Source organism: Dermacentor silvarum, chromosome 4 (assembly GCF_013339745.2).
Source record: "Dermacentor silvarum isolate Dsil-2018 chromosome 4, BIME_Dsil_1.4, whole genome shotgun sequence".
NCBI lineage: Eukaryota > Metazoa > Arthropoda > Arachnida > Ixodida > Ixodidae > Dermacentor > Dermacentor silvarum.
Window position 1 is genome coordinate 70,316,188 of NC_051157.2, and position 113,363 is coordinate 70,429,550.

At 46.4% G+C, this 113,363-nt stretch overlaps 2 protein-coding genes across 4 annotated transcripts; one reads left to right on the top strand and one right to left on the bottom strand.

Moving 5' to 3' along the window:
* Positions 1-1,601: 1,601 nt before the first annotated feature.
* On the bottom strand, positions 1,602-83,225 carry LOC119450199 (liprin-alpha-4-like). Of its 3 annotated transcripts, none has more exons than XM_049665702.1 (25): positions 82,487-83,225; positions 81,834-81,935; positions 76,831-76,995; positions 74,336-74,410; positions 74,135-74,224; positions 68,584-68,802; positions 68,307-68,453; positions 67,728-67,838; positions 67,558-67,635; positions 61,768-61,962; positions 59,733-59,824; positions 56,464-56,740; positions 55,493-55,728; positions 51,269-51,488; positions 39,031-39,158; positions 38,106-38,192; positions 35,980-36,167; positions 25,060-25,168; positions 22,398-22,491; positions 16,469-16,669; positions 16,129-16,304; positions 10,370-10,467; positions 9,608-9,783; positions 4,983-5,051; positions 1,602-1,944 (listed from the first exon to the last, which is right to left on the bottom strand). In XM_049665702.1, the coding sequence occupies exons 1-25, from the start codon at positions 82,733-82,735 to the stop codon at positions 1,888-1,890; spliced, it is 3,639 nt and encodes a 1,212-aa protein (XP_049521659.1). In that variant the 5' UTR covers positions 82,736-83,225; the 3' UTR covers positions 1,602-1,887. The 3 variants fall into 3 exon arrangements, with proteins under 3 accessions (XP_049521659.1, XP_037569510.1, XP_049521660.1); XM_037713582.2 differs by having other exon boundaries at positions 22,398-22,479; positions 82,487-83,224; XM_049665703.1 differs by lacking the exon at positions 38,106-38,192.
* A 491-nt stretch (positions 83,226-83,716) lies between these two features.
* On the top strand, positions 83,717-111,145 carry LOC119450200 (fatty acyl-CoA reductase 1). The gene is made up of 12 exons (XM_037713585.2): positions 83,717-83,885; positions 85,035-85,151; positions 88,046-88,224; positions 93,165-93,237; positions 95,409-95,515; positions 97,711-97,888; positions 98,221-98,265; positions 99,432-99,550; positions 101,604-101,843; positions 103,816-103,945; positions 104,710-104,837; positions 107,655-111,145. Exons 1-12 carry the CDS (start codon positions 83,787-83,789, stop codon positions 107,866-107,868), a joined length of 1,629 nt encoding a protein of 542 aa, XP_037569513.1. The 5' UTR covers positions 83,717-83,786; the 3' UTR covers positions 107,869-111,145.
* The last annotated feature ends 2,218 nt before the right edge of the window (positions 111,146-113,363 follow it).

The following is a 113,363-nucleotide window of genomic DNA, read 5'->3' on the forward strand; positions in this document are numbered from 1 at the left end:
AGTTAAACAACTCGCACAACAAAGGACCTTTTCTGCAAACAACCAGTTCTACTTTTTCTCTTTTAATCACGAGGAACACAGGAATACAGCTGCTGCAAGCCTAAGGCAGCAACAGAGGCCTCCTTTTCTGAAGGAATTCATGTAGTGCACAGCTTCACACTGTGCAAAGCTCGATTATGAGTGGAATGGCATTGAGGCCAGAAGATTAAAGAAGAGAAACGCAGAACTCTCAAATGTTTTCTTTGATCCAGCAAGTTTCGTCGCTCAAGGGCTGCTGCAGCTGCATGGTAGCATGCCAGACTTGGGCGATGGGCAGCTCTGATGCACTCTCTACAAGCAAATGGAATGCATTCAGATACACTAATGAGCTTTTGCTCTGTGCAACAAATGCAAAGTGTTGGTTGACAGTGCATCGGTTGGGGACGCCTATATTAAAGGCAGTCATTACCTATGCAACACAATGAAATAGCTCAGCACAACTCTCATATTCAAATGTGCCGTGTGAAAAGAAAAAAGTAAACAGCACGAAATTTCAAAAAGTTTGACAATGCAGCTCTTTAAACATTCACTGCTGCCCACTGAAAAGCACAGGAAAGTGGTGCCCAAATGTGTTTGCAGTGACACCTATTTCTTGATGTCAAACAGTTTGCAAGGATTCCAAGCATCCTGCGTTTTGTAGAAATGTGCCACCACTGTGCCTGGCATAGCACAACAGATGGACTGCATGCCATACAGGAAGAGCATGCCCTGTCACAACCTCAACAGTGTTCCCGGGAACCTTTACTTGATCACAGTCAACAACTTCATTCGTGCAAAGGCCCACATAGCAGCAGACTGAAGAAACATGTAAAGACCAGAAAAGCTCCCATGGGCTTGTCCTAAACAGATGAGCTTTTCTTTCCCCACGTGTAAGCAGTGAAGAAGATGCAGACAGCAATGATAGTGAATTTATGTGATGCAATCTACTGCTGCCTTGGAGCCTCAGTTTACCTGGCATCACACAGTATTTCAGACAAGACTCTTGCTGGTGGTCAGTGGGTGATAAAACCAAAACTAACAAGCAGTGAGAACTGCAGCACTGTACTTCGCCATTCGAACAAAGCAAAGCACTGTACTTATGCATTACTTCTATTTAAAAACTCATGCCACAAATAAGTGACAAGGACTTACATGATGTTTTAAAAATAGCTGTAAAAGAGGGAGAGTAAAACTTTCATAACCTTAAGCAACATACTAGAAAAAAAATTTAAGGCCATGAAAATAATACAGCCTCCAGCATGTTTCCAAGCTAATGCACTGCCTAACAAAGAAATGGTGTGCAGCACATATTTAATTTACTGCATAATGTTCCAAGACAACTCATGTAGAGACAGCAAAACATTGTATATGTACCAAGGGCAACATTTATGTTCAAAAAAAGCTGCAACCCTGGAAATTTTATCACTTTCAACATGCTTTCAAGCAAATTCACTGCTTGACAAACCAGCAGTGAGCAACATCTTTCGCAGTTGATGCACCCAAGACAACTTATTTTTGGTCGATGAGTTGCAGTTTATGACAGCATCATTGACAAAAAGAAAATGTTTTTTTTTTTCCCCCAACAGTGCATTTTTTCCCCTAATGTGCACAGAGTGAAAACAAGAAATAAAAAGCCAAGGCGGGGAGGAAAGCAAGGCGTTGAACAACAGTGCGCCTTCACTACTCGCTCACGCGCACTGAGAAACACTGCCACCATTATCATCACTGAAAACAGTCTGCACCCTTCCAGCGATGAAGTGAAACAAGCCACACAAAAGTAGTCCTGTTGAGTTGCCAGGATGACTTTTTCTTCCTTGAAGGTCTTGGATTGAAGGAAAAAGAGCTCCGTGCTTTCTTCAAGAGAGCCCATCATACAAGTCGGTCTCCCTGAAGACCTGGCAGCGCTGCGCCCATGTGCTTGGGTCCCTGGACCATACAAAAGAAGTTGGCAAACACAAAATGAAAAACAAAAAACAAACAAATGAAAACAAAGTACATGAAGGGACTACAACAGTCAAATTAAATTGCAATCTTTAATGTCCTGAAACTGCATAGTGAGTTATGTGGGATGCCATAATGGAGGCCTCTGGAATAATCTTGACCACCTATACTCCATTTCATACAAAGCAGGCAAAGCTACGAAGGCTGCTCACATCTGTGACCAAAAAAGGGTACATCACATATAAAAGAAAGATATAGCACACACATATTTAATGTAAAATTAAGTACCATGCTTTTATTTTGCAAAATATGAAGTACAGTTAAGCCTCAATATAACGAACTTCAATATAATGAAGTTCTCGATATAATGAAATTTTGAACTTTTTATAACTTCTAGTCCTTAAAACACCATGTGTTTCTAATATAAAGAAGTGTGTTTATACACAATTTCAATTTCCTTGCCACTGCACCACAAAGGAAAAATGAGTCAATAAATGTAAACTTCCGCAGACACAGATAGTCAAATGGTTGAATTACAAGCAGCTGCTTACAAACGCACCTTTCAAATCTCAAATCGCGAGCCACGCAACCAAGAGCGACTGTTGAAGCGGGGCAAGCATCAAGTTACATATAAAGTCCATGTGCAATAACATTCTATCGCACCCCACGCACTGTACTTTGTGGGGTCTCACACGTGCTCTTGGGACAAAGGAACAACACAGTAGTGTAAACAATCAAAAGGGCATTTATTGCACCTTTCATACACTAATACACGCTAGCCGAATTACTACGCTGATGGGTGCGCGACAAATCGAGGAAGTCTGACTCACTGCGACTGAATAGCGAGCGAATATGTTCGCCCCATGCTAGACACCATTGCCTAGTCGTTCACGTGAACGGTGGCGGGTTCGAATGATCTGAGTTCATCCATTTCGGTGTCCTGTTCCTAGCCTCGCGAGACAGTCTCGCGAAGCGTAGATCAGCACACGCGCGGAATGTCTGCCGTCAGGTGGCATTAGCAGCGCAACCCTCACACCCTCTCTCGTAACATCCACGCCGACCGCCGCCGGCGCTTAACCACGTGGAGAAGCCGGATTACAGGAGACGCGAGAGCCATGCGGAGAAAATTAGGGGACGCATGAAGTCGCATATCCCCACAACTTTGAGTGCGAGTGTAAGCTTGTGAGGGAGAGCCGAGAACGATGGCTGCGTGATGAGCGCTGTCTTCTTGTGCAAGCAAAAGGAAAGGAGGGGAGGCGAGGCAGGTTGCTGCCTGTCTCTTTTTCAAGTGCGGTCGTTGCTTCACATGGCGTAAGTGCGACTGAGCGCATATGTAGCCCACGCGCCCTGCTTTAGAGGTAACTCGCCGCCGTGTGCAAAGAGTTGGCGTGCGGAGATGGCGTGGCATCATGTGTGCCATCTTCCCGTGTGTTTAGTACTGGACGTTGCCTAATCTCAACTTTCAGAGACACATTAAAGTGAGAGGCCCATGAAGCATTCACTCCCCGCTGCCGGCACTCTTCATGATAGCGTCGTCTCACTGCGGGCGACACTACCAGCCACGAGGCGGAGTGGACACGAAATCGTGGCTGGCTTTACTTTCTACCCCCGATGTGAAGATAATATCAACATGGCACAAAACTGTATCTTTCATTGCCGACTCTCAATTTCAACAAAATAAATTTTGGCTGATTCATGTTTGCTTTTTCCGACTGCGCATAATTCGGAAAATATTACGGCCCCTTCTGTGTAAGAAAAATCTATCGGTGACTGTACTGATTTGCCTAAAAGGTTGAATTTCAATGTAACGAAATGTTTATATAATGAAGCAAATCACCAATTTTACCGACCTCGTTATATAGAGGTTTAACTGTATTCATTACATGAAAGGTGTTGAAGGTCTGAACCTACTTACCACAAAATGAGCGGAGTGATATTAAAAGAAGTTTACGGCACAAACTAGATAAAGACAGAGAACACGACAGGACGGGCATGCTGTCGTGGCGTTCTTCGTTCACAACACCAGAACGGGCAACCTGTCAGTTGTGTTATTTGTTCTTTTCTAACTTGCGTCGTAAGTTTCTTTGAATATGTACCCACCAACTGGCTCGAAACAAGATTCTGAGCGGAGTAACATGTTTCTACGACCAGTGGCCACGTGCATCATTTGCACTCGCGACCTAAATCTAGTACACCACAAACTGGAAGCACAATGGTGCACAAATAATGCGTAATTTGACGTAAACTTGCGTATACATGTTGTAGATATGAAGTATTTTATTCCTTACAAAGCGTTGCAAATCAAGAGCAACTGCACTGCTAAATTTGCATTGCCTGCTATGTATGAAATGGAGTAAGAGATCCTGTAACGTGGCCACAAAGCACGGTGCAGAAGTATTTTTGCATTCTGCCCTCGGACATAATGCAGCCACCATGACCAAGAATCGAACCTGTGACCTCATGATCAGCAGCACAATGCTACAGCCACTGAGCCACCACGGCGACTGATTATGACAGCTAGCAGCTCTTAGAAACAGGATGTGCGCTTGTTTCAAATTCCACTCACATCCAGTACTGTTGCATAGTGCATTATCAAGGGGAAAAGAAATGCACCGGCAACCACATCTATTAAAATGAAGTATCATTTTAATAGATGACAGTGATAATACAGACAGCAACAGCTATCATTCTGAAGGACATTGGGTGGCACTGCTTCACCCTGTACACTGGTATGAAGTTAATAACGAAGAAGTATGCTGAATTAAGCTAGTTGGTAAGAATTACTTTCGCTAGTGCGAACGAACAATGGCATGGAAAAGACAAAGCACTCATACTGTCATTTTTTGTGTCCTCTCTGTAATATTTGTTCGTGACGTGTTAGGGAAATAAAAACCAATAATTGTACAATTCACACTGGGACATTTTTTACTCTATGTTATACTGCAATGTCTGTGCTAAGAACATGACCTAGAAAAGCCATACACATGGCAATATCAAACTATGAAGAAAGAAAGTAGACTTACGTCGTCTGGTCTCCTTTCGGTCCCCATGATAAGGAGGCTACTAAACTCGTGCTCAAGTAGCTGCCGTGCCTGCAAGAGTGGTTATGGCAAAATCAGGTCATCATAAGTGGTAAATAAACATGTAACAAAAATTCAGGAACTGAATATAAACGTTGACAGCAAAACTGCAAAGCTAGTAACTATTCTGGCTTCATTAAATTAAGCATAGCAGTATCAGAACACATATTTGCTGTAAATGGGAATGACGTTATAGCCTACGAAGGAATGGGAGCAAAGTAAGTGACGCACGACACACTGCTGTCTTGCAGTAGGGAATGAATAAGATTATTAGAGTGATCTGATAGAAAGGAATGCATAAGCAAACTGTAGTGTCCAGGTGAGGTTTAGCACAAATATGACGCAATATCTGCGTAACTGTAACACAAGCTTTTCCCCAGAATAGCCTGCGCAAGAAAATGCCTTGTTGAACAGTGAAACGCCAATTCAATAAAACTCAAACAAAATGCTTTTATGTTGAAAACTGCTAAACAACGGAGTGAACTAACATCTAGCCTGACTTAACAAAGTTTTAGGGTTAAATATAGATACAGATATGATATGGGAATGTCGAGTTTCATTTCAGGTGATGGATGCCACTGACCTGTTAGAAGGTTTGCTGCTCACATGAAAGAACACAAGACATGCTCAACAGTCTCACTGTGAGTCTATGATAAGTGCGTACACAGGAGGAAAGAAGTTTTTTTTTTGCTCTTGTATAAAATTTTATTCACATAAGTGTTTTAAGTGTTTGCGATTTAACAACATTCTTGACTGAATGAAATAATCGTTGGGCCCTATCGACTTTGTTAAAGTGAGGTTTAACTGTAAACATGTATTCAGAACCGTGCTCCGAATATAATAGGACACCTTTCAATCCCAGCATCTGCTTACTAGGTGCATTACTTGAAAGAGCATATGCTTGGGCATGTTGGTTCTTCTTTGTGTGCTAAAAAAAAGTTGTCACTAGGTGTATTAGTTCACTGTACATGGTAGGAGGGACCACCCTGCAAGACACAGGGCTATTGCTATGAATAAATTTCAGTTAGTTACCACTAGGCAAGCAAAAGCTGTTTCAAGAACCCACCACACACTACTGAAGGACCATGAAATAAATAAATAGAGAGAGCACACGTACGTGTTAAATTTTTCCACCATAAACAATTTCTTTTTCCAGATTTTTTTCCAGATTGCAGTACATTTGGGCTGTCTGACTTTCGTTATGATGAACTGTTGCACACCCACAGTCAACAGGCTCATGGCAATCGCTCGGGTTACTATAGCATTTCATGAGCACTCTAGCAGAGCTCTGCACGTGTGGACGTTTGCAAAAATAGAAAAGCTAAATCTTTGCACAAGCATCCAGTATAAAGGCAAACTAATTTGTTCACATTCTCAGCAACATGAATACTGCTCAAGGTTTCTTTTTTCTTTTTCCTGGTGACATCGCCTGCTTGCCTAGTGGGAAAACGTGGCTCTTGCAGAAATGAAAGCTGCCCTCCCCACTGAGCCATTTTTGCATAGTTTTCAGAGGCTACCAGGCTGAGTTTTAGCTGACTTGGAATAAAATGTACTGTTATTTATCAATAACCAAACAACTACATGGTCTTGCATAGATGCTTTCAATATCTATGCCAATCACAATGCACCAGTGATGAAATTTCAATGCAGTGTCACAAACTTTCTGTTTTTGCCTTCTTATATGGCTTACCAGGTCTTTGCTGATGACAAGTGCGACCAATTTTGTTTTCTACATACATGATCTACCAAGCCAAATTCAACCAGTATTTCTTTTATTGCCAAAAGTATGTAAATAACTGCTGCCATCCTTGCTGCTTAGTTTCACGGGGAGGTGGAGCCAGCCAAGCTGCCATTATGCAGCTTTTATCCTGCCATCCTCACCACTTATGTGCTCCAGTGTACAGAGAGAGACTTCATTCACAGAAAAGGAAGAGCCGTTGGTCTGAGCTAGTTCACACTAAGGTCGACCTCTGTACTTATTTTGTTTCACTGTTTCATTAGAAACTGCTGCATATATTGAACATATTCTCTCACCTAGCTCAACATAGTAACAGTCAAACCTCATAATAATAAGGTTACATCTAAGACGAAAATATAGTGAAACCTCATTAATTCGAAGTCTGCCACATCGAGAAAAATCTTTAAATAAGCAGATTTTTAATTACCAAAAAAGAAGGGGAAAAAAAAAAACCAAGAAAAGGAGGGCAAAACTGCACAATACAAGCATGTCATGTTTATTTTCTGTATGGCAGGACTACTTAAATCATTCACGCAGGACTGCTTGGTACGGTAGTTCGCTGCACCAATCGTCATGATCTCTAGCCCACTAATCATGCGTAGCATCTCACAGTCACCACATGCAATGCATCTGATATTAACCCAGGAAAAACCAGAAACTCAAAAGCAAAAGCGCCACATTTATTGATGATGATGATTTTCTCACTTGCTTCTTGTAGCAGGACAAAAACACATTAAATTATTGCACGCTTATACAAAATGTTGGCACTTTCCACAGCTGTATGGCTTATAGGCGCCTACATCGTGGAAACTAGTGCTTGCTCAATCTGTGGTGTCCGAATCGCAGCCGTAGCGACAGCTCTCTTGAGTACAATCTTGAAGGCCATGAATTTATGTACTGCAAGCGCCAGAAACAATCAACGTTAACTAGATAGAAGCGATAACACACAATGGGCGCCACACTTCTGACACCGCCTCCGAGACATGCGAAGGCAGCGTGTCGCAGCATGCCAGTATGAGAGGTCACTACGAATTATCTCGGTGTTCGTGTGCGACTTACCAAGTTATCCGGTATAATTCACATTGCAAATTATGGGACTGCACAAATTCTATAAATTAACTAAATTTTCAAATACAGTAGAACTTCATTAATACGATCCTGTTGCGTACGATTTCCCGGCGCCAACATTCGTGATCGAGGACATGAAAAATGGCCCAATACAGTTACGCTTCTTTTTTTGCTGGTTCACATGTTCCCGGAAAGCACAATCTTTCAGCACCAATGTTCAGTACATCGCCAAACTGTGATCGAATGATACGTTTTCTGTCCACTAGATCCTATGAAAACAAGAAAAGGAGGCAAGAGGCGCGTACGATCAAGAACAGTAGCGGCCCGCTACAGCAGCTTCCTGCAGTACTCGCCCGCCCTTCACATGTGAAAACGGCCGTGCCTACTCAGTTTCCGATTCCAGTACCAGCAAATCTCCTCCCCAGTCACTGCATGCCACATTCACAGCTATTACTGCCAACAACCAGCTTACTGCTATCCTTGAAAAGAAAAGTTTACAATCAATTGCATCCTACTGGTACTAACATATGGGGCAAGAACTTGGGAGGTTAACAAAGAAGCTCGAGAACAAGTTAAGGATGGCACAAAGAGTGATGGAACAAAAAATGCTGGGCGTACAGAAAAAGACAGGAAGACGAGAGTGGTGTGGATCTGAGAGCAAAGGGGTATAGCGGATATTAAAGTTGACATTAAGAGAAAAAAATGAAGCTGGGCAGGCCATGTAATGCACAGGCCATATAACCGGCGGACCATTAGAGTTGCAGAGTTACAGTCGAGGACTGCAGAAAATAAGGTGGGGTGATGAAATCAGGAAATTTGCAGGCACAAGTTGGAATTAGCTAGCACAATATAGGGGTAATTGGAGATCACTGGTAGAGGCCTTCGTCCTTCAGTGGAGATAAAACTAGCCTGATGATGATGATGATGATATATGAAATACGAAGCTGCCTTCATGGCCTTAGCAACAGTCTACCATCAGAGCCAGTTCCATTACCATTGTCATGTAAAGATGGCGGCAAAATAATTAACATGGTGACAACACATGCTGCTTCTGCTTTTAAACTTTAATTACAAAAACTCATATAAAAAATAAGTAATTTAACATGCTAAACGGCAGCAGAGTCATGTGACGTGTTTTCGGCACTCCCGAGACTTTTATATGTCACGGGACAAACAGGTTAGTGTAGGCGTGGGCCACCATCCCGTTTGCGATTGCAGTGGAGTGGTGTTAGAAGGGCGAAATATCTGACGAAATGAACTATGAGGAGAGCATGTGGTGGTCGCTGGCGATAAACAGTAAGTGCAAATAAGTTTCCCTTCTGTGAAGGTAAACTGTACAAGTTTCATCTCATTTCCGATTGCCAAAGTTGGAGGCATGCTACTTCTATTTAAAGTTTTTTTTTATATAATTGGGTGCACATTACGTTTGGGTGCACATTGTTTTCTACTACGAATCCACAAAACTTGGGTGCACATTAGGTATGAGGGTGTTAGAATTGAGTAAATACTACCAAATAAAACAGTGGTGTGTTTGGATGCTTATTCTGGCTCTTTTTTAATTCAACCCACCGGATAATTAGATAAATTCCGTTAGTCCCATCAAGTTCAAGTTAACAAAAGTCGACTGCATTCATTACGTGCTGATATCAGTGAAAGGAATTTTAAGTTTACTTCATTATACCAAATAATCTGCTATATCCATGTTCGTTTGTTAAGGTTCAACTACTTTAGTAAGTATGTGTGGCTTTGCCACTGCTCTCACCTGAATGTTTTGTGTAGGTATCTGCAGAGCCAGGCCCAACGCAGAGTGGTCGAAGGTGTCATCAAGGGCAATGAGCCCTCCGTGCACCCCTGACTCCAGCAGATTGTTGGAGTACTCACGCAGCCCTACGCTGTTCACCCACTTGATCACCCGCTCATTGGACCACACCACCACATCTGCAGATCACAGATACAACGGGAGAAGAATATCAGCACACTGACAGCCTGGATAACAATTTAAGCATACTCGCGCTGAAACATAAAGCAACACACACACACACATAAAAGCACAACATTATAGAAGGTACCAGCAGAAACCACTCTTTTGTGACCTGTTTGATGTTTGCTTCGTAAATGTTCACGCCTACTGAACGATCAAGTTTTCGAGAGTTAAAGATGCCAAAATGGGATTGGGAAGTTAAGCACAATGCCAAGTGCACCTAGTCACAATCGTGCAGCCTTCCCTGCCTGTAATTCTGAAAAGCTCAACCAAACTGTACCAGCAATCTTGCTATGGGTGATAACGAGTTAACACACTGGCAACAGCCAACTCAATGTCCCCAACAAACGCTCTAACTTTGGGACTTCAAAACCCCAAATATGCATCCTCAGCAATGCTGCATTTTGTTTCTGGCTATATGACATTTCATTTCTTCACCTGGCGATCCTTCACCAGGTTACTATATGCACAAAAGCATTAGCCAATCAAGCATACTTGGCAGTGACACTGATCAAGTTTTGAGTACACGCATGAGCAACTTGCCTTTTGTTTCATTATCACTGTTTTTTCTCCTTTCTGCGAGCTCTTGCTTGTCGTAGTTGACTCGCTTGAGACAGCTCACACCGCACTGAAGACTTGTTCTGCAAGTGGCAAATAGATGCAAGAAGTCACTGTTTTTTCTAAAGCCAGAAAAACTTGCTGGCCTTGACTGCTTTAGCTAAGTACGGCAGAAATCCGTTCATATGTTTTTAAATGACAACAGAAAAAAAGAATGCATGACTCAGAGAAATGTAACAGCTACCTGACAACACTTGATGCAGCACTACAAATGAGGTGTAATGCTACTCTTATGCAAAACTTAAGTTGAACCTGAAAAAAAAAAAAAAAAAAGAATCCAACAAACTATCAAAAACACTAATTATGCTGGCTACTGCTGGCTGGCAGTTAGATTTATTGTTGAACACTTTTCCTGAGCAGTCGCAGTTGTAAACTGCACTAAATGAAGCTTGTGATTTTCATTTGGTGTTTGGGTTGATGTTCGATAATAACAGGCTCTTTTCAAGCAGTTGCTGCTCTTTATCAGTTTTTGTGTAGGCCGGGGCCGTGGCCTAGTTGTAGAGCGCCCGCCTCGGCTGCGGGAGGTGGTGGGTTCAGTTCCCACTGCCGGCGGGCACCCACTGGTTCAAATGGGCACAAACGTACCCTGGCCTACACATAACCCCTCTGGGGTTATATGCTTTGGAAAGGAGCCTGCTCCCTAAATTCCTGCCAAAGTCCTTGTGAGCACAAAAAATGTGATGTTTGGGCCGCTCCCATGACGGCCATTTCCCATGTGGCACCTCAAATGCACCTATTAAGGTGGGGACACCTTCGGGTTGGAGACAAACACCCGTCACAAAGGTTTCAACAGGAATTTAGGGCACAAGCGCCTTTCCCAAGTGTGTCACCCCTGAAGGAAGCCAAACGCCAGGCCGGAATACGCTTGCCCATTTAAACCAGTGGGTGCCCACCGGCGGTGGGAATCGAACCCACAACCTCCCGCAGCCGAGGTGGGCACTCTACAACTAGGCCACGGCTGCGGTCTATTGAATTAAGTGCACAAAGTAGCGAAAGTAATCAGACAGCGTCCGTGAACATGTGTCTGGGGGTGACCCCTTATGTCTCTGTCCACCTTCTCCTTGCTTTCCATGTCGTAAGCCATGTTGAGATCGGCAACTAGCAAAGATCTCAACATGGCGATGGCGATTCTACCATGCCACATGGCAGGCACTGTGAAGTTATGGTCTTCAAAGGCGACAAGCGACAGTCAACATACACGCAGCCAACCGACGATGTCAGATTGGAGATGCACCATCACAGTTTTTGGACGTAACAACTGAGGAAGACCATACATATTGTATGTAACATACAGGAAGCTAATGCATATGAGCCGATGGGAACTAAACAGTATTGGCATTATACAGCACTAAGAGCCCAGAAAACATAACATGAAACACAACGAGGTTCTTCTGTAGTTCATTTCACAAGGTTTTGTTACACAACAATGAACAAGGCCACAACAAAGAAGTGGGATATACTATAAGGTGTTTTTTTTTAGCTGCACCAATTTTTTTTTAATCACCTGTGGCAGATAGCACATTTCTAACCCTTTAACTCACTTGCTCGACGAAGCGGGCATCACTCCCACAAGCAATCAAAGTGGAATTGAATAATTAAAAAAAATTCACTTATTACGTTCTTTTAGTAATTAATTAACAGCACATATGCCAATCTACAAATTGCAGCTAGTGAGTTTACAAGGTATATCGACTTCAAATGAATTCCGAGGATGGCATGGGCTTCGAGATATGAGCCATATAACTTGGGGCAAGAAATGCACCGTTGTTGTACTTAATAATAATAATAATAATAATAATAATAATAATAATAATAATAATAATAATAATAATAATAATGTGGGTGTTTATTACGCACATCTTCCTCATCTGTATGTTATCAACATCATCCTCACAGTTTTACCTATCCTCCTCTTCGCCTGTATATGTGATCATCATGATCGCCTGTGTGCTGCGCTGGTTCGCTGACGAGCTAACACGTAACAACGTAATGCCTTTCGGGCTCTGCAATGCGCCCGCGACTTTTGAGCGCATGATTGACACCGTGCTGCGTGGCCTGAAATGGAAGACCTGCCTTTGTTATCTGGACGACATTGTAATTTTTTCATCGACATTTAATCAGCACCTGCAATGCTTGGATGAAGTTCTGACGTGCCTCGCCCGCGCTGGTCTTCAGCTGAACACCAAGAAATGCTGTTTTGCCAGCAAAGCCATTAAGATACTGGGTCATGTCGTGAGCAGGGATGGCATTCAGCCGGACCCTGACAAGACTGCTGCAGTTCTTCGCTTTCCTCGTCCTGACAGACCCAAAGACTTGCGCAGTTTCCTTGGCCTCGCCTCTTATTTCCGTCGCTTTATCCAGAACTTTGCCTCCCTCACAGCTCCATTACACAAGCTACTAGCTTCCGGTGTGCCCTTTCTGTGGTCCAAGGAATGCGAATTGGCGTTTGCACGCTTGAAAGACGCCCTCACCTCTGCACCTGTGCTTTGCCATTTTGATGAGGCCGCACCGACTCTCCTACACACAGACGCTAGCGGCCACGGTATAGGTGCTGTTCTTCTGCAATGCGACAACTCTTCGCGAGAGAGAGTCATTGCATACGCCAGCCGTGTACTCAGCGCTTCCGAAAAGAACTATACGATCACTGAGCAAGAGTGCCTGGCTATTGTTTGGTCGATACAGAAGCTTCGCCCTTATTTCCACGGCCGTCATTTCACTATCGTTACGGACCACCACGCCTTATGCTGGCTTTCCACGCTCAAGAACTTGTCTGGACGCCTGGGTCGCTGGATTTTACGCCTCCAAGAGTACGATTTCGAAATCATACACAAATCCGGAAAGAAACACCAAGACGCCGATGCTCTTTCTCGCTGCATGCTTCCTACGGCCCCGCCCCGCTCGACGCCTCTGCAATTGCTTCGCACGTCACCAGTTCGACCGACACTGCTACGGTTTCCTCCCTGGCCTCAATGTACCAACTGCCTTTCGACGATGATTATGTTTATGGACGCTCTCCTACTTTCTTTCTGGACGTTTCATTCTTCAACTCCAAGACTAATACATCTCTATCATCGTGCGAAGAGTACATTTCCCGACTCGACCACTGTCTCCAGCTTGCTCGCCTGAACACAGAGGCCAGACAACAAGACCGGAAAGATATTTACGACGAAAGCCATCGCATTGTATCTTTTCGACCTGGTGACGAGGTCCTGCTCCTGACTCCTGTTCGCACCCCTGGTTTATGTGAAAAATTCCAGCTACGGTTCATCGGACCGTACATAGTCCTTGGACAGACTTCGCCTGTCAACTATTGCGTCACTCCTCTTGACGCCCCCACAGACCGCCGTTACCGCAATACCGAGGTTGTCCACGTCTCCCGCATGAAGCCCTTCACGCGGCGTGCCTCGACACCTTGACGGCCGGCCAGGATGGCCGCTTTCACGTCGGGGGGAAGTTAGTGTGGGCGTTTATTACGCACATCTTCCTCATCTGTATGTTATCATCATCATTCTCACACTTTTACTTATCCTCCTCTTCGCCTCTATATGTGATCATCATCATCGCCTGTGTGCTGCGCTGGTTCGCTGACGAGCTCCCAGGCCTAATAAACGTCGTCTCAACCGAGACGTCACAATAATAATAATAATAATAATAATAATAATAATAATAATAATAATAATAATAATAATAATAACAACACTATTTTGTGCATTGAAGCAAAAAAGTAACTGGAACACCAGCGCATTTCGTTGGACACTTGGAAAATAAATATCTCGAAACTGGTGTAGTCCTAAGAATTCGTTCAAAGTGGATTTGCCTTGAGAACTCAACGGCTACAATTCAGAAATTGCAATCTGTGCTGTGAAGTAATTAATTAAAAAGTTCATTACCATAATTGTTTTAATTTTCAATTAGCTATTTTAATTTTTTGTAGAAGTAATGCCCACTTCATCAAGTAATTTAGCTCAAGGGTTATAAAACAGGCTTCTTTAAAAATTTGGTGCAGCAAAAAACAAAAAAAAGAAACATACTTTACAACAATTCCCTCATTATTCACATTTTCTCACAGTAAATGGAAAAGGCAGTCTGCTCACTGTCTGCAGCTATCAAATGTACCTTAGATGCAACATGCACTACTCTGTCGTTGGAGCAATAGGCATTGCGCACTGAAAACAGCACCTTGACACAAAGTGTTGCACGCATAAAACTGGTTCATTGCACACTAAGCAAATAAATAATTTCTGTAAAAATCTGCAACATGGAGGAAGTTTCACATCAAGAAAAATTGTCATCCACCTGACTGTAGCGCAATGTTACAGCCAGGCTACAGCATACTATTTAAACCACAATCACTGTCCCTCAGCCATGGGGAGTGGATCAGATACCCACTACAGTCAGCGTCCGATATTTTGGACTCCCAAGGGGCTGTGAAAACGTCTGAAAAAATGAATGCATGCCGTTTCCTGCCCCCAAGGGCTCCAAATCGCCACAGGCATGTCCAAAATAGCGTTGAAGGCCTGCCAGTACACTTAATAGGTGTATCGGTGCTCATACTGTGACAAGTGAAGGCGGGTGCACGCGGGCACACGTATGATTAGTACATACTGAGTCTCGTGACAATTGCCCCTTCCGACTCATGGTATGCTTCACCGCAATATTTCACGTACGCTTCACCGCGTAACACTGCTGTATTGAGACGAAGCTGACTTTTGGGAACCGGGATTATGCAACGCGATCGTGCTTTCCAAGCTTCGAAGCCATTGGAGAGGATTGCAAAGGCGGAGTCGGCGCCTTTGCTAACAGTGGCAAATTGCTTTAATGAAAAATACGGCACCGAACAGCAAAAGTCTTGGTAGCGAACGTCAAAGCAGGTAGGTCTAGTGTCGCGATGGAGGCTAGGGCTACCAGCGGATCTGCATGCGAGAGCGCCGGTTCGAGGCGGTGAGATTATCAAAATGGTGACTGTGGTGGCTTCGATAACGCAATTTCAGACCTGTGGTCATGGCAAGAAGTTCAGAAAATCGGACGGTGAAGGCTTCTTGCGTCCGAAATTTCAGATGTTCTTATACATTGACTCCATGGGGTACGTGGTGGTGCCCCGAAGCTGTCCGAATTATCGGGCATGTCTGAAAAATCGGGCGTCTGGAAAATCAGTCGTTGACTGTATAAGTGGAGTATAAGGGTAGTTATCGCACCTATGTGCAGCTCTCTCTCTCCTTTAATCCCCACAAGCTGCTGGAAGCTACACAGGAGATGGTAAGAGATGGCAAGAGAATGAGGCCTCACCCAAAAGTTGAGCATTTTCGCTTTTATTTACGACGCTACTACAGCTTCAGTTATACATGTCACTCTCTCGATGCGAGATGGGAGCTCAAGCTGCTTCGCGTCGCCACGCCCCAGGAGTCACGTCACCCACAGAGACCAATCAGAACATTCAGTTTTCAGAGCATCTCGAGTGGCAGCTGAAATGTCTATACTACGCAGCCCACCGGTGCGATCTCCGAAGTCGTGTGCAGCGGATGCGGCTATGCAGAGTTATTTTATTATTGTTATCTATTTAAAGTGTGATGTAAATTTGTTTTATTAGATAGGCATGCTTGTTAAAATGGAGGAGAAGGGCAGGGGGTGAATTCTACATGGCCACTTACAAAGCGCAACCTCAAAACAAAACAGCATAGCCGCACCTGTGCAGGTTGTCAACCATCTTTAGGTGCACCCGAAGATCTTTCTTGGAGAGGTGGCTAAGCATGCGGGCGTCCACCAGGCACTCCATGAAGGTGGACCGGTACTGGGGCAGCCCCAGGCTGGGCAGCCATTCGTTGCCGATCCACTCGTGGTTCATCTCTCCAAATGCCAGGCTCTGCACACAGAATGGCCAACACACATTATAGGAACAGGGACACTGGAAAGTCCTATGCAACAAGCGACAGCGAGAGAAGGAGTGAAGGTGGGGGAGAGGGAAGAAATCCTGTAAGAATGTGACTTACAGCAGAGAACGAGGCAACACTAAGATGAGAGACTCACCGTGCGAGCAGGTTTCGCAGCCGAAGGGCTGGTAAGGGCGACCATCTCCTGAATGGCAAGGCGCAACTTGAGCCGGTGAAGCGGATTGCTGATGCCAATCTCGCGCTGAATCTCGGTGTCCGACAATGCTGACATGATGGCCCCACTCTTCACATTTGCACGGCACGCCGCCACATACCAGGCTGGCATGCCCACCCAAAGCTGCGCAATGGGTAGAGAAGGTTTTAACATCTTACTACTACAGGCAAACCCAATTTATACTGAAACCAGTCAAGCTGCAAGCATACTATGTAAGAAGACGTGCAGTTGCACTAAATAAAGGTATCTCTGGTTGTTAGCAGATATAGAACTTCAAGCAGTACCATGGAGCACTGGTACTTCACTTTCCCACATAAGCCAGCCACATTCAACTGTCCAGTACTGTGACTGAGCAGGCCTCTGAGTTTAACCATTGTACTTAACCGGCAGTCAGAAAGCAGTGCAATCCCACAAAGTTATGTTACATGCAAAGTCCCAGCAAAATAACTTATCGAGGTGCTGGCAAACTCTCTCCCATTACTTTGGTGGATCTGCTGAATATCCGATTCCCAAACATAATAGCCACTAGAGCAGCATTTCGTTTGCTATCTGGCACAATCTTAATAATGGTAGTAAATAGTGGGGTTCGAATACTAGAATATATGAATATGAATCAAATAGTGAATGTTTGAATAATTTGATTCGCGAATTGATTACAATCAAACCTCGATATAATGAAGTTGTACTTGCAGTGAAAAACTTCGTTAAATCGTAAATTTCGTTAATTTGCGGTTTTAAAGTTTCAGCAGAAAAAATCATTTCACAATTTCCCAGAACATTGCTGGTGGATACAGTGTAGACAGCTTATAACGTAAGTCGCCGGAGTCACGAATATTTGCACTATAAGCGGTGCCACACTATCACCGAAACAATGATTTTATTTCAATAGCAATTACATGGACACTCCAGGCGCATTTCTGCTATCACCGTGACATTCCGTACAAATTCCAAGGGCGATAAAATTGTCGTCGCACGCCGTATGCTGTATGTGCAAGTGAAAGCGTCCGAGGTTGAGCCAGCAATCCCGGCTGGATTGCCAGCTCAAAGCGGGAAGGAAGCGCGCTGTCTTCCGTCGCGCGCATGGCTCCGGGGGGAGGGTAGGGATGGGAGGGCTGTGTTCTACTCCGGGCGGCCCAGGCGGCTGCGCACTTCCACCGGGCCCGCTGTATTTTGAAAGTCATCTGCGATGGGGGCACAGTCTGCCATGCGCTGTGTTTTCGCGGCTTAGTTAACGTTGATGCGAGACGCAGCACAAAGGTCAATTCGCTCACTGCTGCAGTCGCGTTTCCTCACTACAGTAGCCGACGGACTTTTCGAACTCCAAAAATTCGGACTTGTTGGATATTCCGGACTTCATAGACGTACCGTTAGGGTTCCCATAGAGCTAATGCATTTTCGCGACCGATTTTTCAGACGAATCTAGGTGCCAATGTTTGACTTTCTGGACTAAATCGCTCGCTCCGAGCCACGCTACCCGATCTTGAGGGCCGCCATGTTGGAGTTTCCGCTGGCTTGGCTTCCAGTGGCCCCCTGTATAGCCTTCAAGATTAATAAATGCACGCTATCCTCCCGTCTCGGAGGCCATGCCCACTCTTCCTTGGCTGACAAAACGTACCAAAAAGGGGCACTTGCTTTATTTTTTTTTTTTCCCGGTCAGCTCAGCACTATCGTCATAATCACTTAAGCGGAGTCCCGTTTTTTTTTTAAGTTTTGTTTTTTGTTTTTTTAAGTTTCGGTTGCGCCGTACGCTGTGTGCGGGTGAAAGCTTGCGAGGGTGAGCGGGCAATGCACACGAGAGAGAGGAAGGCGGCCGGAAGCGCGCGGACTTCGTTCGCTTGCAGGGCACGGGGAGGGAGAAGGCGACGGAGACAGTGGGGAGCGGCTGCTGCCGATGGAGCTGCCGCGCAGGCACCGTATCTTGAAAGCGATCTGCTATGTGGCCATACCGCAGGGGACTCATCTTCAAAGCGATCTGCGATGGGTACAAAGGGCGTGCGCCGAGTGCCAGTAGCTTCGTATGCGCTGTTTTTTTCTTTTTTTTCGACGTTCGCGTTGAAGCAAGCGAATAGACAGCACGAAGGTCAATTTGCCCGCTGCTTCTGGTGTGCTTTCTCACTCCAGAGTTTTAATGAATTTCCACGGTCATCCAGCGAGATGTGTTCATGTAATCTGTGCGCGCGTGACACCGTGCTTATTTAGTTAGTAAGCGCATATTTACAACTTTATATGGCCGATAAAACTAACATCATTACTACGTATAACCGTCCATTAATTTGCTATCGCAATCGATGCTCCGCCTTTTGGGCGAAACTGCGCCATTTTTCTTAAGCCACTCTAAGCCTCATAATTAATTTTTTTCTTGGGGTGCGCGAGTTTTTCGGACGGTTCAGTTTTTCGGACTATTCAGTTTTTCGGACTGTTCAGTTTTTCGGACTGTTCAGTTTTTCGGACTGTTCAGTTTTTCAGACTGTTCAGTTTTTCAGACTGTTCAGTTTTTCGGACTATTTTTCAGACCCCGCGAAGTCCGGAAAGTCGGTCGGCTACTGTATAGCGTTTTGACAGCAAGTTTTACGGTCACAGAGTGAGATGTGTTCATGTTTGCTTGTGCACGCGTGACACCATGCTACCGATGATAAAGAGCAGGTGCCATCTGCGCTGTTTCAAAGTCAGGTTCGGCGTGATTTGCTACCTGGCAAAGAATTTGAAATCTCAGTGATGCTACTGCGGACTTATGATTTGGAGCAATTTTTGGAGCATCAGAAATTTCATTTTGGAGCACTTTGGAGCAGGCAATTTGGCATTTTGGAGCAGCTTGGAGCAGCTGATTTTTCACATCCTGAAGTATTTCGAAAAAGCCAGTTGCAATTTACATTCAATTACCTGAATAATTCTTATGTTCTCACGAGAAGCTTCGTAAACATTTCCATCTATTGCAGATCTCGTGGGAAAAAAAATGCACTTGTGTGCATGCGACACACACAGACACAAATTGATATCATTTCGTATATTGCTAGTTTTCCCAGATGTCATCGGTAATATCCAGAAACAGAAATGATGGACACATTGGCGGCACGCAGTTATTATAACCACGTCATGCTGCGCTTCAAACAAGCTACTAGCTGCGTTTCCGGAGTAGATAACGTCCGCCGATGAATCGCCAATTAACCTTGAAGCTGCGAGCCTCGGCAGAAACCGCACTTTGCCGTCGAGCCGCCTTGCAAGGCAGACGCCGCGTCGGCGCCGTGCGTGGCACTGCTAAAGTCACTGGAACCTGGAACTTTGAAAGTACCGCAACCGCCGGAGCGAGCGCAGGCAACACTGCGCGGAAAAGACGAGCAGCTCTTCCTCGGGTTTTCTAGGCTTGCTACAGTGAAGAACAGCACGATGGCTGCCGCAGTGGGCCCTGTGAAATCCACAAACAAAACCGCATTTCGTTTAGCTAGATACGATGTAAATTACAAGTACAGTAGCCGACCGATTTTTCGGACTCCAAACATTCGGACTTGTTGGATATTCCGGACTTCATAGATGTACCGACAGGATTCCCATAGAGCTAATGCATTTCGCGAGCGATTTTTCGGACGAATCTAGGAGCCAATGTTCGATTTTCCGGACTAAATCGCTCGCTCCGAGCCACGCTACCCGATCTTGCAGGCCGCCATGTTGGATTTTCCGCTGGCATGGCTTCCAGTGCCCCCCCTGTATAGCCTTCAAGATCAGTACACGCACGCTATCCTCTCGTCTCCGAGGCCATGCCCGCTCTTCCTTGGCCGACAAAACGTTCTAAAAAGCTGCACTTGCTTTTCTTTTTTTTTTGTTAGGTCCATACGCTGTGTGCGGGTGAAAGGTTGCGAGGGTCAGCCAGCAACCGCAATTTATTCTCACGCACGCGAGAGAGGAAGGCGGCCGGAGGCGCGCGCGGACTTCGTTCGCTCGCGGGGCACGGGGAGAAGGCGGCGGAGACGGTGGGGAGTTGCATTCTGCTCTCGCGGCTGCCGACGGAGCTGCCGTGCAGGCACCGTATCTTGAAAGCGATCTGCTATGTGGTCGAAGTGTGCGCCCGCGATCTGCGATGGGTACAAAGGGTGTGCGCCGAGTGCCACTAGCTTCGTATGCGCCGTTTTTTTCTCTTTTTTTTTCGACGTTCGCTTTGAAGCGAGAGAATACACAGCGCGAAGGTCAATATGCCCGCGGTCATCGAGCGAGATGTGTTCATGTAACCTGTGCGCGCGTGACACCGTGCTTATTTAGTAAGCGCATATTTACAACTGTATACGGCTGATAAAACTAACATCCTTACTTCGTATCGCTGTCTATTAATTGGCTATCGCAATCGATGCTCCGCCTTTTGCGACATTTTTCTTAAGCCGCTCTAAGCCTCAATTTTTTTCTCTTGGGGGGGGGGGGGGGGGGGCGAGTTTTTCGGACTGTTCGGTTTTGCGGACTGCTCGACTTTTCAGTCCCCGCGAAGTCCGGAAAATCGGTCGGCTACTGCACTCGGAAAGTGAAGCATTTAACTGTGCGCCACCCGTTCTAAATGCAAAGCTATCCTGATGCTCGTGTGTCACACAAGATTTTTTTTTTTTCGAATGACTAGGTATCAAGCGCTGCCACAAAATCGTTTATATGCATGGATATTATCGCTTTCTAACGTGGCTACTGATTTAACCGCGCACGAAATGTTTCATACAGATCTATTTCTACGAAAATAAACGGTCCCTGACTGCACTACAAGAAAAGGGACGCTAAAACAGAATTAACCAGGTCATGTTCGTGTTGTTTTAAACAACACACGAGAAAATCTATATTTTAATTTTCAACATTGACAGGTCGATCGATCTTTCTTGCAGTGGTTTTCTCACTACACTTTGTTATTTTTGACACAGTCGCCCGTATTCCATCGCTCTTCGAGCCACATTTTGCTCGGTTCTGCATATTTCTGAGCATCTCCTCGCTTTGTTTACTCAAGGCAAACCGCAGTCTTCAAAGCAAATGCGCGAAGAAGCTTTTCCATCACATTATGGCATTTAGGGAGTTCGATGAAATACCGCAAGGAGCTTCTCAGCTTTGCGATATCAACAAGTTCACCAAGTGGGAGTGAACTTGTCGCTCTTTATCCGGTGCAGCCAGAGATAGCAGGGCGCTTGCTGTCGCTCTTTCCGCTTAACTGGTATCGCGAAAAGCGCTTTCCCGGACTCCCGGCGGTTGCTGCACCCGACCGTGCAGCACCCGGGCATTTCCTTTCGTTTTGTTTTAAGTCTACGAAAGTTACATATACACTAAATTATACAAAATGCAAAGTCTGACCTCGTTGATGACTCGTACGCGCGGCGTGTGCGAGCGATGTCTGTCTGCTTATCTCCTCCGGCGTGGCTTAGATGCGCCATCTATAGTGGAAAGTGATCACCTGACGGCAACTGACCAATCGGCGGCGCGGCGGCTAAGAGAAAAGGGCTGCGGTACTTTCCAGGTTCCAGTGACCTTAATTGGGACGTACGCGCTAGAGCTTTCTTGTCTCCTGTTTGCAGCTAAGGTTGCAACTAAGGCTCGCCCTATCGTCACGTTGAACGTTTTAATTCCCCGGTGGTGCAATTGGCGATATACGTCGTCAAATCCGAGACTGTTTGGCGCAGTTAGGCGCAATTTTCGTTGATTGTATCAGGATGGTGCGGTAAATCCCAATTGGCGCACTTTGGCGCAGTTGGTGCAGGAGTGGAATCACTGAAATCTGGAGGGTCACGACAAGTTTGCAAGGCTCGCTACCCCCCCAAACTAGTGTCGACAAATCAGAGACATATGTATGCTTGCCACATCACCCCCCAAGTAAAGACCCCAAGAGGTGAGCGCTTACCTCAAGCCAAGCAACAATAGTGGGACCATTCCATAACGCAAATGGAGTGCCTGCTTTCATGGCCTCTGCCAACAGCTCGTGCCTGTAAAGGAAGCTGACGCATAAACAGCTCTGTGCAAAACTGCAGAGGATCTCTTTGCACAAAAGTAGAATAGAAAAGCTTCATGTACAGTTGGTGTCGAAAGTTTATGTACAGTGGGATAAGAGAAAAGGTTGACTATTTCCACAGCCTAGCATACAGATTTGAAGCATGTACTAGAATATGTGGAACACATAGTGAACACACAGTACACACATCGTACTCTTTTACTGGCTAAAATCACAAACTGCTTGGAAATTCTGTTGTTTTCTCAAATACTGAGGTCCATAAGATTTTAATGCCAAATGCACAGCAGAATCCCATTGATATGTTACCGCTTGCATTTTCCTGGCTGTTTTCTTGCCTTTGTAGAGCCCCAGCATGAAGATCCAATCTAGCACATTGCTGCTTTTAAACGTCACCATGCCATAACATTTCTGCATTCTAATTTGTATTCCGAATGAGACAGCAATAATATATCAGTATCAAAAGGTAATACAGACCTTGCAGTACAAGAATACCGTCTGATGAGAGAACACATTTACACATGTGCAAGTTTTCTAAGGACTTGCCTACCACGGCTGCCACCACAAATGGTGGCATGAAATTGACATCATTGTTGCCTTCAGCCAGTAGCTATCATACCACATGTGCATGAAAACGAGAAGCATGTGCCAGTCAGCAATGATAGATGCGAATAATGTCAGCTTGTGATATATTTTCAAGCTTTCAAAGAATAAACCTGATGAAATAAACTGTTTACAAATTAAACTGCAGTAATTAATTTTAATGGCTTTTTAGATCTTACATTTTACCGCCTCTTAACCAAGACAGAGGTTTGAGAAAGAGATAGGAAAGTACACGGTGGCTCGCAACACCATCAGAAATCCTAGAGCAGCCATCTGTGATGTCACAGAACATACCAAAAGCTGGCCAAAGTTTGTTCATTTCAGGCTACTTTGTTCATTCCAAGCTACCAGGCATTTTATTAAATGTTGCACTACAACATAAAATAAAAAATACTTACTTCTTTCAATATAGTCACTTAAATTTTAGTCATAATATTTTCGTGCAGAAAAAAAAAAAGATTCAAGATTTGCAAGGATTTGCAATGTGTGCAATGCAGAATAATGAAGTTGTTAATGTCACAGCTGAGGCACAAGGAAAGTTCAGAAGTCAAATATGTCCTTATGCGTTAAAATATGGAGACTTTATTGCCGCCGGAATAATTCCCGAGACGGCCACAAAAGAGTAATAATCCAGCTGCTCAACTTCATTTAGTGTTTTTTTTTTTCCCTTCAGCAATCCTCTAACACAGGGAGACAGGGGTTCTCAAGCATGTTTGTTCCAGGAAACCCTGCTAAGCTCCATGAAGCGCCAAGGACCCCCCCCCCCCCCCCCCCGAATTAACCGAATTAAAAAACCGAATGTCGAATTATCGAGGGTATCAAGAAAACAATAAACAAATGCTTAACTACATCAACACACTTTTATTTCCTCAATGAATCAGCAAATCCTGTTTCTATTTAGCACAGACCAGTGCGGAAGCTGAAATTCGCGTCATCTCATGACTGATTAGCGCTAGCAGCGGCGATATCCCGATTATTGTTTCGCCAGTCAGCTGTTCGCCAACAAATTGTCCGTCCATTGCGATGCAGCCGGTGCTCTTAATCTTCGACAGCTTTGCACTGAGTCAAAGCAAAACTACTGCTTGCCGCAAGCGCTGCGAATGAAACCGCGGCTGCTATCGACGCGATCATGGACGGCGATCTTGCGGTTCAGAAGGCAAACGGCCGACGCACACACCAAGTCAAAACGAAACTACTGTTCGCTGCAAGAAGTGCGGACGAAACCGCGGTCACTATCAACGCTACCATGGTTGGCGACTACGCAGTTGTGAAGGCACGCAGTCACAGCACACAGCCATGGCACGCAGCCACTCTCTCTCGCACCCACTGCTTCTCGCGCATGCACAGAAAGAGCAGAGAAATCCAATTATGATGTGCTCGTGTCAATCACGTGCCGCGCACGATTGCCGCTGAGGACCATGGCGGTGCGGACTGCGCCGCTTCGTTTCGGTTGGACGATAGCGCTGTTCTTGCTCTTCTGCGGTGCGTGTTTGCGATGCTCCGCGCATTTTTTTCTTCATTTTTTTTATTCCTCCAACATATACGTCAGTGCGCACGCAATTGGCAGCTACGCTATCTATAACCGGGAGAAATGCGCATGTCGGTAAATTACGGCTTCCGAGATTTAAGTGCGAAAGCTTAGGTGCGCTGCCCGTTTTCAGAGGTTGGGTGGCTACAAGCTGCTTGCGAATTTATTGCGCAGTTTGCGCGTTGCCATTACGCGTTGTGATGTGCTTTTTGACACTCGGGCATGAGTAATGGAGGTTCTGTGGACCGAGCACACCTCGTTTTCGCAGTTTTAGCCACTTGGTGAGCGCGGGACCACGTAAAATTTATCAGTGGCTCGCGGAACCCCGAGCAGGGGCCTGCAAAACCCACTTTGAGAACCCATGCTCTAACAAACCCCAAAAAATGTGCTGTGAAAATTGTGAAAGACAGCATAAGAGAAACCCACTTTTTCTTTGTACGCCGATCCACCTCCGTCTTTGGCCCCAGTGTGCCTCCCGCCAGAGAGAGGGTTCCGGTGTCACTCCCACAAATGTCACTGTCCATGTAGATGCCCCCTGCAAGGCGAGACAAAAACAGGTTTGTCAGAGCTGACACAGCAGTGCCCTTAGAGCAAGGAAGGCATACTAGAAGAGAAAGTCAGCGGAAGCATGAAAGATACAATCAAGCTGACACTAAGGCCTGATTTACTTAACTGTCATCCACCTCGTCACCATCACAGCACCGGCGTTCATCAGAAGAGAGTGTTTCCTTGCAGGCTTTTCTTCAATAATAGGACGCCAGCAATGTTGCCCAATGCTCTTAACGTCACCGGCATCCCGTTTCTGAAGAGCAGCTGGCGAGGAAACGCTCTGTGCTCACAGACGCCGCTGACGTGACGGTGACAGGAAGGGGCAAATGAAGGCTATATGAATCAAGCTTACGCCTCCCGGCTTAGAAGAACCAAAGCTATACAGCATAAAAGACATGCCACTCGGGTTTATGTTCACGGTGCACACTGTTGACTGTCTAAAATGGTATAAACCGAGGTAGACATTCTTCTGCATTGACAGATGGAACAGAGGAACAAATGGTGAATGTATGAAAGGATATACAAAATGCACGAATGTATAAAGTACAGTATAGACCACTTATAACGTAACCGCTTATAGTGCAGGACTGGATATAGTACGGTCTTTTCAGACTCTCGTTAATTTTCCCATAGCACTCTATGTATACACATACCGCTTACAGTGCAGCTGCGTCAGATGAAATACCGGTTATAATGCGGCTTCCGCGGGAAAATCTCGCCGACAAGGGCGGTAGCGAGTACGCTTCTCAACGAGGTGCGCCCACCGATGGGAGAGGAGATCAACGAGGGCGATGCGGAGGAGCATGAGACGTGGAGCATGAGTCCAAGGGCGATAAAATCGTCGCCGCGCTCCGTATGTGCGAGTCGCGTCGGCTTCACGGAGAGTGAACGCACAAAGGAGAGCCACACGAAAGGCCGTGGGGGTATGGGAGGGAGGGAAGGGGGGGGGGGGGGGCGAGGCTATACCGCGGCACTAAATGCGTATCTTGCAACCGGGCGCAAGGGGAACTGGCGACGCAATCTCCCACGCAAAAGGAGCAAAGCGGGAAGGCAGCACGGGAGGGAGGGGGCGGCTTCTACTCTGCTAACAAATGCGTGTGCGCCTGTGCCGGCTGTCGGTGTTGTCGCGCGCACCGTATCTTGAAAGCGACCTATCTTGAAACGGCTCTGACCTTTGTATGCGCTGTGTGTACGCCGCTCAGTTCCTGTTGAAGCGATAGACCGCACGAACCTTCGCTCGCTGCGGCGGCCGCGTTTCCCCACGCCCGCATTTTGACAGTGGTTGTCTGCGGTCATCGAGTCTATTCATGTTTGCTTGTGAGCGTTGACACCACGCTTGTTAATTCAGTTAGCGAATGTGTCAAGTTTATGCAGCCGATAAAACGACTATCCCTATTCCTTATAGCTCTCTGCCAATTTGCTACCTCAATTGATGCTGCAGCCTTTCGGGCGAAACTGAGACATTTAAAAAAATTATTACTTTGTCTGCTTCATGTGAAGATCGTGGGTACTTGGACATTTACCTTTGAACGTTCGTATATTTAAACAGATGCGAAACTCCCAGTCGCACGCTTCGATTCTCGGATACATGCGACTGCTTGATCTACATGTTTTGCATACTTGCAGGGCTTGAAAATCGTTGTTTTTGTTATAGTGCGGTACCGCTTATAGTGCAGATATTCACGACTCCGGTGACCTACGTTATAAGCGGTCTACACTGTATGTCAGTCTATACAACACACGAATGTAGGCCTTATGATGAAATGCTTCATTTCAGCATCACAAATATATTTGTTTTATTCCATGTCATGGGTTGGCTTCGAGATCAAATGGAGTCACTGTTTGGCAGACACTGGTTTAACTCTTTACACACCACGCCCATTGGGCATCGTTAGCCCTTTATCGATGGTTTGAAACGCCGTTTTCGAGACCTTCCACGCCGCTCACGGACATACTACACTATCGGACGTGAAGGAGGAGAACTATATTGTAGTTTTCTAAGCACTTCGCTTTTTTCCCGCAAAGCGGTGATTTTTAAACGTGCTCCAAAGTTTTGCCATCGTCAAAAGAGAACGAAAAAATGGCCGCCTACTAACGATGGTTTGAAACGCCGCTTTCGAGACCTTCCGCGCAGCTCACGAACACACTGCGCCATCGGACGTAAAAGAGGCACTACATTTTTGTTTTCTAAGCAGTTCACTTTTTTCCCGCCAGGCGGTGATTTTTAAACGCGCTCGAAGTTTCGCAATCGTCAAAGCAGAACACAAAAATGTCCGGCTCCGGAAATGGCGCGCACACTTTGGTAGATCGCAGATATCGCGATTCCGCTGCCTCTGCGGCTGCTCTTATCCATACATCGAATAGCAGCGAGTCAGAGGACGCTGACTTCTTGTTGGCCTTTGAGTCTGAAAGCGACAATGATTCAAACCAGCCCGGAATATTGGCAGCCGCAGCCCAGCACGCCCAACTGTAGTGCTTGCAGTTAAATTTTTGTAGCGGAGTATCTGTTGAATGAAAAGTTTTGATTTATTCGGAGATAGTGCCTGGTAGACGGCAAGACATTTTGTACGGTATCTCATAATTTTCGTAACATTTTTTTCTCAGTAGATACAAGCGTGTCTTTACAAACTTTGTTCAATTTTATCGCACAATCTTGATTTTAACAATTTTATATCTTTTTTATGACATACATCTTGTTAAAAACATTTATGCATAAAAAGTGCATTCATTTTGCTTTCTGTTTATGTATTACATTAAATATTGAGTGCAGTAGTTCCTTTGGAAAAAAAAAAAACATCTGCCGTAACATACAAAAAAGAGTTAACCATGCAAGGTATGGATTGCACCTCGCGTCTGCTAGGCACTAAGCGTTTACATGTGCATCTACAGCATACATAACCTCTAAAGACTCTCTGTTCCAGGGTTGTAGAAGAGCTCTAAATGGTCGTCTGCATTTTTTTTTACTATGTACAGATTCATTCAGCCTTGCGCTGTAATAAGATCAGTGACTGCATGTGCCGAGCACGCAATGTGTGATCGTCCCACCCTTTGTTCGCAGCAATCATTTCAATTTTGCTTTCGCTTTGTCTTTCAAGCACATCACGTGCAAATGAAGTAGTCACAGTGAGATATGAATGCAGCACTTTAGCGACTCGTCATCAAAACGTGTTGATCATTCCACAATCTTTGTGATATCACAAAACACGAACAAGGTGGCATGAAGATCACACAGAAGGCACTCATATTCTACAGTATGATACACTTAATCTTACATGTAAAATTACATGACTGTTGCTTTGTGTTTATACGACCAGCCTGAGCTGTGCATGAGGTGTCCTTTGTTTGGTTCGCAAGTGAATTGTAGAACTTTTGTACTTTAATTCTCTGTTACCAAAAGAAAGTTAAAATGGAGTACTGCATGAAGAACATGTATGACACAGCAGTTTTAGACGCGGACATCATAATACTGACGTGGTGGCAGCCATTATAATTCTCTTTCGCTCTTTAGTGTGCCATTATTAGCTTCACAGATGGTAGTGGCCATTATTAGTGTTGTGTCATCACACCCGAAAGGAAGACAGAACAAGTACAACCAGAGCTGCAGCGTACACGGGAAATACTGACTTTATTCTGCACACGATTGGTATTTACATAGTTGAACGATGGCACAGGGCTGTTGATAAGATAGCTATACAAGGGTTCATTGCAATCAGAACAATTAGCTTAAGCAAAGTAAACAACCAAATCATTTTAGCCCATTAAATAATAGGAACTTATAATTTTGCATCACTTTCATATGCGTAACCGTGCAGAAACAGCTTTGTTCATAAATCTTACATTTTTACTGTTAGTGTGACCGAAATTACAGCATGTGAAGCAGCCTGGTGATTCTGTTAATGCATCGTCACTTACTGTGCTGTAGCAAGCTTAAGTGAACTTAGCAGCTGCTTTCTATTTCACAGAGAATTGAAAAAGAAAAAATGCGTATGTATCCTTACAAGTGGTGAAGAAGAGTGTGCATTAACATGCTGCTTTAACTTCGTTGTACAGTTAAACATCGATACACTAGACTTCCCTAAATTCGACTCTGGTTAATTCGATTTTTCGATTTTTCATTTCTCGGCACCCATGAATTTTTTGGGCCCATTCATTCATTCTTCGGATCCTAAAATTGGCTATCGGCAGACAATTCAAACTTGAACAGTTGGCATGTATGTGCATGACCCCTATGCTGACCCCAAAAGTGTTAGTGGCAGCATCTGTCCCAGCAAAGCTCCAGGAACAAACAGTGAATGAGTTGAACATACGTCATCTCCCATCGAAAATGCCGATTTTGGGCTCACCCTAGGAAGATTTTCCAAGCAATAATGGTAGCTCACAATGTCTGATTAGAGCAATTAGCCAATATTAACGCACGCCTTCTTTTTCAGGAAAAAATAAATAAATTTGGGCTGTAAATTGCTTGAGCAGTGCAAACGGATACAAAACCATAACTGCCCCTTCGCGGCACCCGTATGCTTTACCGCATAACACACAAGGACTGCGGCAAGGCTGAGTTAAAACCGTGCGGCGAAGCTGACTTTAGGAAACCAGCCACCATTGTGCACCAGATATTTCTCTTGCTAAAAAATGGGTTCCGCATTAAGATTTCTAATTCATTCAGCAGCTTTATTCTAATTTCTACATTAGTTTTCTGCTTTGGACACATAGAACGTGGGCGCGCATTTGATTCTGAGGTATGTTAGATTTTGGCAAATACCACCAAACGAATCGGTAATGTGTTTGGAGATTTCTTATGCATCTTGCTTAATTCGACCAGCTGGATGATTCAATCAATTTAGTCGGTCCCATCAGATCAAATTAAAGGAAGTCAACTGTATAACGGAGCAAATTTACCAATTTTACCAACTTTGTTATATCAGTTTAACTGTACAGTTAAACCTCGATATAACAAACCTCGATTTAATAAAATTTGTAACGTGAAGAACTATTTTCATTTCCCGATTTTTGTTTCATGGAAAACCATGTATTTCTTTTTTGAGATTTAACAAAGTAATTTCTTGACACCGTTTCAATTTAAAGAAGTTTTCTGCCATTTCAAGCATGTACTTGTGCCTGTACAGCTGGTAGACCTAGAAAAAAAAAAGAAATCTATAAAAATGTCGGTTGAGGAAAAAGTTACTTGCAAGTGTGTTTCCGCAAGAAAAGTTCAAATGGCAAAAATGCTTGAATTTGTTTAAAAACACTCTTGTATTTAATTTGAGGGTACCATCTGGTCATGGCTGTGGGCACTAAGCGTGGTCAGCCACGGCGCCCAAGATTAACGGTGCCACACAACGCAACACGTTTCTCTCGGACACCGTGAGCCAGGCAGATGCATTGCTCTCAGTGCAATCTGTACCATGCACACGGGCGCTCATAACCCCGCTGTTACAGCCAGACCTTCTTGTAATTTGCTTATAAGGGATCACTGACAAGATGCTATCCACAAGGAATGTTCTGGAAATTTGCGATATGATTTTTACTTCTGAAACTTTAAAACCTTGAATGAATGAAATTCACGATTTAACAAAGTTTTTCGCTGCAAGTACAACTTCATTAGGTCGAGGTTCGACTGTATAATACAGGTTCATTTATAATCAGTGCAAAAAACATTGGCAGAAAATGTGGCATCATTAACAACGTTAACAGATGTTAACAATGTTACCAGAGCAGGCAGAATGCAAGTGGAAGGTCCACAGAAAGCACCAACAAAGTGCCAAAACATAGACTTATTTCACTTATAATAGAAATGTTCTGCATGTTTTCTGCAAAAATGTGGCATCGTAGGGAAATAAGTTATCAGAGGAGTCAACACGTTTTATTGCCAGAATATCGGCTCAAATACCTCACAGTGAAGCGCTGCTGTTTACATTTCAATGTGTGCCACCGACTACCTATCCACATTAACGTGTTGATGATGCTGCCATCTACGGGTCAATTTTGCAGCAATATATAATGGCTCCCCTTCTTAAGGGTATCAAGGTGCCTGCGTAACCTTGTGCTTGTGCAGGAGATAGTCCGCACTACAGCCATAAGCATTCTGCATACCATGACAAGTAATCCCAGGAAGCCACCTCTACAGAAGTTGTTATGACGTGGTCGAAACATTGCAAACCTTTCCAGCAAGACGTATTGCAGAGGATGCTCTCCTGTTTGAGGAATACAGTCGAATCCCCCTACTACGAATGCCGCTACAACGAAATTTCTGCCACAACGAAGATTTTCTGATTCCCCGTCAGCTGCCCATAGAAAGTAATACAAAAAAGTCTCTTCATAACTGAAGGCGTTTTATTCGGTATTTCCGCTTCAACGAACTTTTCGAGAATGAAACTGGGACTGAATTGAAATTGGAACTGCCTAGTAGTCAAATTACAAGGCCCTTCCAAAGCTGTGATGATCGTATGTCCACTTGAACGAGGTTTTCGCGAACGAAATCAAATTCAAAGTTCCGATTTACACCCCTGCAATCCATAGCCCCAGGTGGTCATCACGCGCCTGCGCGAGACTGCATGGGATCACCACAACCGCTGCCGTTTTCTGTGGTGTGTGTCCGGTGGAAATGGCTACGCCAACGAAAAAGCGTAAATTTCTCTCTCTCAAGGTATTCCAGCCGACGGCTAGAGGCGGCGGGGGAGAAGGACTTCTCTCCTGACGTTCATTGACTGGTGTTTTTAATAAAGTTGTTCCTCCTCCTCCTTAAGGCGAAGGCACATATGATCACTGAGGCAGAAAGTGGAAGGAAGAAATCTCGCAGTTGGGGCAAAGCATCGATTGCGATAGCAGATTAGCAGACAGCTATACGAACTAAGGATAGTAGTTTTATCGGACATATGAACTTGTAAGCATTCGCTTAGTAACTAAATTACCAAGCACGGTGTAACGCATGCACAGGTAAACATGAACACATCTCGCTCGATGACCGCGGAAACTCTGTGTCAACACGCTGGAGCGCGAAAGCACGGCAATAGCAGTGAGCGAGCTGGCGTCTGTGCCATCTCTCGCTTTAACGCGAACTAAACGTCGAAAACACAGCGCACACGACTCTACCAGCACTAACTGCACTTTGCCCACATCGCACATCGCTTCGAAGATGAGGCCTGCGTGGGCGCGCACTTTGTGCACGTCGCAGATTGCTTTCAGGATATGGCGGCTGCGCCGCAGCTGCTGTTGTCAACATGATGCCAACGTCTCGTCGTCTCGGGAAAATGACAACCCGCTAGACGCACCGACTTTTGACCTCATCTTAAATGTTATCAGAGCCCACGACAATGACATTGCGATGGCTCCTTTAACGGACTGTGAGACTTGCGTAACGCCTTTGCTTGCCGTAAGAAATCGTAAGAAATCCAGGCTGACCGACTTCTGGAAATAAAACTTCCGGTAAGCGCAAGCTTGCCAAGCTTGCCTACTTTGTCATAAATATGCAATGAAATTGTGATAATTCAAACCACTTCATTGTGATGGTGCATGTGCTGCAAAATGAGTGTTCTGCGATCGGCCGGGCGCGCGCGTTGAGTTAGGCGTCGGTCGTAATGTACGAGAAATGCTGTAACAGCGGCGAAAAATGCATTCTTTCGTTAAGTTGACACTTTATTGACCGCCTTCGGTACGTCTCAACTTTTGCCCCCACGCCATCGCGAAGATTTCCCCGACGATGGTTTCGTTCGTGGCTTTGCCGTTTGGCGTACGTATATATGTACACACTAATTTCGCGTCAACAAAGTTCCGCCACAACGAAGTTTTTCGCATGTCCCGTGAATTTCGTTGTAGCGGGACTCGACTGTATTGTACTTCTTTGTATCTGCCCGTTAATGCACGGTGAATCTTCTCCGCATTGAAAATCACTCTGATTCTACAAGTTTTGGAGAGCGCCAGCTATGTCTGTGTAATTTCCTGTTGCCACTGGAATACATGTGTACACGATGCCACTCTTTGAGGCTGTGTCGCATGTAGTTACACCTCACACAAACTGCGCAGAGCTTAACTTAGTATAGCCGCACCGATAGCCCTTCCGTTAATCCATTCTAATTATTCATATGATGTGAGCTTATCTTACTTAAAGAAAGAATTGAATTTAATTCCCCTTTGTATGCGCCGGTGTACTGGAACCCTTTCACTTTTTCATAAGTTTTATCACACCTCGCTTAATCAACCACCCTATATCCTCCCCGCAGCCCGAACATCTCATCATACACGGCACACTTTTCAAGTGGGCTGCCCTCACAGCGCCACTGCTACCTTTTCCGCCTCATTCTTTCGCCATGCCGCTACAGATTGGAACAACCTGCCCCACTAAATCGCCGCCATTATTCGCCCTTGTACATTTATGGAGAGTGTCACTGCGCACTTTTCACAATGAAAGTGACTTGTGTTAACACACTTATATGCTCATGCAATTTTAGTTTGTATTATTTAGGTCTATGTATTTGCACTGACGTATGTAACACTTTACCTCATGTAGTGTTTTTTGTTTGTTTGCGTGTTCATTTCTGTATTATGCAAATAATGTACTAATGTATTCCCACGGGGTCTTTAAGGTAATAAAATGAAATGAAATGAAATTAAGCGTCTTGGGCAGTTGGGGCTCACATGGAGCTGTTTTATAACTTTAGGTTGATCTCTAATAAAACCTCTTTTACATATATGTAGATGAGGAGTGTATATCACAGCTTGGCTTTGTTTATTTTATTCTGTTATCTTCAATTTCGTTATTCTCATTTTCACTGTTAGCCAAGTTTAACTACTTGCTATTATTTATTTATTTTACTGCAAAATATGCTATTTCTGTCTCCTACTCAAGACACACCACCTCTACGACTTGCTGCAAGCCACAGCTTTTAACATTCTGAAAAACAGCACTACCTATACAGGGTAACAGAAAAGAAGGACAACGTCACTAACTACCCACTCTTGCATCTTCCTGTGATGCGACAGCTAGCATTGTTATTTATAATGTTGATGCTCAACCAGCCAGCTCAACTTCACACTCTCGCACAACAGCTTTTTGCTCTGGATAACATTTCTTGTGTAGTCCAGGAAAAAAAAAAAGAAAGGAAATTTATTTAAGCCCATGCTACAGTGTAATCTTGATATAACAAACTTCAGGGGACTGTGGCAAATTGTTCACTATTCTGAAAGGTTGTTACAGTGAAAGCCCCAAAATTAATCATTCCGCCCATCACCTCATCAGTTCATCAGTTGTCAGTGTATGGGCTATCCACGACAACGTCGCTGTTAGTTCTCAGCCTGCACTGCTGCTATTTTCCAGATTCCGCCGCCACGCACCACTGAAGCACCGTACAGTAAGAGTGGCATGCGCAAAGGTGACACTGACGCCGAGAAAACCACTGACAAAGAAGCTCCATGTTGCCTCCAAAGCACGTTTATTTTTGTTTGTTTTTCACATTCCTTGTCGTCAACACCACAAATGTCTCGCTTGAGGCAACTGTCTCACTTGAGGTGGACACCTGAACTATTCCAAAGCACAAGTACATGCAAACAACACCGTTCGGAAAGTGCGACCGTGTGGCATTCACGCGAGCACGGAGGTTACATTTCTCTGCAGGTGTAGCTAGCATGGCTGCAAGAAAGAAGCGACGTGCAGAAAGAAGGGTGAAAGAAGGAAGAGATGTGCCTCCGTTGTTGCCGAGACAAGTGATGCGTTGTCGCCTCTGCAATAAAAAAGTTCTCTCCTGCGCTGTCCCAGGTTTTCCAAACCCCTGTGTCGCAGTGTCCGCTTTCTGTGCCTTGTCACTTGCTAGCCTACTGTTCCGGCTGCCATGAAGGATATACAAAAATTTACGAATCCCCAGATTTTGGAATATTATTTCGTAGTACTGAGGCGTTGTTAACATGATATGCAAACTAAATAACGATAATTATTATTGCGATAGCAAATATATGGACACTCAAAAGCAGATTTCTGCCGTCGGCGTCGCCGTCGTCATCGCCGTGAGGTTCCGTATGACGTCAATGGAGATGAAATCGTCGCCGCGCGCCGAACGCTGTATGTGCGAGTGAAAGGGGGCGAGGGGCGCGCGCTTTCACGGGGAGTGAACGCACAGCGGATAACAAACGCGCGTTCTGCGCCGTGCTCGCTTAAGGGCTGCAGAAGTAGGCGTCTCTTTCCTCCTTTACAATCACCATATATGTAGAGCAAACGCGCCTTCTTCCGACGCGCGAGAGGCCGTGGTGGAGGGGGGGAGGGAGAGGGAAGGGAGGCGACGTTTAGCTGCGGCACCAAGTGCCTATTTATATCAGAGGCTCCAGCAACAGTCACCAACGCCGCACGCATTTTGAGCGAACGCGGGCAAAACGCCGACGGCGTCGACAACAGTTCTGCGTGTTGCCGGTGCTGCTGCATGTCCAAGTTTATACAGCTGATAAAGCTAATATCATTACTCCGTATAGCTCTCTACTTTGCTATCGCAATTGATGCTTCGCCTTTCAGGTGAAACTGCGACAACTTTTTTCTGACAAGTTCGGCATTTTGAAGTTCGCAGTACTTAAATATCTTTGCATTAAAACTATAAGAAGCCAACAGGGGATTCCTGAAAAGTTAGTTAAGTAACAAGGTTTCACTGTATACCCAGCCCTCTGTACTAACCAGTGCACCCGGTGAACAACCTGGGAGGTGTCCACATACAGCCCACCACATGTCGCATCTGGCACCTAAATGGCAAATTCACCCAGAGCTGTTGAATGCATAATCAGAAAACGAGGCAAATCAGGCCACAGAACAAACGGTCAGCTTACCAGACATGCCATACTCCTGTCCATAGGGATCCTTCCCTTTGACCTTGTCCTTTTTGCTAAAGAAGCGGCCCAGCGAAGACTTGATGCCTTTTTTCTTGGCCGCTTTATTGAGCGAGTCTTGGGAAGAGTTGGTAGAGCTCAGTGGAGACTGAGCACTGAGTGAACTGGGGCCCCCATCCATGGTAACCCTAGGAAAAAATGAAAAACCTCTGTCAAACCTTGGGCACATCCAAAAGGTAAAGTCCAGGATATCCCTTCTTACCATTATAAAAAGTATGTACTACATTAGCAAAATACATTTGGTGTTAGATGCCTAATCAAAATGCCTTTATAGAGTCAAACTTTATTACAACAAAGTTTCATCAAACACAAAAGTACCTTCGTTATATCCTACATTCATTATAAGCATATACAGTACCATATTTTCCAGTGTATAAGTCGCACCTTTTTCTAAGATGCACCCCTCTACTTTTCGCGACTTTCGAAGGAAAAATTGGTATACAAGATGCAGCTACTTTAACTTGGTTGGCATGATAAACCATGATTACACTGCTTGTACACTCATCGCAAAATCTCATACTCACCCCATTTCAGGGCACTAAATTTTCGGCACTAAGGAAGTGGAGGCAGGTTGGCGGACAAGACAAAAAGTCTTCTTTACTAGCTTGGCTGAGGCTGCACAAAGCTGTCAGCGCAGCTGAGCACATACGAAGCCAGTGTACCCTGTTTTAGAGGTAATCTGCTTCGTGTACAAAAAGAGGGCATTCCAAGATGGCATGGCATTAATCGCGCTGTCTTTCCGCGCATTTAGTATTGGAGTTTGCCTAATCTTGAGTTTCGGAGACGCACTGAAGCAAGAGGCAGATGAAGCATTCGCTCCCCACTGCCAGTGCTTTTCATGATAGTGTCGTCGAACTGCTTGCGACGCTATCAGCCGCAGTTGCGGAGTGGACGCGAAAGCGTGGCTGGCTTCGCTTCGTAACCATGTTTTTTCCATCACCGACTCCCAAATTCAACAATATAATTTTTTTTTCTCGTTTAAGATTGATTTTTCCGATTGTCCGATAATTAAGAAAAATTTGCAGCCCCTTCCGTGTAAGAAAAATTTATTGACGACTGTACTTATTTTGCCTAAAAGGCTGAATAACGAAGCTAATTGGAGATTTTACCGACTTCGTTATATCGAGGTTTAACTGATTAACTCTTTCCCTTTCCCTACCATGGGGAAAATAGGTGTTTTTTGTAGGTTACGCCAGATATTTTTTTTCTGAAGGAACTACTGCACTCAATATTTTATGTAATGCATAAGCAAAAAGCAGAATGAATGCACTTTTCCCGCATAAATGTTTTATTAACGAGATGTATGCATCCATCTCGTTAACAACAGCCAACAGCCAACGTTAACGGCAGCCAACAGAAACATGTCATTTCTTGCGAGGCTTCTAAGCAAACCTTGAAAACTGGCAATCACTTATTAACATTGAAGGATGTGTAGCACAGAACTTAAAGTTTTCCTTTGCATGGAACCTTCTCCACTTTGTGAATTTCCACAGAACTCATCTACCATATTCTGTGTTTTTGCACGAGTTGACAGTTAACTCAATCTTGCTCCGAGATCTGCTAGCCTCCTGGTTAGCTCAGATGGTCAAACAACTGCCCTGGGGGGGCACTGGTCAAGGGTACGATCCGCGGACAAGGACAAATTTTTCTTTAACTGCAGAGCCTTCTATCTGGAAAACCAGCATAGATTTTCTTTGTAGTTTCCTGCAACTCGTGGGTGGATGACAATTTTCTCTTTCACTTAGAGGAACCATTTCCTGCCTTTTAGCTATCTGGCTGTTCCCGAGTGCATGTCCTAACAAGCTCAGCTTCTGCGCCCCATGCAAGCTTGCAGTTTCGTACAAGGTCAGTTTGTGAGGCAAAGTTTGCATGCTGCGTGACCTGCAAGCCATTCAATGATGTGGCACTAAAGACATCAGGATTTTAGTGCTCTTTGCCGTGCTACAGTATGCTATCTTGTTTAAGAACAAGCTGCACAAGGGCTAGGAGTGATAAAAGGTAGCCAAACAAAGCTTGGCAACACAGCCTAAAAAAAAATCCATTGAGAGACACAGCAACTGGCACACCTGAGCAAAGCATCTGGCGGGATGCCCGACAGACAAGCTGGGCTGCCGCCCAAAGCAGCGTGCTGTGACAGAGATGGCCCAAAGGACCTGCGAGAGGAGAAAGAGAAAGACAAGACAGTGTCGACGGAAGCATGCATTAAGCTACGAGCATGTTTCGCACGTAAAATGTATCCTGGTACGAAAGAAAGCAAGTTGTCTTTGCTGCAATGTGTAGACACTGCACATTAAGAAAGAGAAGGCACATACAAAAGCAGCTGAGACAATCCCACATGATGCCAAGTACAGAAGTAGGCACAATACCCTTAAACCACTCCACAAAGTTTTACTAAGAACAATGAGGCGGACATTTTTATTGTAGCCAGCTGTATCAGCAGTAGGTTTCTAGTTGTTGGCAAATTTCTTGCATTCCCGCTGATTTGAAAAAAGTGGCCACGTGTCAAGATCCAGAAAGCCCATTTTGCCATGGGGTGTCTGTGTGTCACGGAAGCATCATGCAGAAAAAGCAGTTTGCTCAAGCATAATCCTGTATCACAGCCATTAGCTGTGGACATGAGGTCATAGTGGAAACATGTGGCATTGTTCCATGAATCATACACAGGAAATTCTAAACTGCACATGCACAATGCATTGCATGATCATGTATACTGCACAGTTAATGGTTAACATTTGCCATTTCTTCCCTCGTTACTGCCTGCTCACATACTTAAAACACTGCCCTCTTTTCATCCATGTGAGATGTGTCACTGTGAACATTCCAATACTGAGACACATGTTGTTACTGCATCAAAACAGCAAAAGTACTAAGGATTCCTGGAGGGTTGGATTGACAATAAGTGCCACATGGACAATATGTCGTAGTCAACCAATATCATTTTGCTCAGCTCTATAGCTCACAAGTTTAAAATCTTCAAAGTGTGAGCAATACCTTCGCAGCTCTTCCGAGCTCTGTGCCAGAGCTTGGGCTACTCGGTCAATGCGCATTGACCGTGGCGTTGGCGGACTTGTCTCTCTCCTTAACAGCCGGTCGTCTCGTACCTCCAAGGACGCTGGTACCTGTAATGTATGGTAGAAGCGCAGGTGTTTACTACAAGAATGTAATTTACTCTGAGAGTTTTCAGGTTCACATATCAACACTGCAGTTGACCAGGCCAGCAGACCCTAGCACCTTCACCAGTATGTTTGGTATGCTGGCAACGAAGAGTTAAATACATTCGACCTTCGACACAATACACCCATACTAGCATAAAAAAACTTTGGCAAGGGGGGGACTTGTGACATAAGAGTACAAAAATAGCAACAAAATAATTGACAGAAAAAAATTAATAAAATAAATAAATAGAGAAAATAGAAAAGAATAGAAAAGTGACATTTCGAAATTTGTAACTCCTTTTGCCTTTAATTGTAAAGCTTCTTGCTTCATGGATCAATATTTTTTTGAAAAATCTATTTATAACGCACCTATGATCTGAATGTGAGCCAAAATTTACACTAACGCACTGCTTTTTTTCACGACAGCAAAATTTCGTTGCAAGCATGTTATTGTGATCATCCTTATCTCATTTGAAAGAGTGGCCCTTCACCTTTATTTTCCTGCCACTGTTGGCTGTCCTTTCTCATTGGCTTTCAAGGAAAAATACATCATCATACATCATATACGGTGCTTGGTGCACGTGATGGCAGCGCGCCATCCTATTGGCCTGGTGGCATTCTTTCATCTGCTTCAAGGAGTCGGCATGCACACATGCACGTGCCAATTTATTCTGATGTGGTTGCTGGGGCGTGCAGCTATTGCGCAATCAGTGAAGATCTGCACAAAGTGTAAATTTCGAAAACGGGTGAAGAGGTCGCTGGCCTAAAACTTCAAGTGCCCCTGGCACCCCCCAACAACTCAGGACGAGGACGCCGGACTCGCCAAGCCCACCAAGATAGGCATAGTGCCAGACCAGCGAACCAGTCAGCTGCCAACAGCATTGCGGACAGCAGCTGTGTGTGTCACAACATCCAAATCTTGCTGCCACATCAGCTAGAACACAACCGGAAAACATCAGAAGCAAGACTAAAGCAGATGCCCATTCCATCAATGAAACGAAAACGAAACTTTCTTGCCGAACGCGCCGCCGCCGCAGACCTACTGCTCGGTGCAGCAATGTTCACCTATAGACCGATCTCACTATGGCTACTGTGCATGCGTGCGCTTTACAAAAGTTTCCTTGCCGCCATGTTACTTGTAGTTCTAGGGAGATATTTCAACATGGCAGTAAGGCCCAGCGCAATGGTTCTCCACTTTTCTCCTTTGCCAAGTAGAGTTTTGTGAAAGCAGTGGTAGACAGTCTGTAAGAGTGCATTTAAAGTGACTAACTTTCGACCAGGTTGAGGGGCTGAAGGAGTGAAAAGTATTCTCTCGAATGCAAAATGTAAGTTATGCAAAATTTCACAAAAGTGATACAGTCGAATCTCGATAATTCGAACTCGAAGGAGCCCGAAAATTTGTTCATGATAAAACAAGTTCGAATTAAAAGAACGACTTGTTCTTGAAGTATTCATGCACCATAGCACGATGCACGAACGGTGGGAGTCGTGAAATATTGTGGCGCGCAAGAACACAGCGAGCAAGGACCACGAAACTGCCCACGCCAGCCAACGCTCACTTCTCGATAACTGCAGAAAACAGAACTTCAGGTAGCAGGTGAAGCAGGCGCCGGCGTGCAGGCGAGCGCACAGAGACCGTCAAAGGTATCGGTGTTATGGAGGAGTTCGCTCTCCATGAAAGCGCGTCCCTTGCATGCTTTCCCTCACACATACAGCATACGGCATGCGGCGACGTTTATATAATAATCAATAATAATAATAATAATAATAATAATAATGGGATGGAAAAGCTGTGGTGAGAAAACTAGAATGGCGGGGAGGCCAGTGCCCCTCCCCACCACCTTCCACCATCCGGGAAACTGATTGTGTTAAGCTGTTTCACTCCACTTTGTGGGGATTGAGGGTTGCGCCGGCATGATCGCGCGCGCTTCGCCTGCTCTGCCATCCCTCGCCATCGTTCCCCGCTGGCCTCCTTCTCCGCCCGCGCCGCCTAACCGGTTCCCGCGGTGGCGCTGCGCACGCGCCGGTTGGCGGTGGGGGCGGAGCGCTGACGTCACTACGCGGCCGGTGGTCGGCCGCTAGCGGGGAAGCGTGGACTTCTCTCCGGGACCAGCGCACGGTACGTTCATGCTTTCCTCTCGTCCGCCGACACCTTTGTGACTAGGACTGGAGCTCGCGCACGGTGCCTTTGCCCGTGCGGGGAGCGCGTACTTTGTGCTGATCCTTTCCCGACGCTAAGCCGACGAGCGGTGCCATTAGTGCTCGCGCGAGGTCGTACCTCGCCGAGCCGCACTTGCCGAAAGCCTAAGCCGAAGGATATTGCCCGTGCTCTCGCGAGTTGACCCATTGGTTATCGCCAGAGCAAGTAGCATAGCCGCCGGGACTTTTCCTAGCGGCGTGTCCCAGCTTGAGCCTGTGCTCTCGCCGCGACGTGCTATAGGCGCCTGTTATTGTATTTTCGCCCTGGTGCGGGACCCCTTTGGCTCCCCTCCGTGCGGGCGTTTGTGCAGTGCTGGTGCCGACGGTTTCAGTAAACGGTTTCCGTCAACTCAGGGCTTTACTGTGTTTTTGCGTGCGTCGCTCGGTAGCCCCTTGCGGCCTCTGAGCTCGCGCGCGAGCGGTGCTGGAGGCGACGGCTGACGCGGCCCTGTGGCTCGCTAAGCTCGAACCCGCGGTGGTTGGTCTCCTGTGAGACACCAAGAACCCACACTGGCGCCCAACGCGGATTCAAAGGCTCATTAAGCCTTTGTCTGTGCTTAGCCGAGTCAATACGCCTTAGCGAATTGGACTCGCCGCGTTATGTCTGCTAGGCGTAGTGACCTTTGTCCTTTGTTAGTGCTAGCAGACGCCGCGTTGCTCGAGAACGGGGCCAGGGCCCCCCTTGAGCAGCGCACTCCTGCACCCTCGCTTGTAACGACCCCCTGTGGGGACGGCAACGTGAGGCGCTACGTACCAGCTCCCTTTGGAGCAGTAGCGTTGTTTGAAAACGGGGCCAGAGCCCTCTCCGAACAGTGCACACGGGCACATTCGTCTGCCACGGCTCCCTTTGGAATGCCAAGCAGTGCGATGTCGCAGCGCTCCCGATCATTGACTCCTTCGGGAGTAAACGGAGCGCAGCGCGGAAACGGGGCCTTAGCCCTCTCCGACTTTTGCCCGTTGGCTGCTTCTCAATTGAACAGCCAAAACCAGTGGTATGCCGCGGCCCCCTGTGGGGAACCTTCAATCACGGCGACCACGAATTCCGCTCATACGTCTCCCTTTGGAGTACACTCGGTGGCGCCCAGTGGCACACCGATCGAGCACACACCTGTTGTATCAACACTGGCTGCTTCTCAATTGAACAGCCAAAACCAGTGGTATGCCGCGGCCCCCTGTGGGGAACCTTCAATCACGGCGACCACGAATTCCGCTCATACGTCTCCCTTTGGAGTACACTCGGTGGCGCCCAGTGGCACACCGATCGAGCACACACCTGTTGTATCAACACTGGCTGCTTCTCAATTGAACAGCCAAAACCAGTGGTATGCCGCGGCCCCCTGTGGGGAACCTTCAATCACGGCGACCATGAATTCCGCTCATACGTCTCCCTTTGGAGTACATTCGGTGGCGCCCAGTGGCACACCGATCGAGCACGCGCCTGTTTTGTCAACGCTGGCTGCAAGCGGCCTAAGCAATTCACGTATAGCTGCCTCAAGTGGCAGCTGTGAACGACAGCAGGCGCACCCCGCTAGGAGCCCTTTTTGCTCTGGGGACGGCGGCGCGCCGGCCGGTATCCCTGTGGAAACCGCGCCACTGATCGAGCTGGACGTCAGTTCATCCTTGCTCGATCGCGCCGCTAACGCGCCAACGGCTCCCTTTGGAGCAGGCGCACAGACGCTGTTGCATAACGCCGCCGAAATGATCCAGGCGCTCTCTGGGGCAGTTAAAACGCTGTCGGCTGTTCCGAAATGCGCTCACCCCGCTGTACGGTTGGCAGTCCCGACCTACAGCGGATACGGTGACCTGCTCAGTGCCAGGGACTACTGTTACTCCCTCGCACGCTACCAGAGAGCTCTGGGTTTGAACGATCAGGATGTACTCGGACGCGTCGTCCCTGTTGCACTCACTGACTCGGCGGCTAGGTGGTACAGGCTTTCCGGACACCGTGCAACAACCCTCGAGGAGTTCCGCGCGGCATTCCTGCGTGAATTCCTACCCGCTGACTACGAGAGTCGGATGCGGCGAGAGCTTGGGCTACGTACACAGGCTCCTGATGAGTCGCTTCAGGAGTACGTACGGGCGATGCAAGACCTTTTCTTAGTCGCCGAGCCCAATGCCTCGAACGAGGAACGCGTCGAACGGGTGATCAGGCAGGCACATCCGACCTTTTCGGCGTACCTGCGCGGCGGCCGCTTCCGAAATCTGGAGGAATTAGCCGCCGAGGCAAAGCGCATTCAAGGCGACATTATCGCCGCGCGCGCCTATCGCCCACCGCCGCCCGCCAGCGAGGCCCTTGAGCCGAGCTGCGCGTGGAGAGAGCCTGAGCCCTTTCCCCAACGGCAACAACCCGGCCAAGCTGCCTTTGCGGCTGCAAGCGGGTGTGTTTGGGAGCTGAGCGCGCGCGCTCTCGACCCCTACACGCACGGGAGACGGGCAGCCTGTGCTGAGCCACCGACCGAAACGCATGCGCAGGGACGCTTTTCGACCCAGCGCATCGCGGAGGGAAACGCTCGTTATCAAGCGGCGAGCCGACCCCGGCAGGGAGCTGAGGCTGCTCCGCCTCGGGAAAGATACCGCGGCGGAGTACGCTGTTTTCGCTGCCAACAACGAGGGCACATTGCAAGGGATTGCACCGCGCCCCGGTCTCCTGTGAGGTCGGGAAACGGGATAGCAGGTCGCTCGTGAAGGCACGAGTGACCGAACCTTTGCTTGTTCCCTCGGCGTACCGAGCAGGTTGTGTTGCTGGTGCGCACGCGCCGTTTATTCCGGTGACCATTGCCGGCCGCGAATTTTCGGCGCTGCTGGACACGGGCGCAAGCGCTTCGTTGTTCGGCGAACAGGTTTTGTCCCACTTGCAAAAGCACGCAGTGCGCTTGCGGGACTGCCGAACGACATTCAATCTTGCGAAAGGCGTGGCCCATTCGGCTGGCGCCGCAAGGCTGACTGTCAGGTGGGGAGAGCGAATGAGACGCACGCGTTTCGTTCATCTCCCAGGGCTCAGTGTTCCTGTGATTCTCGGCCGGGACTTTCTCCTTAAAACTGGGATCGTTGTGGACATTGCGAATGGCGGCTATCGCGACGGTCAGTTCACGTCGCTAAAGCCGTTCATCAGCCCGCCGGCGTCCGATCTTGCCTGTGCAGATGGGGCGTCGGAATCGTGTCGCGCGCCGAGTTCGGGGGCAAGCCCCCGAGCTTCGCGCTCGCCCGCTCATGGTCCCCTTTGGGATCGAGAGGCACGGCACGAACCGTGTCGCGCGCAGAATTCGGGGGCAAGCCCCTGCGCTATGCGCTTGTCGACTCACAATCCCCAGTGGGATAGAGCGACACGGCACGAAGAGGCACCACATCCTCTGTCCGCCTGTGCGGCTCATTTGGATGATGCACAGAAGGCTCGTTTGTCGGCACTGTTACGCGACAACGCAGACCTTTTCACCGATCAACCGGGCTGTACCGATTTGGCGAGCCACGCGATCGAAACTGGTGACGCGCTTCCTTTGAAGTGTAACCCCAGGCCCGTCAGTCTTGCCAAGAGGCAGGTGATTGATGGTTTGCTGGACGAGATGCTATCGGCCGACATTATCCGCCGCTCGTACAGCGCCTGGGCGTCTCCAATTGTGTTGGTGCCTAAGAAAGATGGCAGTCATCGCCTGTGCGTAGACTACCGCCGTCTGAACGGAGTGACTCGTAAGGATGCCTATCCGCTTCCTACGATTAGCTCCATTGTAGGAACCCTGGGCAGTGCGAGGTACTTCACTACGTTGGATGCCTCGAAAGGGTACCTACAGGTCCGGATGGATGCGCGTGACCGGTCCAAGACCGCGTTCACGTCCCACAGAGGGTTGTTTGAGTTTACTCGTATGCCCTTTGGTCTATGCAACGGTCCTGCGACCTTTCAGAGACTGATGGACCGCGTCCTCGGGGAAGCAAAGTGGTCATACTGCATGTGCTACCTCGACGACATCGTGATTTATTCACGAACCTTCGAAGAACACTTGGCCCATGTTGCCGATGTGCTCGAGAGGGTGCGGGCCGCCGGGATGACTTTGAATCCTGCGAAAGCCCAACTAGCGCAAACCCGAGTTCAGTTACTGGGGTTTACGCTGGGCGAAGGCTCCATTGAGCCGGACCGGGAGAAACTTCGGGCAATCCTCGAATTCCCCGCGCCCAAGGACGTACGTGGCCTTCGCCGCTTTTTGGGAATGGCCAACTTTTACCGGTCGTTCATCCCGTCCTGTGCCCGAGTGCAGGCGCCCTTGAGCAAGCTCTTGGGTAAGTCGGCCGAGTGGCAATGGGGACCTGAGCAGCAGCAGGCTTTTCGCCAACTGTCTAGCGCCATTGCGGAGACAGCGCAGCTCAGACTCCCCGACCTGACCAGACCGTTCGTTGTCCAGACCGACGCGAGCGATCTGGGTTTAGGAGCAGTCCTCCTACAGGAATACGATGGCGTGTTGCAGCCGCTGGCCTTTGCCAGCCGCTCCTTGATACCGGCTGAGAGGAATTATTCCGTGACGGAGAAGGAGTGCCTCGCTATCGTGTTTGCACTACGTAAATTCGATGTCTACCTTGATGGTACGAAATTCGTAGTGCAAACGGACCACAGTGCGCTAAGCTGGCTGATGCGGCTCCGTGAGCCTGCGGGCCGGCTGGCGCGCTGGGCTCTCCTGATACAGCATTATGACTTTTCTGTGCAGTATCGAAAGGGGAGCACTAACGTGGTAGCTGACGCGCTATCTCGTGCCCCATTGTCCACCCAGAGCTTTTCTCCAGGTGCAACAGCCGCTGCCGGTGCCTTAGCGCCAGCTAGCGTCGGGGGCGAAACGAGCGGAGAGAGAGGCGAGTCCGCAAGCGGGCAAACCTGTTTCTCCGCGCTCCAGGCAAGCAGCGCGCCGGAAAGCGTGCGTGCGGGGGAGCTTCTCGAAAGCGAACCCATGACGCCGATGGCTGCAGTCCTGAGTGGGGACGAGACCAACCTCCCCTTTGGGAGAATTGGAATCGCTTTCAGCAGGCAAGAGCTACTGAAGGCCCAGCAAATTGATCCGTTTTGTCGCGGAGTGAGCGACGGTCTCAGGGAGACGGAGCGCCGAGACGCTGCTGGTAGTGCGGCGGGCGCAGGGGGGCCGGAAACAGCGTGTGTCGCTGAGTCCCCCGCGGATTTATATTTGCTGGATCATGATGGGCTCCTGCTGAAATACATAGCCACCGATGATGACGCTGTGGACCCGTTTAAGGTGGTTATCCCCAAAAGTCTGAGAAGCGCACTGTTGCGATGTTCTCATGACGAACCCTTGGCCGGTCATTTGAGTGGCTCTAAAGTTTTTGCGAAACTAAGCCAAACTGTGACCTGGCCTGGCATAAAGCGTGACATTTTTCGCTATTGCCGTTCCTGCCATGTCTGTCAAATGGTGAAATCAAGGGGTGGCAAGCCGCCCGGGCTGATGAAACCAATCGACAGTGAGCGTCCGTGGCAAGTGGCCACCTGCGATCTTATGGGGCCTTTCCCCAGGAGTAAGCAGGGGTTCACACACCTGATGGTAGTCGTTGATCATTTTTCTAAATGGGTGGAACTGTTTCCGCTTCGTAAAGTGACAGCGCGAGCGGTGCTGGAAAGGCTACAGGAAGTGTTTTGTCGGTTCGGCTTTCCGAAAAGACTGATTACGGACAACGCGTCCTATTTCACCGCTCGGGTGTTTGGTGCTACGTGCCGTTCCCTGGGAATTAATCACTGCACCACTTCGCCCTACCATCCCCAGTCCAATTTGACGGAGAGACTCAATAGAACTCTTAAACCAATGTTAGCGGCCTTTGCCGAACGTCAAAAGGATTGGGCAGACCACTTGAGTGAGCTCGCGTTCGCAGTCCGAACCTCCGAGAATCGCTCAACTGGTTTCTCTCCCGCCTTTCTCAATTTTGGAAGGGAGTTGGCTAATCCGGTGACCAGTGTCATGCAATGCCAGCTCGGGGACGAGGAAGCGCCGGCAGACTGTTCTGCTTACGCTTCAGCACTTCGGGACAGGCTTTGTCGGGCTCTCGGTAGAGCAAGGCAGAGTTTGGCGTCGGCCAGGGCCCAGCAGAAGGCTCAATACGACCGGAAGCATCGCCATCTTTCATTTAAGGTAGGTGATCTCGTCCTGAAGCGCAACCACGCTCTTAGCGATGCGACCAAGGGGTTCTCAGCCTCGCTCGCTCCTAAGTGGCTTGGTCCGTACCGAGTGGAGAAAGTTTGGTCTCCACTCGCGTACTTGCTGAAGGATCCCTCTTCGGGAAAACTCAGCCGTGCCCATATCGCCGACCTGAAGGCCTTTGCGTCACGGTCCGACGAGCTCGCGCCAGTGCCCAGTGGCATTGCGCGCAAGCAACGGGGCACACCCGGAGCAACGGACCGCATTCGGACCACGCACCGGTACAATCTGAGGAAGCGGTCACCTGTGTGATTTCGCGCCGGACGACGGACTTTTCCGCAACCGAAGGCCCTCAGTAAAATGCGTAGCCTCAGTGGGCTAGCTTCTTTACGGCCAGTGCACGAAAATAAGCTAGCCCCAGCCCAGCGTATTGCAAGTGTGTTTATGTAGTGTTTTAACAGTGTGCATTTTTTTTCCCATTTTTTTAAGTACGCCCGCTGAGTGTATTTATGTTTTTTCTTTTGAAAGTGTGTTTTCGCGTGTACAGCCTTATAGTTTAATTCATTACGTGTTTTTTTTTCTTGTACGTAGATGGTGAAGATTTTTGTTTTTCTTGTTCTTTTCTTTTTCCTTTTTTTTTTTTTCACTTTGCCGAGAAGGGGGTTGTTGATTTGCGCGGTCGTCAGGCACGGTGGTGGACAATGGTCCCATTGACTCGTCGGTGTGAGGGGGACGAAGGACGCTTTGCGCCTTCTATGGCGCGGCGCGTTGTGTACGGCGATGAGCATGGCGGTGTTTGGGAGTGTTGCGCAGCCATGGTGAAAACCGCAAGGAGTGTGTGCGTGCGTGTGTGTGTGCGCGTGCGTGCGTGGTGCCTGTTGCTCTTCGAAGCAACCAGAAGTCGCACCAACTGCAGCATCGGATCATCGTGGACACTGAAGGTGGACGGGGTCACTGACCCTCTGACGTCAGACCGAGAGACCAGCTCTCTGCAGTCGCCGCCGCCGTGCGAACGCCTTGCAGCCACGGTTGTGGCTGCCCCTTCCATCTTGGCTCCGGCGGCGTGGCCAGCTGACCCGGCAGTGTCCTGCCCCATCCGGCTGGAGTTCGGGACCGCCACCACCACGAAAACAATAACTCCGATCTACCAACGGTGAGCCCGTTCCTGCAATCAAGGCTGCCCTCGAGACTCCTACGTCTTCGGCCACCGCCCCTAGCCACAGAACTTTACGCGCCGCTTCCCCTTCGCACCTTGGACACTGTCCCGCGCCAGCGGCCGACTATTTTGTTAATATTTCTCCCCCCTCTCGCGGCAATTTTTTTTTTATTATACAGCGTAGCAGTTTAATTTTTTATTTTCCCACGATCCTTGTATATAATTATTATTTTTATAGTGCATGAAAGTGTTTTGTTTTATATGTCGGAACGCGGTGTTTTAAGAGTACTTGCTGGGCTGAGGTTAGCATTTAGCTTGTGCATGAAAGACTCAATTGTCTTTGATGCATAAGCCCCTACTAGCTGTTTCGCCAGGCTGGTAGGGGGGCATTTAAGGAGAGGAGGATGTGGGGATTGAGGGTTGCGCCGGCATGATCGCGCGCGCTTCGCCTGCTCTGCCATCCCTCGCCATCGTTCCCCGCTGGCCTCCTTCTCCGCCCGCGCCGCCTAACCGGTTCCCGCGGTGGCGCTGCGCACGCGGCGGTTGGCGGTGGGGGCGGAGCGCTGACGTCACTACGCGGCCGGTTGTCGGCCGCTAGCGGGGAAGCGTGGACTTCTCTCCGGGACCAGCGCACGGTACGTTCATGCTTTCCTCTCGTCCGCCGACACCTTTGTGACTAGGACTGGAGCTCGCGCACGGTGCCTTTGCCCGTGCGGGGAGCGCGTACTTTGTGCTGATCCTTTCCCGACGCTAAGCCGACGAGCGGTGCCATTAGTGCTCGCGCGAGGTCGTACCTCGCCGAGCCGCACTTGCCGAAAGCCTAAGCCGAAGGATATTGCCCGTGCTCTCGCGAGTTGACCCATTGGTTATCGCCAGAGCAAGTAGCATAGCCGCCGGGACTTTTCCTAGCGGCGTGTCCCAGCTTGAGCCTGTGCTCTCGCCGCGACGTGCTATAGGCGCCTGTTATTGTATTTTCGCCCTGGTGCGGGACCCCTTTGGCTCCCCTCCGTGCGGGCGTTTGTGCAGTGCTGGTGCCGACGGTTTCAGTAAACGGTTTCCGTCAACTCAGGGCTTTACTGTGTTTTTGCGTGCGTCGCTCGGTAGCCCCTTGCGGCCTCTGAGCTCGCGCACGAGCGGTGCTGGAGGCGACGGCTGACGCGGCCCTGTGGCTCGCTAAGCTCGAACCCGCGGTGGTTGGTCTCCTGTGAGACACCAAGAACCCACAACTTCCTGCGCGTTCCGATAGTGTGTAACAAGCCACGGCTGTCGGCGTTCAAGAATGGCACTGCTATGACAACAGCAAAGCAGGGCTATGGGCGGCAAGTGACGTGCGAGCTCAGCCGACGCATCGGTTGGTGGCCTGAAAAGGGGCTTTTTAAAAATGCAAGAAGGTTGCTGCGGCAGCCTCTCAGCTGGAGAAATGCAGAAGAATGCTGGGGCAAGATCGCCAGAAGCATCTCGCCATGTACTTCTCACTGGCTTTCACGATAAAACCCCACATCTGTCAGCTTTTCTTGCTTTACGCGAAGCTTGCCGATATCCTTCTCCAACGCATCCATGTGCTCCATGTAGTGCAGCGAGCGGAAGGCCCCTTTGCAAGAACGAAGCTCTGGAGGGACTGAATCACCTACAGGGCCTCCTGCGAGGACGTTGAGGCAGCCTGCCCTCTTGTATCATCGCCACCGCCGTCAATGTCGTTATCCGACGCAAGCACGTTCACGACGATCACCTCATCGGTTAGAAGCAGTGCGCTTTTGTTTCACTGGCAACATTGTGCATTGCCGGTGATCAGTGGGCGGATCAGTAATCTTCCGTTTCGGAGGCGAGTCAAACGAGGCTGAGAAATCGTGTGGCCAGGAACGACTTAGACTCATCCAACGAAGACGAGCACGTGCGCCTTAAACCGTTAGCTAAAATTGCGCAGTATGACAAGCCAGCCGGCCAGTGAGCCCGGCGCTATCAGCTCTATCAGCGCAGTTGGCGTGGTCCATTCTTGTTTCGGAGGGTGGCGCAGCGTAGAGCTATGGGCACAGCCCATTCATGTTCAGAGGGGTGGAAGGGTGACGGGACAGAGGCCCGTGAGGCTGGCGATGCGGAGAAGGCTGGAAAACCGCACGGCGGCGTGCAGCGGCTCGAATTTCGTTTTCTTTTTTCTTTTTAAGGATTTTGCATTCTACTAACTTTCGGCACAGATACCCAGTGGCTAGACTTCATCGTTATAACTGATAATGTGGCATGGGGCATTGTAGTAAGCAGGTTATTTCAGCATAGAAAACATACAAAAGTTGACGGTGCAGCAGCTTTTCATTGTTATAACCAATATGTTGTTAAAACCGGTATCATTATAAGTGGGTTCAACTGCACAGGTAAACTCATTGTAAAGGTCAGGCACCACACCGCTCACAATAGAACCGGGACAGAATTATTCCTTCGTTATTCAAGTCATTTCATCGTAGAGGTGTTCGTTGTAGAGGCGTTGTAAGCGTTTCGACTGTGTAGTGATGTAACCAACCCCGAATTTATTACCCCCATTAAGGGGAGTCTTCAAGGTAGTAAAATGAAATGAGATATCACGCGTGGTATGCCCTTTTCTTGCTCACAGTGTGGTACTTTGGCAGGTACTCCCGCTGGGGGCTGTGGTGAGGTGGCGGGCCAGCGGAAGAAGGTGGTGTGGACCGTCCACTAAGGGGTGGTGAACCTCGGTCAAAGGAGCGTCCTCGTGACAGCAAGCCTCCCAGGGGCTCGAGGCTGCTGCTGCCCACACGCGACTCTAGCTCCTCAGCACGCTGCTCTGTGTTTTGCTTCTCCTCTTGAATCAGCCTGAACAAACAAAAGATACCAGAATAATCATAACAGCTGCTGCCGAACTTACCGTATTTACTTGATTCTAACGCACCCTCGATTGTAACGTGCACCCATTTTCTGTGACCAAAAGAGAGGAAAAAAATTATTGACAGTACCGCGCACCTCATGCTTTAATGCAGAAATGCAACTATCGCTCAAGATTTTCTCCCAATACACTAAAGTTGCGATGAACAAAAAAGTCCCAGTTTCACCCGAAAGGCGAAGCATCGATTGCGACAGTAAATTAGTAGACAGCTACACAAAGTAAGGATAGTAGTTTTATCGGCCGCAAAAACTTGTAAACATTCGCTGTTTAACTAAATTGGTAGACTAATGCCTAAGCACACGTACTACAGCACATGTTCGAAGCTACAGGAGCTAGGCTCGAAGTGGGGTAGGAGGCGGCCATATTGAAATGCCGATGACGATATGGTAGCGCAAATTTAGGGTCGTACTCGATTCTAACGCGCAGGCAATTTTTGGACCCTTTTTATCGGAAAAAAAGTGCGTGTTAGATTCGAGTAAATACGGTAAGCCAGCTAGCAGTACTGAAATCACCACAACCTTTGAAGTGATTAAAAGATATTTTTTTAGCATGCAAGAGCCATGGAAGATTAGTTCAACACAAAGTTAAAATTTCTGGAGTGGTAGTTGCTCACAGGAGTAACACCTTTATTTCGAGAATAAATCGTTATCTGCAATGATTTCTCTGACAGTATGCATGTTCTGCACTTTTCTGGTAAGCAGTATCTTTAGCAACACAACAAAACATAGTGCCGCTGCTAAATACTTGCTGCTATTGCTGTCGTTCCCACTGTAGGCGGTGCACAACCATATCGACCGGTCCTATCGACCCGGACAAACCTTGTACCAACAAAGGCAGCCCTGGTCGACACGGTGTCGTTCTGCAAACTGCAGCATTTGAGCGCTGTGTGTGCGATCCCCATATCGGGTCAACGTCAGAGAGCGTTCACAGTGACATAGTATGCTGCCACATCAGCCAGGACGGCTCGTCCGTGGCGAAGTGAAATGCTCGCTTGGACGGCACCGAGCACAAGGGGCTCCGCAGCGTACACAACATGTGGTACTGTGCAGGTCTCTACACCGAATATATCGAATAGTAGATATTCAATTTGAGAATTTAATTATTTGAATGTTCACTATTCTATTTGATTACGTGATATTCAATATTCACACACCCCTAATAAACAGTGGGCCTTTTCAATTTTCGGAGTTCTGGCAGCCCACTGGCAGCCCGACGGCAGCCAGCTAGTTCCGGTCCTGATAAGAATTCACGTTGGCTGGGATCTAAAGACAACCCGAAGCTGCCCGAGGTTTGCAAAATCGAACGCTAGAATAGCTGACCGCGAGATAAACGTAAACATGCTACCAGCATGACAGTGACCGGCGAGGCTGGCGCGCGCAAGGCATAGACAGCCCATTTATGCGTTGCTGACTTAGAAAATATATACAGTAAAACCCCGATGATACGATTACGGCTGGTACGAATTTCGGTGTGATACGAATTCGTAACATTCCCCTGCCGAAATACATTGCTCACAATACGAAAAACATCAGCTGTTCCGAATGCGTTGCTGTACCGCTGCGGATCATATAAACGCATGAGCAACAGCGGCGGCTGAGCCAGCACAGCAAGATATGGGCATGATCCATAGTCGCCAAGAAACCGGCTACGTCACGCGGCTGCGCAATCTCACATTGGTTCCCCCGTCGAGTGGACCGCGCCACATCACAGCCTAGCTGATGCTTTTACCAGCAAGAAAGACGATGAGGACGGCTGCAGCAACCACAACCACGGCAGAAGTCACGACGGCCAAAATGCTTCCTGCACTCGACTGTGCTGAAGGGTTCAGTGGCGTGCGAAAACATTCGCGAGATCACGTGCGCGCACTTTTACGCCTTCCAGAAGACGATCGTTGACGATTTGGCCAAAAAGAAAACGCACATGGAGAGTAGAACCCCGTTAGTAGGTTTTTCAAGGGACCGCGAAAAAAAAAAAAAAAGTTGCGGTTTTGCCCGAAAGGCGAAGCAACAATTGCGATAGCAAATTAGCAGACAGCTCTACAAAGTAAGGATAGCAGTTTTATCGGCCGTATAAACTTGTAAACATTCGCTTACTAACTAAACATTAACAAGCACGGTGTCACGTGCGCCAAGTTAAGCACGAACACATCTCGCTCGATGACCACGGTAACTCGCTGTCAAAACTCTGGAGTAAGAAAATGGGGCAGCAGCAGCGAACGAAATGACCTTCTCGCTGTCTCTCGCTTTAAAGCGAACTAAACGTCAAAAGCACAGTGCATACTAAACTATCCGACACTAGGTGCACTTTGTCAACATCGCAGATCGTTTTGAAGATGAGGCCTGCGTGGGCGTGCACTTCGCACACGTTACAGATCGCTTTCAAGATGCGGCGCAGGCGCGGCCCATACAGCGCGGCTGCGCCGTATCAGCAACATGCTGGTCGCTAGTTGCAACGTACCGATCACTTGCTGCAATGTACAAGCTGGCTGCACCGCTAAATTTACATGACCACTACATTCAAATGCAACGTAAGATGCAGGAAAATGACAGATTGGCGACGTATCAAGGGGAGCTTAATACATGGAAGTCAGTGTAGGATTTAGGTCGGGACCGCGAAAATGCGACGTAGCAGCTGGGAAAACGCAGTAGCGAGGAACGCATCAACAGGGTTCTACTATTAAGAACTTTTTCTGCGAAAAATAAATTTTTTCTTAATTTTGTGTGTGTTTTGATGATACGAATTTTGGGTGATACGAATATTTCACGCGACCCCACGAGATTTGTATCACTGAGATTTTACTGTAGTAGTATTTGGGAATACGATCACTTTTCAGAGATTTTGCATGACTAGACAAAGGACACGCACTTGTGCCTCACTTGGCACAGTGCAATAAACGGCCTCCAACGCGTCCTATGCCAAGACATGAAATTGTGCAAAGTGATCGTATCCCCCAAAGCGATCACTTGAGGATGCGCGCCATCATTTGCGACATGCTTTGCACTACCGCACGCACACCCCAATTATTTTTTCGCCAGTAAGCTGGCCGCCAACAGATCGCACGTCCATTGCAATGTAGCCAGTGCTCTTCAACCTCGACAGCTTTGCACGGAGTCAAACCGAAACAACTGTTTGTCGCAACGGTGGCCGCTATCGACGCGATTATGAACGGCGACTTTGCGATGCTTAAGGCACGCGGCCGACGCACGCACCGAGTCAGAAAGAAACTACCGTTCGCTGTAACAACTGCAGACGAAATCGCGGTCGCTATCTATGCGATCATGGATGGCCACTACACAGCTTTTTAGGCATGCAGCCGAATGCAGCCGACTTGCGTATCGAGTCAAAACGAAACTACTTTTTGCCGCAACCGCTGTGGAAGAAACCGCGGCAGCTTTCGACGCTATCATGGAAGGCAACCATGAAATCCTGCAGGCCAACACGTTGTTAAGGGTGGCAGTAAACGCAATAAGGCACAAATAGGAACGAAGCGTTCCGTCGTTGCTGTCATTCACGAACGATTTCCGCTGATGACTCCGCCGCTTCGTTTCGGTTGTACACTAGCGTCGTTTCTGCTCCTTTGCGTCGCACATTTCCGGCTCTTTAATGCAAAAACGTACAGCCTTCGAGAGTTATGGTTGATGTATGGTAGCCATGACTTGAAGCATAGCCTCCGAGATGTGTACTGGCCGTCCGTGGCTTCTGGCTGCCTATTCAGGAGCACCGAATAATTCGAAAATATCGAATACCTGAATTCGAATCGAAGCGAATAACAAATATAGAATTATTCGATCGAATATTCGATAATAAATACGGAATATTCGCCCATCCTAATACCAATGAGCTCTCTGTATTCACACAAAGCACAAGTGGAAAGGAGTATGAATTTGTATAGAAGAGCCCCTGGACACCAGCCCCATGGAAAGGCGCACCGCACCGTATTTCATTGTTGATGGCATCCAGCTGTTCCTGCAGCATTAGCGCCAGTGCTTGGGCATCTGAGTGGTGCCCCACTGGTGACAGCAGGTGGTCCATGCTGTCCAGCAGACCCGCTCCAGCCCCATCCTCTTCGTCCTCTTCCGTGGGACTGCACTCAGGGTCGCTGACCCCTCCATCCAGGCCACTGCCACCACCGCCCGGAACCACCTTGTCCCACTCAGAGTCACCCAGGCCCTAACAGCACATGGAAAATACATTCACTGCTTGCCAGCCCACTGAATGTTCAGAGATATGAAAATCACAAAGCACTTACGCTCAAACATTTCCTCTAAGCCAACGGGTTGCATTATAGATATATCAGAATTTGGGCTTGTTGGCTGATCATCTTGAATTTCGAACAGACAGTAAAAGACAAAGACAAAAGGACTGTCAATGCTGCATGTGTCCTTTTCTTTTGTTCTTGTCTTTTGTTGCACTGTTCAAAGTTCAACATATTAAAGACTCTACAGCACTTTTCAATTCACCAACTACACATCAGGCAGTACAATGTAGCATGAATTTAGATGAAAGACGGTTGGCAAACTGAGAACAGAAGTGCCAACCCTTATCTATGCACCCGTTCTCTGCCTGTGTGTTCCCCATCTGCCAACTACATCACAGCTCACTAGCCTACATAAAACCCCTCCCACACTTATCAAGATCTTCTATGCAGTTTCACTGCTTTTCATCTATCATTTAACGTGAGCAAGGAGCCAGTTGGCCTCAAAATGAAAAGTCCAATAAACCCCAGTAGTTGGCTGGAGACATCATTAACATTATTATAGACACCAGCAACCTTTACGCATTTTTTATGCCTTACCAAGCATCTGCTCTCGGAGAAAATGGCCCACATGCTGTTGGACAACCATATTTTACTGAAGCGGCTTGACTTAATGCTGTTCTTCAGTGGTTCTTAGTGGGTTAACCCACCTTGCCAGGGTCTTCGTCAAGGGATCGACGTCGAACTCGCGGCAGGGTGCGATGCTGGGTGCTCGGTGTGGTGGGTGGGCCCGAGCTGATGTCCAGGCCTCCCCCGCCAACAGACAAGGTGGAACGGAAAGCGTCCACTGACGAAACCACCCCCGAAGTTGCCTCCGAGGTGGACGGTGGTGCCAGACCCACCATTGACGGTGGTGACAGCACGCTGCTTCCTCCTCGTTGCGGAGAAAGGGGCGAGTGATGTGCAAGGCTCCGTGCTGAAGTCACCCTGCAAGACAAAGGGAAGGTAGTCAACATAGGGGTTCTATGTGGAGGATCCTCCCAATGCAAGCTTTATGCAGAACAGTATTGACAATCAGCCTGAGCAATAGATAAAATGTGATTCAGTCTGTCTTTGCAACCTCTGGCATTGCCCTTGCTATTGTATGAATAAAATTTAACTACATACATGAGTGTGTGTATTTTCATGCACAAAATGGTAGCCATAGCAGTGATACTTAGTTCTTGCACAAGCATCATAACTAAATAGCAGAACCCTGCTGTTACATTTTTCAAGGGACCGCGAAAGAAAATTTAACAGCCGGAAAAATGTAACTGTGAGGAAGGCCACCAATCACCCCAGCTATGTCAGAAACAGCTCTGAATGGCTGCCAGTACAGTTTTTACACGTCTCAGCGCTCATACTGTAACCAAGGACGGTGTACGCAGTGCGTGTATAATTAAGGGACATGTACTTACTTAGCGCCGTAAGGGACATGTACTGTACATGTACATGTACTTACTTAGTAAGGGACATGTACTGCGTACTTAGCGCCGGAGCGGTTTCTCGCGCGCACTGTATCTTGAAAGCGATCTCCAGACAGCTCTGACCTTTTGTATGCGCTGTGCTCTCGCCGCTCAGTTTCCGTTGAAGCGTTAGACCGCACGAACCTTCACTCGCTGCGGCGGCTGCACTCGTTCATGCACGCTGACACCACCCTTGTTAATTCAGTGAGTCTTTTTTTTTTTCTCTCAAGTTTCGGTTGCTATTGAACGTGTCGTGTACACTGAGCAAGTGTCTCGGAGACCCATGTCTCAGTGATCGGCGCTACTTCCTGTATTTTCGCGAGAGCTAAGCGGTGCGAAGCTCGTTTCTTGGATCTCCATGGCGAACTCCGTTGGCGGAGAACGCCAACGCGGTGACGTTCGTGTTGACTGTACACGGAGACGACGTCATTGCTGCACAAATCCAAGCAAGTCGATCCCCTCCAAGCGTAGTATGAGGCAGAGCATTATTAGAGATTTTTTTTGAAGCCACACTAATAACTTTTTTTTTTCGGCTGAACGAGTTTTCCGGACTATTTTTCAGTCCCCACGAGCTCGGAAAATCGGTTGGCGACTGTACGGAGCGCCCTAACCTAACCGCCGCACGTTGCTACTAGCCGGAAACTTCGAATTATCCGAATAGAACCGCGCGGGCCATTCAAATTATCCGGTAGAATTTGCATTGAGAATGACGGGACCGCTCAAATTCTTCAAATTAACCGAAATTTCAAATTAACCGAGTTCGAATTATCGAGGTGTTACTGTATTAGTAGACGACTATACGAACTAAGGATAGTAGTTTTATTGGCCTTATAAACTTAAAAACATTCGCTTACTAACTAAATTACCAACCACAATGTCACGTGCGCACAGGTAAACATGAACACATCTCGCGTGATGACTGCGAAAACTTGCTGGCAACACGCTGGAGTGAGGAGGCGCGGCAATAGCAGCGAGCAAATTGACCTCTGTGCCGTCTCTCGTTTCAACGCAAACTAAACGTCGAAAGCACAGCGCACACGACTCTATTGGCCCTAGTTGCACTTTGCCCACATCGCAGATCACTTTGTAGATGAGGCCTGCACCAGCGTGCACATTGTGCACGTCGCAGATCGCTTTCGATACGGCACCCGCACGGTCGCGTTGCAGCCACTGTTGTCAACAAGATGCCAACGTCTCGTCGTCTGGGGAAAATGACAATCCGTTAAACACACTGATTCCGGCGACTGCTTTGAAAGTAATTGATCCTTTTGACCTCACCAGAAAAGTTATCAGGGCCCACGACAATGACATTGCGATGGCTCTTTTAACGGACTGTGAGACTCGCGTAATGCCTTTGCTTGCCATGAAGCGTAAGAAATTCAGACTGATCAACTTCTGAAAACAGAGCTTCCGGTAAGCGCACGCTTGCCAAGCTTGCTGACTGTCATAAATATGCAGTGAAATTGTGATAATTCAAACCACTTCATTGCGACGGTGCATGCGCCGCAAAATGGTTGTTTCACGATCGGCCGGGCACGCGCGTTAGGTTAGGCGTTCGCTGCCAATGTACGAAAAATTCTAGCGGTGCAAAATGCATTCTATCGTGAAGTTGACACTTTATTGACCACCTTCGGTACCTCTCAACCTATGCCCCTACGCCATCGTGAAGATTCCTGAACGATGGTTTTGGTTTCGTTCGCGGCTTTGCAGTTTGGCGTATGTATAAACATACTAATTTCGTGTCAACGAAGTTCCGCCACAACGAAATTTTTCGCGTGTCCTGTTAATTTCGTTGTTGCAGGACTCGACTGTATGGGGAACTTCAAGCGCTTATATTTTTGTTCCTCAATCCATGCTTCCGCCATGCACGCATGCAAGGTGCATGCATCTGTGCGCAGGGTATATTGATTGGCATATCAAGTGAGCACGCTACAAGCCCTGTGTGCATAGCTTGCTCGACTCTTACCATCATACAATTTTGTTTTCAGTGACTTTATCAGCCAAGCATCTTGCTACCACTTCGTTTTGGGGTACACGTGAAAAATAGGTCAAATACATCTGGTACTGCAGCACCGAGCAGTAAACCATGTTGTAAAAGTGAGCAACGATATTGCTGCCTTGGGAATGAAACACGTTATCTACAACCCTACAATCAAGGCTTCAATCGGGCAATGGCACGAACACCAGTCACGTGATGTCACTTTGTACATCAGTGGTGGCCCTCGAGGCCAATGCACTGTGTTAACAGCAATATGGGTTCACACGTAAAGCAATATGGGTTCACACGTAAAGCAATATGGGTTCACACATAAAGAAATTGTACACATACAAGGAGCCACAAATTCTACTGTATCAATGAAATGCTTTTCACAGCAATAACAGTGCAACTGTGCAACCATTTCATCTATAAAATTTGTTTGTCAGACTTTTTCATGTAACAGCAGACAAGCAGCAATGTCTATATCACAGTTTACCTTGAAAGAGACTCAGTCCTGTAGTTCTGGACATCCCGCCGGATCATCTCCATCTCAGCCCTGACCTTGGAGAGCTCTTCAAAGATTTTTTCCTGTAATGGGATGAAGAATAAAGAAAAGGTTATATAAAAGGCATCTAAAAATGCTCGCAAACTTGCACGAAACAAAAATTCAAGAACTTTTTGACTTGGAAGCAATTTACAAGTGCAGCAAGAAATTAGGTGCTTAGCTGCACTGTGTTTTACGATAACAAGAGCATACACCCTATTTTTTCGAAACAGCATTGAGCAGTTAGATCAAAGCCGTGCTGCACTAGTTTGAGCTAATCAATGTGGCCTTTATGAACGTACCTTTCAGCGAAACCCACATGAAATCTCTCTGCACAACAAGACAGTACTGCTGGCTAAAAGGTGGTAATGGGGCAAGAGGATTTATTTCTGGGCAGCATGCACAGCCAGCCTATATGTAGTGTTTCTAGCAGCGCAAAAAATTATTATTCCATTTCTGCTTGACATGTTTTTCAGCTTAATTAAAATTTTAATAACACTGCTTTTATCCAATGTTATGGTAAGCTATAATACAGGGTAAGCTGTTGACTACAGCTTCTAAAGCCATTGCCACAAAGCTGTCAGAAACAAAATTTCTCCTAGAAACCCTACACTGCATCCCCACTAAAGTAGTGCGTAAAAATGCTTTGTATTGTGAATAAAAATATTAATAAGCAACTAAATTTGTTAAAGAAACACTAAAGTGTAACACTGCATTAGTTTTGTCTGGTGACATGCTTTTTCATGATTCAATCTACATTTACCGTACTTACACACGTATTGAATGCGCCCCCTACTTTTCCAACCAAAAAGTGTCTTCGTTCTTTTCTTTGCATAATGATCACCACCTGAACTGGCTGTTATGAAAGCATTTTCGCATGTTTGGGATGTTAACCTTGGGTTGAGTCTTTGGTTCGTTTCAGATTGCAATTTGCAATGTAACCCTAGTTTAACAATAAACTATCAATTAGTTCAGAGCAGACAATGTCCATATCTCATTATGTTGCAACAGGCTAGAGCAGGAACTTCAAGCCCATCTCATTTTTGCGCCTTTTCTGGCTTAACAAGGCACTCACAGCAAGACTGACCTTTCTGGTATTTCAGAAGTGTAATTTACCAATCCAGCCTAATTCAGCATACCCCTTTGGTGGCTTTAACATTCCTCTTGGAGGTCGCCTAATGGTACCTAACACGGCATGCTTGCTTCAGCTATTGTCTCACGTTACTGCAATCAGTTCCTTGAAACAGTGTCACTTTTTCTGTTGAGTTCATGTACGAAGTGGAGTTTCCAGTGAATGACAGCCCTCTTCACTTGGCTCTACGGGCTAAATTCAGGCTGTCTGGCGCGTAACAGCCAATGTTCTCAGAAATAAAAAGGCTTCCTCCCCGCTGCCCCAGAATATTTCATACAATGCATAGTTTCCCGAAGGAACATCTAGCCTTAATGAAAGTATGTATCCATGCAGAAAAGTGGCGTTTATTTTTCAGCATCATCAAAATGTGCTTGCCACAGCTGGGATTCAAACGCGCACCTGTGATGAAAAATATGCGGAGCAGGGCTTCTGTAAAAAAAAAATCTTATATTTACAACCCAAAGCTTACGAATGCACTGCAATGTCTGCAATGGCAAGTCTAAACTGCAGTCTTCAGTTTCAGGTTACGTGCCAAGGCATCACAGAAATTACGACTTTTTGCAGAAGCCCTGATCAGGTTACTTTTAATCGCGCATGCACACCTCCAATATCAGCAGCAAGAGGCCCTAGTTGCCAGTGACCCAAAGCAAACCTGCGCAATACTGGCAGGTATGTGTTATCAGAGCAAGCGGCCCACCTGCGCTGATAAAACAAAAAGTCTAAACTCACAGCAGAACACCTCTCAAAAACAAGGGGCAGAAGTAGCTGTCAGCAGCCACAACCTGAGATTTATACTCAATAACAAAGCCTGCAGAAGTCATGAGCAGCAAGAAGGCACAAGAGCCAAAGCCAGACCTTCTCTCCCTGGGTCTCGTCAAGGACTTTGCGTGTGCGCTCCAGTTCCTGTGACAGCATGTTCTTCTCATCCAAAGCATGCATGCGCTCCTTGAGGTGCATCTGCAGCCGATCGTTACTCTCTGCCAGAAGCTTGTCCACTGTTGCAGACAGCTTCTGGTTGTGGTCATCATTCATCTTTTCCCGCTGTCGAGCCTGGAAGTGCATACCAAAGCAGGAGTAACGTTAGGTGCAAAAAAGTGACAGCCAAATACCTGTGCAACTTACTTATATTACTTGCTAAGCTGTACTGCTTACAAGTGTGTGGGGACATTCCTTTAAATATTATGATGGCTTCAGTTAAATCTAGTGTAATGAATCACAAATTCAGTGAACCCTAAAACGATGTGCTGTCTTTGTGTTTCTGGGCATAACGAATGCAACCAACAAAATTAAAGCAATGACCACAATCAGTTCTGTAGAGAGAAAGTATACACACAATCTCTGTCAACACAACACAGGAGTTAGGATGCCCTTATTGTTGAGAACAAATATTTCAATGAGAAAGTTTGGTGCAACAAAGGAATGCTGTGCTTCAATTTATCAGCAAGGAATCCATTATCCTCCTGGAAAGCATCAGCATTCATTGGTAGAAGCATTAATAAGTTAACAAGAATGAATGAGATGATTTGACATGCTTTCTTTTTTATTGAAACAAATATGCTCGAACCTCGTTATAATGAAGTTGAAGGGGGAGCAGAAATTACTTTGTTATATCCGTTACTTCCTTACATCCATTATTGCTATTTACTGCAATGTATGCCCAATGGGGTGCCCAATTGTAAACATGGAAATATGTATGTGGCTTTGCAACCCGTGGAGCCGTTACACGGCCATGCCTGCAATGAAATCTGAATAAAACAACAAAGTAATCTCTGGCATATGCAAGATACGACTTCTTAGTACCTGACACGACAGCCTTTATAGAGCTGCATTCTGTTCCATTGTGATGGCTTTTCGCATCCGCTTTCCAATTGGCTCGACGCGGTCGAGCAGCATGTCCCACACAACACAGCGCGCCGCTGTATGATTCTTCTACTTTCTGGGGTTTTACGTGCCAGAACCAGTTCTGATTATGAGGCACGCTGTAGTGAAGGGCTCCAGATTAATTTTGACCACCTGGGGTTCTTTAACGTGCACTACAACGCAAGCACATGGGCGTTTTCGCATTGCGCCTTTATCGAAATGCGGCCGCGGCAGCTGGGATTTGATCCTGCGATCTCGTGCTCAGCAGTGAAACGCCTTAGCTGACTGAGCCACCACGGCGGGTGCCACTGTGTGATCAAGGAGGCAAGCGAACTTTGCTGTGCCGGCGTGGCTACGCAGGTGCGTGGTGCGCAGCTACGCGCAGCAGTGAGAAAGACCTGTGTTTCTCAATGGCATACAGTCTAACCTCGATATAACGAACCTTGATTAAACAAAATTCGCGATGTAACAAACTATTTTCATTTCCCGATCTTAGTTGCATTGAAAACCTTGCATTTCTTTCGCAATTTAACGAAGTAATTTCGTGACACGGTTTCGATTTAACGAAGTTTTCGGCCATTTGCACTTTTGGCACGCACTTAGAACCTGTATGCTAGTAAATCTAGCAAAAAAACTATAAGAATGTTGGCCGAGGCAAAGGTTATTTCAAACATCCTTCTGCATGAAAGCTTGAGCGGCAAAACCGCCGTCAAAGCTCACATGCCGGTACACGGGAGGCAGGAAACACTGCTGCGCCATTTGTTGCGTTGGCAAACAACTTGCGGAGACAGCTGGGCGTGCGGCTCTTTGCAGCGCTTGGAGAAACACGAGATCTGACAATTCCTTCTGCGTAAGAGGGACGGGGAGGGAGTGAACGAGCAGTAACGTGATCAAGCATGTGCTGGGAGAGGGAGGAGGGGCAGGAGCATGCACCTATTTAACACCTCCTAGCTAGCAGGCCTATGCACTGCTTTATGACGTCATGCTACTTCAACCGAAATTTTCATTGCCAAGCCCGGGGCGACAAAAGTGACGGTTTACTCAGGAGCGTCCCCATTAGATTCTATGGCAGTCAGGCAAGGTGGCATGACGTCACGAACCGAAGTGCACCGGCCTATCAGCCTTCTCCTCCTCACGTGCGTCTGTATGCGGGCCACGTGCCGTATCATGGAGGTAATCTCTCTGCGGCAAGTGCAAAGGCCAAACCGCGCGCATTTTCTCGTTCCCGCGCGTCTAGTGTTGACGGTCGCATAATCTCAAGTTTCAGAGACACTCTGCGAAGCGCTCACATGCTTTGTGACTAGAGTTTGTGGTCATTGAGTGAGATCTGTTAATGTTTGCCTGAGTGCGCGTGACACCTATAAAACTACGAACCTTACTTCGTGTGGTTGTCTCTTTGCCATTGCCATCAATGCTCTGCCTTTCTGACAAAACTGTGACTTTTTTCATTGCTCAGGAAGAATATTCGTATCTTATTACCCTTTCTTTTTTAATTTGTGGGCGCAGCTGTGGGCACTAAGCCTGGCCAGGCGTCCAACATTTACGACGCCGCGCAATGCACCGCATGCAAATCTCCCATGCCGTGAGCCATGTCGATGCATTCCGATGATCTGCACCATACGCGCTGGCGCTATTATGGCCCGACCTTCTAGCAATTCCTTTGTAAGTGCTTGCTACCAAGATACTATCCACAAGGAATTCTCTTAGAATTCGTGAAGTTGTTTCTCATGCTGAAACTTTAAAACCTCAAATTAATGAAATTCGTGATTAACGAAGTTTTTCACAGCAAGTACAACTTCGTTATATCGAGGTTCGACTGTATATGACACAGGAATGCGGGGGTTTGTAACTGCCACGGCAAACAAGTGCCGAACCCAGCGGAAAGTGATGTACTCGGCCACAATGGTTGGGTATTTTTTTTGTTTCGGAAACGAATGTAGTTTGTTATATCCATTGGCAAGAGAATTTCACTTCGTTAAACAAGGTTTGAAATACATGGATCTCTATGGGGATTTCAGGAGAAATTTCATTTACTTCGTTATATCCATTATTTCGTTATATCCTGTTTCGTTATAACGAGGTTCGAGATTAATACAGTCACAGGTGAACCAATTAACACTACGAATCTACTGGAGCAACAACAAAGGTCATCTGAAGCTATGTGCATAACCTAAAGCATTCGAAAATTGAATGGAATGACAAAAGCACTAAAAATATCACAATATTTGAACACACGCAGTCAATCACAAATATAACACGGGGGCTGGCTTTTGCAAGTCTCAAAAATCAAAGAACACCCTATCGCAATACGATCACATCTGACGCAGCCTGTGGCAACAGGAGTCAAGGAATCAGCTAAAAATATAAAGAACACATGCTCAAGTACTAGTTGCAAAATGAATGCATGAAAGCCATTGATTCTCTTTATTGCCTCTTCTATGTTCCTCCTCAATGACTGTGATCACTGCAAGCTAAAAAAAATAAAACATTTTAGGGCTTTACGTGCCAAAATCACAGTATGATAGTGGGGGACTCGGATCAATTTTGACCACCTGGGGTTCTTTAACATGCACCCAATGCAGGGTACACGGGTGTTTTTGAATTTCACCCCCATCGAAATGCGGCCACCATGATCAGTGTAACTTAAGAAGGAGATAATCATTGTTTCTCAGCTGCACCTTGCCTCACTGCAGCATCACACTAGTACACTTCATAGCATCGGTGTTGTGGGCAAATGCACAATATTGCATAGGGTTGGCTTGACCTCCGAGCGAAACTCTTTCTTTTAAGAAACGCACTGACCTAAAAGCACTAAACAAAGATACAAGATGGTAATACAAGTTGACAGGACAAAGTGCGCTTGTGCCAACTTGTGTTTCAGTCTCGTCTCTTCGTGTAGCGTTCTTTGTGCAGAATTTTCTAAAAGAAATCAAAATGAACCAACTAGCCCCATTTATTGCTCTGTTGACACTAAAATGCTTGCTTGGAGAGCCCACTGCATTAAAAAGAAAAAAAGATTTTCCTAGCCTGGTTCCCAGTATAATGCACACTTTTACACCGAAAATGATTCATTGAAAGCTTTAAAAATAGAAATGCATCCTATGCATTGTGCCAGATGTAATGAATACCACTACAGTGAAACCCCGTAATTACTAACCTGGTGGGAATGCGGCATAACAACGTACTAAACAATAGTACACACTAACCACTTAGTACAAGTCTGCGTCTCCTGACATACACCGCTGCCACCAACAAAGAAATAAATATGATGCTGCAGTGAACGTTGGCCAAAATATACACACAAGGTTTTCTAATCTTTTTTTCCCCAAAGCGCTGAAAAAATTCCAGCTCTCTCACAAGACCATGCGATAGCACAAAGGTGATACAGCACAGTGACAAAGGAACATTCCGAAACTTTGACAGAGAACACAGTGGCAGACATGGCAGCTGTGTGGATGACTTGTCTGGCTTTCCCTGACGCACAGGTCTGCGTTTGTGCTGTGATCTGACAGCAAAACAGGTGCTTGAAACACAGTACCTGATTCTGCATGGTGAAGATCGTTCTGTGGGATTTTTGTACAGCGCATCATCTACTAAGCATATGCCAACATTGCGCCGGGACACTTGCTTGGGGGGTATTCTCGGGAGATCACTTTCGGATATAGTTTCCCTATCTAGATTTCGCATGATAAATTTTGCATCATTCAGCACCAGGACTTATCTGCGTATACAGACAACAGTGTTTCTGGCGCTGTGGCAAGTTCGGCATCTACACGCAGTGCCAAGAGCGCTGTCAGCTGTATACTAATCAGCACGCCCAGTGCCGAGTTATGGGAAATCTCGTGAAAGTGAAACTATCTCCAAATGTGATCGTCGGAGAATGCCACCCCTGTACCGTACCGTATGCATGCATGTTTGCTGGCAGACTTATGGCAGACCTGCACCCAGGTTTTGTGTAAGGGTCATCTGTACAGTGATGTTTCTTCGTGCGTGTGCTGTTACTGGGCATTGCACGGGTACAGCATGTTTCTTGTTGAGCTAACATGCCAACGGCGGGCTGCTTTTGTTTCTGAAAGCAATGTGCACTTGAAGCAGTTGTGCTCAAAGAGGCGACAGAGAATGACAGCGCTTTTGGGTCGCCTATTAAATGCATGCAGTAGGCTTACAACGGTGCCAGGCACTATGCCACACATGCTGCCGAGCACATAGTTGAAGATGCGTATCGCAATAAGGTTGGCGACGATAAGTCATACTGGTGCGCTTGTCTGTGGTTATATTGTTTGTTGAGGTTGCCACCCAACCTCCATGCATTTCCCATGCTTATCCATATAGGCATCGCCGCACTCACGCTGAAGCAGGAATCATTTGCCAATCGGGCTCTTTACTTTTCTAAAGGCAAAAGATCTGCGGCACAGCGTGGCTTTGGCCAAATCGCTATTTGAGGTGGCACAGTTAACCTTTACACAACAAAAAGTGATCGTGGTAAGCATTAACTGGTAGTCATACGACGAGCCCCTATTGCTTAAGCGGCCAGCCAATTGAGCTCCCAACCTCAACTTTGCTGCCAGACACCAGCACTGCCCCTAGTGGAGAGCCGCGTTGCTATATGTCAGTGTGCGTGCAAAAAAACCAGCAGTCTCCGTAGTGCCATCAGGCCCAGGTTGGCAAGTCTATACAATATAGCCTCTATGGAGACTGGGCCAGGAATGCATTGTAATTATGCTTTAACCGTTAGTATGTTTTAAGCAGGTATGGATTAACAAGGTTTTACTGTATCACACTTACCCGCATCAGCTCCCCGGCTTTCTCTTCGAGCTGCTGCTCCAGTCGACTGACTGTGTCCTCCATGGAACCATGCTTGTCCTATTGTGGAATTGCAAACCGAACAAGACAGCTCTCAAACAAACGCAACTGCGGGTCACATCAAATGTTGTCTCAGAGTGCAAGATGCTTACATGAGCAATAATTGAAGAAACATCCACGTCCGTCTCCTTTTTGGCAAACTGTGCAAGTTTTTGTTCAGCCAATTCCAGGCGTTCTTGGAGAGCTTTAATTTTTTCTTCACTCTAAAGAAAGAGAAGAAGCAGACAGAATAATTACCATGTTAGAGGCGTTGTTCTACACACTTCACTATTTACAGCACTCACTAAATGCGCAAAAGTTGGAGCCTTCCTCTGCAAAACATATATATATATATATATAAACACCAGTGCCCCCCTCAGTGATGTATTCTGTATAACCCTTGCATAAGAGAAACATGCTTTTGTTCAGATGCTAAGTAAACCAGACAATTCATTTCCATGTATATAAGCATTGAAGCAAGTCAACAACAACATCCTTTTTCTTTTTTTCTTTTTGCAATGAAGCACCACTCTAGTAGAAGAAACACACCATAGCTAATTCCTTTCAACACCAACAAAGGGTAGCTTGTCCTTGCTGTAATTGGAAGCCTTGTCAGGCATGAAGAAAGGGGATATGTTTAAGAAACTTCTCCTGGGAAATCTTAAAGGCAGCCAGCAAAAATAGGCACTAACCAATTTCAGCTGTGCTTCCTTGTTAGCAAGTTCTTGCTCCAGCTTCTCATTGAGGTCATGCAGCGAGACTGATTCACGTTGGGCATTGAGGCAACGCTTTTCCAACGTTGATATCCTCTCTTCTTGGTCTTCCTTCTGTGCGTTGTTCTGCAATATAGACAAGTTGACGAGCACCAGATTACGCCGCGATACATGAGCCCAACACCTCTATAGTATATAATAACAAGATGTCTGTGAGACTGAAAAAAAGAACAATGCAAAGATGACAGCCACGTGCCTCCTTAAGGTCCCTTGCAAGTCGGGCGTTCTCCTCCTTCATCCGAGTGACCTCCTTCTGTGCCTGGGCCAGAGCTTCTTCTAGCTCACGCACTCGTGGCAGCAGCTCGTTGAGCCGGCTGCGCGCCACTGCAAGCTCTGCTGCCTGCTTCTCCACAAGTTCCTGCAGCTCCACCAGTTTGCACGCTTCTTCCACAGCGTCCGCAGTACCATTAGACACCTACGTACAAAGTGAGCGGCTTCATGAAGCTGAGTGCATTTGAGGCATGCAGGAGGTTTGAGGGACGGCCATGAATTCATTGCCGTCCTGAACAATATGTCTAGCTAATCGAAATATATATGTTGACACACTAAGCACTGGCTTGCAGAGAACAAACACGGGCTACAAACTTTGAAGCATGATAATGGTGGCTCGAACTTGTGCTAGCATCTGTGCTATTTGACTGGTTACAAGGCCAAGTGCTTTCAGGTCAAATATTATAATTCTGTCATATTATGGTCCCCATGCCTCATTTCATTTCTCAATAAGCTATATCGTTTCTGCTTTTGTCTACAAGTCATATGAACAAAACCAGTTCTACAGTAATTTCTGGGAAACAAGGACCACTGGATATGTGCAATGGGCAACATTCTCAGTCAGATCAACATTCGAATTGCTTTCCACCTGCTGTTCCATTAACAGCTTACTTTTCTTTATGGTTCATTATTCTAAACTGTAATGAGTCATCTGAATGCATGATGCACAACCCTGTGAGGGTTGATTTTTTTTCGCCAAATGTGACCCTTCAGGGTCGAATTTTTTTTCTTACAGATTTAAAATCTTCGAACTGACCTATTTCGAAAAAAATTGACCGCAATTTTTTTAGAGTAACCATAAAGTGGCAAAAAATATTTTCCGTAGGAGAACATGCATTGCTTATTCATGAATACAGACGGGCTTCATAAATACTTATAATAAAGATAAGAAAGTACATACACTAAAATAGATACATTATGATTCGGCACTTGAGTAGTAGTCCACATTAGAGGAATCGCCGCTCGACTCACTTTCAGCAGAGCAACTAGCACACACGCCCATAATGTAATCGAACCACGTATGTGAGCGCACACAAAAAACTCTAGGGTTGTGCACCCATCAGAAAAACCAAACGAGTCAAATTTGGAGCAATACTTCCTTCCATGGCCTACGAGGGGCAATCAGTTTAACGGACCGAGTCTCGAGAAAAGAAATGCAGGCATATGGCGGCATCGCTTGTATATGGCAGCATCGTTTGTACATATACCAGCGCCCGCCTGTGAACAGATGTAATTGCACCCCTGTGAGCAACAGATGGGCAAGCATCTAGCGGTGACGCTATGAGAGATTAGAAACCAGATAGACGTCAGTTTTTAGCAGCACAGCCCGGGAGACAAAACCTAAACTTAATGCTGCGCACCCTCACACGCACCGATATGCGAGCGGTCACTGAAATGCCAGCGTAAAAAAGTCATGGAATGAAAACCAAGAGCCTAAGAAGCAAATGAAAAATTACTTGTGTCCACACAGGGTGGCAGCACTTGCTGGGCAACAAATAGCGGAAAAATTGGCGTTTTTCAAACATACAGATGGTGCCGTAAATATACAGCATCGACCATTTGGGACTTGTTTCGCAGCGCCGTATACAGTGGAATCTCGATGATACGAATCTAACGGGGTCACGAAAAACGTTCGTATTAGCCGAAATTCGTATCATCGAAACACAATTAAAACTAGCTAAATTGAGGGGGGACGTGGGGATCAGATCACGAAAATCGCGAGAAAAATCTATTTTTGAAAACCACGCGTTTGGGTATCTGCAACGCCTAATCTACGCTGCATCGAAATGGTTTGGCTGAAAACGCACTGAAAGTGCCCGAAAAAGTTTAATTCGTCAGTGCGCAGGGCGAGAAAACAGCTTTAAATCGCGCAAAATCACCGCAGTTCACGGAGCCATATCTCGTGTTTCCCGCCACCGAGCGCCGCCATCTTGGTATCGTTCGAAAGCTCAAAGTTTCGCCGTTCCGCTTCTCAATTCGTCCGTCGTCGCCATTTTGTAAAAAACGCACAAACACCAAAGAAGCGCGGGTCTGCGATAGGTAGTCACACGGGCCCTCTGATAAAAGCGGGCCTCCGATTGGCTGCCATGCTGAAAGGCGTCTCTCCATTGGTTGCTGCTGTGGCAGGGGCAAGATGGCAACCACAGTTGTCTGCTTCGTAAACCCCGCCAGCGTCTTCACTTGACGCACAGAATTCGGATTACTGAGAACTCCCAGGTTAGTGATGGATCGTCGCTCGTTGGCGAATAAACTTTAGACGAAGCACGCCTTCGGAATACGGAAGCGCTCCTACGGCAAGAAAAATATGGCGATTAGCGGGAGAAGCGGAGGAGCACCTGACTGAACGAGCGCAACCTTGCACCATAGATTACGTGCCGCGCTATCTTGCACCGTGTGACTCCAGCAGCGAAAGCCACAATCGTCCTGTGCCATCGGCAGCGATAACACAGCCGACGGAAGACACGCCAACAGAGGCTCCCGCGCCTCGGCGTACGGCCACGCGAATCAGCTGAGATCGTATCTCGGTAGACATAGCTCGCTGCGACTAGGCAAAATGGCGCAAAAAAGAACGCGGCCCGAAGCACGGCAGCCGGCTCCGCCCGATGGCACGCAGAAAAGGAGGAAAAGCACAAAAGCAACAAAAGCGCCACCGCTTCGAACTCTTCACGCCCATTCACTGCCCCCGCGCTGTCCGGCGTCGCGTCCGCGCCTCCACACCAAAAGAGAAAGGGAGAAAGCGCGTGACTGCGCGCTGTTCTTTCTCACGGCCGTCGGTGGGGCGGCATTTATTCGTATCAACCGACGCGGGTCGAAAATCAATTCGTAACAACCGTTTTCTAGCACGTTCCAAAGTAATGAGGCTCGGCTGGGACCGCAGAAAAATTCGTATCATCCGGAAATTCGTATTAGCCGTGATCGTATCATCGAGGTTCCACTGTATGTATATGGCATTGACCATCAAAGGGTTACTGTTGCAAAACTACAGTGCAAAAAGGATACACTGTTTTACCCTTATCTGTCAGTACATTATGGCTGGTGGTGGAACATGCCTGGCGGGTAGGTGAAAAGTTGTTTCTCAATGAGTAACAATAAGCCTGCCTCGTGTAAGGCTCGCAGCCTGTAAAAAAATCAGAAAAAGAAATAAAAGAGTGCGGGCCTTACACGAGTTAATATGGTATTTACGTCTCCAAACCTGATGTGGCGATCTTATAGTACCAGACATCACTGACACATACACACTATGACCATGCTATTGAAAGCAGAGTCCATTCAGCACTCGACAGGACAAGAGGGAAGAGTGGGTTCCCCTGCATCTCCAAAAAAAGCCCGCAATTAGAAGGGCCAATTGGTAGCTTTCAGCAACACGGTCATTGTATGGCCTTCAACCACCAAACCGGGTATGACTGACAGGGTTCTCTCTTGAGCTGTTTGTAATACCACGAGACCACCACCTCCACTTTCGATGTGAATAGTCTTTTTTTTTTTTCCAATCCAAAGCCTAGCTATACAGTAAAAGCTCGTTAATTCGGATTTCACGGGACTGAAAGAAATGTACGAATTAACCGAATGTCGAATTATCGAGGGTATCAAGAAAACAATAAACAAATGCTTACTAGGTCAACACGCTCTTATTTTCAGTATGAATCAGCAAATTCTGTTTCTATTTTGCATAAACGCAATGCGGAAGCTGCAATTCTCGTCATCTCGCGACAGATTAGAGCTCGCAGCGGCGACAGTTTCGCGACTTCCTTCACATCGCGGCCGCAGCGCGCGTCTTCATCTGAGACGCGCTGTTCACTAGCACGCGCACATCCCGTTTATTTTTTCGCCAATGTCGCCGCCCATCGCGATGTAGACGGCGCGCCTCTTCCTCTTCACAACCGCAATCTCTCTCTCTTCATCCTCGACAGCTTTGCACTGAGTAAAAACGAAACTATTGCTTGCCACAACCGCGGCCGCTGTCAACGTGATCATGCACGGCGACCTTGCGGTTCTGAAGGCGTGGCCGACGCACGCAGAGTCAAACCGAAACTACCGTTTACTGCAACTGCGGACAAAACCGCTGTCAATATCGACGCGATCATGCATGGCGACTACCGAGTTATGAAGGTACGCGGCCGACGTGCGTACCGAGTCAAAACAAAACTACTGTTTGCCACAACCGTGGCGGACGGAATCGCGGCCGCTATCAAGACGATCATGGATGGTGACTACGCAGTCATGAAGGCACGCGGTGCTATGTGCAGCGGTAAACACAAGCTTTAAAGGCACAAATAGGCACGAAGCCTTCCAGCGTTGTTGTCATTCCAGTATGATTTTTAGTGATGACTACAGCGATCCGAACTCCGTCGCTTCGTTTCGGAGGACGCTAACATTGTTTTGGCGTGGTCCATTCATGTTTCGAAGGGTGGCGTGGCTTACAGAGCATGGGTGCGATGGCGCAAACAGCTCACTTTTCCGTTCGTTCGCTTGCCGTCTCTGGATTGATCAGAATTGTGATTGCATCAGCGGCCGTCAGAGACAGCGGGGCGGTACCGCAGCTTTCCCACTTTGTGACGTAGCAGTCAAACCGAACGTGCGGAAAGCGCGCTGTTTGCGCGATCGCACCGATGGCCGTGGACCATTCGTGTTCGGAGGTGCAGAAGGGCAACGGGACAGAGGCGCGCGAGGCTGGCAATGCAGAGAAGGATGGAAAACAACGCGTGGCGGCGTGGAATGGCTCAAATTTCTTTTCTTTTTTTTTTCATTTCAAGGAGTTCGTATTCCAATACCTGACGGCACGGACACTGAGTGAAAACTTTTTGCCGCAACCGCTGTGGATGAAACCGCGGCCGCTATCAACGCGATCACGGATGGCGACTACGCAGTTTTGAAGGCACGCAGCCAACGCGCCGGCAAACGCAAGAATAAAAGCTTTAAAGGCTCAAATAGGCACGAAGCGTTCTGGCGTTGCTGTCATTCCCGTACGATTTCCACTGATGGCTATGGCGATGCGAACTCCGTCGCTTTGTTTCGGTGGACGCTAACGCCGTTATGGTAGAGTACACTCTAGTTATGGCTCGTTTGCGTCGCACATTTGCGGCACTCCACTCTCTCCGAGCACCGAGAGTTGCCCGAATTAACCAATGTGCAAGAGTCTCATTGCATTAAATAATGCAAACGCCTGCTGGGACCAAAGGACGTGTCCGAATTAACCGATTTTCCGAATTAATGAGGGTTGAATTAACGAGCTTTTACTGTATATGGTGCGCATGTTGAACTGGTCACATAAATGGTGCTGCAATTAATTATTTGTGGCGCTCTCAGCTAAATGTTGCTTTGTATTATAATTATGGAGTCAACAGCTACCTAAAAAGGCGAAAAAAGTGGAGCACAACAAATTTTTTGTCAGTAGTACTCTCATGCTGTCCACATGAAAGGTCAAGTGCTTAACTTCAAAAAATGCAAGAGCAAACATTAAATACTACAACACTCACCTTGTTGACATGTAAAGAGTTTTCTATTGGCCCGTCCCCACATTTCCTATCATCCGATATTGTCACACCTTTGGTCTTATATTGGGTAATCTAGCACGAAAGAGATGACAAAAAGAGCTCTATGAGATCCACAGTGCTTTCGAGCATAAGAGCCTGGAATTAAACGACGACTTAGCTTTCAAGAACCACAATATCACCTACCTCTTCATTCGCTTTGTTGAGCTCTTCCTCCAAGGTGCTGACACGTTCCAATGCAACCCTCAATCGTTCTCTCACCTGTAGTATGGAAAGTGAGCAAGGAAACATGGTCAGAGCAGTTGGTGTGTAATAATCTGTGCAACAATCCAGCATGTGAAAATGGAATACTAAAACGATAGGTGAGCATTACAGTGGTGAGAATAGCGTTCAGTATTTTGGAGCAGCCATTGGAGCAGGCAAAATCAACTTCTGGTATACCTACTCCGATATTTGAAGCAGGTGGAACGTTTCCACGAAATACCCCTTTGAACAATATGAAAGGAAACACCACAACTACCTTCAAGAGGACACAGTGGCTAAATGCCGATGCCAAGCACAAAGTCTTGAATGACAAAAAATTTTCACCGGAAAGATACCTGTTACAAATCAACACCTCAGATTCGAATCCATGCATCTCGAGTAATCGTTGGCTAAACACAAGTTCTGTTGTTTCCTCTTGTATTGCTAACGACTGTATACACAGAAAAACAAAATTTAGTTTAATGTTATCTTTAGCGCACATAATAATTTTCTCATAAAAACTAGGAACAAATAAGTGATTCACCGAGGCACGTGACATCAGCAGTGGCGAGCCTACACTAGATACAACATGCTGCCTGCTGCACTGCGCAACACCATGCAAGTGAAACACTAAATCAGCTCAGTCTGATAAAATATCTTTTTCTTCTACCCCCTGCGATTTTGTGGTAATAAGTGTATTATTAGAAGAAAAAATGAAGGCCCTACTTCCCTTTATTAAATTTCGTGCCAAAATCCTAGCGCCGGCCCATCAGTGTGACGTCAAGGATTTCAAAGTACTTGTTCCGTATTTCGGCTTTTGTAGCTGAGTAAAATTCTCAGTTCAGTCTGGGGCTCTTCTAAAATACAATGAAGTCCCACTTTTACCCATAAATAGTTAACTAGGCCCGAGCAGTCGCTGTAAAAGCCTACGACGTCATGGTGAGCAGCTGCGAGAACTGCAAGGCGGCAGCGCCCCCCCCCCCCCCCACCTTTAGTTTTTGTCTTTTCTGGCTTACCAAGCTGCTTCTAACGGTAAGAGTGGCTTCTTTGGTATTGAGATGGATATTTTAATTGTGCAGCTCAAACTAGTTTTTATCGTCTTTTCAAGGCTATCTTCAAGCTATGTGGCACTTGAACCCAGGTCTTCTTCACATCGGCAGTCAAAGCAAGTCCTCGACTAGCTTCAGGACAAATCCACAGCGAGCCCAATGCACAGCCAGTGAACATTTGCAGATGATGAGGCAACAAGCACCACAATATCTATCATTAGGGGCAGGCCAAAACAGTGGGAATCCACAGAACTACAAGAAGTCACTGCTCCCTTGCCAGAAATTATGGATCAATGCATCAAAGTGATTATCGACAATGGCTATGTCATTTTCATTGCTGGTCTAGCAACAAGTCGTCTAGAGACCCGACATACCCCATTGCAACTCCAAGACAGTGTCGTGATTGAGCCTTTCTGCACTGAAAACAGCGAATCACAGGCAAGGGCTAGCTGAATTGAGGTGCTGTGCCACCCCCTTTATGACCTTTGTTATTCCAAAAGATAATTCAGGGTTCGTACATAACATTTAACTACAAATTCAAGGACAATTCAAGAACTTCAAGGATGCCGAAGGCCAAAATTCAGTGAGGAGGAAACACACCTTATTTGTACACATCGTTTACGGATAGACAGTGTCCATGGCATAGCCCCTATGTGGAGTTTGTTACTTTGAATGTTCAAAGCCCCCCCCCCCCCACTCCAGTTTTCAAGGAATTCAAGGTGCACATTTAATTTCAGGGAGCTCTAAGGATCCTTGAATCTCTTTTTAAATATTCAAGGGTTTTCCAGGATTTTGAGGAGGTGTACGAAACTTGGGACCTACTTTTTTTACACATAGCTTGCATCAATATTTGGCAGGCGGCAGTGGCACGCCTTCAACATGTTGTGGTGCCCCTGCAACTGAGGACAGATGATCCTAACTGCTGCACCTTTTTGAGGTGGCACCTTTCGTGGGCACTTAGTTGTTAAGTCATTGCATGCACCAAGGAGTGTGTTCTTGGATCTAGCCAGATTAAAGGCCTCAGTGCATTTGGAATATCACAGTCTGCTCGTTCTGTAGCTATGGCATCTGGACAATGCACCTATGAGCAGTGACCGAGCTGGCATAGTTTCATGGGGCAGCAGCTGTTTGCCAGAGGCCAGTGGTGTGATCAGAAATGAAAGGGTAGCATGAAAACCAGCCCCCATTCAGCCAGTGCACTGTACAGCAGCAGTAGCGACATTGCAGCCATAGATGAAGCAGAAGTGCAAGACTGGCCCGACCAGCTAGCCAGGGTGCAGATGCATGTCTTCCACACGAAGGAAACACTTCACAAGATCTTTCTTGTACATACTGTATTCTGCAACTGCAGGTAAAGCATAAACATATCATTATAAGAAATCCACTGACCTTCTCATCAAGTGCCTTGTGGTGCTCGAACAGTGACTTGAGAGCTTTGAGCACTTCCACCTCAGAAGAGACACCAGCTGGCGACTGGGCTTGCCGTTTTACCACGGTCATGCGTAGGGACCTTTCATGCCGAGATACTAGACACTCCAGGTGCTCCAGCAGCAACTGCAAGCAACATCACAATAAGGTACTGTTGCATGTATTTATGCTTTGCAACTAGGGTGCTTCTGGTTAGTGGTGAAGCTGCAGCTGCAAGAGATGCATGCTCTGACAACGAATAAAAGCAATGGCCATTTTCAAGAGATGATAGTCAAGGGTGCCCCCATAAGAATGCGCCGGCCGTCACAAGGAATAAAGCCCACAACCCGTCCCGAGTACTCGTTTGTCATGGCATAACCCGCCATGGCCTCAGAGAAGAATAACTAAATTTGCTATCACAATGCTGACTGATGTCAACCATCCCGTCTCCAAACATACCCTCCATGACATGTACTGCTTCTTATCTATCCGCTTTTCTGCTATTTTGTTTCCTCTACCTTGTTTTATTACCATCGTATATACTTATTTAGATGCATAGGTATCAGAATAAAGGTTCGGTTGCCAGCTGAGTGTTGTGCTGTGCCATCTTCTTGCATCTCTGTCACTTAATGCTGGTCCGGCACCTATCAGAAATGAGCTGATCTTGCATTTAGGAAACGCACAAATATTCTTGTTAATGAAAACAATATTTATTCTACCTCTAGGCACACTGAAATAAAAATGCAACAAAAAAGTTTAACTGACAGGACAATCACAGCATCACTGTAATGCTTCATGGTTAGCATTCTTTCCTTTTAATTTTCTTTTCTGTTTGCTATGCTTGAATAACTGTTGCTGAGACTACTTTTTTCACTGCTGGCAGAGTATGGCTAAGCCTAATGTATCTGACTGCAGTGCCCAAACCATTTACTGTAAGATAAAAACATCAAGATCGCTAGCTTTTTCAGAGTTGCAGTTTCCCGAAAATGTCAATCACAGTGAGATGTCAATTGAATGGCACTATGAATGGCAGCCTAATAAATCTTTGGAATTGCTAGAAAAAGGTGACAGGCTGTGATCTGAGAGCCTTTTACTGGCTACAGTACACATTTTGTGCAGGCATCTGGACATACTTATCCATATGTCATATGTACATATGTACATCTGGACATACTTATCCTAATGTCAACATACACACACAACTTGTGTAAAAAAGGAATGCGTGTTCTACAGAACATAGAGATTTTCAGGCTTCAAATAAATCACCAAAAGAGGCTTCATCCATAGGCACAAAGCTCTAACAATGCCAACGTTAACTTGAAGTGCTGACAAGCAGGCGCTTATCAGCATCAAGCAGTTATCAACTGCCAGCACAAAACCTACAGAGCTGGAAATCTGAAAAGAATGCGATTTCATGCTAAGAGAACAAAAAGAAAGAAAGGAAACAAGCCAATACTGCGATAAAGGCCCCAGAGAGTGTAGTTTTATGGCACGCTAGATAGCACCAGATGACACACATAAAGGGCGTTCCTTATCCAACAGCACATTATTCTTGCTTTCACTTTATCATGAAAGCTTCCGCCGGCACATCTGGATGTTCCACTTTCACATAAAATGTTGCATCAGGAAACAAATACCTCCATGCCCATAGAGAGCCTGGCTAAAATGTCTTGTGATCGCAGCTAGTACAACACAGCTAGTACAACATAACTAAACAGAAAACAAGCTTGAGATCCATTACTAAAAAATTCCTATAGCTGACACAGCTTGTCTGGGAATTAAAGCAAACATTACACTCTAATTTGTCGAAGGTGTGGCCAAGGCCGCTATTTTGTAGCGATGCCTTTCACTCAAATCTATGCCAGTCTTATGATCCACCACTAATGGCCAGCTGATCCTGTTGACAACACAGGCGAAGCATCGCTCTGATCACTGATGAAGCATTAAAAGTCATTAGCTTCGGTAAAGGCATCGCTACAAAATAGCAGCCTAGAGCTGAAGTTGAAACGGGCTTTGATGACAGACAACTAACCTAACAAGCACTCAGTATTTAATGCAGCATTAAGTGCCATACAAGTACTTGTGATCTTAAGACCAGGCTCATACTACAGCTGCAACTTCATTAAGTGAGATTACAGCATCTTTGTTGGCCCACAGCTACTTGTAAAACAGTATCTAGCAAAGCTTGGGCAAAGTGCCTGTTATGAATGCATTCCAAATTAAGCCTAACACCACATTCAAATGGGCAAGAAAATATGACCGCCACGGACCTACAGATGTAAGCACAAAATGATCCATGTTACATCATCAGTGTATCTTGATTACATTCACTGCTATCATTTTCCATGGGTCTGAGTACTTCACCACCTTATTCACACTCTTTTCCTTTGTGCAACAACATACGCATTCACACCTTGGATGTGCAATGTAGAGTTGGCTAGATAATGGCAAAATGCTTCATGAATGACATGAAGAGAATGGTAAAGTATTACTCGGAACAGCTGGCAAACGAATATAATTTAGCATGATACTAAGTACAAATCATGAAACAAAAGTAACAGTAACAATTTTAAGTCCATCATTGATTGACGACTATCATTGGACTATCCCTGCTAATCTCAATGAAGAGTTGCACACACAAAAATGGTGCCCTTTGCAAGAACATGCTTAATGAGGACTTGAAAGACCACAGTTGGCAGGCTACCGACGGGGAGCTTCAGATGGTTTACAAGTAAAGCATACAAGCATGCATGCATGACAAGGATAGCATGCATTTCACGGGCAGCTATGGTGTCTGTACTACATCCCTGCCTTTCATCACTCTATACCCCAAAACTGCTGGCATGGCTAACTGCCCTGATGACCCGACCTGTACAATGCTTTGAATACACCACAAGACACCAATGTACCAACATTGCACTTACGATTTTTCACCACTGGAAAAAATTCCTGCCAGGTATGTCTAGTGAAACCACTTCCGTCTGTTCAAGTTATCAACACCTCACTCAGACCATCTAAATAACTGAAACTGATAGATATAAGGTCCGTTCGATTCGTCTGCACCACTGTGAACCAGTTCACGGCAGTTCACGAGAAGTTCAGAAGTTGTGCAGCTCGATTTCTGTGGTGCAGGCATAGCGCGACACTCGAAACGAATGCCAATGTGCAGATACAGTGCAGGCGTTGTGTTATGTCCGACTAATGTGCACGGAGTGCATAAGTTTGAGAGGTCCTGAACTGCAGATATGATCGAATTCTGGGGCGTAAATACACACCACACTTGCGTAGATACATCAGACGTGCATAAGCGGAGTAACGGTGCTCGTGCCAGTGTGCTGCGTCGTCTGCTACGCTGCTGCCGCGCGCGCACCTGTACACCTACACCAAGGCGGCACCGACAGTGGAGTGGGTGCAGCAAAATCATGAACCAGCCCTTGCACCTTTCCTGCACCTTTTGAAACGAACGGCGTGGTTCAGCGGGCGCCATTGCTGCACCGCTGAAACGAATGGCAGGGTGCAGCGCCTCGTGAACTGGTTCAGGCGGTGCAGGCGAATCGAACGTACCTATGATCTTAGTAGCGCACCTAGGATTTCTGCCGGGGGGGAGGGGGGGCTAAATTTTTGTGTGTGTGTGGGGGGGGGGGGACGAAGCAAGCACTTCGCATAATATGCAATTTGCTTGCTTTACCCAGATGAATCCAACAGCAAATAAAATGCCTAATAATTATAACAATGACACCAAGGATGATGACAATGTTTATGTCTTCAACATTTTACTCAAGGTAATTTAAGATTGAATCAGTAAATACAAGACAGTAATAGAGGGTTTTTGTTAATCAGGAAAATTCGACCTCAAGCCACCTCCTCAATTGTAATGACAATGTGAACAGAGCACTGTAGGTACACGTTGGACTGGTGGGGCTAGACGCATGGGGGGGGGGGGTGTTACAACACCCGAAACCCCACCCCCTGTCGGTGCGCCACTGTATAATCTAGCTGCTCTGACCCACATGGTGTGTTTGGCAGTCTCCAGTGGCACACTCAAGCACATGCTGGCACTGGCAAGATGATAGCCTAGTCAGTATAGTGCCCAGTGTGGATCTTTCACAAATCTTAAGATTTACCGATTGTCAGAACATTTCATCTCTTTGCTTTATTAGTGATTTAAGGCCGCTGGTGAATTGTGTCTCATAATAGAAACAGCTTCAATATTAACTGTACAAAAATAAATTTTCACGGGATCATTTACCACTGATCACTGCTGTCAAAGCTAGGCATTTGGAAAAGGTAAAGTGAGTCCATTGCATTATTCCCTACTGGGAACATTCTATAGCATCACAAGTTCGGCTGCCTGTGAGTGATGCTCACACAAAGTGAAGTTTGCCCAAAGTGGTGCTGAGTAAGCTCATTTGACGAGGGCACAGAGGAAATACACACAGGAAATACCACTACACAACTGCATGTGAATGAAACATGGCACATGTCAAAACTACAATGAGTTCCACTTTCCATAGAACTTGAGTTCGGTTTACTACCCTTAAAAATTGACAGCACACAACACCAGATGCAATTGTTTGACATACCAAAATAATGCAGCAAGGTGTCCCTTTGACAACAAATTCACCAAGTCATTTGCACTCCACAAGCACAAGTCAGGAGGAAAAATGACAAAGTATAAATACTGTATTTACTCAAATGCAAGCAGCCCCCCTATCTTTTTTTTTTTTTTTTTACCACCCACAATGACCAAAGAGGGGAAGGTTTTCGCGAGCACTTAAATATGAAAAAATACAGCAAGTGGATTTCATCTAGGCTTTAGCCAATGCAATGCAAGAAACAGCAGACTGCTCTGACCTCACTCATAAAAAGATCAACACTTGGTGATGGCCCACAGAAAATTGCTCATATGGCTTTCTTTTTTAATCAACGTTGAGGACAAGAGGAATACTAATGGCAGTATGTGCAAGATGCAAGGAAACTCTTACCCTGGTATTGTTCCGTTCTGCTTTTAACTCCTGTATCTCTTCATCCTTTTCCAAAAGCTGCTCTCTTGCATGGTTAAGCTCTTTGGTGATTGTTGCAAATTCCTGAAAGTTTAAGAGCAAACATTTAGGTCGCGCTTCTCGTTAAATATCGCGGTCGAAAAGAAAAATCACATCTTTGTGCTAAAATTGCGGTCGGTACAGGCTTTAGGCGATCTGGGCGTTTTTAAAGCCCTTATCGCGAAGTTGAGATATTGTTTCCAGTGTTGGCGAGCCTGATCACTCTTGAAAACAAAATGACAGAGAAAGGCGATCGAAACGACCACAACACCAACAAGGAAATATACAAGGCGCAGCACCGATTCACCTATACATTTCACATTCACAGATGGTCGAAAGCCCGTCGAGAAGTTGTAGTTTCAAAACTGAATTCCACACAACCAACGCACACACATAACCGTGGGCGTGTTATCACGGCCAAACTGCTCACGTTACGAAACACACGAGATGCACAGTCGAGATGCACTGGGCGCGTCCACGGTAAACTCACACACTTGAATAATTTCAAGCATTCGTAGAAAATATGGGGATCGCACAACACAGGGGGAAATTAACGGCAGACAAAAACAATGCACGACTGCGCGCTGGAGGCCTACCTGTGGCAAGTTGGCCTGCAACTGCCTCTGCAGCGAATCGCGCTCCTTCTCAACCTCCGAAAGCTTTTGCTGCGTGTTTGTGAGCGTCTCCTGCGTCTCTCGGAGCGTCTCCATGAGCTTATCCCGCTCGTCCAACATGTTGACCATGAGCTGCTCAAAGTTTGCTTCATCGCCGGAGAACTGTCCGCTCCGCTGGGCGATGCTGTCCTCCGAAATGGTCGGCATCACGTCGCACATCATGTTCCACATCTTGGGGCTGCTTCGTTGGGCCGACGCAACGTCGCGACCCTTCTATGCAAGCTTTAGGTCGTCGCTCGCGGCAGTCTCTCCGGCGGGGCCTAGAGGCAACTTCCCCGCGCGTCCGGACGAACGCTCCGTGCGTCAAGCCGCAATATGCTAAGCCTAATCGGACACTGGCCTGTTTGAACGATGGGCTACATCAGAAGCGGCTTTCGACCGTCGCCGGGTTGAGGTCCGCACGAAGCGACGGATGGGCGTCGTTACGGAGCCCGGTGCAACCATCTTGGGAGCCCGTGCTTGCTTCGGCTGCCCCGGGAGCCGTCCGCACCGCCTTCGCCGTAGGCCTGCTGCTTGCTGCGCTCAATCTGTGTTGCTGATCGTTTCATTTTGACATTGCGCTGCTCGATTTCTTTTTCTTTTCTTCAACGCAACTCACTCACCCAGGCCAAGCCCACAGCATACACGGCAAAAGCGGAGGACAACTAGGCGTATCCCACAATGCCTGCGTTCCTCGCCGGCCCGTAGTAAAGAAAACCCTTAGTGGTTCTAGTTGGAGCACACTAAACCACCCGGCGTTTGGTTATTATTTATTGTTAACGGCCCTTAATGTTCTGTTATGGTCGCACAAAATCAAAAAATTATACACAGCTTCAAAATTTAATGGAAGTAGGTTGTATTTTTCCAACATTCACGACGTGAATAGTTGGAGCAAAACGAGATGGTTTGCACACGTATGCTCTACCATAGATTGTATGCAATCAAATAGCCTCCGTAGTTTCGTTTTCTTCCCACACGAGGGCACCACCATACCACAAAGTGCTTTTTTGCGCGCACTCGAAGGTGCAGGATCATTTTGTTTTTTCGAGGTTGTGCACGGGAACTAAGTGCGTCTATATAGATCTCACAAATATATAGCAACATATGAGTGATTCCCATAGCACTATTGTCAAGAGCAAGCCAAAAAAAAAAAAAAAAAAAAAAAACAACGGAACTACCATCACCGCGGCGCCATCTCGATGTAACTTGGTCAACTTGAAAGCAGCGCTTGGGAAACGGACGGATGGAACTCAGGATGGCATCTATGGATAAACCTTTTATATCCGATTTCTACAAAGAAAAGGACATTTTTATAACCGGGGCAACAGGATTTATGGGAAAGGTGAGTGCATGTATCCTCTGAAAACACATCTGCGATCAAAAGACAGCCAGATTCTTCTCCCGAAACACTTTATCCGCGCACCCGGTGGGCGCACAAACGAAACTGAAGAAGCTAATGGAGTCTCCATTGCTTGCAGAAGCCTGTTAAAGCTCTATACGTGCATGCGCAATAATTATTTGCCCTCTATTTGACAGGCATGTTATCAACGATCCTATAGCGAACGGCAAAGTACATTTTCCAGAAGTGTCTAATTAATGTAAACAGTTACCAGTCCAACACCAAAAGCATTTCTGACACTGAAAAGTGAAGGATTCGAGTGAACGTAACGATCTAAGCATTTCCACAGTTCCAGACCTAAACGACCCTGTAGGCTGACTTTGTTACAAAACACTTTTTTCTTTAAGTTGTATTCAACGATTACACTTAATTGTGCTATATGCTGCGATTTGTTTGCTTTTGAGATATTACCTCGTTATAGAATCAACAAACTGTAGTGATAGCGTTCTTGCTTTTATAAAATGCACCGGGGGCATTTGAAAGATTCGAATAGATGCAAAATGCATGGTGATTATAATGCTATGGCGCGTTGATTATAAAAGACAACGGCTCTGCGGCTCATGTTCTTATAAACATGATTCGAGAGCACAAGCAAAAGCTAGAAGGCGGGGGTGTTTTAAACTTCTGTTTTAAATAAACAGAAGCTTTGACACAATTTTATTCAATGTTGAATCGTATTCAACAACCATCTATTAAATGTTGCCTGTAAAGCTGGCTTTGTTACAAGTAAACGCTTACTGCAGAGAAGCTTACCTATGTGCTGAGAAGCTCACTTTGTTTACATGTAAGGCCGTGCGTGCCTCATGAAAACAACACGTCAGCGTTGTCTCTCAGGAGGGATTACTTTCGGAATGTTTACTTACTGAGGATTACGATGCACTATGGCATGTCAAATGTGCACATATATTTTCTTTCATATTCAGAATACCTTTGAGGTAATTCAATGAATGAATGAACACCTGCCGCTGGATTAAAATTAAATGTATCCGCGGTGCATGACCAACACAGCGTTGAAGATATCGCAAGTGGTAATTCTTCACTGTAGAAGCATGCAAACAGAATGCATAATAATTCATGTAACGTCCAACGCAGGTGCTGCTCGAAAAGCTACTCCGGTCATGTGGCGGTCTGCGCCGAATATTTGTCCTGATGCGTGCCAAAGGAGGAGCGTCACCCCAAGCCCGTATTGATGAATTGCTCGGTTCAGAAGTAGGCTTCCTTCCTTTTCTCTCCTTTTTTTATGTCGACTTGTCATAACATCGACAATGCAATGTTACTCTCCTTCATAAATACAGTGTTTATTTAAGTATTAATTAAACCAGTGTTCATCACTTACAGTGAATAAGGTACTTCCACTGGTTAGATTTCATATTGCTTATTCGTCCTTTAGTTTTTTCTCACCTTCCGTACACCTTTTCCCCTTTCCCAGTATAGAGTAGTCAACCGGAGATATCCTCTAGTAAACGTCTGGTCTTTGCTTTCATCTATCTCTCTCTTAAGGTCTAATACGCGGTAAAATGTGTGTTGTGATCGATACATGCATTTTGGGCTCTGGCATACATGCCCAGAGAACGAAAGTTAACATACCAGGGGGGCTCCGATGTGTTCTTTGTTTTTTTTTTTTTTTTTTGCGTCCCCTGTGGTTGTGGAATGACGTATGAACTTTAGCAGTCGCTTTGGCTTTCCAAAGAACGCAAATACTATACGTATAGACAAGCGTTGACGTACGGAATTGTTGGTAAGTCATAGCTAAAATTGTTTTAAGCGCATTGACGACGTGGACAAGCGAGTGGACGCAAACTTGTTTCTGCACTCAATGTTTCAATATTCACCTGTTCCTAATAAAGCATTTGTTGAAGTTAACGCAATTGTGTGTGTCCACTCGCTTGTCCTCGTCGTCAATGCGCTTAAAACGATCTTAACTATACATTGCAGTAGGGTTCCCACTTGGGTTTGTTGGTTTTCCATTAAGACCGTGTATCATTGCGCGCAAACAACATGGAGAAAAGAGGGAACACGTATAACACACACGAAGCGCAAACTATCAACAGTTTATTGCGAGAAGATCGTGACCTTATTTATACCTTGCCACAGGCAGTACAGCGCATGACACCAAGGGTGGAACCGCATCGACACAAAAAAATCAACACGCGCGTGATGTGCTATTGAAATACGCTATTTCCTTAGCTGATAAGGTGATAGATGCCATGCTTATACACTTATCTTTTAAAGTTGTGATGCAGTGGGCCTCAATAATGAGGCGTGTCATCTCATTGTTCGACTTTTCAATGATCATGCACTCTTTGAACCTTTGAACTGCATCACAACTTTAAAAGATAAGTGTATAAGCATGGCCTATATCCCCTTATCAGCTCAGGAAATAGCATATTTGAATAGCACATCACGCGCGTGTTGATTTTGTTTTTTGTGTCGATGTGGTTCCGCCCTTGGTGTCATGCGCTGTACTGCTTATGGCAAGGTATAAATAAGGACACGGTCTTCTCGCAATAAACTGTTGATAGTTTGCGCTTCGTGTGTGTTTTACGCGTTCCCTCTTTTGTCCATGTTGTTTGCGCGCAATGATACACGGTCTTAACTATACATAGCTCACTCGTGGATTGGCCAACTAATCTATCGCACATGCCTATATGAGATAGTTTAGCTACGCCCCGAATCACTGTGCGAATTAATTGAGAAATGACGCAGTAACTCAAAATTGTCAGTGTCACGGAGAAAGGAGAGATTGCTAACTGATGATGTTACTTGTGAAGCTGTCTTCTCTGTACAAATTTATTACGTGCAAGAAAGCCCACCTTACGAAATCTGTGTGGCAACGGTATTTTGTTGTTCGCGTAAGAAACAAATGGATCAAAGAGTACGGTAGAAGCAGACGTGATCAAAATTTAGAATAAAATGTGGAAGAATATATATATATATATATATATATATATATATATATATATATATATATATATATATATATTATACTGGTCTTTTATCTACTGTTCACGAACTCAGCAAAACTACGTAGGTGACCTGACAGACGCATTTTGATCACGAAAGAGAAGAAACGTTCAGACAAGGGCACCACGCGAACAGCGATTGTACGTGCAGCTCTCTTTAGAACAGTCGTAGTGCTTCTCTGTGTTCCGGAAAATAGCAATGCCGCGCATATGATTCTGCATTCGGGGAAGACGACACACAGAATACGACTTTGCCACGTGTCTCACGCCATCTACTAAAGCGAGCAACGGTGCAATGATACGTGTAATATTCGAAGGGAGAGACGCATATGCGTGGTGACACCGGTGTAAGGCAGCGCTTTAAAGAGAGGCAATCCAGTAGGTTTTTTTGTATCGCCGCGCGCAGTGTGGAGAAGAAAGTAAAACGAAGTCTAAGCATAACTGCGAGTCAGCCTATAGTTGGAACAGCGCGCAAAAAGTTAAAAAAAATGAATTCTAAGCGACGAATACGTTTATATCGAGAGGCCGACAGCTACGCTGTGCTGAGGCAAGGGCATGGTGAGAGCAAATGAGGTAGGTGTGATATCTGACAATTAATTAGGTTAATAAGGGACGTGATAAGAAAATACGTAATTCAACTTGTAGGCCTACCCGTGCACAGCCTCGAAGTACAGATCCGTGGTTTGTTGCAAATGAAGCGAAATGCGTCTAGCCTGCGAAAAAAAAAAAAAAAAAAAACACTTAGAGCCAGTACATCATCATCATCATCATCATCAGCCTATATTTATGTCCACTGCAGGACGAAGGCCTCTCCCTGCGATCTCCAATTACCCCTGTCTTGCGCTAGCGCATTCCAACTTGCGCCTAGAGCCAGTACACCATGCGCCAAATCGTGGGAAACGCCAAGTCATTCAGAAAGAGGTCGATCGTAGAGACCAACCAGTTAATCTGTCTCGACAAAATTATAAACAACATTACCAACGCCTGTTTTGGCTTAATTACGTGTGGAGGTGCTTATTTTATCGTTTCGGGGTAAGATGGAGTGAACGCTTTTTTTTCCCCTACTCTTACCTTCCTAGCTTTCATGCGCCCTTGTGCTTTTTCACCCGACTTACGTGTGCTCATCGCCTTCGAATGCAGATCTTCCAAGCGCTGCGCTGTTCGGACCCGCACTTTGCGCGCGGCAAGGTTATCGCCGTGGAAGGGGACCTGACCCTGCCGGAGCTGGGTCTCAGCGCCGAACACCGCAGGGCGTTGCTGGACAACGTCGACATCGTCTTCCATTCGGCTGCCATCGTCAAATTCGACGAACCGCTCAAGTTAGTACACTGCTCACAGGTGCTAAACGATGCGGGAAGCTATAGCTTATGATTATAGTGCCCGTCTCAGAAACAATTATGACCCTTTTCGCGGCGCTCCCATGGGTGCTGCCATGTTTGATCACGTGGTGACGCCTCCATTGACATTACAGGGCGAAGTCGAATTTGTCGACAACTCGAAGCAAAGGCAAGTGTTTGATGTAATAGTTCAGCGGAAATCCGCTAGGTGGAGATAAGTAATCCCCCTGCCATCTGCTAGCCGCCTGGTTAGCTCAGATGGTAGAGAGGCTGCCCCGGAAAGGCGGTGGTCCCGGGTTCGAGTCCCGGACCAGGACGAATTTTTCTTCAACTGCGAGGCTTTCTTTCGAGGAACCCGGTTGGGTTTCCATTGTAGCAAATTGCTACATTTGGGTGGAAGTCTCAGTTTCCCTTTAATTACTTATCTCCACCTAGCGGATTTCCGCTGAACTATTACATCAAACACTTGCCTTTGCTTCGAGTTGTCGACAAATTCGACTTCGCCCTGCCATCTGCTAGCCGCCTGGTTAGCTCAGATGGTAGAGCGGCTGCCCCGGAAAGGCGGTGGTCCCGGGATCGAGTCCCGGACCAGGACGAATTTTTCTTCAACTGCGAGGCTTTCTTTCGAGGAACCCGGTTGGGTTTCCATTGTAGCAAATTGCTATATTTGAGTGGAAGTCTCAGTTTCCCTTTAATTGATAAAATACCGCATCACCGCGGATTTCGTCCAAACGAATCGACGAACACCGCAGTTACTTTTGCAACAAACTATATAAACACTTGTCTGAATAACAACGAAATAGTAATTGGCATATTCCTGGACATTAAAAAGCGTTCGACACCGTCAATCATCAGATTTTGTTAAAGAATTTGCAATGCGCGTTATGAATTTCAAAGTGACAGTTTATATTTCTTTCAGAATTACCTAGAAGAAAGGTACCAGAGCGTACACTCAGACTTCGTATCGTCTGACTTCCTACATATTACACACGGCGTTCCGCAAGCGTCAGTCTTGGGTCCCATACTATTTTCCTTGTACATCAACGACCTTCTCCAAAGGCTTGATAAGGGTGAGGTAATAATGTATGCTGATGATACCACAGTTTTAATATCAGGAAAGGATATCGGTTAATTAGAAAACACTGCTAATAGAGAACTAGAATATAAGAAACTAGTTTATGGACAACAAATTAACACTAAATACATCTAAAACAAAGTACATTATATTTTCGTTCAATATGGTTAAAATACCACCCATAACTCTGAAGATAGTCACGACAACAATTACAGAAGTTCAAGAATTAAATATCTCGGTATAACGTTAGATTCATCCCTCATTACAGTGCACACATAGCAAATGTTTGCAGCCGGCTCAGTCATGCATATTTTGCTTTATATCAGGCGTGTCAGCGTTTTTTCTTATGTACACTACGAATTATTTATTTTAGTATTTCTCATAGTAATTTAATCTATTGTATTGATGTATGGGGGCATACGTCAGTAGCGTACCCAGGATCTCTGCCAGGGGGGGGGGGGGGGGGGGGGTTGACAGTTTGCCAATACCATCTAAATAGCACTCATTTCAATTTCTTCACGGGAAATTGTGAAAAAATGCGCTTTTTGTGAGTGTGCAGACGATTGCGCGTCTTACATCTTAGTTGCAGTACTCAAATGCGCAAGGAAGAAAAGGGGTTAAACAAAGAGGGGGGTTAAGTCGGCTTCAGGGGGGGAGTTACAACCCCCCCCCCCCCCCCCCCCCCGTCGGTGCGCCACTGGCATACGTATTCATCTTACCAAGCTGCAGAAAAGAGCGCTCCGAATCGTCCTTCGCTGGTTATACGGAACACACACACAGAACCGGTATTAAAAATAAAATTATGCCATTCCTCATTGTTAGGGACTTCAAAACAGCGTGCTCAGTTCGGGCCATACTTTCAGACAATAACCATCTTCCCACTATCATTTTCACCACGCCACATAGATACACGAGGACACAATTAAACAGAAATTTTAACGTACCACCTGTTAACAGCTTGTACGGTAGGCGCAGGTTAGCTTACATTGGAACGAAAATATGAAATAACCTTCCGAAGAGAATAAAAGAAAGCCCAAGATTTTCGTATGCTCTTAAGCAAGCTATAATTCATAGTGAGTATGTTTCAATGGTGTAACATTAACTTATTTTGCTAATGTTGGTTTTACTGTTATGCTAAACAAATTTATTATTATCGCGTTAAGAACAATGTTAATATAATCTGTACTTACAAATCACATTACCTGTTCAACTGAGTTGCAATGGTGTTTTGTATTAATTTGCATGGACCAAGAACTAGCAGTTTTGCTAACGGCCCAGGTGATTTTCAGCGACGTTCTGTAACCATGTATAGAAATAAACTGATGGTGATGAAGTGATGAAATAAATAAATTTGTGAGCCAAGCATGGGTTGTGTTAGGGCAAGACAGGGGCATGCAGTTGGCGTTGCCTTGTATTGCACTGGACTTAAATACAGGCTGATAAGGACAGGGATGATGATCAAAGCTCCGCAGCCGTGGTCCTTCACTGAAGGTGAAAGGATATCCACACATAGTACTACGTACCTGCGCATTTGGCAGTGCCAAAGAACCAAACATGCTTTTTAGAGCGCAGCTCTTAGGCGCCCGTCCCGGCGGCGAGCGTCGGCGTCCCTCGTAACCGAGCACAACGAAGGATGAAAGACGGCGATAGCGAAGAGAGTGCGAGGAGGAAAGCGGAGGAGGAGGGTGCAGCGGAACCATGAGGCGAAAAGCGGAGGAGGAGGGTATAGCGAAAACGTGAGAAGAAAAGCGTACTCCCGCGCAGGATGACGACAGAGTATCGCGCGTCGTTTGTTCACCGTCGACGCCAACGATACCATATTGAAAACAAAGCGCTGCATGAGCGGAGGTCTGCCTGCGGTGGATGCTGTGAATCGCGCTCACGCGCCACCCACGCGCTACCTCTCGCGATCTCCCGATTAGCGAGGCAGTCGCGCCACACTTCGCTCCGTTTGCAGTGTGCCGCCGCACGAGACTTATTGTGCGTGCCAGCCAATACATCGCGAAATGAAAACACGTATAGAGCTGCGCTCAAATTTTGCATTAGGGAGTACGGTAATCGTCGGTGAATTTTTTTACGTACAGTTTTTACGCTTAATTAAAGTATGGTGCTGGAACCAGTCATGTTTCCACAAAGTGAAGTTCTTGTGATGAGCGCAATTGAAATGGGGGTATCAAAAGTTATCGACTCACCAAGTAACTCGAGGCATGCGCTAATTCGTCAACGATCCCTTTCAGGCGAATCTCTGCGAGTATACCAATTGAGACACTTTCAAGAAAAGAACATAGTGTGCGGAATCGCACACGATTTCACTCTTTATTCGGACTGCGCACTGATCTGGCCAACGCGAAAGACATACACTACCGCTGAATTATAATGTATCAGCACATACTGAAACGTGAACAGGAAATAAATACTATCACAACGCCTTTACGCGCCATTTTATTACACGGGAATGCGATGGGAAATCTGTAATCGGTTGGTTTTTGATACTGTGTGGTCCCAAATGTACATTTTCTAGTCCAAATCTGGGGCCAGATTCACAAAGCATTTCTTTCGTAAGTTCGCTTTGCCATTGGCTGGCCGCCTTCGCTAATGATATGTCTGGCATCCCGATTGGCTAATATTCTTGCTAACGAAAAATTCTAGCGTAAGAAGGTTTTGTGAATTCCAGCCCTGATCACTGTTAATTATAAACATAGGCGAGCGCATAAGCGCAACAACGCATGCTATTCACTTTCGATTTGTTCCCGTTTCATTATGTGTTGTTAGTATATACGCTTTTCTGAAAGGAACTGACGCACTTTCGAGTAATTTTGCCTGCTTATTGCCATTGATTACACTGCTCACAATGTCTAACCGTTTAGACTAATTAGTTAATTTTATCAGGGTTTATCTGATGACAACGTGTACACAGAACAGGTGAGCCTTTCTTTTATTTTTTATTTTTTTAGCGCTGTTCGGCTACGCGAACTATAGAGTGAGGCCTCTGTGGCAGCAAAATATATTCAGTGGTCACTGCTCTAGCCATCAGGAGTAATAAGTGGGCCTTCATTTACAGTGATTCAAAAGCCGCTATAAAAAGTTTTGATAAAGGCTACGTAGCTGGAGTTCCAGCTAAACTATTTGAAAACATTAGGATTAGGAGAACAGAAATCCGATGGTTTCCTGCACATATGGGGAAAGTGGACGAGACTCGGGTAAACCTCAACGAGGTTGCGCATGACTTGGCACGAGGACTTGCTAACCGTGACAGTCATAACCGAGCCGTTCACCATCAGGCCGGGGAATATAGAGATCATTTAATAACTTAAAATGAGATAACCAAACACTACTATCTAGGACGCAGGCAATTCCCATTGCCACACTCAAAGCTAAACAGGGCTCAGGCAGTCTCGCTGCGCTTATTGCAAACGGGTACATACCCCGCGCCGTACCACATTAACAAAATATATCCCGGGAGGGAGATTAGGATGGAATGTAGTGATTGTAATGGCATCATTGAAATCAAACATATGCTCGCGGGGTGCCCCGCAACTCTTCCCAGCCTCCTGGAAGAATGGACTCGATGGCAAAAAAGAATACAAAGCCCATTGCTTTAAGACCAACTAAGGGCTGTCCAGAGGGACCATGGTGTCGCTGAAGGGCTTGGCCTGACAGTGCCAACGTGGGAGCGGCCCGCCTCGGCTTAAGTCGAGCCTCCGGACCTTTTCAAATAAAGTTTACACACACACACACACCGACACTGATGCGTGTAGGATTAGGCTTTTTGAACTTCCGAGCTCCCTCGAACGCGCTGCCTCTGAAAGCGTTTAATGTATTTTCCTTTCTGTACCATGTTTTCCAGGAGTTCCATTGACATGAATGTTCTGGGCACAAGGAGACTGTTACAGCTGTGTCAAGGCATGAGCAAGCTAAAGGTAGTTAAAAGTTTTCATCTTACAAATTTCTTGCCCTTCGACAGACGCAAACCAGCTTCTCTTCATTCAGTTTTGGCAACGTGCAATGTACCTCCACGGTTCACTAGCAGCTCCCTTGCAGCACTCGTTTTCTTTTTCTTCTTTTTTTAGAGGGAGGGGGGGGGGGAGACTAGCAGGCTCATAAACTCTAAGCAAACCTCTCTAGAGAGTTAGTTGCCTCTCCAGAGGGCATAGCTCTAGAGACCTGGTAGCGGAAAATACAAAAATCTCCTCTGCGTCAAGTCAGCCAATAATGCCGCGACGTATGCAAAAAAAAAATGCAATTTATCCGATAAGACAGTACATATGCAACCCGCCGTCGTTGCTCAGTGGCTATGGTGCTGGGCTGCTGAGAACGAGGTCGCGGGATCGAATCCCGGCAACGGCGGCCGCATTTCGTTGGGGGTGAAATGCGAAAACACCCGTGTACTTAGATTTAGGTGCACGTTAAAGAAGCCCAGGTGGTCCAAATTTCCGGAGTCCCCCACTACGGCGTGCCTCATAATCAGATCGTGATTTTGGCACGTAAAACCCCATATTTTAATTTAACGACACTATGCATAGGGCTAAAGAGGAAAGCCGTGCCATGATATACACCATGTGCCCCACGTAACTTGTGCCAAAATTTTAAAATACACAATTGCCACGTAGCTGAACAGAACTAAGATAATGTTGTTTGCCGTCACTTGGAGCAAGTCAGGCTATATTTTGTATTTCACATAATTACATATATTAGTTATTATTCATTAATCAACTTCATTAAATATTATATTCAGAGCAAAAGTGTCATTTGAGAAACTTGAAGACCATCCTCGAAAAAACCCGATCCAGCTTTCTGTTGCACAATACGTGCTACATAAAAGCCTATTTTTTACAAGCCTAAAGAGCCCGCGAAACACGAAAAAGTACCGGGCGACAATCGCCCGGCACTTGCATGTATATATTTTTTTAAAGTTGGGCCACAAGTTACGTGGGACACTGTTACCGGACACATGGTATGTGCAACGTCACTTGTAGCTGCTTCGGGTACCCGTCACCCACCTTTACGCTCTCTGATGTGAAACCCAAGTCTCAGCTTTTGGCGAAAGTCCCAGCTCCTGTTCGCTGTTCCGGAATACGCGAGTCGTGTAACAATCTAGCTTGAAGAGGTAGAGTAAAGAAGTCACTACAGCTTAATTTTCATCTGCATATTAATTAGGACCGAAAATATACGTACAACACGTAAGTTCCTCAAGGTCTCCTATATACCAGGTGTTTTTTTTTTTTTAGAAGGTCAAATTAAACAAAATTGCCTGCGGCACAAAGCACAATTCTAACCCTTGATCTAAATTACTCGCTGAGGCGGCCATTAGTTCTACGAGAAATCAAAATCCTTCATTAAATAATGAACATAATTACGCTAGTTAACTTTTAATTCATTGCTTTACGGCACATATATTTAAATCTACGAATTATAGCCGATGACTTCGCAAGGCGTGTTCACTTGGAACGAATTCTCACGACTGCACCAGTTTCGAGATATTAATATATCAAAGCGTCCGACGAAATGCATTGGCGTTCCAGTTACTTCTTTTAAGAAAACGCTGTTTTATGCATTGAAGCAAAGAAGTATGCGCTTCAATTCAAGGGGCACATCCCCAGTTGCCACAGTGGCACATGCTCGGTGGCATATATCCAAGTTACCGTCAGAGATGTTAATTGAAGAGTGGCACGTACATACCCAGTGACACTACCAAATTTGGCGTCAAGGAAGCTAATTTTAAGAGCAGCGCATACCCTGTGGCACACACCAAGTGGCACATACCAACGGGAACGGCCCACATTTTTAGACTGAATTACCTTCGGGATTGGCCCACATTTTTAGACTGCACCATTTTCGGGATCGGCCCACGAGAACGGCCAGATAGCCGTTAGAAGGTCGTTACAGAAAACTGGATTGAACTCGTCAAGAATGGTTCGCATTAACAATTACAAAGGCGTATCTGCCGCAGTGTATTGTCCAACGTAAATCTCAGCCGTCGGGGCCTGCATTATAGTTGTAGTAACTAAAGCAATTAGAGCCTAAACGACACATTCACTCTGGGAACGTATAGCGCAGGAGCCCTCACCCATGCCTCTCCTTCCACCTGCAGGCCTTGGTGCACGTGTCGACGGCGTACTGCAACTGCGACAAGGAGGAGGTGGCAGAGGTCATATACCCGCCGCCTTTCGACCCGCAGAACGTCATCGACGCCGTCAGGTACAAAGTGACTTCTTCTTGTTCAAGGTGGTGGGGTGTGCTGGACATCTTTTTTGGGCGCAAACGGAGGCATGCGAACATATTGCATGTTTGCCCTTCTTTCATCTCCTTTTGCGCCCAAAAATAATTTTTAGCCGTCAGGCACGGCACTTTCTCGCGCCCCCGTTAGCCTATTTCTTTTCTTGCTGTCTCAGGGTCGCTTTAGCAACCATTTTTACCAGAAAGGCCAAAGTCACATTCAAAAAAGAAAGAAAAAAAATGACCAACCTTTCCTCTACCGGAAAATGGGGGTAAGTGAAGCTTGTCATTTGTTTCTTCGGTGTTCCTCGGAATGAAGTGCACTGACGAGTACCACGTTGTGCTCGAACCACAACCGGTCACAAGCACAGCTCCTAAGTTCCGGTTGAGAAACTCGCGTTGAAACCTGGCCGTCGCACCGGGGAAGTTGGCGCGCTAGCGCTGCCGAGGCGTGTACCACTGTTGTCGGGTTCCTGGAGGGCAAGACGACGCTGACGTTTGGCCTCAACATCGCGGTCTCGCAACTCAGGGTCCGTGGCTCTTCGCTGACGTTTCGCATGGGCTTCGGAATCCCTCACGCTAGAATCGGCACGTCGACGACGAGCCCTTTCCCGAGCGAGTTCGCGGCGCCGTTGCTCAAACGAAGCCTGCTCCTCGGCGGAACGCACCACGCGCGTCCTTCCCAACCGGGCGCCGACACTGATCTGAGGCGAGGGAAGCCCGGCGGAGCGCGCGCCAACCCCCTTTCCTCCCCTTTCCCTCCCCGGGACACACCAAACTACCCTGATTGGCTGCGCACGTCACGTGATCCGGCGCCGGCGCAGCTGGTACAGCTGCTTTACTGTAGGAGCAGCTGCTTTTTTTGCGTGACCACGACAACGCCGCCGAAATTTGAGAGCCAATACAAGCTTCGCTTGAAAAACTATAAAGAATCTAGACAACAAAAATGGATTTATAGACTATTGAAAAGCGCATGAATCAATTTGGCACGGCCTGTAAGTGTTTTCTGTGTATCATGATATTTTGTCTAGAAAAGGGTTGCACGGAGGATCGCGGATGCTTTAACGGAGCAGTTCTGGGCAGTATAACCTGGCTGCAGATTCACAGTACTTGCCTTACGCAAGTGAAATTTGTAATTTCCTCTTAGCCTCGCTACCGACACGGTCCTATTGACAATACCATGAGTACCGTCCACCTGAAAAGCCTATGGGAAGTGTTGGGAGTCTGACTCGGTATTCATAAAGCAGTTTGTAAGCTACAGCGGTTGGTAAGAACAGGCATTGACCAATAATGATGGTGAACATAATTTCTAGCAAACCCGGGCGGGCCGTCAATGACACATTTTTACGAACGAAAAACTGAATTCGGCTAATAAGTTCTAACGGAATTGGTGATTCATGATTTTGGCGAATCAGTGCACTTGAAAAAAAAAAAAAAAGAAAGAAAAAAGATGTTCACGCAAACATGAATGATGAGGACCTATACAGGCACGTAATTGCAGCTATTGGTTTATTGCTCAAGGACGCGCTTTTTTAGGCCTCTGGGCCCTGATTATTTTTGATGCTAAGTGGATGCAAACTTATTTCACATGGGTGCACAGAAAACCGCGTCTGCTACTTTAAGGTGACCATTTCCGAGAAAGAGGCCGTTTTTTACTTGTTCATCTGCTCAATTCGAATTCTGTGCTCGGATGAGACCACACTGATGCGTTGGCCTGCAACTCTGCTAGCCCCAGAAGGCATGAGAGCAAGAAAAGTGGTGTCTGAGAATATTTTCCACACAGATGTGAACTGATTGTTCCTGCTTTATCATGAGTGCGATCATGACTGTCAGAGAAATTAACCATTTTCTAGAAATATTCATTATAGCCAAGAGACCTCTCGGTTCGACTTTTGATCCCCGGTCACATGAGCGAAAGCACACTTCTCACTGGCTTGCCTCTATTACGGAGGCAAGCAAGCGAGAAGTGTGCTTTCGCTGACTATCTGTCGTTATGCGCAAACGTAAAATCGGCTTTCTGACCAGCGGGCACTTTGAAAGATGTTCTATATGTATCCGTTAATGATTGAATCCCAGAACAAAATGTTTTATTTTGAGTCTGTCCGCTCGGTATACAGAAAACGAATAGACTCGCCAGTGAATCGCCGTTTTCATAGCGCGGGCTGCATTCTGCGCAGCTGGATGGATGACCCACTGGTGGAGGCGATCACGCCCAAATTGCTGGGCAGTCGACCCAACATGTACACCTTCACCAAAGCCCTCGCCGAGAGCCTGGTGGCCGACGAGAGGGGATCCCTGCCTGTGGCCATTGTCAGACCCTCCATCGTCACAGCCGCATGGCAGGAACCTATACCGGTGAGATGGCGCCACGTCACCGCTCTCGAAAAACTGGATGATTATTCTTTCTTTCGGGGAACTTTCTCCACATTGCGGCTCTCGCAGAACTTATTTGCCTAGTAACCACTCCTCTCTATCGATGACTGCATGTACCCGTGCAGCCTGGTCTTTGTCAGGTAAAGGAATTGATGTCATGGCATACTTGCTGGCAAGTTTATTTGTCTCACACTCAAATGCGTATTGCCCTGACGCGGAGCCGAATGAGCCTGTGTCCACTGTCATGCGTCTTCGATTCTTAAGTGATCAAGAACCCGTCGCGTGATGTCTTTCTTTTTTTAATTCCTTCGCAGGGGTGGATTGACAACATCAATGGACCCACGGGCCTTCTTGTTGCAGTGAGTATTGTAACCGGCGCGTGGAGATAACATACGGTTACACAACATTTCCTTTAAACGCTGTTCTGACGCATCGCGATTAATTTTTTTTCTATTCTTTATTCACCAACGTTTCTTAAAGCAATATTCATCGGCCAATCGCAGCAACCAGTAAAATGATAACTATAAGATTCTGGCAAGTGATGAGCAGCAGCTCTTTTGGTACGGAAAGGTTAACGAGTCTGGTCCTTTTATGATTGCAATCAAGAGCTATTTACCTTACCACGTCTTTATACATAAAATCCATGGCGATGCTGTCAAGAGCAGCCTTTGTCTAAAACTACATTTAACGATGATAAATTTATGGCTACGGGGACCGCGGCCGACACGGCATGTGATGATCGGCGTGTTTGGGACATTATTCAGTCGCTCAAGAAAGTGCGTCAACTCCTTCCTGCCTAACCCTAACCCGTCGTCTCACGAGAAATCAAAACACATATTAAAAAAATTGACAAAAGTTCACTAATAATTTTCTGAATTAATTACTTTACGTTACATATTGCAATTTACGAATTGTAGCCGGTGAGTTTGCGAGGCGTTTCCACTTGGAATGAACTTTCAGAATGACGCCAATTTGGACATATGCGCCATCAAACTCACCGTAAAATATGCACTGTTGTTCCACTTACTTTTTTTTTAACAAAACGCATTGAAGCACAAAATTAACTGGAACGCTCATGTATTTCGTCCAAAACTTTGGGAAATAATGTTTCGAAACTGGTGTCATCCTGGAAATTCATTTTAGGTGGATACGTCTTGCAAGCTCACCGCCTACAATTCGTAAATTGCAATATGTGTCGTAAAGTAATTAACTAAGAAGTGAATTAGTGAGTTTTTGTTAATTAGTTGAATATGTGTTTCGACTTCTCTTGCTACTAATGTCCGCCTCTTCGAATAACCCAGCTCAATGATAAAGAATTATGCTGCCTGCCACAGGTGATTTTTAAAAATTCCATAAAACTTAAAAATAGTCATCCCGTATATAAAAGGACAAGGAAGGAGACCTTCTGCGTCACCTCACCTTTTCCGGTGAGTGTTTCACAAACAAAAATGGCCGACCACCTTGCTTCAGTCTCTCTCTCTCTCTCTTTTTTCTTACCTATACCTTCTTTCCTTATTTCGCCCAGTCTGGTAAAGGACTCCTTCGATCTATGGTGGCGGACACGGACAAAGCAGCCGACTTCGTGCCCGTAGACGTGGTCATCAACACCATGATCATGGTCGCTTGGCACACCGCAATGCACAGGTGGGTCTTCTATTCTCGTGGCGTCTCATGAGCTACACGAGGCCCCAGAACGATACATACTACACGTTACTCAAGCGTTGCAGCCCCCAATTAGCTGTCCTTCAACTATTCGAAGCTCTAGCAACAGCACATGGTGCCTCTGCCAACTGGATGAGCTGGTAGCTAGAGCAGGTAGCTTACAGGACTTCCTTTTAAACGAGAAAGATATAGCGAAGATATTGGAAATGGCTGTGTCTACACACGTATCCTTCCTTGAAATAGCCATGCTCGTCCTTCCAACTTGTCCTTGTCTCCAATTACACATACAGAATATCACCGCTACGACTACGTTGGTCATTTTTGTTCGCTTTCATTGTCCTATAACTTAATGATAACCAGTCGCCATGGTGGCTATGGCACTCTGCTGCTTAGCACGAGGTCGCGAATTCGAACTCCAGCCGCGGCGCCTGCATTCCGATGGGGGCGAAATGCAAAAACGGTCGTTTTTATGTGCATGTTAAAGAACCGCACATTGTTGAAGTTAATACGGAACCGCCTATTGCGGGTGTCCCTTATAGCTCACTGTGCAGTTTGTGGACGTTAAACCTCACAGTCAGATTTTTTGACCTGTCTTTCTTTATTTGCCCTTAGCAGCGTTTTATTGCGATGGCAATTATACGGACGCTCGAGACGCGTTTGCGCCGTTGGCATTGCCGCTGGTGCAGTCGTGCTGTCATGGCCTGCTCGTGGAGGGTTAGAAGGTATCCAGAGACGCGCAGTGCTTTTTTGGCTGCAAAAAGCGATAAAGCGAAGTGGGCGCACCGTCACGCTCCGCTCAATCGGCTCTGCGTGAGCCGAGACAGCGTTCTGACTTCCGCTGATGGCACGAGAGTTGTGCGCACACGCAGCTGTGTGCCTATACCACACGGTGGTGCATACGCTGGTCTGAGTAGAGCAGACAGTAAACGTCAAGCTAAATCTCTGTACGTCCAGCGCGGCCATAATCCATTTAATTCTTTCTTTGGACGCTGACAAACGACGCCGTTTTTCTTCTGTCTCGTATCCCGTGCTATTGAGGTGCGGTGTCTGTAACGGCGCTGACTATGCTCCTCATCACGCCATCTTTCTGAGATGCCTTGAAAGCAGCGCTAAACCTTGTTATCGCTTCCAATTATAGTGCTTCACCTTCAGGCGAAACTGCCAATTTTATTGTAATTGAAAACAATCTTCATTGCTGAGTGCAACCGCTGCTGCTAAGAGCCCCTGAAAGGGCATCGTCAGTGGCATCGTCAGTGACGACATCGCTGACAAGGCTGCCCGGCCATTCCACGAAGGCACCCTGACGGCTCTGTTTTTAACCGAGGACGGATGCTGCAAGGAAACTTCGTTTGCTTGCCCGTACAACGGCACAAATTTTCTGGAATTCGCAAGCGTCTTTAAGTGCGGGCAGCGTCCTCTGGGCCCTTCTTTGCGCATGGGAAAGCGCCAACTATCTTCTTCCACTGCAATACAGTATAGCAGCAGCGCCTATGACTGGGGGTGGCTCTTACAAACGTTTAGTATTTTCAAATTGGAACAGCCGATAGACCAACGTGCAACTCCTGTGGATGGCAGAAAATCAGCGAGCACACGTTGTGCCCCGGTCCTCAATATTAAGTCCAGCGTCTTCCTCTGCAGACCACGCTGGACCGGAGAACGTTTAGGTGAAAGTTCTGGGACCATGGCCACATAAATAACCGCCCCTTGAGGAAAAGGCAATTCGCGTGCTACTGCGGCTTTTGAAGAATGCGGACCTATTTGTTACCGTTCTGTAGTTGTACTGTGCGCTACCTGGTGTACGTGCAGTGTTCACTCTCTCCGTCTATTTTCCTCTCTGCCTCTTCCGCTGACCTCAGCGTGTGGTAGCAAACCAGACGCTCGTCTTGACCTCCCGTACCATTCCTCTCCTTGTTTTCGCTTTTTTTATCTCTCTCTACTGCCCAGAGCAGCCGTTGGAACTGTTTGTCCCCCAAACCAATTTGTGCCCGATATGAAGAGAATACCTGCTCCGCACACACTACACTTCTGTATGCAGGCCGGACAAGGTCGCCGTGTACCACGTGGCGTCGGGAACCCTGCGCAAGCTGACGTGGGGCGACATCGAGACAATCGCGTACCCGCTGCTGCTGTGGCACCCGATGCCGCATGCCGTGCGACACCCGGGCGGCAGCTTCAAGAAAAGCCGCTTTTTCAACGCGCTTTCTATGTTCTTCGAGCACCGCTGTCCCGCAGTGCTCTTCGACGCCTACCTGTGGCTCTCCGGAAGGAAGCCCAAGTGAGTGCTCGCGTTGAGCCCGTATATCTTTTCGTCGCAGAACATTTCACAGAGCGGAAATGCATGCGCGACCAGTTTGCTAGACAGCGCCACGTACATGAGAAAACGAGTGGAAAGATGCTGCAGTTGGAGGACGCAGTTTGGCGTTCACATGAACTCGAAGTGGCATATTACACAAGCACACACAGTCTACGAGAACGCATTGCGTGGTGTGCGCGTGTGGATACGTACGTGAGTGCGTGTGTGTGTGTGTGTGCGTGTGTGTGTGTGCGTGCGTGCGTGTGTGTGCGTGTGTGTGTGTGCGTGTGTGTATGTGTGTGTGTGTGTGTGCGTGCGTGCGTGCGTGCGTGCGTGTTGATTTGTTGAATGGGTTAATTACGGGATAAATTACAGTTTAACAAACTGTCAGCCCTTTCTCTGGGGTGGAGATGGAAGACCAGCGAAGCTGTACTATGGTGGGAATTATATGTATTGCCAATTATGACTATTAAGATGTGATGGTGTAATTGGTTATTTGAACTATTAAAGAATGAGAAATATATATGATCCGGTGGTTTTCATTTATTAAGTGACCACAGGGACCATGGTCTTATGGTTGTTACGGTACACCGCCATAGGGTGTACGGCAAAGGGTGGGACGTTCTTCATAAACACGCCACCAATGCCGCGCGCGTTCGGTGCGAACGCGGGCAAAACGCCGCCGCCGTCGACAACAGTTCAGCGCGTTGCTGGTGCTGCTCCCCTCTAGTGTTGCCAGATGATGCAGAGTGACATATCCAAAAGAGACGGATATTATAGCCCAAAAGTAGCCAACCATGCAGTCGGACCTCGGTAGCTTGTAGCCAAAATGTAGCCATCATGTCTGCTAGCATAAAATGGCAATAAAATGAGTCATGGAAACAAACTAGTAACATTTTTTTTATTTGAAAGTTAAAGTACTATTCGAGAGCATCAAATAGACGGCCAAACCATGTGTTTGACTATCAAGTAGTCAAACACATGAAGTGTCCAAGCACACGCCCAAGCAAAGTGTTTGACTAAATAGGTAAAACACACGAACAAAAAGTATCACATACAAATCATTCACCATGCTATCCCTGTGGGTAAGGTATAAAATTATCTGAAGCTCTACAATACAGTGTCCCTCATATCACATTTTGAAGGTCAGGAATTGTAAACCCCATCAATTATCACATATATAAACATCAAATATAAGAACAAACAGTACGTAAAGAAATGTCAAATAATTTGATGATGATGATCGTATGGTGCTCTTCCCTTTGTAACGGGCGGACGTATAAATGAGATCCTAGCACAAAAGTACAAAAGCCATCACATCGCGCCTCGCCATGGACGCAGATGTGGAAACAAACAGAAAAAGGTTGCACCAACAGCTGGTCAAACGTACCACGAATCTTGAAACATGATTTTTTTACGATTTCTGATCCACATAACAATGTAGCCCAAAAATAGCCAGATAGCCAACCCATCTAAAACACAGCCAAACAAAAATTTAAGTAGCCCAATCTGGCAACACTGCTCCCCTCGCTCCCTCCCGTCCCCCCACTTCCTTTCGCGCGATGGAAGAAGTCGCGTTTGCTCTCCGCCGTGCGTTCGCTTCCATGGAAAGCACGAGTCCCTCGCGCGCTTTCGCTCGCACATACAGCATACGGCCAATGAGAGTTTTTTTTCTACACGCGGACACGACCCTCGGAGACTGAGCCCTAAACAGCTTCGCTGTAAAAATAACATATAGGGCAATTTTAACACGAGACCTAGCTTTTTGGAGAACATACGACATACATTGTCTTTCGTTTAGTCTGTGGCTTCTATTCGCGACCTTTCAAGAACGAACACATCAAGAGATTGCAATAAATCTGTGCAGGCCAAACCATTATAGAGGATCGCAGTTAAGTAACCACTCCCATAGGCCAGCTGTCGATATGCTCTCTTTTAAACGTTCCCCACGCAGGATGCTACGCCTGTTCAACAAGCTGTACAAGGTGATGGTCTCGCTCGAGTACTTCACCACTCACGAGTGGCGTTTCCACTGCGGGAACCTTCTGGCTCTCCTGCAGGAAGTCTCACCCGCCGATCGAAAGGTGTGCGCATGTTTTCATCTGCGTGGTCTGCGAAGTGCCGAAGCATGCCCATTGAAGTTCGCGCGAGTGCTCGTTAGAAGCAAGCAGGCGCCCCCCTCGTCAACAAACTTTGTTCTGTTACTTACCGCCATTGTGTTTGTGCCTCTAGTTCCCCACCTCCTTTTCTTTTCGTTGCGCACTAGCGCGTGTGCGTCTTTTCTCTGTGTCCTCGTGCAGAAACTTGCGGCAAATCCCCCGGGAAAAAATGAAACGAGCAAAAAAAAATAAACGAAGAATTGGCAGTCTCCGATTTCTTTTAGATCTCCAACTCTAGCTATAAATTAGCCTTTAGCCTCTCGAAAGCCTTCTGCCCACCTTACACTGCCTTTACTTAACCGGTGACAACATTCGGATCTATTAAGGCCTCTGCCTTACACCACTACATCATTACTGGGCACTGAAACCATCATCAGAGCTTAGCATACGGTGTTCGCTATCTCATTTGAGTCGTGATCTCTTAGATTCTGTGAGCGCATGCATGCAAGCGTTCGACATCCTGGAAGCACAGCCGCCTACAAGAGCGAAGGCTATTGCGACATTGGGCTTCACCTCACAATGAGCGTTAGTGCGGTGAAGGCAAAAAAGAAATACGTGGGTTGCAAAGAGTTTTTAGGAGCGGCGCGAGCAATGCTTACGCGTTGTCGGCACTGAAATAAAACGAAGTGTATAAAGCTAAGTCTGCTACAATCGGACAAGTGTTCACGGTTTGGGTGTCGCTGGTGCAGACGTTCTGCGCGGATCTTCGACTGCTGGATTGGGGTAACTACTTCAAGGACTACGTGGTGGGCACCCGCAAGTTCGTGCTCAAGGAGGACCCTTCCACCGTGCCGGAAGGCCGAAACGCGCTGCGAAGGTATATTTACTTTCTGCGGGCCCACAACCTTTATCATTTTGGAACCTTTATTATGTGGGTTATTATCTTATTATCTTATTATTATCTTTATTATGTGGTCATTATCTTATTATCTGTAACACACGCACCCGGCTTGAGTTATCGTGGTGTACTTCATTTTACTATTTCCCTTCCCATACCTAGTACACGTAAGCGCGATGAAACTGATAAGGGACTACAACAAAGCTGATTTTGAAGCTATCAACGTCAGTCGTTGCTCCTTATTCTGGACGAGTTTCTCTTAAAGTATTTAGATAAACCCGTTGAAGCACTCTGGCGGCTGTTCAAAGCAAAAGCTTTTGAACTAATTATCCTGTACGTCACTCTAGGAACCGTGTACAGCGACTCTAATGTACCCTGTTACTCTAGGTACCTGAAGAGGTTAGCTAACAAAAAAGCAAGGCTCTTTCGTGCTGCCAAGAAATCGCGAAGCGCCGAGCGTTGGTCCGCCTTTAAATAGCTGCTACATCGTATATGCTAACGCTCTCAACACTGATAAATTGAATTTTTTTTATAAACTACACTTTCAACTTTGTTAAGAATTATTCCAAAACAGTTTTGGAGCGAAGTAAAGCAGGAAAATGAACTAGCCATATGCCTCGTTGATGAGTCTGGCGATCCAGTTCCAAAGCATCTCTATGCCTCATTACTTAACGAAACGTTTGCTCACTCTTTCTCTGACTCTAACATTATTCATTATCCGTATTCTCTATGGATCCAACTACATTTGTAACTACCGGTATTGCGGCTATCATTCATAAATTGAAACGGTCCTCTTCGTGTGGTATTGACACAATTACGACAAATTTCTTCAGAATACTAAATAATATAGCTCTATCATATTAGGTCGCCTTCCTAATATTTAGCTTCAGGATAGCGATAGCTATTTGGCAAAAGACTAGAAAGCAGCCAAGGCAATTCCTGCTCATAAGTCTGGCGACAGGCATAATCCTCGTATCTCTCGCCCTATTAACCTTACGTATGTTCCTTGTAAACCAACGGATCATATTATTTACACCCATCTTGTTAATTTCTTGGGCTCAAATAACTTCTTCCACAGGTCCCAACATAGCTTTCATAAATTCTTTCAAGCGAAACGCAACTTCTCATATTTGCTAATGATTTGCACGTGGCCCTTGACACAGGTGTCACGACTGACTACATCTTCCTAGACTTTGCGAAAGCATTAGATAAGGTTAACCATCAGCTGCTTCTAGTAAAACTGCACCGCTTGCGTGACCCGCTCTTGCTCGAGCGGATAGAAGAATTTCTTTCTAACCGCACACAGTTTGTTTCCACTAATGATACTAGTTCTCCTGAGGTAACCGTGCGGTTTTTTTTCTAATTTGTAGCAATGATTAACCTAATAATATAAATTCATCTACGGTATTTGTCTTTTTGCTGACGATTGCGTTATCTACCAGAAAGTTACTATTGATGCCGATGTCGAATCCCTTCAAACAGACCTTAATGATATTATGCACTGGAGTGACCTCTGGAAAACGGAACTTAAAATTTCTAAATGTAAAACAATGAGAGTTTCCCGAAACCACACTCATTTCCCTAAGTACTCGTACTCTTTGAACACAATCCCGTTTGAATCTGTTTGGTCGTTTAAGTATCTTGGTGTACACATTACTCTTTGTCATCGACTGATCACATTGACTACGTAAAATCTATATCCGATCGCATGCTCGGTTACCTAAAACGAAACATTTGCCCTTGCACCATCGTCATTAAAGAAACCGTTATACATATATCACTCCCGGCCTAGTTTACACTTATCAACAATTTCGAAGCAGTTAAATATCACTCGGCACGTTTCAAACTGTCGAACTATTGTCAAACATCCAGTGTAGCTACATGAAAAATATACTTAATCTCCCTTTCCTTGCATGCGCGGAAAATTCTTTCGCCTCTGCCTTTTACAAAATATCTGCTATCACAATGACGTACTTAAATGCGCTGGATACAGCCTGCTCCTTTCATATCATCCTGCCTAGATCACCATTGTAAAATTCATATTCCTCGAGAAAACACGGTAACATATTCCTATTCTATTGAAACGCTCTGGTGTGCTCTGATAGAAAGGACGAGGCCGTCCAAGTGACTAAATTGTTGTATGCTCAGTGTCCGCAGATATAACTGCCTAGCCATACACCGTTTCTTACCGAGTCCAGTAATTCGCATTCGCATACTTAGCAAAGTACTGCAGTAGCGTGTAGGCTTCAAGCTTTTATGCACGGGTGTCATCGAGCTTCCGTGGCAACAAATCACAAAATTAGTCATTTTTTAAAATAGCCCCCTTCGTTGTGCGTATGTACCAAAATATCGAGATGGTAGCGGCGCGCTAGCAACGCGTGGTAGAATAATCACTTGGGTCCATAGCATGTTACGCGCTAATGGTTCGGGGTTTTTAGCATATTTAGAACATTAAAACTCAGCTCAGTAAATTTTGTGAATTTTTCCGGCGAAGAAAGGATCCGCATACGCGAAGATAACGTGAACGTGAAGCGGTGCCACGGCTTGGTCACGGAATTCAAAGGCAAACTTGGCTTTCCGCCGACGTGACGCAAATATAATCTTGAATAGATAGACCGCCAGTCTGAACTAGTTTCATGATGATGATAATGATGATAATTACATGTTTATTTCTTATTTTACTTTTTATGTCCTGCGTGTGAGCTATCTTGCAGTGCTTATGAACTGCGTTAGTGCTCCTCTTTAATTAATTAAGTCTCTTTACACATCTGGCAAATGTTGCGCGCGTGTGCGCAGGCTGTACATCTACCAGCAGCTGCTGTACGCCGCGCTGATCGCGCTCGCCTGGCGGCTCATCATGCTCAAGTCAAAGTCGGCGTGTCGCCTCTGGCACGGTCTCGTCTCCCTCTTCCTGCCCCTGCTGAGCCTCGTGTCGTCCGCCTTCGGACTGCCGTACCCGGAGGACGCGTCGCCACACTCCGCGACTTCTCCTACCGGCGGCAGGCCGTAGAAAGCGAGCCTGGCTTTAATTTCGTCAGTCGTGGAGTGTCCAGTTGTCTGCAGAACTAATATGAACGCGCTCCTTCCTAAGTTCGTGCTTGGATTTGTGGGACCCCAGAACCAAGGGTTGGCTCTAAGGCGGGCATAGTGTTATCGTTGGGTACAGAGGAAGATGGAGGGAACGCTTTAGTCACGGTTGAGGACATTGAGGAAGAAAAGAACGTAGAAGGAGGCGTCGCGTGACAGTTTTTAAGCCTAGACATAAAAATAAAGAAAAAAAATCACGAGGGAAAAGCCCTCTCCACGCCATCGGTAAACGGCAGCTGCTCATAATGCCGAGCTGACTTGGACAATGGCGGAGAGCCGATCACGACGCGTGGCTTCCTAAAAGTTGTGACAGACCAAACACTGCCCTGAAACGCTCGCTAACCTTTTTCACGGCCCATTTTCAAAGTGTCAACGCGCCGATTGGTCCCGATGGGAAGGAAAATAGGGAGAAACGGCGTCAGAGGGGGTTGGCTTGCCGAGGTTGGCACCCGACGTCATGCTCCCTGCTAGTTTCTCTCTCTCATCCCCGTTTCATGGCGGGGGCTTCGTGGCCGCGACTTCGTTACATGTGCTTCCCACGTTGGGCACCAGTTTAAGGAAGCGCAGCTTCCGTCACCACGGTCAGTAGGCTCCAGCTGTGCCGAGAGCTTTCTAATTCTTCCTCTACCAAATATGTTTCATCATTTTCTTCTAGTTTCAAATTATTTATTCCTCATTTTTCTAGTCATTATTTCATTGAGCACGGCTCATGGCGCTGAGTCGGCAGTATCCCCGCAAGATTAATTGTGATAGTCACGCACATTTCTAGTCATACCGCATTTTTATATTTGGTACGAGGAACCGCTGTATCATGAATGCTAGAATGTTAAGAGGAAGGTGGCGCACTATACTGTGCAATGCCAGAGATCTGCGCGCTTTTACTTCGCGAAACCCCGCCCTAAACACTACAATTTAGCGGCACATTGTCATTACTTCCCTATTCGCACCCAAATATATCGGCGTATTGTTCCTCAGTTCAGGTCAAATAAGCTGTATAATTTGTATGCGTTCGACTTCGAACCAAAGCCACCAACGCTTATCTGTAACGAACTGTACATGCTGCATAATATTTTTCGAAGCGTAACCTCTCGTGTTCGGGTAATGTCTATGTCGTCTACGGCTCTACTTTCCGTGGGCAGATGCAATTAACTTATATATGTGTACGCAAACAGAGCACAATTGTTAGTTTTTCTGAGTGTCCTGTGTTCAGATGTTCAAAATACGAGCGTTACCAGGGGTGTCAGAGTTGTTTCACAGGAGCCAGTTCCTCTTCGCTGCAGCCCTTCCGTCTCCGTGACAACACACCCCGTGCCTGTCACCTTTCACCTACCTAGAACTTTATGCAAAAACGATCTACCGATTGCTCTTATTACTGCAACAAAAAAGGTGACGTAATGCGTGGCCAGAAAGTCAGAACAAACTTCGGAGACTTTTATTGCAATGGAACGGATTTATAAAATATATTAAGAAACTGAACAAAAGCCTGGCTTATCTGCAATACTTTTAAAGGCTTCACTGCGGAGCTTCAAGGATCCGTTCATGATTTAACCCTAAAGGCATGTTTCCTGCAGGCAAAACAGTGCGAGCTGCGAGCGCATCGATCAAAATCCGACCAACATGGCATCGACAGCTTCTAAGTGTTTGTTGGCCTTAGTGTGGTACTTTAAAGCTACATATTTTTTTTTTCCCATAAAACATGACACGCGAACGCAGTGAAGCCCAACCGCAGTGAAGCCAAAACCCCCAGAAAGAGGGTTGACCCAAAGTTCAGGTGCGGACTAAGAAATCGGCACTCACTCGACCTTTGAGAATACAATAAACGTACAGTTACAGTATACTCGATGATGTATTATTAACGATGTAATGTATACGCGATGTACTATTAACGATGTAATGTTCAACTTGATTTGGGTATAAATGACATGCCGCTTGCCACAATGGGGAAGAAAGGACGCAGTACTGGGGAGTTTTTATTTATTTTTACTGACCCTTATCTGCGTTATGGAAGACGTGTTGAAAACTACACATCCAGAACTGCATCTCAGTAGTGCAACGGTTGTGAGCATTCGTTGAACACTTGCTGCGTAACCAGCTTGTATTCTCCATAAATAACAATGTTCGAACAAAGAATGTCGCTGGAGCCACTTGTTCCTTCCTTGTTCCTTGTTCGGTCACTGTTATTAACTGCAAGCGCCCATCATCCTGTGATTCTGTACTGTTCGTGTTGTTAAGGTTTGTTCCTATTCTGCTTTTGTCTCCGATGTAACGTTTCCCCGATAGTTACATTAAATATGCGGGGCCACATTGTCGAACAAATATTTTTTAAAAATTACGACAATCCTAACAGTGCAAGATGTGACACGCATGTATTGAGTATACAATACACCTCACAATATTTATCGGGCGTATTACGTTTTAACTAGTTCTTGGAGTGTCAATTACTCTGTATCAATAACGACCGTGCTTTTTTTTAGACTTTGTGATCGACAACTGACGTTATGCTTTGAACGCGATATTCTCGTCTCAATATTAGGAAAAGCATCGCACATGGTAATAGCGCCAGCAATAGAAATCTGGGAAATTGCTTCTTTTTGTTTAGTTGTTTGTTTGTTTTTGCGCGCACAAAAATATCACCGGTCGCAAGAAGAAAAAAAAAGGGGGGGGGGGAAACTTCCAGACACCTTCGATTTCTGAGGCTGCACTTGAGAGGCAGACTGCTATAACGGAAGCCCGTGAACAGGAAAACTTACAGCTTGGAAAATTAGCACGCATTAGTCTAAGCAGCCAAGTGCCAACAGACAGACACAGCTAAATCATAGACAAATGGCATAGTCGCATATTTTCAAGCCTAACCTTCCATCTTTTCGTCGCGAAAAGAAATTGATTTCCTGGAAGGACACACACTGAATTTTGTTCTTTTCTTCTCTTTTTGGCTCTCTCTGTGGCGTTCCTGTGTATTGTTTTGCGGTGTGGGTAGTATTGCACAATTGCAGGTAATATTTTATTATAGATATGTGTGCACTTTGTTTATTAAAAGCTTAATGTTAGAAGAAGCTTTGGTGTTCATCTTTTTTCTCCATCTCCTTGACATAAGAATGGGCTTATATAGTGTGTGGCTTATTACTGAGAGAGTCTTCTCGGAAATGTTACCAACAATGTTTATTCGTACGGACAATGCAACGACCTCCGTTTTTGTCATCTCATCCGTCGTGTTTGATAAGTAAATAAAAATGAATTCATGGAACAACGTAACACACGGTGCGTCACGTATTTTGAGCAATGTCTGCTGTTACTCGAGCCGTAACGACGGGACGTAATACTCATGGCGAGGCCGGCAGAGGCTTGCTTTGCCATTTCCTAGGACTGCTCAAACGCGCCTCCAAGAACACAATCGTTTTTGTCCTGGATTGTCCTGTCTCTCCTGGTAACTTGATGCAGGACAGCCACCGCGGTGGCTCGGCAGCTGAGAAATGAAGGTCCGCGGTTCGAACCACGGCAGCGGCGGCTGAATTCTTATGGGCCCAGGATGAACAAAGCTCTCGTGTATACACTTAGACTTAGGGTTGCTTTAACGAGCTACGTATAGCCATCGAACACGACGTCTCTAAATCTCGGGCATTGCTTTGAGTTGTTAAACCCTATCAATTAAATAACCAACCACTTTAGAACCGATATGTCGTTATGGGCGCCCTCTATGCGTTTTCGGAGAGGAAAAGAATTGTCTCATCCCTATATACAAGCAGCGGTAGCGCGTCTTCCTACGCGTCCTACTCATTGACTGGGTCGTGACACTGCTGATCCTGACGTCGCAGGGTCAATTCCCATCCACAACGGTCGAGTTGTGACGAGGGCGGAATGTAAAAACTTTAGTGCTAGCGATGTTTGGATGCACACTGAGTTACTGTAGGCGGTAAAATGTATCCTGAGCCATCCGCTACGGCGACTCTCGTAGCTCCTTGAGTTACACTGTGACGTACTTCAAGGCCATCAATTAGACAATTGTGCTTAACCTTCCAATGCCAATCTGGATGTCTCGAATTGCGGCACTGCTTACCATCTCCCAGGACAGTGCGTCAGCGGTACTTCCTGTGAGTCTACAGCCAAGTAAACATTGCCGTTTAAGGTTGTCGGGAAGGCGTATCCCGCTGAGAACACCTCAAAAACTGCTTCGCTCAAGACGGACACCTCAACTATTTCGCGACGGAGTAAAAATCATCAGCATTCAGCCGTTCGAAGATTATCTTCCTCGCAAGTAAGGCAACTTGGAAACGCAGGTGATAATTCGCTAGGTTCGCACTGTTGTCATATATGAAAACAAAAGAAGCACTGATGAGAGTTCGAAGGGAGTTTACTTCATCCCTCTATTTTCACCAGTCGAGACTACGCCCTTCTGCCAGTGGATGAGCTGGAAGAAGCCGTGCCTCTAGACTACGCTATTTGCAGCTTTCAAGATCGTTGCTGCTGCTGCTGTTGTTGTTGCATTTTACATATGGCACGTACCCAGGAGAAGAGATTAGCCAGATTTCGCAATGGAAGCAATGAATGATGACTTTCTACCCACTAATTTGATGTTAAGTAACATCAATATACTAAAAATTGCGTAATTAGTTCATTAGTGAACATGGCATTTTTTAAAGGGAAACTGCCAGCTAAACAATAAAAAAAGATAAAAGAAAATGTGTGTTTATAACGATGAAAAATGCATTTAACGTGTCACCCTCCCTGTAGCAATGATGTAGTCATGCAGAAACTGACACACTTCCTTTCCTGCGCAGCCTGAGCTGCTGGCACCAAAAAATAAAATACCAAATGCAGAGAGACCAAGGCGAATGCGCGAAAAGGGTTGCTCGAAGTATAACTTTCCTTGCGAATGATATATCCTGCTAAATATTCGTGTAGCTTCAAGAAACACTTCATTGTTGTCTTGGAAGTAACAAGCCCGGTTTAACAGTGTTTGTATCTTGCGCACGATTTGGTCTATATACAGTCCAGCGGCTCTAGAACGAAATGACCACTAAAACGAAAGAATAATTATTGCTCCTTTCTATTGTAAGCTGGGCAGTGCGCGACCTTTACAACGATAAGACTTGTATAACGAATGGTGTTGGAAGCCCCAATCACTTCGTTATAAAGGCGTTCGACTGTATCAAGGACGCGTCTTTATGCGGACAAGGTCGTCTCAGTTATCTCGCCCGAAGTACACCTCGTCCTTTCCAAAGACGAGACACGTCGGGGCAGCGCGTCTCCAAAATGGCTTCCGTTAACCCCTTGCGCGAGGATCATCTCGAGGTCCGCGGACCGGTTTGAAAAACACCGCGCAAGGGCACCGCTATTGTGCAGCTCGCCAACGCCAACGAAACCATGTACTGGCGACTTCTATTGTTCGTCTTGATTTGATCAATAAATTCTGCAAGAGTA

What these genes read in the sequence shown, in the direction of transcription:
- LOC119450200 (XM_037713585.2), top strand. Translation starts at nt 83,787, where the DNA reads ATGGAACTCAGGATGGCATCTATGGATAAACCTTTTATATCCGATTTC. An exon ending in CCACGGGCCTTCTTGTTGCA is followed by an intron (nt 98,266 to 99,431) that starts GTGAGTATTGTA and finishes TATTTCGCCCAG; the next exon opens with TCTGGTAAAGGACTCCTTCG. An exon ending in CTCTCCGGAAGGAAGCCCAA is followed by an intron (nt 101,844 to 103,815) that starts GTGAGTGCTCGC and finishes TTCCCCACGCAG; the next exon opens with GATGCTACGCCTGTTCAACA.
- LOC119450199 (XM_049665702.1), bottom strand. Translation starts at nt 82,735, where the DNA reads ATGTGGAACATGATGTGCGACGTGATGCCGACCATTTCGGAGGACAGC. An exon ending in CTGCGAAACCTGCTCGCACG is followed by an intron (nt 16,305 to 16,468) that starts GTGAGTCTCTCA and finishes TTCTGTGTGCAG; the next exon opens with AGCCTGGCATTTGGAGAGAT. An exon ending in CCGAAAGGAGACCAGACGAC is followed by an intron (nt 1,945 to 4,982) that starts GTAAGTCTACTT and finishes TGTATGGTCCAG; the next exon opens with GGACCCAAGCACATGGGCGC.